The sequence below is a fragment of the Barbus barbus genome, assembly GCF_936440315.1.
Source record: "Barbus barbus genome assembly, chromosome: 30".
NCBI lineage: Eukaryota > Metazoa > Chordata > Actinopteri > Cypriniformes > Cyprinidae > Barbus > Barbus barbus.
The window spans coordinates 18,767,597-18,911,775 of NC_136758.1; the positions used below are offsets into that span (position 1 = coordinate 18,767,597).

The window sequence follows — 144,179 nt, forward strand, 5'->3', positions numbered from 1 at the left end:
TGCTTTGACACAATTTGTATTGTTAAAAGCGCTATATAAATAAAGGTGACGACTTGACGACTTTGTAGAGTATGTGCTTGTTGGAGGAGCATCATCTTCATCTAGGGACTCAAAAGAACTGTCACCAGCTACCTCTTCTCGGACGGGGTGATAATCAGGATCCTCTAGGGTCATCAACATCACTGAGATCAGCATCAGAGTCTTGGGGGTTTTCTGATACATAGGCCTGAAGTGTGCACATTCTTGTACCATAGAAATTGTTGACATCCATCTAGTAATTGTAAAAAAACAACAACCAACATTTAAATAACAATCTCTTACAATTTTAGTAATGTTAATACACCAGCATTTGTCATTTAAGAAGTAATTGCCTCTGATAATTATGATTTCCACACATATGAATTCATTATATTTACTTCAAAAAATATCCAAAAGTGGCAACAAAAAAAAATTAAGAAATTATCTCAGTATATTCATGAAGAAAAAACAATAGCTGTGTCATATTCATAGCTACGAATGATCAGAAGTTTATATTTCTGAGCAAATAGTCCATTCTGACTGCAGAAATGAAAAAAACATTAGCTTATAGCTTTTCTACTTTTACCATAAAGTGACAAATCAGCCATTTCTTTGAGCATGTTTTTGAAAAATTATTAAACACATACTAAAGTTTTTTCATGGCACCAAATAACATAATTTTGTAAAGTTAGGGCTCTTACAGTGTAATATGTAAAAAAAAATGCTTACCTTGCAAAATTTCACCAAGAACAGTTCACATGGCAGGAGTGATTTCTTTGTTTCTGACATCCATGTTAGAGGAAGCATTGTGACAAGTGCTGTTGATTGACTTTGTGACATCTAGTGAATTTTTTTGGCATAACATACTTAAACTAGATGGTAGAGATGGCTCAATCAGCTTGAGTTAAGTTAGGTACTCCTCTCAATAAAATATAGTGACTCAAAATGTGCTCAACCATTTGGTCGAACAGGCAAAATATTTGAGCAAAATGTTTATTTTAGTCAGAATTACTTGCATGACTTTGTAACACTTACAGATAAGGACACAATGTGATGTAAGCTATGTGCTCACATTAACAATTTACTGTGAGATTTCTAATTATATTCAACAAAACATGGTAAATGGTAAAAATAATGGTAAAACATTGTTAAATGTTAAAAAATACGAGGCTATATCATTTTCGGAAGCCCCTGTGCGATTCATCACAATTATATATTATTTATATTTTACAATCTGTCTTCCTTTTCTGTTGTAAATTATGGATTAAGTTTATACGGTACGTTTTATCTTATTTACTTTTATTGTGATATTGTGTATATTGATGTTGTTTTGTGCCTATATGGTAACGCTTTCCATTACTTACATGATTATGGAAAGCCAATTTTTATGGCTTTTTTCTTTAATTCTACGTGTCCTATTTTTTCTACCTGTTTTATTATGAATGGTTATAAATAACTTTTGAAAGCACAAAACAGATTTTCATTGTATAGTGTGCTAACTGCTAGGCCAATAAAAGTTAATTTACTTGGTCTACAGTTAAAGGCAACATGAAATGATTTGAACTACACCATGTCCACTGAGGAAAAACTACAAAACTAGGTAAAAATATCAGCAGTGTCTCATATCACTCATAATAAAGGTCAGCGGTGTGGAGCTCCTTCATATTAACTTGCGAAGAGTTCTGTGTAGCCTTTACAGCTCCTGGAGACTGTCAGTGAAGCCTCATATTAAACACAAGAGAAAACAGCACTGAAATTATTCAACAACCTCATGAAAGCACAGTACACATGGGTAACTCTCACAGCCTATTATTTTTGGAGAACAGAGGACATAGTTCTTTCTTTCTGCCTACATCTCCCTTTTTCCCTTCCAATTTGCATTATTTAAATCTTAAGCACTGTGTGGATTTCTACACCAGCGAACGATGGGCTTAGACCTCCGAGTAGCTGCTGGAGTCATGAAAAAGTATTCAAAAGGACGTCTTTAGTCCCTCACAGTGATTTATCTTGGTGGCCACTGGAGTCTAATTTACCGTACTGTCAACTGCACACCGGCTCTCAAATGATTGAAGCCATTTTTCAAGGTCTTGAATCAGTGACTTCGACTGTTGTGGCTTGTTTGGGGAACAAAGGGAAGCGTGTCACTGGTCTGACACAACAGAGGCAACACCTGCAGGGAACAAAGAGCCATACTCCAACACAAACACAGCACCCTAGGGAGGAGAGGGGGGAAATAGCTTCTAACGGACAGAAAAATAAAGCCAGAGAGAAGATCTTTCTGCAGAAAAATGCTGAAAGAAAACATCCGTGCACTCAATAAAAAAAATGCAGCTTTATTGATCCCTTATAAAAGATTATACAAAATCCTCTCAGCTATTCCATCAGATCTGAAGCTTATATTTTAAAACCCGAATTCTGAAAATGTTTTTTAAATTGAAATAAAATTAAAACTAAAAGACTTTCAAATCACATGAGCCAATATTTTATTCACAATAGAACATAGAGAGCATAACAAAAGTTTAAATGGAGAAATTTTACACTTTTACCCACTAAATGAGCTCATTTGAAAATTTATGCCTGCTACAGGTCTCCAAAAAGTTGGCACGGGGGCAACAAAGGGATGAAAAAGCAATACATTTTGAAAAGATTCAGCTGGGAGAACATCTAGCAACTAATTAAGTTAATTGACATCAGGTCTGTAACATGATTAGCTACAAAAGGGATGTCTTAGAGAGGCAGAGGTTCTCAGAAGTAAAGATGGGCAGAGGCTCTCCAATCTGTGAAAGAGTGCATAAAAAGATTGTGGAATACATTAAAAACAACGTTCCTCAATGTCAGATTGCAAAGGCTTTGCAAATCTCATCATCTGCAGTGCATAATATCATCAAAAGATTCAGAGAAACTGGAGAAATCTCTGTGTGTAAAGGACAAGGCTGAAGACCTTTGTTGGATACCCATCGTCTTCGGGCCCTCAGATGACATTGCATCACTCATCGGCATGATTCTGTCATTGGCATTACTAAATGGGCCCAGGAATACTTCCAGAAACCACTGTTGGTAAACACAATCTGCCGTACCATCTGCAGATTGGATTGGATTCAATTTATTGTCATTGCACATGTAGGTACAAGGCAACGAAATGCAATAAAGAAGAAGAAATACAGCATAACATGAGGAAAGAGAGGAGAAAAAAAAAGGAGAAAGATGCCAACTAAAGCTCTATCATGCAAAAAGGAAGCCATATGTGAACATGGTCCAGAAGTGCCGTCGTGTCCTGTGAGCCAAGGCTAATTTAAAATGGAGTGTTTCAAAGTGTTCTATGGTCAGACGAGTCCAAATTTGACATTCTTGTTGGAAATCACTGGCGCCGTGTCCTCCGGGCTAAAGAGGAGTGAGACCTTCCAGCATGTTATCAGCGTTCAGTTCAAAAGCCAGCATCTCTGATGGTATGGGGGTGCATAAGTGCATACGGTATGGGCAGCTTGCATGTTTTGGAAGGCACTATGAATGCTGAAAGGTATATAAAGGTTTTAGAGCAACATATGCTCCCCTGCAGATGACATCTATTTCAGCAGGACAATGCAAAACCACATACTGCCGCTATTATAACAGCATGGCTTTGTAGTAGAAGAGTCCGGGTGCTGAATTAGCCTGCAGTCCAGATATTTCACCTATAGAGAACATTTGGCACATCATTAAATTAAAAAGATGTCAAAGACAACCACAATCGCTTCAGCAGCTGGAAACCTATATCAGGCAAGAATGGGACCAAATTCCAACACCAAAACTCCAGGGTCCGCATTCCTAAAGATTCTAAGAATCCTTTTAGAGAGCTACTAATTTAGCTTAAAATTTCATATTTCTAACTATGATTCTTAGCTTAAAAGTGATTCAGGACCAATCTGAGATCAACTCTGAGGGAGGAAAAGACAAAAACTTAAACTTAAAATCTTAGCGAGAAGGCGGGGCTGACCCCGTTGCTAGCTATGACACAGTCTTTTGAAGACTGCGATTGGTTGGTTGTTCAAGAAGGAAATAAATGAGCGCTTTTAAGAGTAGAGTTTATTATTAGCCTTCACTTTGAAGTTACAGGCATAATTTTTCCGTACTCTCTCTCACTCTCTCTCACACGAACACATTAATAATATTGTGGCGGGAGGAGCAAACGACAGACAGTGGGTGTGGCGTCAGGCCTCGGAGAGGCTTTTATTAAACAAAATAATAAAATAAAGTGTCCAAAAATAAACCGGGGGGGGGGGGGGGGGGGGGGTCTGGTGTCCTCGTCGTGCTACTGGGTTTGTGAAGGAGGGCAGCGCTCTGGAAGGAAGGGTCCAGGTAAGGGTCCTCTCGGGACCGGGGCGCGAGTGGCAGCGGCTTCTTTTAGCGGCTTCGTCCTTCTTTGGTCTGCGGTGCTTCCGGGGGTTACACGGCCCGGCATCCTGGCCCCATCAGCCGTCTCACGGGTGCGGAACTCGATCCGATCCATTCTCGACGCTCCCTTCCTGGACCCACGAGGACACCAGCGTGCATGAACGGGGAAGAGACTGGTCTCTCGAGGAGAGGCGCGCTCGGCATTTGAACTGCGGCGGTGATGAGGCTCTATTCAGATCAGGTGCGCCTCATCACACGCCGCCAGCCCTGGCTGTTTCAGCGCCCCTCCTCTCTCACACACCCACTCCCGTCGGGAGCCTGGTGAAGGGCGGCGAATACGGGACGGGGTGGTGATGATAATAAGGGGGGAGGCAGCCGACTCGTCACAATATTCTTTATTTTTTATTTACCATGCTGTCATACTTAACGTATTTTATAGGAAATGAACAGCGACATAATATGTGCTGTAACAGACCCAAATCATCACTGCTGCATAGTTGCATTTTTCCAGTTGCCAAATATGTTAATGTAGTGATTGCATCCATTTCTGGCGCTATGGCATTTCAGTTTGGCATTTCAATTTTAATTTTAAGAGGAAAACACCCACATTTCTAAGATTTTTCTTAGAATTTTGTTACAAGGAGCAACTCAGCACTAAGATTTTTTTATGAATATGGGCCCAGAAACTCATGACCTTGATGCCCAGACGTCTTCAAACTGTTTTGAAAAGAAGAGGAAAAGCTACACCATGGTAAACATGTCCCCGTCCCAACTATTTTGAGACCTGTAGCAGGCATCAAATTTGAAATGAGCTAATTTTGTGCATAACATTTTAAACTTTCTCAGTTTAAACATGTTCTCTATGTTCTATTGTGAATACAATATTGGCTCATGTGATTTGAAAGTCTTTTAGTTTTCATTTTATTCAAATTTGAATCCAACATTTCCGGAATTCAGGTAGTACTCTTTGTCTTTTTTAATGGTGTTTGCTGAGGCAAGCATCACTATTACAGTTGCACATATTTATGGTTGGGGAAATGAACAACCCCCTAGTCCTATGGGTTAAACTTTGGGATGCAAGCTCCTGTTTGTGATAGAAATACGAATAATACCTCAAACCAATGCAGCTTATTAAGGTGTGCTGATACTTTAATAAGCAGTTGGGCTTTTTTGCCTGATGGACGATAAAACATTGAACATACTGAAGGAGGGGCCCAAGCCATATCTAAGGATAAGAATCATAAGACTCTTTTGGCTTGGGCCAGTAAGTAGGCTAACTGTCTAGCAATGCTCTCGCAACCGATCAAAATAGCCTAGAAACCCCCAGCGTCTAACCAGGGGCCAGTTGTTAAGACTGTCTTAAGAGCTACTTTGACTACCTAGCAGTTAACCAAGGGGTAATCGGTCTTACTTTTCAGATTCAAATTAGACCAATATACCATTTTACGTAACTTAATTCAAAACGTTACAGCCAGACTTTAAGAAAAAATGTTGATGACAAACTTATAAGACTAGTCTAAGCAACTGGCCAGAGAACACCCTAAAAACACCATAGCAACACTCTAGAAAATAAATAACAATGCTGTAGAAACGCCATAGCAATGCCTTATAACAACCACTTAGAACATCCTATAAATTCCATATCAATGCCCTAGCAAAAAAACCATACGAGATATCCAATGGAAACACCCTAGCAACCCCAGAGCAAACTGGAAAACCCATAGTAACACCTTAGGCTGATGATACACAGGGGAACTTTTTTTGAGCAATGTTGCTTGGGCACTTTCCCATTGAGAATAGGTAACAAATTTCTATCTTTAGATCGGTCGTGGGTCTTGTGTCTCACCTGGTTGTCCACTGACGGCAACATTGCTTAAAAAGTTGCCCCGTGTATAATCAGCCTTAGAAATGCCATGCCAAAGGCCTGTCAACAAGCCAGGCAGACGAAACTAGATATTCCATAGAAGTACCCTAGCAACAACCTAGACCACAATAAGAAAACCCATAGCAACGCACAGCAAAACCTTAACAACTCAGAACAACCTAGAAACCTCACAGTAACAATTGCCAACAACCTACAACATCACTATGAGTGTGATTTCTGCATTTTCTACAAAACTACACCACAATATTACAAAATAAATCAAATAAAACACCCCAAAAGAGCTCCTTTTTTTAAGCATAAAAAATGACGTAAAAATAAAAAGCTTTTATTCTTTAAATTCGTAGAACCCGGCTTCAAAATCTCTGTTCACTGGTCTTTTTTTAACTCACCTTACTTTTTATTACCATGCTGGTCTAAAATAAAATCAAGCACGCTAAAGGACAAGCCTAATTAGAGAAAATGTCACAGCGCCGTTACATTACCAGTGAACCCGCACACTAAACACAGAAACAGGACACTGTGTTAGTTTAAAAGATGGATACTAGCCCTGAGAACAACAGCTCTTGTTTTATCTACATTTTGACGATCAAATCTTCAATGCAGGCTGCAGGAAAACGCTGAAGCGCGGCTGTGCGTTCCACGTCCTCATGATAAATCAGAAGAGAGAGGACAGATACAGCCCCTCTGCTCACGTAGGGCTCCCAGAAAAACATCATGACCTTGCAATTACAGCCAACTGGGGAGGATCCATCTAACATCTCTGAGCATGAACACACGTGCGTATACACGCTCATGTCATGGTACGGCTGCTCTGCTCGCCGGATCACAGTCAAGCTCTGGGTTTAAATACACTCGATCAATAATGGATGGGCTGCTACGCTCGCACACCTTCATTCCTTTGTGTTTCTCAGTGGGATTCCTACATATCTGCCACTCTGAAGGCGAGAACCGCTCAAAGATTGATCGATATCTCTTCTAAAATGCTGAGATTTACACCAAAAGGACCAGCATGCATCTCGGTTTTGTTTTGCTTTTTCCTTTCTAAAGCTTGAGAGAGAGCCAAACTACATAGATTTTATGAAAAATTGAAGATGGTTCAATTTTAGATTATCTCTCAAGACCAAAATGTGATGTCAGTCTGAACAGTGATTTCATTTTCTTTCATTCTAAAACAGAACTAAATACCAATGGATCTAATTTGCAGTAGTTCTGAAATCTCTTCACTTTATTGGCACTACTTCTCTCGAAATAGGGTCTGAATTTTCGAACATTTCCCCTGGCAATTCAATAAATCACCTACATTTAAACCCTGAACAAAAACAGATATAAAGTAGATAAAAGTATCTTAAATCTAAACAACAGATTAAAATTGAAAAATCAAATGGAAAATGAAAAATTAGACTAATTGAAAGGGTTCAACTGATGTTATTGCCTGTAAAGTTTTGGGCCAGTATTTTAATGTATTTTTTAAATGTATCTTTTATGTTCACCAATGCTGTATTTATTTGACCAAAATACAGTGAAAACAGTAATACTATTACAATTTACAGTAACTTTTAATATCGCCTATTTTAAAATGTATTTTTTTCCAGTGATGGCAAAGCTGATTTTTCAGCATCATTACTCGTCTTCAGTGTCACATGACCATTCAGAAATCATTCTAATATGCTGATTTGGTGCTCAAGAAATAGATCTTATTATACGTTGACAACAGTTGTGCTGCTTAATATTTCTGGAAATCACGACGTTTATTTCAAGACTATTTGATAAATAGAAAAACATGAACAGCATTGCAATAGAAATCTTTTGTAACATTATAAAAGCATGATCTATTTAATGCATACTTGCTGAATGAAAGTATTAATTAAAAAAAAGAATATTTCTGGTAGTGTACATTTTACATCCAAGCAAAACTTTGGGGCAACTAAATATTGCACTTCTTTGGTATTTAAAATGACTTAACAGTAATTTTACTAAAATACATTAAATATCAATTAAACAAAGTTTAAAATATAAAATTATACTATGATTCGAACTATTGGATCCATTTGAGATGGTCAAGATTTCCATATTGATGGAATGTGCCACATGCATTGTATGCATACATCCAATGTTTCATTCATCTCATTATTTCGCACATTTTTTAGGAACTTGTGAAAAGATAAAAGTAAACCCTGCTTACGCACGCTCACACACTCACCACAATCTGCCATCTACAAACCCACATTAATTAGTATTTCCAAGCAAAGTAAAACAGGTTGCATTTATTAAACTTGAACTTAAAAGCAGAGAGAGGGCAAAAATAAAACGTGCTATTGATCAGCCTGAACAAGAGCATCCAGTCATCAGAGTACTTCTGAACGTCCGTTTCAGGCTTTATTAATGAAGTGTACACAAATCTGTAGAAACCAAAAGCACTGTCAGAGGGTCACCAGAGGATCGGAGGAACTCAAGGGTTTGCATGGGCACATGTTCGTTACGTTCTTCTTTTAAATAGTTTGCTTAAAGAATGACCAGTATATTCTCACTTACAAACTGTCCTTGCACTAAGAGTCCAAAATAAAAGAAAAAAAATTAACAAAAAAGAGAAATTAACATTTGGTAAACATTCTCCACTAAAGGCAGTTCCCTTATATATACTGTGATTTCATATTTCATTTTGTTTTACATAAACAAGTTTAATAACATATCAATCAGTGGTTATTTAACAATTTGGGAAAATAAAGGGAAAAAAGCACAAAAAAAAACTTTATACTCTTGTACAAGTAAATAAAAAGATTTTTTTCTTGTCGTCTTTGTTTTCTTCAGGGCGCAGCATAGAGTTCAGCGGTTCGTCTTGTGTGTCGGTGGGTGTAAGCAGATTCGTTTCCTTGTATTTTTTTTGTTTTGACTGTCCTCTCTTTTTATGCTATTACATAATTAGATTCTTACATACAAATATTGACAAAAAGATGGCTTAATCACCAAAGCCATCCAGTCTTTTTTCAATATCAATGGATAGTCAAAGGCGGTGGGCGGGGCTTCAGGGGTGAGGGGATCATAGCTGGCCGTCGCTACAGTGGGCGTCTGGGCTGTCCGCCTGCTTCTCTGCATCTTGACTGGGCAGCTCTTTCACCATGAGCGAGGTGCTTTTCTCGGAAAACTCCTCCCCGTCCGGCTCCAGGCCTTCAGGACAGGGAAGCTTCATCAACTCTTCTCTGAGCTGAGCCGTGTGCCTCTGCAAAAATACACATGGAATGGCTTTCAAAAACACAACAAACGGCACAATTTTCGGTCTTATGACAGTGAACACACGGTGTTGTACCTTTAGTGCAGCTGCGTGATGAGACATGGTTCGGCCGACTCTCTTATCGCTGCTGTACTGCTGAATATCACAGATCCAGCCCTCGCACTGGGCCATGATCTCCGCTCGCTTCAGATAGAAGTGCCGATGGATCACCTGCACACACACACAAATACACACACACGGTTAGTGCACACCCCTCAGTGTTCAACACACACCCCTGAGTGTTCTTGGAAAAGCAATTGTGTATCAGTTCCTGCATAGCTCATAAATCAAACAAACCTCATATCCTATTTTAGCAGCACAAGAAAACATTCTGCTGATCTTCGGATTGAGACACCAGTGACCTATTTGATTCATAAAGACCGATTGCACTGCACAGATAACCAGCAGTCATGGCCTGTCCGCGCATGTTAATATGAATAAACTAAGTGACCTTTTCGGTAACAAAGACCATAGGCAGGAAAGAAAAGAACTCAAAGCTCACACAGACACACATTTCCTAGTAGTACTAGGAACTCTGTCCGAAGGCGAGAGCTGAATCACTCGTTCATTCTGGATTTGGATCAGTCTCCGAGATATTCTTTCTCTCCATCTCAATGTGTTTTCCAAACACGTCATGCAGTGTACTAACCAGCAGATGTGAGGAGTTGATAATAGCTGTCACACCACCCAGAATCTTTTCTCCAGATTCTTATGTGTGCTTAATATAGTAAAAAAAAAATGCTTGAAATGGACAAAAACTGAAAAATACGACATGGCATGCTTTTTAAATGGTTAAATGTGGGCTAGTTTGACTATATGGACATAGATTGGCCACAGACTTGGGAAAGCTTTACTTCTGAAGCACTTTAAGTCATTACACGGTTGTCCATTGTATCAACTGCGTTATGATCGTGGTTATTAGTAGGTTTTAAAGTAGTTTACAAAATACTAATTTTATAATGCCACTTTAGTGCCATTTCAAAAATAAAGTCATAATATTCCATTAAAGCAAGATTGTCAAATTTGCAAGCCAAAATGGCAAGAATAAAGTCATAGGATTGAGGTTAAAATCATGGTTTGAGAAAAATATAATGTTATGAAAATAAATAAATGTAAAGTTTTGAGGATAAAGTCGTAATGTTTCAAGAACCCATGTTTTCTGTGAATCTGAGAATTCATGTTTTGCACAAAAGGATGTTTTAATAAAGTAATGTTTTAATAAAAAATGTTTAATAAGAGAACAAGTAGGTCATGTTTTGAGAATGTTCTAATGCTACAATAATAAATATGCAATGTTCGCTGAACAAAGTCGTAATGTTACGGGAATAAATCCATAATGTTTTGAGAATAAAGATGTAATATTTTTTCCAATAACTGATGTTCTGTTTGTTTATTCTTAAAACTTTACGACATTGAAATTTTTTAAATGATTTGAAATTTGTAAAAATTTAATTTGTAATTTTCCCAACAACAGCTGCCATTTGGGGGGAAAAAACTAAATAACAAAAAACAACAACAACAGATTAAGTACCAACTAAATAGATGCAGAATCCTCTTGAAGCTCTGGTAGGAAAACACTCTTTCAAACAGCTTCTGGAAAATCCACCTGTTATGTCTTCACTAACACACAAGCTCTCCCAGGATTAAGATGTGCACTTTAGCCTGCTTGTAAAAGCAAGATGCTGCACGGCTCAAACTTCTGTGGGGAAAAGACCGAGCGCAGACGAGAGGGATTCAGGAGTGAGTGCGTGTGATCGATGGTCTTGCCAGTGTTGCCATGGAAACCCCGGCGGCCACTACACATCACTCGCTGGCTCAGAGCTCAGCCTCACCGGCCTTATATCTCTCTCTTTTGCGGTCTCGCTTCATCCATCCTTCATAAATCTATCTTTCTCTTTAAACATACAAAGGTCACCAGCCACGTGACTGTTACAGCCTCTCCCATTACGCCGCATTTGCTTCATATTCATTCAGTTCCCAAAGGAACATCTGTAATGATATTGGAAAGCCAGAGAGGTAGAGAGAAATGCTGTTTGTGCAGAAGCAAGTGTGTGTGTGTTTCCTTTCTCTTGTGACATCAACAGCCCACCATATATTACCCTGCGTGAACCTGTGTGTGTGTGTGTGTGAGAGTGAGTGAGTGAGTGAGTGAGTGAGTGTGTGTGTGAGAGAGAAAGAGAGAGAGAGAGAGAGAGAGAGAGAGAGAAAGTGAGATAACTTGTCCTGCTGTTTATTACATCGCATGTGTGAACCTGTGTGGATGTACTACGCTCAAAAATATAAATGGTGGATGAAGAAAGACAAACGTTGACTTTAAATACTTAAAAATCAGTTGACTTAAAAAACATTGATTTAACGACCGCATGAGTGGGACTTCATTGGAAACTTCCAGTAATATATATTCTTACTTTTGATATGAAACAAATTCTCATCTTCCAAATTATGCCCATTTTTGTATCAATAAATTCAAATAAATGCCATTTTGGTGCTCTTTGATGAGGTGCGACAGATTGCAGAATAAACACCTCAGTTTAAACGGCAACACAGAGTGTGAGTGAGCGTGATCATCCCTTCCTCTTTACTACTAGTTTTAACACAAAATAAACATGAATGAACATCTCATGCCTCATGTAATCGCTCAGTGTTTTCAGTAAACCATATATTTACATTTGTGCTGGTAAGCGATTAAAAATTTTAATCGAATTAATTACGATGTGGCGATTAATTAAGTGCAAATTAATGGCACAAATTTGGCAGAGAAATTACTCCCAAAAGATAATTTAAAGTCATTGTTGCGTAAAGCATCAAACAGACATTATAAAAATCAGCAAGAAATATTAAAGTTTTCATTTTTGGGTGGGTGAACTATACATTTAATAATTTCTATTATTATTATTACTATCAATTCAAGTCACCTTTATTTATATAGCGCTTTCAACAATACAGATTGTGTCAAAGCAGCTTTACAGTATTAAAAAGGAAAATATTCATATGGAAATATGCTTTTTTCTTCTTTGTTTTCCTCCAATTAATGTTTGTGTTTTGTTGTTTGGTGTTGTTTATGGATGTAATGTTAATTTGTTTTTTTTTTTGTTACCATGTCACGATTGTGATACATTGTGGGACCCCCTCGAAAATGAGATTGTACATTTCAAGGGGTTAATCCTAATAAATTAAATTAATAAAATAAATTATTTCTTTAATGAAATGATACTCTAAATAAGAAGCTAAAACTGCCAGTAGGTGGTGGTAAATGTCATAATGATTAAGTCATCAAGTCATTTCATTTATTTGATTCGTTCAAATGGCTGATTCATTCAGGAGTGAAGTAAACGGTTCTCTTTATGAACGGTCCATTGAATCATTAGGCTTGTTCGACTTGAAGCGGATCATCACCATCAGACCGATCGGTGTGAGACATCAAAGTACCGCAAGAGCTATAGAGAGCAGACAGTTCCTTATGCTTTTGAATCGCTCTCACAGTACTTTGATGTCATACACCGATCGGTCTGTGCAGCCCCGCTTCAAATCCAACGAGCCTAATGGTTCACCCGATTCGTTCAAAACAGATTAAGAAAGGAAATGCCGCTGTGTGTTGCTTGGAGACGAACAGTTCTGCTTTGTCTTTATATTTTCGTTGCCCTTCATCATATTTGTTATGAATCAACTGTATGAAATGTCAGATGAACCATGTAGGTCTGGGGCGGGGCAAGTGTGTTAAATACGTTAAAAATTCTCATGCGTTATTTTTCACCATAATTAATCTAATTGACATGTTAAATGGACAACCCTAATGTATATAAATAAATTACCAAAACTAATAAAATAAAATAGTAAAATTAATATTTTCAGTTAACTAAAAAAGGCTGTTTAATATTCTGCTGCATTTGCTTCTGACAAAACCAGCTTCCACCTCCTGTAGATGACGTCACAGGTCTCTCCTACAGCAGCTGAACGCTAATATCTGAGGGGATGAGAGAGAGTCTATACACAGCGTCCACACATTTTATACGTCCTTGACTCCTTGCATGTTCATTTGGACTAGTTTCATTATATATTCAGCAAATAATACTAGAATTCTGCATTATTATGTGGATTCCATCTGCGTCAATACATAATTCATCAGCGAGAGTCCTGTACGAGCTGGTCGATGCTGGGCCTGGCTCGGTTCTGCCCAAACTACAGCCCTGTGAACAATGCTTAGGTTGCCATGGCAACAGCCAGTTTAGTGTCCACTGTGGGATACAGAGGTAATGTACCAGCCTCATGACTGCCTGAGGTGGCGAGGCAGCCGTTAGGCATTACATCAAACTCATGAATACCAGCTGAAATGCCCATACTAGACCTAAGATGACATGGAGTGACGATACCAGTGTGACATCAGGTGGTCTGATCTGGTTTCTTCTAAATGAAAAGCTCCTGATGTGTGACCGTCTGCGAGAGTCATCAGAGATTACGAGGTGAACAACACTCACAAATACACATGCATGACCCAGAGTTTAATGCATGTTTTTAGTTTGATCGTGGAATCCCGAGTAAGTTTGGTAATTAGATGATTGCACATATTTGGATCATTTCAGCACATTCATGATTTGTATGCCTCATTCAATATAATTCAATATAACTCAATATAATTTATATTCCGATTCAGGCCACCCATCCTCCCCCTCCTCTCTCTCTCTTTTCAAAGAGTGTATGGATGATTGTTATCTGCTGGTGGGGGCCATATCAAGGACAAAAGGAAATCAAAAACAAAGACGGGAGAAGATGAGGGGGTGGAGAGGAACATTATCTATCTGAAAATGATAAAATAGCGCATGTAAAATAGGACAACTTAGAATGTGCTGCTAACACAGAGGGCAAAAATAGCCATAGGGGCATATGTATATAAAATTAATAATATTTATAAATATATATACTGGCTTTCAAAAGTCTGGGGTCAGTAAAAACGTCTCTGAAAAAATGTGTAGAAAAAAATCAGCAGAAATGCCTGGTGTTGGAGTCTTTTATGCTCACCGAGGCTATATTTACTTGATCAAAAATGCAGTAAAAATAGCAATATTTTGAAATAAAATTACAATTTAAAATAACAGTTTTCTATTTTAATATATTTTAGAATATAGTTTATTCTTGCTGAATTTTCCTTTACAAATCGTTCTAATATGCTGATTTGGTGCTCAAGAAATATTCCTTATAATTACCATTATTACACTGAAAAAAATTGAGCTGCCTAGTATTTTTGTGAAAGCTGTAATATTTTATTCAGATTTTTTCTTCTTCTCTAAATACTTTTTGGGGTCACTGCATATGTGTGAACACATGAACCTCTGAAACTTTTCATGAGCCAATAAGAGTGTGTATTTGTGACGGGTGATATCAAACCTCTTTAAAGCAGGGTGAAGGGTTGCGGATCTGTTCTAGCATGGCCCACTTGACAGTGGCCTGCCGGATGTTTCCGTCGTACTCTCTGGAGCTCTGCGTTCCACTCGGCGTGCCTCGAGAACGCTCGTAACCTGGTTCGTTGAAGTATGGCTCAGCTACCAGGATCAGAGACTGGATTGACACCAGCACCTAAAACACACATACACACACACGTTTTAGAAAGCCTAGGAGGAATGACAAACGGATCAAGTAGAAGAGGTAAAGAGCACATCGGCGCTCACTGACCACAGCACTACTGTCCCTGTGCCTAATTTCCATTTATTGATCGGCTGGACACTAACTGTAGCACTAATCAATGGAGACATTTCTATGAACTGCTGGCAGCAGTGCATGAGCACGAGCTTGAGGAGAGAGAGGAGCAGAGCCTGTTCAGATCAATATTACAGGGGGAAACAGCTCCCCTGCCTATTATTCAGAGAGGTATGATGGAGAGAGGGAGGGAAAGGGGTTGAGATGTGGGGAGATAATTACTGTAAGGAAACCAGGATGAGAATGTTGTAAATGCTCAGCGGTCGATGTGCAGGTGACGGTGATATGACTAAATATTCTCTGAAAGTGTTGAAATGAGACTAGGTCTTTTCTGGCATTCCACTGCTTCGGATATACCGGAAAGAACCATCTGCATTTGTGCAATCGGAATCAAAAGCCAAATCCTTCCTAATGAGCGTGAGAAGGATAGAGGATTATACAAGAACGAGAAACTACAAACAGATGGGATTTGGCTCACCTGTAGAAAGCTAGAGGTATGAGGGTTCCATTTCTCCTCGGGACGCCCGTGCCAGGTGTTCAGGATACTTAAACACACCTGGTTGTTACAGAATGAATGAGAGAGAGTACAAAGAGATCAGGATATAGAGAAACAAAAAAACAGAGAACATTTGTTGAATGAGCACTGTGCTATATGTCCGAACTGACTGCAATTAATTTTATGTATAATCATTTTCTTTAAATTTATTTTAAATCAATTTCTATATCATTTTAAAAATCCTTGTTTTTATTATTTTTATTTCCATGTTTTGATTGATTTTTAATGTCTATTTCACTTTCTTTTATGTAAAGCACTTTGAATTACCACTGTGTATGAAATGTGCTATATAAATAAACTTGCCTTGCCAAGTCATATGAAAATATAAATAAAAAAACATTATTAAAAAAGGGGTATTTTACAAATATGTTTATTGTATTATATTAATTATTTCTAAATTCTTTATTGTATGCATGTATATATATATAACATTTTTTGTAAAAATACCCTTTTTATGAATTGAAGAATAACAAATTAAATTTTTTTTTTTTTCAAATTTCTAATCTACGGTCTAATTTTCAGTATTTGCATCAGCCACTGAAAACAAAAAAAAAACAGTATTGGTCCAAATATTTCCTGAATAATTTCCCAAAAACAGGAATCGACACTAACCTTGCCATCATTGTAGAGGTTTGGATTGAAGCGGACGCTGTGGCCACCAGTGGTCTCCAGATTAACCAGAGGAGGGGAGTTTGGGTAATCTTGAGGAAAGTAGACATCAAATTCGAAACAGCCATTGGCATACGGTGTGTCTGCGGGCCCTGTTATCAACACCTGAGACAAAAACCAAGAAAACCTCCATTCATCCAAAGGCGACAAACATTAAAATAGAAAACATCGTGTTGAACATCACTGCAATGATTGTATATGTCTAAACCAGGTCTATAGAGGAAGTTTTACTGATACAGTCAAAGAGATGTATCCCGCTTCCCAAAGAAGGAGTGAGAAAGCGACTAAGATTGGAGGACTGTAATGCCATCCAGTGAATCTCTCTCTACTGCAGGCAGCAGAGCTGCACTCAGGCGTTAAGACTGTTTTGACATGACCATTCAAATGCAACACTAAACACACACACAAAGCTGTGCTCACACACTCTGTGTAAGTTAAAATGGGAAAGCTCAGTTTACTATTAATGTTCATTAAGATTGCATGAAGAGTGGAGGAAGATAAAAAGGCCTGGCTCTGTGTTAAGGGTCAGTGTATGCAGATGGAGCAGCGAGTGACCAGTCTGACTGGGGCTCCGCCTGTGGTCTGGCCTGCCCGAGACAAAGCTCAAGCCAGACACACTGACATTTACATACTAAGAGACAAGCCCGGGTCAAAAGCACATCTCAAATGTCATTAGGAAGAGTGTGCGCACTCGTGTGTGTGTTAGAAACCACAAGACAGCAAGACAAGCAAGTGACTCCTGGGATTCGCTGTGGTTGTTTTGTCATGCAGCAGAGATCGAAAGATTTATGGTGACCCACAGTAAACAGCAAGGCTTGAGACAGTCACGGTCTGCTTTCATATTCAGCACTGAGATATCAGATTCTCGTTGATTGATTCATGTTATTAGTCAATTCACATGATTTGATTCTGTAATAATAAATGTAATTTACACATTTAATAAATGAATATTAACTGGTTTCAACTGCCACTCAAGTACAAAAATGTAAATAATTTCTTTATTTAAATGCAATTAATCATGCTCATCCATCTACATTTTGCATTTATTTTTGCGTCATAATTCCACTTTAGAATTTTAGTGATTTACAAATGCTCTGTGAATCAGTTTAAGCGAATCATCAGAAAGAATCGGTTTAAAAGCAAGATTTGTTTACATTTTTTAGTTCATTGCAGAGGTATATTATATACATTAATATGGTAAATTTGTGTTCTTACCCCGATTACTAATAATCAATAAGCTCTTATAAATAAAGAGTGGAGGGGTCAGAGGTATCGAATCATACCTTCATGATGTCAAGACGTTCTTCATCGCAGCGGACGAACACGCTAGATGATGACGAGAGAGGGAGGGAGGTGGAGAGTGTGACGGCCTCCTGTGCTAATCGTCGAGCACGAGCGGCACTGTTGGCGTCGCTGGCGTTCTTCACCTGAGACAGGTAATGGTAGTTCATCTTAAACACCAGCTTAGAGTCCTCATCCTCACACACCATCTCAAACGTGTCTGTGAAAGAGAAGACACACAGACAGTTAGTTTTTAGCAGTCACATTGAAATATAAACATCAGACTCACTTAAAAATAAACATTTCATCATGTTTCCTCCAGAAAAAGCCATACTGTGTATTCTGAAGGATCTGTTCTGTGTGGACCAGTGCAAACCTGTTTACAGTCACGTCAGTTGAGATTACCTCATTCGTCTGAGGTCGGGCTAAATCATTTTTGGCAGAACAAAACTCTTGTCATCAATCAGAGCAAAGACAGATGAGAAATGACAACCAGAAGAGCTATTCTTCCAGCAAGATAACACAATCTTCCCCATTTCACTTCATTGTGCTCCTTCAAATTTTTGGTGCACTTAAAGAAAACAAAATCAGCCGAAAGGAAAAACAGCAATTACTATCCATTCATTCAACTATGTATGCGGCACAAAAGCTGAATAAAAGAGAAGAATAGGTTTAGACCAGGCTTTACAAACCTGGGGTTCGCAATCCCCTAGGGTTCACGAGTTAATGAAAAGCTAATAATCATTTAAATAACATAAATGCAAATTTAGAATAAACATTACAAATTTTAATTTATTTCAGAATTTTAGATTCCCCTGCATGCCATGTGACCAACATAAAAAAACAAAACAAACATAATAAATATGTTGTTAAATACCAACTTAACATCTGAGGGAAAACAATAATATATCAAATGGGTTTGGCTGACAAAAAAAGAAAAAAGAAGGTGAACACTTGGTTTAAATAAACCAATGGAAAGTACTGAATGCACTAATACTAAAATAAAAATGAGATAATTCTGGCCAGTGATTAAATAGATTTTCACGTTATGGCCAAAAACCAACAAACGGCTGATGTAAAAATGCTGTATTAACTATTATTAACAGTGTTACTAAATTATTATTACTGTTTTAAAGGACAATTTAAGAGAGACAGAGGCAATCTTAATAAAAAAGCAGAGGAAATTAGCATGTACAGCTGAATATATTCAATATCGTCCGATACGATAAATAAATAGATCTAATATCGGTCGGTAACCAATGTATTATGCATTCCTAAAATGTTCAAAATTTTGTGAAATATATTGTTTAAAATATTCAATAAAATGTTTAAAATCATTGAACTCGGGTCAAATTTCATTTTAATGTTTAAATTATATAATATTCTCTCTTATCATCCAGTAAAAACTTAAATGGGTCAAGCACTTTCACAGAAATGTAGTTCAGGACTCACCAAACTGTAGTTTTTTCATGGCTGCTGTATATTTCTCCTCCATTGAGCGCAAGATGGACAGCGGTTTGGGCCTTGCTGCTGCCTTCTTAGAACTTTCAGCCATCTTCCTCTCTAAAAAAAGCAGAAGACAGACACGTCAAAAAAAACCTTCAAGAGTGTGTGCATGTGTGTTTCACAGTAGCCTGAGGGTGTTTGAGTAGTTCACATCTTCAATCCTCTCATCCCTACGAGACGCAAAAGTAACCTGAATGCCTATATGTAGCTCTGCTATCAGTAAACAAAACATACAGCTACGAAAGAGCTCAAACGGCGCATTTTTGTGACTTGATAATTAAAGATGTTCATTGAGATGTGTTTGACTGCAAATTTGTTACTTTGATAAATGAGACGAAGCGCAAAAAGTCGTGTTGTTACACAAATGAGTTGCTGCATTTCTGTTCTCTCAATTCAGATTGTTATCGAGAGAGCGTCAGACTAATGACAATGACACCAGCAGACCGTCACCACTCCAATGAGACATCTCAGACCTACGGATGGAGGCCGTTAGAGCTACAACACAATTAAACTCCCTATATTTAGGAGCTTTATGGCATTTCCGCCCATTCTGCACTGGTTGCAGACAAATGTCCCTCCCTGCACACCCATGTTCCATGTCAGCCAATCAAATTACCTTTGTGCTTAACAGGGTTGATAACGGCTACACTTTGGATCCGAGCCACATAAAATCCCACCGGCATCGATAGCTCCATTTATTCTCACCTCGACACATTAGTGCACGATATTGATGCCAATATCGATATTGAACTACAGGACACAACTTTCGACCAATCAGACACCCTGACTGCGCTGTCTCTGGCACTTTTTAAGAAAAGATGGAGTACTAATTAAGCAGTTAAATGGGGTAATGTCTTACTGCTCTTATCATATGGATTTTACTTATGAATAGAGACCGCTGCATCGATCAGCTTCACCACATTTAACGCCCCTTTCATTCACTCATCACGGAGAGAGAATGAGAGCATGAGACACCCAAGGGAGGGTTGGGTATCCTTCAAAAATTTCCGATATCGATACCTTGTAGTTCGATACCGGTTCCTGAACGATACTTTTTTCGATACCAATTTTATGAAATCAGTTTTAACAAGATTGCATTATTTCAAAAAAACTATTTTTTCAGCTTGTTGACATTTATACAGACTCAAAGCAAAATATATACAACACAATAAATCAGTGCAACTAATTTTAAGAAAGTTCAAATAGTTTTCAGTTTACACATCTGTTAGGCTACACTAGTGCATGTTCGTTTTAAAACGCATAACTCAGACAAAATCATAATTTATATTCATTTATTCTAAGTTGTTAAAGAAATTTAAAATCTTTACCCACCCCATAAGTAGGTGTTTTATTTTCTTTCACCATGTTTTAATGTTATTAAATTATGGTGTATTATGTCTAATTATTTGAATGCATAAAAAACTTAGTTTATTCAAATTTATTCTAAAAATAGCCTTATGAAATGTTTTATTTTTCCTCAGAAATTCTGTATCTGGTTTTCAAATGAAGGCATAGAAAATTAACTTAATCTTAAAATGATTGAAAATCAAAGTTTATGTATTTATTTTGGCAAACAAAGGGGGTTTACTATTACAAATAAATAGAAGAAATGTGGGATCATTACTAAAAAATTTTTATAGTAGGCTATAGTAGCAGTATGTACTGTCTGCTGAACAATATTAATATATTTCTGCCGCAGTGTCTTCCAAATTAAACCAAACTTTTATTTTGACAGGTTGCCGTAAATACCTTTACAGTTCTGTGCGTAGAATAGATGATATGATGCTAGTTTTACTCAAATGAAATGTTAAAATGCAGGTCTGGAGATGTTGTTCATGTGTTGATATCCTCATTTTGTGAGACGCAGATGCTGAAACACTGATCACTGATCAATCTGCGCAAACACACCTAGTGCTGCAGGCTTATTGGCTCACTGACGTTGATGAGATTAACTCCTTAGGTATCGAAATTTGGTACCGAACGACAAGACGTTTTTCAATGGTATTCGGTCGGTGCCTAAAAAGTTTCGCACTCGATACCCAGCCCTAGTCTAGGAACAAGCACACCCTTAGCTTTGCTCTAGAGGATCTCTGAGGAACATTTTTTAAAATGTTAATAAATGGATGCGACTTATCTCAAGAGCTCTGAATCCCAGGATTAGGAATTGCCATGGTCACATCAGGACTAAGCTATGGCTATGACTAAGCGACGCTGGTTCAAATTAAAGATCTTAGCATGACATAGATTAAGTCTAGTCTGACAAACGAAAGTGCCCGGTAAAGCTGACTCTCCGTTTAAAAACCCCTTGAGAAAACGATCAGGCTTCAGAGAGCCTGCCACCTCTGGTGCGGCTGTGCGCTGAAGAGCTGTTTCTCTTTGGCTTATTTTGTCAGAGCAAACAGTCACTCCATGTCCCCTGTGGCCCTCAGACAAGCAGGGAGTGTCTTCAGCCTGTGAAATACACACTATCCTTCTCCTGACTGACCACTATACATCCAGCACTGTCCTGCTTTTGCTTCTGTTCTGTTTCAAGTCTCAAGAAATATTGCCCTCCAGAGACACAGGGCATTAAGAGCAAGGGGATTTAGTGTGAAATGTGCTTCAAATGGTGCAGAAACATCCATGGGTCAGATCATTTCAATATCTATAAACATTATGAAATGACTAGTTAAATGTACAAAAGTCAAAAGTTTGGACACACTTGATTCATGATTAAAAAAACTTTACTATATATACTGCTCGTTAAATGTGTCGTAGACCCATCGAGGCTGCATTTATTTAATCGAAAATACAGTAGAAATAATATTAAGATATATTATCACAGTTAAATATAACTTCTATTTTTCTCATTTTAAAATGTAATTTATTCCTGTGGTGAAAAAGTTGAAATCATTTTAATATGCTGATTTGGTGCTCAAGAAAAATAGCTTATCAATGTTATAAAAAGAAGCTTTTTATGAAGTTGGTTTATGAAGTTACTCTAAAACTTAATACTGAAGAATTTGAGAGGTAATGTGTCCAAATGAGAAATTCATTAAATAATTTGTTAAGCATTTTAATTAAAGTTAGTAAAAATGTAATTTTCCATTTATTATTTAATAAACAGTTCCTACAAAAAGCATTTTTTGTTTGGGAAAAGCAGATTGTTAAGATGGATGTTCTCACCGTGGTTGGCCTGCCGTAGGTTGGTGGTGGCAGCATAAACAATCTCTGCAGTCTTCTGGATGTCAGGAACTAGCAGCGTGAGGCCTTCTGGCTCAGGATCAGATGCCTCGGTCTTCATCACCCCTTTACTTTTGTCTTTCTTCGACCTAAGGTGGACACAGAAACATCAGAAATCACATTTCTGTAGACATGAACAAATTAATTATGGGTCTGCATGTGGTATGCATGTGAACATGTGAAAGGTTTCATTTTTCAGTGACCACAACAATGGCAGAGAAAAAACAAGTGCATGTCCTCAAGAACTTCTCAATCTCTCATGTCCCAACCCTGAAACAAACACAAACACGCTCTCATCCTGAGAGGTGCTAGTACACACTGGATGCATCAAATGAGCAGCAGATTGTGACTTGCCCCAAAGTAAACCATTAAAAACAACATCCAGCTGTCTTGTGGCTAAGCACACGCCCTCACAACATGCATCTTTCATTAAGCAGGAGGAGAGAAAATGAAAGAGACAGACAAATGAAAAAGGGGGCATGTCAAAAACGTCCTTTACCTGTAGTTGACGCACAGGACAATAATTAAGATGTTCCATCAGTCAAGGATACACGCATTCTCAGAGACACTCAGACAGAGCCAACCTTGTGACTTATAGTCCAATGCCATAAACATCTCGTTACACATGAAGACTAAGCCATTATTAAACACAGACAGCTGATAACAAATCACTGTCTCACTACTCTACATATCAACCTGTGCTAATACTCGAAGCAATCAGACTTGCAATCTTTACCTAGAGGAAGATAAAAAAGGTGAAAAAAATCCATAGGCTTATACTGAAGGGACATAAAACATGCTATATAATCTTAAAAAAGAAAATGAATGTATCAATTTATAAATATGTATTTTTAATTAATATTTATATAAATAAGTTTTTTTATTCATTTTTAAAACATTAATACAAAAATTAAAATAAAAATAATAAACAAATTATATAAAGAATTTAAAAAGTACATTTGTAAATTAAAAAACTTTTCTGTAAGAAAGAAAGAAAGAAAGAAAGAAAGAAAGAAAGAAAAATATTTCTGATACACAATATATTGCTAAAAATCAAATTCATGATTTATTTTTTGTGGTGGGTTCAGCGAAATTTCTGGCAAAAACATATATACTGAAAAAGCCAAAGCTAAATTATGGACTAGCGTGGGACGGCAAAAGCTCAGGACAGTTTAAAGGCCACTGGGGATTAGAGGCTTTTCAGGGGCAGCTGAGGAGCACTGACTGATCTAGTAGTCATTTATCACTGTGTGTTACTCCTCTGGTGAAACACTGGCTTTGACTTGTGGCTATAGCATCAGGTTACATCTTGTGGGTATAAGTCAGATTTTTCCATGGAGGTCAGAGACAGTGAGTGTCACAGGGTGGGCACTCATCCATCAGCAGTCACTCTGTCTGTCCTCCGTCCATTAGTGTGATCGACCGGTGGACTGAATGTGTGGACGCGTGTGTGTGTCTAAAAGAAAGAGCTCACCTGAGGCGGTTGGTGTAGGTGTCCACACAGGTCTTCATTTTGGCCAGTAACATGCCGACAGAGGTCTGACACTCTGTGCGTTCCTCATCCTCCTCTTCGTCTGCAGCGTCTCCTGATAGCGGCAAGAGCAGAGGAACCAGGCTGGTGCAGGTGGAGATGGCCCTCAGCAGTTCTAACAGAGCACGATACAGGGGGACGTGACGCGCCATGTCCAAAACTGCAGGAGACAGAGAGAGGGAGACATTACGTTCAGAGACAGGATGCTTATAAAAGCCAAAGTCGATTACATCTCTTAAAGGACAGGAGGACACAAGGGACGATCCACACATACACACACACTTTCAGTCTCTCAAGGTTAATAACGTTTTTAATGTAATGTTTTTAGGAACATCATTGATTTCAAAGATTTACATGGTTTGAATCCCTGAACAGGACATAATAACTGTTTTATCATATGGAGAAGTCACCTTATGACCATCTTATGAACGGACAAACAAGGAAACATTTGTCATGCCTGTTTAAAGGGACAGTTTACTCAAAAATAAAAAAGATTGTGTCAACATATACTCAACATTATGTCCTTTGAAACCTATATGACTGACTTTCTTCAGCAAAATAGAAAAGATGCTGCTTTGAAGAATGTTGGAAACCAAAAAGTTGGATTCCATTGACTTCGATTGTATGGATAAAACAAAAAGACATTTTATAAAATCTCTTATGTTGCACAAAAATGAGGGAGAGTCAATAAATGACAATTTTGATTTTTCTGTGAACTGTCCCTTTAAAACAACATAGTACAGAAAAGATCCATTGGCTGTAGAAAGAAAAGCTAGGGGGGAAACAACAGATTATTATTATTTTTTTTAATTCAGACATTTAACTCAATCTTCTTTTGAGTACGTTGAGATGCTAGAGGTTTGAGGCATGAGGGCTCTTTGTGTATGCATTTCCTGTTTGGAGAAGGCACGATAATCCTTTTGTGGCACAGCGGAGACTTAAAGCCAGAACGAGGACAGTGAGAGAATAAAGGATGAGAGGGAACGAGACAGAGAGCGATTACTGAGGGTCTTCAAGCAAAACGCTATAATCAGGCTCATATTATCAGTGTGCAGTGAATGTAAGGAGCAGGAATACTGTGTGCATGTTTGTGTGACCTGTGTGTGTGGGGGACTTGGGGACACTTCATTTCCAGCGATATTGTCGACCTGATTGCAAAGACACTATTTAAACTGAACTGAGCTGGATGATGACATCACTGAATTCAATTATGAAATGCCTTTAACTGAAAATCTTTTTAAAAAATCTTTTTAATTTTCCTTTTTTGATATTGCGCAGTTGCTTTGACACAATTTACATTGTTAAAAGCGCTATATAAATAAAGGTGACTTGACTTGTGTGTTTCTAAGAAGAAAGTGGAATTTCAAACGACTGAAGGAGCTCCATCAAAGGGTTTCTTTTGAGTGTGAGCCCACTTTGAGGACACCATAGATCAGAGAGCGTTTAGTGTGTGTGTTGTATCATCTCAATGTCAGTCTACGTTCCAGATTCTCCTCATGCCCTCCTCAGTTCAGACTGTTTCTCCTTCACTCTCATCTCATTTAGAGACTAACTGATTTACTGCACACCAATCCTCCTCTCTGGCCCTCTCTCTCCCTCATCAGACATTCAGCTCCATGCTGGATTGGGTGGATGATAAACAATGTTAGTGAGAGCGGAGAGGACACATACGTCAGCTCCCCTGCCCTCCATCGCCATATGCAGAGAAGAGCGGAGATGGAGGAAGAGAGGAGGGAGGACACGGCAGGACAGGAGAATAGAGGAGGGGAAAACCAGAGAAACGACAGAAGGAGAGAAGAGACAAGAAAGGCATAGGAGAGATGGAGGGGAGAGAGAAGATCAGAAGGACCAGAAAAGAGGAGGGGCAAACAGAACGGAGGAGAAGAGATGGCAGATGACACCAGAAAGGAGGAGAGGAAATGAGAAGGAAGGACAAAGCAGTGGAGAAGACAAGGAAGGACAAGTGGAAAGGTGACCAGTAAGGAGAAGAGGCAAACCGAATAGAGAACAGGAGGAAGCAGAAGTAGAGGAGAGCAGAAATGAGGAGAGCAGAAAGGAGTGGAGGAGAAAAGAAAGAGAAAGCACAGTAGAAGACTAGAAAAGATGTAAAAATAATAATAGAGACAAGAGAAAGCAATAAAAAGTGGGAGATGTAAAAGCTGGAGAGGAGAGGAGAACTGAAAGGAGTAAAGAAGCAATCAGGATGGATTGGAGAAGACAAGAAAAGGAGAGAGCAGAGGAGAAGATTAGACAAGAGGCGAAAGACCACAAGAAGAAAAAAAGAGGAAGAACAGACAAGTAGGGGAAGAAAACAATATAGAAGAGAAGAGATAATAGGAGAAATGAGAAGAGACCAGAAAGAAGGAAAGGAAAGACAAAGGGGAGGAGAGAGGAAAACCGAAGAGGAGAGGCATTTAGATAAGAGGAGAAAACAATTTAAGAGAGCAAAAAGCAGAAGAGAAGACCAGATAGGAGGAGAAGAAAAAAAAAGCAGGAAAAAGAAGGAATACAGATAATACTACAGTGAGTCTTATGTCAAACTCCTCACAGCAGCACAAGGACACTACAATATCATTCATCCATTCCCTCTTCCCCAGGAAAAGACTCTGAGGGTCACAGGTCATCTGGACTCAAACTGAGCCTGATGCACAGCTCCACTGCTTTAAACGATTCTTCATTTGTACCAGAAGACCTTTATGGCTGACCTCTCCCCCCATCGGCTCACTGTCTAAAAGGAATAATATATCCTCAAACACAAGTTTCGTGCTCTGTATGAGAGAGAGCTTCACGCACACTCAAGAGACATCTTAAAAACAGCCGTTTCCCCTCATCTTCAAAAATCTCTCCTCTAATTAGCTCACACAGGTCACAACCTTAATGAGAACACACAAAAGAAATGCTGAAGACAAAAGCACACAAAAAAACATCTTTAGCCATTTAAAACGGGCATATCATAGAATACAAGATGTTGTTCTTGATCTTTTAAAGTAAGAATTTAAAGTAGTAGATAGAGATTCTCATTGCTAAAGTTTCTCTTATGTTTTTTCTTCCCTCCATTTCTGTAACTTGATGGAGTTTGGGTTCCTTGTCACAGTTGCCTTTGGCTTGCTTAGTTGGGGTCTAAAAGATGCTTTCAGTAATATTATTCATTTCATGGGACTGACGCTTTCGGATGAGGACAAAACTTGAACTGAATAATGACAGTCTTCTGTAGAGCTGCTTAAAAGCCAAATCTAATTTGCTCAAATTTAATGAATTTTGCCACATCGTTACTGAACTGAGTCAAGCTGAATAACACCACTACTGTTTTCAGTTGAGTTACTTACTGCTGAATTGATCTTGTTAAATAAATGAAAGAACTTTACAGTTATTGAACTGAACTGAAGCAACACTGAACTGGCTGGAGCTGAATAATGATACAATATTGTATTGCTACATCTGCTTTATAGCAGAAATTTGGATTTGCCATTTTTTAAGTTTGCATCATTAATCTTGTTACTTTCCTCTTTATCACCAAGAAGCTACTTTAAAGCAATCAAAACAATGTTGTAAAAAAGGGCTTACATAAATAAATAAATAATAATAATGGTACAACTCAATTTAACTGTAAACTCCCTTTCACAAACTTGGGATAGGTAAGTTTCCTATGCTCACCAAGGCTGCATTTATTTGATCAAAAACACAGTAAAATTGTGAAATATTACAATTTAAAATACTTTTCTATTTGAATATATTTCAAAATGTAATTATAAACTGTGATGACAGAGCTGAATTTTCAACACAATTACTCCAGTCTTCAGTGTCACATGATCCTTCAGAAATCATACTAATATGCTGATTTGCTGCTCAAGAAACATTTCATATTATCAATGTTAAAAGCTGTGCTGCTTAATATTCAGTAGTTAGTTTACTACACCCCACTTCACAGGCCCCCCATTCACACATGACAAACATGTAGTACTCAGAATAAACCTTAGGAGTGCACAGTGTGTGTGTGTGTGTGTGTGTGAGAGAGACAGTTCTCTGAACATGTGGTAGAAACTCTTTGTCACCATGACAACAAAGATCTTGAGGACAGGCGGGACGACACCAGCAACAGCACAGAAATGTACACTTGCTTATTGCCTCGTGGGTTGGTTAAAATTTAATCTGGTTATTTACAACATGTAGAAATGCCTAACTGTTCATGACACGCAGATGAAGAGGGCGAGACAAAAAAATACCCTCTCTAATATGACTCCACTGTGTGTGTGCGCACATTTATTTTGGTGTGTTTAAGTAACACTAGCACACTTTTGTTGAAGTAAATCAGGCTGACAGGAGATTTTAAATGCCGCTTTGCAGAGCAGAACTGGGCCTCGAGTCTAATCACTGACACAAAAATCATGCTTCCCAAATCATTCAGGGCACAAGAGTCCTCCGCCTGTCTGGAGTGTGTGAGTGAGCGAGCGAGCGAGAATCCTTCCCATGAGGGCCAGCTGGAAAGAAAGACACACCATGCAGCAAGAGCTCAGAGAAGCGCTCCATCAATAATGCAAGAGAACGAGGAATAAAACAAGATGAGCGCTGCTGCATCTCCCTTTCACACTTCTGCATCTCTCTAGCACAGACAACACTGAGACGCAGGACACGGACTGATGGCACAACCGGACCACTGACTCAACACACTGAAGAGAGCGTCGCCTGATCCATGTGCCAAATACACAAGGAAAATAAAAGAGGGCAGTGAGTCAAAGGAGGAGAAAGATAGAGGGTTATTCGTATGCTTTTATGCAGGTCATATTTATATGCCCATGCCTCCATTAGACACCAAACCTTATTTTAAAATGTGCAAAATGGAGATGCCACACTATTAAAATTCAGTTTGAAACAAACTGATAATTATTGTCATATTTTGGTTGATAACGCGTAAAGGGTTGATATTAAAAATTCTAAGTCAAAATAAATAAAAAAGAATCAAAAACTAAAATCAATTGGTTTAAATGCTACATTTGAATTCAGGCATCACAAATTGAAATTTGCACGAGTATGAAAAAAAATGCATTCATTATATATTCATTATTTGCTAAAGTTCACATTTAATAGTATTGCATTATTAGTGTTTTTAAAGATTAACTTGAAGTCAAAGTTAGATAAGTCATTTAAATGCAGAAATAGGCAAAATGAGTATGAATAATTAAATATCCATTACTGACCGATACTACTAAAAAACAATTTAAAAAAATATAATTTTTATTTTGAATATTGTATTCATCACGAATCCGGGAAAAAAATATATACATCAAGGTTTTCAGAAAATGCAGCACAACTCATGTCAACATTGATGATAATAAATGTTTCTTGAGCACAAAATGTATCAAATAAATGCAACTTTGGTGAAGTAAAAAAAATATATATTTTTGAGCCCAAGCTTTTGAATGGTAGTTGTACATAACTACTAAATGGGTAGGCCTGCTATTTAAAGGGATAGTTCACCCAAAAATGAAAATTCTGCAACCATTTACTCACCAAACCTGTAGTCACTCAAGTAGATCCAAACCTGAAGAATGTGGGAAACAGAGCAGTTCTGGGGCACCATTGACTTACATAGTATTTTTTTTTTCCTACTACGGAAGTCAATGGTGCCCCAAAACAGCCTGATTACAAACTTTCTTCAAAATATCTTCCTTAGTGTTCAGCAGAACAAAACAAATCATACAGGATTGGAACTACTTGAGGGTGAATAAATGATGACAGAATTTATTTTAGGGGTGAACTATCCCTTTAAGTTTGGGTACAACAATTCACAAATTTTTCCAGTACAACACCAAAAGCATTGGCAGAACGAGCCTAGATTCAAAATGCCACTCTTTTTGGATTCAATCCAGCTGACCCCAGAAATTACAATGAACGGTGGCGGCTTGCAAAGTTACTTAAACACTTGGAGTTAGCCAGCAGACTCTTTGGTGCCTGGACAATCTGATTGTGGGCATTAACATCCACACCCTCATGAGAAAGTGGCACCCTTCCAGACGTTTATGTACAAGTCGCTTAAAGGAGGTGTCGGCACAGCACAAAAGCTGTAATTTTCAGGAAAATAGTCTTGTATCTGAGGAAGCCCTGTGCCAGCAGAGGCTGTTTATGCACAAGGATATTTGACTGAGCTAATGGCGACGACCACAGGGCTGTAATTTTCTTCCTCTGCGAAGCTGCTATAAAACCTTCAGCTAACGGAAGGATAACAAAGCGCATTCTTCCCTTTCTGCATCATTTAAAGCCACTAAATCATTCAGAGCGTTTCTCTCATCTGAAGAGGACTCAGTTTCTCAAAGGCTGTAATGACACTGCGTCTGTCTACTGATGAGGGCAAGATTTTGGACAGCAGGCTGACCAGCTGATATAAAATGTCCCAAAAAATTAGGGGAAAAAACTCTCAACCTACACTAATGTTCAAAATTTGGGGTTTGTATGATTTTTTTGAGGGGGTAAAAGTTTTTGGAAGAAGTTTCTTATCCTCATCAAGGCTGCATATATTTGACAAAAATACAGTAAAAAAAAAATGTTGTTCTGAAAAGCATGATACAAGATTCTGGATTGAATAGAGTTTACAAGGACAGCATTTATTTGAAATTAAAATATTTTTTAACAAATGTTTTAATGTCATTTCTGATCAATCCGATGCATTCTTGCATTGGATTGATCAGAATATTTTTCTGATCGCAATAATATGGATTGCAATAAAATGGATTGCAATAAAAATGCTTTTTAATAAAAAAAAACAACAACAAAAAAAAAACACTCTTGACCCAAAACTTTTTAACTGAGTATTTCTGATGTATAGCCAAGGTTAGAAACTGTGCCCACATTACCAGCATAACTAACTAACCCAGTATAAACCAGTTTTAAAAACAGCATTCAACAGTCCATAAACCAAAGTCGACTGAAGGCTAACAAAGCTAAAATAATCTTGACTGCTTCATTTTAATGACCAGACCATTCCTGTCCTCCCATCCTTCCTTACACTCCTCCACTCTCATTCCTTTATCCAATTTAGCTCCCATGCACCCATCCAGGTAAAAAGGGGGGTATCTATCTCTCTCCACGCAGGAGGGCGCAATTAATTTTGACAAGCCCTCTGACTGACATTTGGCATTTTGTGTGGGCACACATGCTGTCACAGAGCTTTGGAGAGAGGAGAATATGACTTTACAAAGGGCACCTGTTCAAATGAGCAAAATGAGATATATTAATACATCACAGCTGAGAGGAAACAGGCTGAATCTTATTACACACCTTCGCTACAAACACCTTAATGAGAAAAAGAAACCGCACACTCAAAACAAACAAAACTCAGCAAGAGAACAATAATTAATGAGTCCCGCAGGTTTTGACTGTCAGATATGAATTGTGTGCGTTGTTCAGAGTTTGTCCTCTATAATGATCCAGGTGGAGATTTAGAGAGGAAAAAAATGGGAAAAGGCAGGAATGTGCATCGGATGAGTGCACACACATCCATCAAAAGGTTTCCGAGTCATCACTCACTCTCTCCATTTTTGGCGTTTGATCGAGGGGAGTATGAACGCATCCTGCAGGATGTTGCAGCAGGTTTGAAAAGCTTGTCAGCGCTGACCCAATTCACTGATGTCCATTTCTGAGAGTCTCAGCAGAACTTTGCTCAAGGTCTGTATTACACCATCAACTGCTGTTTTAAAAGCTACATATGAACACACACTACTAGATTCAAGACTGGGGATGCATCCAAATAATGGCAAGTGAAAATTAGGGTCCAAAGATGCCAAAAAAATGGAAAAGCCAATAATCTGATTATTTAAACACTGTTACTTTTTTATACAAACAACAACAGGGTATGAATATAATACATAATTTTTCCTGGCTGTCCATTCTATTCCATATAATGAAAGTGAACAAAGAATGGGACTGTCAAGCTGCAAATGGAATATGTGTGTTTTTTTTTTTTATTAAATATTTTTTCATAAAACCATTGGCGTAAATTGTTGCAGTAAATTGAATGAATACAAAGTATTAAGTATGAACTGAACAATCTCAGATTTGAAATGCTCTTATTTCAAGAATAAGGCCTTATACAATAAACAATACAGAAGCGATGTTATTTTTGTAGATTTTTACGAGGAGTTAACCTCGCTTTCGAAGTGTATCAGAGGTTAAAAGGAAGCACTCTGTCTTAAGGGATTTGAATCCGATACTAATAGAAGATCAATATTAGAACACAAGCAGATCTTTGAGTCAGCAGAACTTCGTAATATTATGGTCACACGCACGTACAGTAATGAGATCGCTCCATAATCGCCCACCACCGGCTGTCAGCTCGATGATTATATGATCCACAGCTCAAGAGAGAGAAAATTACAAACAAATAAATGAATATTAACAACGGCTCATTGACAAGGAACTCCACTTAGAGCAGATGGAAAAAAAAATCCTGCCTTTCTTCATGGATTCCAACCGGCCGGGTTCAGTCTGATTTGTTTTAAATGTTCTGGCACGGCGCTGGGAACCTGGGACCAAGGGAATTCACCCACATGATAATTTCATTTAATTGGCCTGTGCGATAATTTCTGCACATTATGGTGACTGAAATGTGCCGATACTAATTATCAAAAGAGAGAGAGAGCTACACTATATTGCCAAAAGTATTGGGTCACCCCCTTCTAATGAGCATGTTTGACTACTTTAGTCATTTCTATGAGTACAAATCTTAATGTTAAAGCATATAATGATATTCTACGGAATTGTGTGCTTCTAATTTTATAGCAACAGTTTGGACAGGACCCTTTTCTATTCTAACATGACAGTGTCTCTGTGTATAAGGCACGGTTCAAAAAGAAATGATTGATTCAGTCAGTGTGGAAGAACTTGACTGGTCTGCAGAAAGCCAAGACCTGATCCCAGCTGAACACCTCTGGTGTGACTTTAAATACAGACCTTGAGCCAAAAACTCATCACCAAACATCAATGACTTGTATAGACACTATAAGGACAAAAGTGTTGGGACACCCCTTCTTTAGAACAGAAAAAGGCAGTTCCAAAACTGTGGCAACAAAGATGAAAACATAATTCATGTATTTAAAAATTGTATTTCCATCTCTGTTGCAACAGTTTTGGACTTATCTAAAATGACAGTACCCATATGTACAAGTCATTGGTGTTTGGTGATGAGTTTTTGGCTCAAGGTCTGCATTTAAAGTCACACCAGAGGTGTTCGGCTGGGATCAGGACTAGGCTTTCTGCAGACCAGTCAAGTTCTTCCACACTGACTGAATCAATCATGTCTTTTTGAACCGTGCCTTATACACAGAGACACTGTCATGTTAGAATAGAAAGGGGTCCTGTCCAAACTGTTGCTATAACATTAGAAGCACACAATTCCGTAGAATATCATTATATGCTTAAACATTAAGATTTGTACTCATAGAAATGACTAAAGTAGTCAAACATGCTCATTAGAAGGGGGTGACCCAATACTTTTGGCAATATAGTGTATAGAGCGAGTACAAAAGATTTAGAGAGAGAGAGAGAGAGGGGGGCGGGGGTGTTTCCTGATGGGACATGCTCTCAGATAATTATGATGATTGAAGGAAATAAAGTTCATAATCATTCATTTTTGGTTATGGAATATCATATCCAAACTTGTGTCAATAATACACACACAGCACTTCTGGAAGCATCAGGATGAAACACTGACAATGAAGTTCTACAGCAGAGATTATTTATCATTTATGACCAGATTTATTATCATTTATGACCTAAGAATACGCATTTAAAAAAAAAGTCATGTCAACTTTCTAAAATAAAAAGAATTCACAGTTGTTCTGCAGGCCACTTTGAAGAACAATGCGGGCAAAGTCTATGTTACCACAGAAAGCTACAGCAAAACAAAGATTGACTGCCTTAAAAACTTTAAGTTCCAAGAAATTGGTTTAAGACTCAATACAAAATGTAGAGAAAGATTCAAAACTTATTTGTGGCGCCCACTTTTCAAGATTCAATCAATTCCCAATGACAAATATAATCTTCCATTTTTTCCTCTTTGAATATCATCTTTCTACAGATTTTACAGTCAACCACATTCTCTCAGACCACTCACTTTTGCTCCTTATGCCTAAAGGTAAAGCCTTTTATTGACCTCCTGTAATTGTGCGCCTGCCCAGAGGTCAGGATTATTTCAGATTGAAACAGTAAATAATTGATCTGGCTTTGCTGAGGTTCGAGGGCTGCTAGAGGTAAACCAACTTATGTAGCACATAACACTGATATATGATTTTATTGGACTGGATGTGGCAGGGACGGAGTGTATAGAGATCCTGTATTCTGCCCCGTCCATTCAAATGTTAATGTGGACAATGAGGTTGATACTTTATTGACACACACCAATGGACAGGAGATCAGATAAGGGCAAAGAGCAGGACGGAGAATCATAAAACGCATGGGGAAAACAATGGTCAGAAGTACACGAGGAGGAGGAGGAGGGGAGGTTGTGTTGTATTTTATTTCCACTGATGGTAAGTAAGGAAACAAGAATCATTCTCCTCAAGGGTCAGAGTGAGTCAGTGCACAGTGTTCACGGTAGCTTGCTTTTGGGTTTCAAGTAGACGCTGTAGACGAGGATTACAAGAAAACAAGATGCCATTTTTTCACACTTCAGCACCAAAGCTGTCAGCATTAAAGGCCACTTAAAAAGACATTTATTTACTATGAGGGGCCATGATCAAAAGTTCAGGGACAAACTTCATTTAAAATGTCAATGAGATATTTTTCTAAACTGTCGTGTAAAAGATGTTCTTGCATCTTCACAATAATGACATTTTTTCCCCTTTTTTATTATTTTTAAAAGATTTATTTTTGGGATTTTTGCCATTATGATAGGACAGATCAGAGCTGATAGGAAGCAAAGTGGGAGACGGGTAGGGGGGCAGATCAGGAAAGGTCCTCAAGTGGGGATTCGAACTCGGGATGCACATAATCGCAATGGCGCTGTATGTCAGCACGTTGCCCACAAGGCTATTGACACCAACCAATAATGACTTCTTGATGCGTTGTTTTATTTAGTCTTTTGACATGTTTCACAGAACAAATATGTAAAAATCCTTAAAACATAAATCTGCATAAACTACTAAGACTTGTCATATTGATTTTACCTTGAATTTACTTTGTCTTACTGAACTGGCAATTTGTTTCCCACTTGTTCTTAAGTTGTTTATACTTTAAGAAAAGGAAGAAATGGACAGTGCAATATAACAAAATACACATATGTTAAAGATACATGCTTTAAAAACAATTGTTTCTTAAGACGTGTTGCTTAATTTATTTTGTTTCAAGGATTTTTAGTGTAAAATAAAAATAGTTGGAGGAAATTGCTGTACTTCCTCTTTAAAAAATAAACAGTGTGCATCAGCCAATAGTTCAGCAGACAAGTTCTGAAACATTAAACCTTAGTGTTTATGTAGCCATCACAAGTTCATATACAGCTCGCAACATTTCCTAACCTTTAAGCCCTAATCTCTCAGAATTTCCTGCCTATTATACTCGGCTATCACTACCAATAAAAATAGAAACAATAAAAAAAAAAGTGTCTACGCACTGGGCTTTCGTGGTCTTAGTGTTGTTTCCTAAGAGTATACTTTCTGAAAAGGATAAAAACTGGATAATCAAAAAAGCCGGAAACATAGTCTGGGATCATCAATAATCAGGAGACAAGAGACTTCATGATGATTTTGTGTACATACATGATCTATCAAATCCCAAATATAAATTTGGGGCACCATCCCACACCTCCTCTCCATCAGGATCCTTCTCCTCATCTCTGAGCAGTTCTACATTGTTCTTGGCAATAAAGACATTTGACGTGTGAGCCAAATCGCCGCCCAGCCTCCCGATCTCCCTTGCTCGCTCTGTTTCCGCGGTTACCAGTCGCTCTGCTTGGTTATGCAATGCACGCTGCTTTCAGGCTCCAAAACGGGACCTATAACCACATGACTGACATCAGCTACGGACAGAGAACGGCTGGGTGGGGAGCTCGCAGCCTCAGGTCGCCAATCTGCCAAGCATCCTGAGGAGTTTGCGCGCATCTTTAGGACCTCTACACCCACGGAAAAAGAGGAGCGCAAAAGAAGAAGGGAAAGAAATCGCGGAGGAGGCGAAGGAGTGAAGGTGGGGGCCGGTATTTGTTACAAATGCTGAGAAGCCCCGCTTTCAGATGCTAAAAGAGTCAGATAGACAAGAGTGACAGAGCAGAGAACGAGAGTGTGTGACAACGAGAGTGTGTGACAGCGAGAGGGAGGGGAGAAAAAGGAGGGGAGACCGAGCCGAAGAGTGATTTTTTTTTTAAGTAAAAGGAGAGAGAGAGAACAAGAAAGAGGGAGGGGAGTGAAGCAGATTTCTCCAAGCATCTCTTGAATGAATGGTGTAAGGCGTTCAAGCAAAGAATAAAAAAATAAACAACGCGGAGAAGCATAAAAGAATATCTGAATGAGCGTGGAACAAAAGGAAGGGCTGGTGATACATAAGGTGGCTGGAATACTGACACAGAAAGAGCGAGAGAAAGCCAGAGGGAGAGAGAGCGCGAGAGCGAAGGGGAGGGACGTTGGGGACTGAGATTGTTGTCTGCGTAACGCACACGGCTCAACGAGATGCTGTTGTAGACCCACTCTTTCTCTCTCTCCACCTCTCAATTTCTCTTTTCTCCTCCTTTACGGTACCGGGGACGTCGGACGTTTGGCCAGCTGGCCCTCATGTTGCTGCCAGCCCAGATATGCCTCTCCTGTGATGAGCCCACAGCATGCTGGATCTTCCCCCATATCTCCCACGCCGTAGGGTAAGATTGTTTTCTAGCTATACTTTCTGCGTTTTCCATCTTGCTTTCCATGTGTGTCAGTCAGTCAGTGTACTTGCTTTCTTGTCCACTTCGCTGAGCTGTATGTTTGGCCCCAGGCTGCTTATTGAGGTTGATGTTCTTGTACCTAGCAGTAGGAACCTGGATGTATATGCTTCTACGTCTGCTCCAACGAATGTGGCACCATAAACCATGACAGAATGAGAAAAGAGAAATCGTTTAATGTGCGTAGCAGAAGCGAACAGCGAGTGAGAAGGTTTAAATGTACAGTAAATCATCTTAGCTGCCGAGGGTCGCCCTGTTGTAGCCGCTCCGCAGGGAAATATCATTTTCTGAGGAGGAAATCCATCACAGAGGTGGGGGGAGACATCCTCTTTTGTGTTCATTACGCCACACTCGCAGCTGGGCAATCAGCAGATCTCACCCTCCGTGCCGCTCCACCGAGCGTTCGGTCTGGCCTCTGGATGAGCGCTTCTGGTGGCCGCCAAACAGAGACTTCCATGTCTTGTCGATTGTTTGTCTCATGCTGCTCTCCTGTTTCTCCACAGATAAGCACCCTGGAGACAGAGGTGGGGGGTCAGAATGGGGACGACCACCGTCAGTATAGAGGAGGTTCGGGCGCAAGAGGGTAAAGAGGAGCGAGAGGAGTCCATCTTGGCCCTGCTGGGGATCATTGGCACCTTCTTGAACCTCTTCGTCATCGTGTTTGTTTACATCTACACTACTCTGTGAGAAGAAGGATCCACGCGGATGAGAGCAGGTGGAGGTTAGGGGCGGTGTCCAACGGAGATATGACAGAAGGGTTGACATCTCACAGAGAAGAACGTGGAAGATGACACTGGGCCGCTCAGGACGGGGGAAGTGATGCTTGCTCTTGACCTCTGACCCCTTACGGATATATATCTCAATAGGATGGACATCTGTTTAACACAAATCTTTGGACACATGGAGAGAGATTCTTGGATTTGTACTCTTGCAGGACGTGGTCATGGGCCAAGGGACCTTGAGTTTCCCCGGTGGTGGGAATTACATAGAGCACTGCCTGGCTTCAATTACAAGGACACACGTACGCAGAAAGAACCTATTGGTCAAACACAAGAACATCACAGGGTGACCGAAAGACTCCTTCCGAACTTATCCACCAATAGAAAGAGTTCTGCAATAAAACAGAAAATATTTTTCTATTGAGAACAAAAGAGAGAATGACACACTCCGGGACCCGTCTGTAAGTTCGAAAAGCTGGACCTTGTGGGAACAGGCAGTTTGGTGACATTTGGACACTTTTTCACTACAGTTCCTCCTTTCTGACTGGTGGCAGGAAGATAAACTGACAAATATGAGTGTGCGTGTGTGTTTTCGGTTTGATTTGAGTGCGGTGTCAGACACGTTGTTTCTGTACAAAGGAAAACGCTTTTGTATCGATACATGATTACATACTAGATGTACTGTGCCATAGGGAATCTAATCAATAAAATGACATTCTATGGATCGGGATGTTGTGTGAGAAAAATGCTTTAGCTATATCTGATGGTCTTGTTTCAACAAGACTAGAGTTGACCAATCACGTATATATGTGCTGCCCTGCACGTCTTTGGGTGTGAGTCATGCATTTGGGTTTTTGAGTGTTCGTAGAGCTCAGCGCACCATGAAGACAGGCAGCTAATATAACAAACAGTTGTGAAAAGGGAAAAAGGGAGGAGGTTGGGGCAGAAATGGTTACTAAGCTTCGCTATTTTCATCCGTCTTTCCGAGTGGTGATGGAGGTGTTTTTAAGCCCTTTCAGTACGCAGAGGTCAGTTTCCTGTGACATGGTATAGAGAGTGGTAGAAATGGTTGATGGGAGCTTAATGCATGAGAACAAGGCTTCAGAATGTGCTCTAAACAGCCTCCAACTCGCACACACACCAACCAATACCAACAAGCCTGAAAATGTGTGCATGTGATTGATTTATTTATTTTTTTGGCAGAAAAGGGTTGTGTTTCTGTGTGAGTGTGTTTGCCCTCTATCAGAGTGTGTTCCGATACGTCACACTGAAATGTGCTCCGAAAAATCTGCCTGCGGAAATGTTAGCAGGGCTTTGCGCTTAGTCTCAGGTCCCTCAATAAATTCCAAAGCCACAGGGCACTGCTGTAATAAAGGCCTGCGCTGTAAATCAGCATGTACCTGCTGCTGCAGGGTTTATCATCAAATACAAATCCCCACTACAACGGCTCCGTGTAAACCAGCTCTCAGACCAGAAGAAAACCTCTCTACCTGCACCTGCAGATCAGTGTGAACACTTTACACCAGCTTTCAGATTAGTTTAAACACTCTAAACCAGTTTTTAGATCATGTTTGCGCACACTCTAAAAGTTTATTTTCAGTCAATAATTAGCCTTTTTGTCATATAAACGACTGACCGAAATCGTACCATGCTGTTTTTGCACCAAAATATTGAGGTGACGCGTATTTACCTCTTTAAATATTCAGTTATGCATTGGACAAGGGGATAAAGACTGTAGCAAGACCACAAAAAACCTGCTGTTGCTAAATTAGAACTGTAGGCTACATGTAAACATACTTGGAGAAGAGCAAACAGTTTATAACAAGCCTAAAATCTGTGTAAACCCTCTCTCAAGATTAAATTAAACCCTCTACACCTGCAAGAAGCACCCAGTATAGCCACCTTCGCCTTAACCAAAGAGCTTAACCAAACCTCAAGAGTAATATAAATAACGCACTTCCAGCATTTTGACGGACATGGCCTCCTGACACAAACGTATGAATAAGGAACTTATGATTCAGTTCAAATACAGCTTGCAGGCGTAAGGCAGGGGGGATGTGTGCGTTTCCTGGGGTCAACAGTCCTATGTAAGCCGCCCACGTGAGGTTTACACATGACACGGTGGTCAAAGACATGTGAATCACAACTGCTTTATTCACATATCTGCTCTTCACAGGCCAATATATCAACACAGAGACACACAGACTAAACACAAAACCTTACCTTCACCACCTTTCGCACAGGAGCTCTGTTCCAAACCCCCGTAAACTGCTTCTCGTCTTACATTGAAGCATCCTTAACCATCATGATGCTTCATTAACTTCTACATAGGTTACAACTCAAAAATTCTAATAAGCATAATTCAATTTAAAAATTTTTGGTTTGCATCTCAATGCATTCTGGGACTGCCTTTTCCGCAAAGGATATAATCAACAGCTCCTTTGAATTTAGCTAAAACGAGGTGGCATGATTAAAGTGCCTACCTAAAAGCAGGGTTTCTGCAGGATTTTTAAGCTCAAATGTAAGACTTTAAGATCTTTAAGACCTGCACAAATAAAATTAATACCATATGAGTGGGGCAGGGCAATGTCTATAGTACCATATTAAACTGTAAAATGATTGTCAAAAGCATAATTTACAATTCAGATACAAGTTTTCACAAAAAATTAAAGTTTTAAATATGATAAGCTTTCAGCCTTTAAACCACTTTTAAGAAAATGGATAAGTCAAAAGTATTAATTATTTAATATTGATTTTAGCAATTATCATCAATAAATTATTATATAAATTAAATAACATGAATTAGGGGTGTGCGAAATTGACAATTATATCTTGATATTTTCTGGGATTTTATCGATAACAATAATTAGATGATATTTTGCTGAGTGTGTTATTGTGCTGGTATCTTAAAGATTACCATGGACAGCTGACTCCTGAATTTTTTTTTATATTCTTCATATTCTGTGTGGTCAGTTCATAGCAGTGATTTATTAATTAATTTTTTCCAACAAGTTTTATGGTCATTTTTACGTTTAAGTCATTTTTTTCTAAAAGTGTGCATCATCTTTTGAGTCAAATTCTTGCATTTGGGCTATTACCAAGCAAATTAAATCAGTATCAACAAAATGTATCTTTGCAATGCATCTGAAGTGGCATTTAAATGTATTTACACACACTTTAATGCAGCTCAGAGGGACACAGAATGCTATCCTGCAGTTACAAATGCATAAATAATGTTTTGATATCTGAAACATAAAACGTTGAAAACTGATGTTTGAAATTATTTTAAAAAAATCAAGATACTTTAAAATGTGAAATTAAAACCGCCAGTAGGTGGCAGTAAGTCAGTATTAATAAGTGAGTCATTGCGAATGAACCGAATAATTTAAACGGGTTGATTGATTCAGGAACGAATCACCGTCATGTTGCTCAGAGACGCAAAAACAGCGCTGACTGTGCTTGGAATTATTTTTTTTCAAATTTAAGACCTCTTGAATTCATAATTAAGACTTTATTGTACAATTTAAGACTTTTTAAGGCCTTAAATTTGATACAACTAAATTTAAGACTTTTTAAGACCCCGCAGACACCCTGTAAAAGTCTTAACTTCAAAAGCACAGCAATGATGCCTTAAAATGTCTCCATTGGCAGACTACTAGATAAATAAAGAGATAGAGAGAACAGGGAGCCATATTGAGGGGGTGGGAGAAGAGATGAACGAGAAAACACGGTGATCATTTCTATTTACACTCAGGGAAAAGACTCTAGCACCTCAAAAACCTGCCCTACTTAATGACTGCACCACGTCAGCACTGTTTCAAACACACAGGAACATTACACGAGCCTTGCAGCATATGTCAGGGGTGCCGTGTGTAGGCGAGTGTGATATCCCTGTAATGAAAACAGCTTTCAAGGGACTAAGAGGGAAAAAACACATCATAGAGAGCAACTGCATGTCCTACAGACCCATATTAACACAAATGCTTGAGCTTTTGTACATAAAAATAATGCTAAATAATGATACTTTTTTTGATTAATTTATCAGTTAGCTAGCATTTTAAATGAATGGATATATAATAGGAATGTATTGTACCCAACGGTAAGATTTTAGGTGATGTTTTCATTTTATGGCCAGTAAAAAAATTTCAGTGCTATACTACTTTAGATTAAAAACACTAACAACTAGTAATTGTAAAAAAAAAAAAAAAAAAAAAAAAAAAAATAGGCATCACAACATTATAATGTACAGGAAGAATGAGGATCCTTACAATGAAAGTCAATTAGCCAATTCATAGTGTCAACAAACACTATTCTTTTTTTACTTTTACCAATGTTATTAAATTATTAGTGTTAAATATGACATTTAGATGAGTGTTAGATGCCAGGAAAGGTCTTTGATAAACAAAGCATCGCATTTATTTAAAACAGGAATCCTCTGTAACATTACAAATGTCACTTTCAATCAATTTTATGCATCCTTGCTGAATAAAAGTATTAATTTCTTTTTTTTCTTTTCTTTAAATCACATTTGCATAGCAAATTTGGCACCTTCTTCTCTTCTGTCTACTGTAAGATGCATTTTCTTAAATAGTTCCCATTGCTATTTTTTGTTGTTTAGTTCCAAACCCAAGTGTAAAGGGTCCATTTCACACACTCTCTGCACCTCACAACAGCTCTCCCCCCCAATTTATTATAGTACTATCCAATTCTCCCCTCAGAATTTTCATATAAATCACGATTCTTGAATTTTAACCAAAAATCATTAACAGTATTGCCATCAGTTAACCAGAAAGTTACGTAAAAATATGCAGAGGAGCTGACGGAGTCGAGAGAACAGCAGGTTTGACGACCCCTCTGGGGGGAGAGAAAGGAAGGAGCATAATAATCTTTGAGAGAAAGCATTAAATGAACGTGACGGATGGGGAGCGAGAGGCGATGAGAGTTTGGACAGACTGCTGTAACCTGTGCGAGCCAGAACAGACTTCACTTCCTCAATGAAAATAAGTGCTCGTGGCTGTCCATATACACAAAGTGCTCTACACCGTAATCTTGTACTTTTTGTTATTTGGCCCTTGGCTGTTTCTTAATGCTTTTTGGAAGCAGTAGTCCATCTCTTCTCCCTCCTGTTCATCAGGTGGATGGGGCGTTATTACAGCAGGGGTGATTAGAGATGCTCATATCCTGTTTCACTGCCACAGAGACAGCTAAGGATCTCAGGGCACAAAACACACTCTTTAACACTGTGTGTGTGTTTTATTGGCTCAGTTGTTCATGAGATTGACCAACTGCTGCTCCCCCTGCTGGTTGAGTGTGTTTAGAGAGAACGTTTGTGTGTGTGTGTGTTGTACTCGTTGATTTGAGTCACACACACCATGCCAATGTAGGGTTGAAACCTCCAGCTGATATCTAGAGCTAATTACTACACTCATCGTTTTATCTGCGCTTATTTAATTAAGCCGGAGAGAAATAAACACTCACAGCGCGCACACACACAGTCACACACACACACGCACAACACAAACACACACCGATTTCTGGATCTTTAAACCAACAAAGCAGTGTTTGTTCATGGCTAATAATAAAAATGAAATACTGAGTTTTATTAGTTCATATTAACTGAGATACTACGGGGAAAATTCTACCATTTTTTTTTAAATAATGTACTGGTCAGTCTTTTCCACTAGAATGAATGGGGACTGGAAATTTGATGTTTCAAAAAGGATACGAAATCCATAAAATTTTGTAATTGTGGTCAACAGGACCCATGTTCAATATTCAAGGTCTTATAAAGTCATAAAAATAGCTTTAAGGCTGGAACACACTACAAAATTTAAAAGATTTTAAAACACATAACAATAACTTGGCGACAGCAGAGAAACTGAACAGGGCATCATACAATAAATAAATGAGGATCACACACTAACAAAGTTACACAGAAACATCTGCCTTGTTGCAAAGAGATGCATGAGAAATGAAAACAATGTGAGCTCAATATCAAAATGTTTGATGTACTCTGCTGGATGGAATAGAAATCTGAATCTAAAAAGTCTGTGCCCATGTCAAAATAGATTATGAAATGTGAAATCTGTCAACCCTGACTGCTTAAAATCTGCGGACCAGATCTGAATTTTGGCAAATATTGTTGACTCTTTGAGACTGGAAATTGAGACAAAAGTCATGTAGTACATTCAAGACTTTAACGTGATAAACAGACCATTATTCACTGATATTCTTCCCCTCCATTCTGCTGTTAACTGAGTGACTAGATCATTGAGTTGATGAGTTAAACTCAAGAACCTAATCAGTCTGACTGATGAAAGAATCATTCACACAGGTTTGTGAACTGGATCAAAAGATTCATTGAACAGATTTGATTTAAAGGACTGATTCGGTAAGAAATCAAACATTGCTACTTCTCTCACAAACATGCAAAGTAAAGTGACTGAGCGACGTAAATTTCAGTCTGCTTCTCAGACAAAGCTATCATATGGCTTTAGGAGTCTTGGAATACAGTGTATGCAAATACTTCAATGATACTTTGATCATGCTTTTCTGTGTTTCTTTACATAGCAATATAATTCCTCCAAAACACACAATTGGAACAACACAGGAATGAGCAAATGGGTGAACTGTCCTTTTAACACCTGAGAACAAAAACACAGTTGACAGAGAGATAGAGAGACCACTCAGAAGAGACAGGGGCTCCACCTGCTGTCTCCATACACAATGAGGCACAAAGTGGAACAAGTAATATTTTTTTCTCAGGCACACATGCAAATGATACAATGCATCATCTCTTTAGCCACCTTAAAAGTTGTGTTCATTCTCATTTTGCAAACAGTAAAGTGCAGAGCACATCCCATGAGTGGCACGTGTCCTACCTGAGTCATTACGCAAGTATGAAGACATGGCGGGGATGAGACAGGACTGGCTGAGCAGTTCCTGCAGGACAGATGGCAGCAGTGAGCTGCTGTGACCTCTGACCTCTCCTGAGAGGGTCTCACCAGATCCCACGCAGCCTGATGGGTTGATATAGCTCGCCAAAACCTGACAGAGACAGAATGTACCATCACACATCCAAACAGGTGTAAAATCTAAATCATTTGTATTATTTCGATGAACATGCACCTGTAAGAGGCAGGTAACGTGTTCCTCCTCCAAACGCTGTTTGGTCAAAGCCTGCTCAACATCCCAGCCTGACGCAGTGGAGCCTGTGCCAAAGCCTGTTCCTTTGGCCCAGTACAGCTGCTGTTCCTCCGTGGTTCCACCGACATGCCCACTGGAGACCTGAGGCTACAGCACAAACACAAACTCAACTGTAGGTTTCACACTGAAGTCGATCTTTAACTCTTTTTCTATTATTTCTCACTATCACAATTTATTTGTACATGAAAACCTAAAGTCTCTGAGAGCAAGAATTAAACTGGAAGTTCATGCTACTGTATCTTTAAAACTTGCTAAGATGCTAATGAACTGATTGGCTAACATTTTACCAAATAGTTCTTCGCTCTTCAAGTCTCCTATGCTCAATAAGGCTTCATTTATTTAATAAAAAATAAAAGTTACAATACTAATATTGTGAAACATCATTACAATTTGAAACAACAGTTTCCTTGCTGAATAAATGTAGTAATTTCTTTAAAAAATCTCTTTAAGCTACTACCAAATGAAAGAGATTGAAAGACAGGAGAGGAAGATGCATTTCCTAGACTCTCTTCCGTTTTTGACATTGATCGTTCCAGACGTGACGCCCTACTGAAATTTACTGCTTGCTTTAAAGTCTGACAGCATGTCACAACATCATGAGGGGAAACAATGAGGTCAGAAGCTGTGCATCAAGTGAATAATAGGCTAGTAGCACGGTAAAAAGAAGAGTGGTGTATTTCCCATAATTCCATAGTGTGTACTTTACTTTGGACCCTGTGATATTGTGGGAGGTAGCATGGAAGAAAATAGAGGAATGGTTGCAGGCTGGACTCAAACCAGCTTGAGTATCACAAGCCTTCATTTTCGACTGTGCAAAGATCTTTTGTGAAAATACAGAAGGAGGGACAAATAGGAGAGCGAAAGAGCAGAATAAATATGCGCTGACCGCAGTGCTCTTCTTCGGCTGAGAGAGAGCGGGTTTAATATTTGCTCTGCCAATACTTCTGCCGCCCCAAGGACGCCCATTATGATTCTGACAGGCTACTGGCCACCGTTCAAATCCTCAGCCATGAACCCACCCCTCACCAAACTATAAATCCACACACAGACACACCGCCCTGCACAGAGTATCATTTATATGCTTTTTTTTCTCTTAAACATTGGAATTAAAAAATAGATTTTAATAAAACCTGTCTGTGAGGGCTGAATATTGATTTTTACGAAAGTCACTTGCTTTGGTATTGGAGGCCTGATGATGATGGTCGCTTTTTTCATTATTTTCTAATTATGATTGTGCTGTAGTTGTCCTTTGTGAAGACACTTTCATTTCAGCTGTGTGAAACTCCCCATAATCATGTAATGACTAAAAGAGCCGTCCAACTCCTCTCTATACCTTCTGTTTTAATAGGACTACACTACACCTGAATGAGTGGTGGTGCTCTCTCTCTCTCACTCACACACACACACCTCTCCTCATTAAGTCAAGGGCTCTGAATAAAGAGCCCTTCAGCAGTCTGTAAAGAGTGGCTACCACAGTCATTACTAAAATGACACGTCTCAGTCTGAGAAACATCTCCATTAAAGTCTTTATAGGAGTGTCTTTTCCTTCCCCTGCACACACACACACTCATAAATTATGTACCCTTTTTTATCATTATATTTTTCCCTGAAGTCCACTTATAATTTTAGTCTGGATCATTGAAACAGATCAGTCAGATTGTAAATGAATTTTTCAGACTGGTTCTGTGAAATGAATCAATGAAAATATTTAACTTAAAAGAACCATTCATTCACAAATCAGGCATTACTATTTCTTTCATGAAGATTAAGAGAAAGATTATGTACAAGTAACTACTTTATTGTAGCCTGTTACTAACACAAGAAACATATAGAATTGTCAATTCTTTGTCACAAGAAAGATGATTGTTGTGGTCTAAATGGCACATATGTTGGTTAACACTGACCTCACTGGAGTTGGCACTGCCACTGGGCACTCTGGGAGCGTGATGGCTGAGGGCAGACAGGCAGGCCAGAATGAGGTGGACTGCACCAATCTCAAGAGCCATACGCCTCAACAGCAGCCCATCATCCGTGGTAAGGGGAGTCGAGCTGAACAAAGACCGGAGCACGTGGAAGGGCAACGTGGGCAAAACGTTAGCAGAGGGAGACTGCAGGATATGACCTTGAGGAAGAAAGATAGATAGAGAGAATGTGAAGAAGTCTTTAGATGAGAAAAACCTGCTTTAAACAACAATCAAAACATTTTCTCCAGCACTCAATAACAAACTTAACCAGTCTACCAATACATCAAGTAATCAGATGACCAATCAACAGTCCAGACTGACAGAAATACACAGTGGGCAGCCAATCCAGGCTCAAATAAACCAATCGATGAAGCAACCGCGCAGTAACCCAAATCAATGCTTCCCGTAGGGCAAATGCAGAATTGTGCATATGCCGGTAGGGTATTTATGTATAACAGCCATTAAAGAACTTCGATTCTAAGTTGAAGGTTTGTTTGAACTAGTAGAGGTGGTTATGATAGGGTTTATGATGGATAACAAAGAAAAAAAAAGTGTCATTTACAATGTAGAAAACAAAAGTTTTTTTTATTTCAAATAATCTTTGAACTATTCAAAGCAATCATGGTTTCCAAGTGGCTCAATTTTTTAACATTGATAAGTAAATAAATGTTTCTTGAGCACCAAATGAGCGTACTAGAATGACTTCTGAAGGATCATGTGACACGGAAGAATAGAGTAACGGCTGTTGAAAATTCAGCTTTGCCATCACAGGAATAAATTACATTTTAAATTTATATTCAAATAGAAAACAGTCATTGTAAATTGCAATAATATTTCAATATATTACTGAATTTTACTGTATTTTTTAATCAAATAAATGCAGCCTTGGTGACCATAAGGGACCCCAAACCTCTGAACAAAACTATAAAGACCCAAGTATGCTTTTTTTTCACATGTGCACGCATTCGTACGTAACGTGTAGCCTTCCAAAGTATAGTTCATCTGAGGTGTACGCGAATGCAGCCAGTCAACACAAGCACTCTAGAAAATTTATCTTTGTCCAGTGTCTGTGCAGAAGTTACGACTGATAAAAACAACTTTGTAGTCTTTTAATCTCTTAACCCTCTCACACAAGCGCGTCAATGCGGGCGTCTTTTGTTGTTACAGTCTCCGATATCGTTGTTGATCTCTTTAGTTGCGTGTTCTACTGTGAAACAACAGCCTGAGCCAGTGTTGCCACCTTGTGGAACAACTGAGTAGTGCAAAACCAAGTCAATGCGCATGAGCAACCTGTGCGTACAAAGTAAAAAAAAAATCAGATGGCGCACTTACTATTCTGGTGATGAAATATGCGTTATACGCCCTCTACACAGACCCTCATGTACGTGTAAAAAACTAATAATTTCTCCTTTAGTAATGGCCTGTTTAATATGAGAGAGGAGTCTGAAAGGTCTCTGAGACAGTGACTTAAGTGGTTGATGGCGGACACAGATATGCAGGGGTTGCTGATGAGGGAATCTAAAAACACATCAGTCTGCTCTATTTCAATCAATAATCTCTCTTTCAAACACACAAACACACACAGGGCTAATGGATACGTGAACAACAAACAGTGAATATGAAACAGGCGCATATTGGCAAAAAACCCAGATTCCATTTATATAAACAAAATTGATTGCTAAGTTGTAAACAAATTCAGAAGTAGTGCTTGTACTTAAGTGGTACTTACTTCCTTCTCCATCGTCTGTGACGCCCAGCACCAGTCTGAGCAAACATTGCGCATGTTTCCTCTCCTTTAGCAGAACCTCAGCATATCCCGGCAACCTCAGAAACAGGCCGAACGCTGCCAGTGAATGGGCAGGGATGGGCGACATGGTCTGAACGGAGGATTTGATGGGCAGAGGCTCAGCCGCGATGGTCTCGGGTGCCTCGTAAACAAGCTCTCCAGACTGCTCGATGGTGACCCACTCAAACTGATCGCTGTCCTTTGGCTTCTCCTGTGTAGTGGACGGCACCACTGGGGCACTGACCTGTACAGAACGATCCAGACAGACAGACTCAGAGGGCACGCAAATGAACAGAAATGCTGACTAATCCGAGTTCACAGTCACCGGGCGAGCGTGTAAGGGCTTATGAAGCAGAAATGGAGTAAAACTACAAAAAATTACCTATGCAGTAGAATTTGATTTTGTAAAGAGAGCAAGCTTGCAGATATACTGACCTGCTGGATAACGTCGGGGTACAGCATGGGAAGTCTCTCTGCGATGAGTGCCAAGCCGCCCATACCTGCGAAAACCTGCAAGGGGGACTGGATAGGGCTGGTCTCTAGGAGGGTATCATCTACTGCAGCATCCAAACCTTCGTCACCTGGGGTCATTGGTTCATCGTCCGGACAGCCACTTAGCATCTCACAGTGATCTACAGGAAAAGAGCAGAAAGGAAACGCATCATTCAATCTATCGTCAATAAAATCTTAAAACGCCTAGCAGTAAATAAAGTGGTCTCAATTGTTCACATCATAAACCATGATGTCCAACCGAGCAGTACTGCACAAGAGCTCATATCTGTTCTCATAAATCAGATTATTCCTGTAAATCAGGATTTTTTCTTTACTGAGATTGAGGATCGATGCAAGAGAATGAAGAGAAAGTCGCAGGAAATATGGGCTGTTATATGTTTGTGTACACTCAGAATAGAAATGAATCCGCACTCAAAAGCAAACCTGCTTTAAAGAGTTTACAGCTGACATAATGTCTTAATTTAAGACAATTCAATTTCTTTACAGAGACCCAAATACAGCTGACAACAAAACAAAAAGGATTTAATGCTTAAAAGCTCCTGTTAGCATTCTTAGTAAACATCAAATACTACATTATCCTTTAAAAGCTTTGAGTTATTTAATTTAAGAAATAAATTATTCTTAGGCACTAAATAGGCATATTAAAATAATTTATAAAGGATCATGTGACACTGAAGACTGGAGTAATGGCTGCAGAAAATTAAATTTTACCATCACAGGAAATCTTTTTTTTTAATTTATTAAAATACAAAATAGTTCTCTCAAATTGTAATATTTTACAACATCACTGCTTTACTGTATTTTTGATTAAATGCAGCCTTGGTGAGGATAAGAGTCTTCTTTCAAAAAAATTCTAAAAATTGACTTCAAACTGAATTAAAGTGCATATTTGATATATTGTGATCCTTTTTCAACAGTATTGCATCAATACTTTAGGTCACTGACGGTATAACAATATTCCTGTGAGTACATTTATAGAATTCTATAAAGTTCAATTAATAGTTTAAATATAAATAAGCAATAAGATTTTTCCATGACCTTTCCAATTTTATATTGCTTCAATTCAGACAGATTCACTAATAAAGCAATGGAATGGTTTAATGGATTCACTAAAAAGCATTAAATCAAAAGAATAATTCACTCACAAACCAGTCATCACTGACTTCTGAGCAAGTTTCACTTTACCAAAGAGCAATTTCTAGCCTATGAACCTTAAAAAAAAAAAAAAGGACATTCGCTATAGTAAAATATATTACTTTCTATGTCTCTTACAGGCCAGGAAAAAAATATAAACTTAAAATTTAATTTTTGGTTTAGCAGAGGTGGTACTTTCCAGAAAATTAATTTAGAGATTCAGCTTCCTAGAGAGTATGTAAGTCTGCTCAGTCCTGTCTCTGTGAAGGCCAAAGAAAGAACAAGTGTGAAAACGAGAAGGAACAAGTATTTTACAGACTACTCGTGGATTTAAGCTCTGGGGACAATACAAAACTTTTTTTTCCTTTTAAACTGTGTTTTTATTTCAGTTGGTTGGTTCAGAATCAGAGATCTTTGTCTCTTTGATGTTGAGATCAGTGCAAGGAAAACAGCAGATGAATTTAAAACTCAAAGCCAAAAACTCTTGCTGGAGAGATGAACAAAGCAATTGCTATTGGGAAGTCAGTAGGGCGGATTTAATCTTAGTTTTGTAACAGACCAGCAAGTTTCAGAAAACCTACTTTGCAAGTCTAGAGTCTGTGTCCAGGAACAAACTCATTGCCAACAGGTTGATGGCACGTCCCAGTAATAAGCGGCAACGGTTCAGAACACCACCTGTGGTTGTGGAGTGTCTTCTATACACTTCCTCCACAGAGAGATGGACGGACTCCAGGCAGAGAGGGGAGAATTATCCCTGGGCTGGAGAGCATCCTTTCAGCTCCTTGATGCAGGGGTGCGAGATGAAAGTGTGTGGAAAGAAGCAGAGTTGGGTACGCCAACAGTGATTTGACTCTGCTAAGACGGCCAATTAGCCGGAGGGTGGGGTGAGTCCCCCAGGCACCATCACTAAACTGAAAACTTCTGATGCCAGACTCTACGGGAGCCATCAAACGCAGGCTGCTCCAAGACTCCTTACTGAGCCAAACAAACAAACGAATGCTGTGTGCTCGGAAAAGCCAGTGGAGCGAAGTAAACAAATAGTGCCAGATCTTCACCTTCAGATGAAAATTCAACAGTTTGAGAGCTCAGAGTTCAGTTCCGTATAACACCCTGTGTCTCGACAAGGCACAACATGGCAACTTTACATTGTTAAATCACTTTTTGTATTCACTGAAAGCAAAATACTGCTACACTGTCTCTACATCAGATACGATTGTTGCAACCAGAAAAAAAATTATTGAATTATATTTAAATATATATAATTAACCAATCATCACACACACACACACACACACACACACACACACACTATATACATATGCATTTTTTTTATATATATATTCTGGCCTGCTAATTTAAATAATATTGTTTTTAATTGCATGTATATGCAGCTGTAGAAATGCAAATAGTATTTTAAAAAAGTGACAAAAAAAAGCATTTTAATTAACACGAGAAGTTGTCAGAATCATCTCTTGATGTTTTGTCGTGCCTGATTAGGACACTGGCAGGACACTTTCCCATCACAGGTGACACCCAGAACTCTGTCTGTGTAAGCAGATTCACCTGAGCTGACATCATCAGCTTTAACAGGAACTCTGTATGAACATTCGCTCATTCCAACAGGGCAGAATCAATCAAGAATATTGGCAATCTGGTGGGGAGGCAGCTGTCATTGTCAGGAAGGGGGCGGCTTTTTTTTATCCCTCAGAAAGCATGAACACACCATTGACAGACCAAAGCAAAATCATTTGACATCTGACGGTGCAGGACACTAGGGGGGAAATATATGTGGGCACACACGCATACGCAAGCACAAACAAACAAGGCCTATCAGGATATTTTTCCCTAGGCTGGCAGAAAACGGGATATGTTGGAGAGCGAAGTTAAAACCAAAGAAGAACCTTGGGTGAGAACACAGACTGAGTATCATGAAAAAAATGGCAAGAAATCACTTTCTACTGAGTTTCTAATGAATGACTCTTAGGAGCCTATTCTTTTCAGTGCATCAAAAACACACAGTGCGATCAATGTAGTCTGATTCCAAAAAGAATGTTTCCTATGAGCTGGTTCTTTTTAGTGAGTCCAAAACAGAGTGTGACTTGTACAATCCTTTTTTTTTTTTTTTTTTTGAGCAGGTTCTTTTTAGTGAATCAATAATGTACAGTGTGACCAGCGTAGTCCGATTCCCAAAGGAATGATTCGACGTCAAATTAAATTATATTAAAAACAGCATTAAATCTAACTGAAGTGACTTTATCATCTCGTGACCAGTGTTATTTATATATTATTATATAATTTTAGTACATCAGTACATATTTCAGTTATTTGCCAAGGAAGCATTTCTAATTTTCGGTTAAGCTTTATAAGCTCTAATATTTCTATTTTATTTCAGCTTCATTTACATTAATGAAAACTATGCATGTGCCTACGCTTGAGAGGTCTGCATACCTTTCTCGGTACGGAGCCTTTTGAAGGAATCGGTCTTGGAGAGGCCGGGGTCTGAGATGACTTTTGACCCCAGTTTGACCATCAGGTCAATGGAGCGGTATCCCTGAGGAAGTTTACGCTCATACAGCAGTGTCAGCAGCTGAGCTAAGGTCATCTCCGGTGGCAACGGCTGACCTGGAAAGAAAAAGATTTCAACCAGAGCTTAGTAAAACATTTTCAACTGATTAATAAATCACTTTTTTGAATCAGAAGTGTGACATTTTTTCAACCAAATGACAGGCGAGTGAGATTTCATTTGGTTGTTCCATTTCCATTTGGTGACACTAGTGAAGCAGCAATTAAACGCTTCACCTTTGAAGTACTGAAAGGCTTCTTATATGGGACGGAATGAGAAAACGAGAGATCAGAGGGACAGAATGAAGCTTTGAAATTGACATTCATCAGACTCTCTGCATCTCTGAATAAATGTAGTGAGGTGAAGTGGCAGGCAGACAGGGACAGGCACTGAGGTGACCTTTACTCTCATCCTAATTTGTATGGAAGTGCGAAGGGTGAGAGATGAGGGGGAACACAGAGTACAGAGTGGGCAAGAGGAGCGGACAGAATGTGAGCGCGTGACAGAACAAGAGTGTGTGTTTGTACCCGGCAGTAGTTTGTGACAGAGGTGGAAGACAGGCACGCTGATGGTTTTGGCAGAAGGATCGACTCCTGAGGAAGCTGCCAGCTTGTCACTGAGGACTCGCCCTCGTCGGGACGGGGGACGGGGAGGAGTGGACAAGGCCCTCTTCGACTGAGACTTCAGACCTGAAACAAAGCATGAAGACGAGATGCAACATGGGTAAACTAAATCAAAGGTCTATGATCTGATCTCAGTGTTAGTTTGTGTCCGATGTTAAAATCAAAGGGAATATATAAAACCGTGGTTAAACAGTACCTGAGGCAACAACAACACTGTAGTTGTCTTGAAAACCATTATCAGCCTTCATCTTTTCTTTTTCCTCATGGTTTTTCTTCTCTTTATCCTCTTTCTGTTCATTGATCAGTTTGGCCGTGATGCTGGGCGTGTCTAAAAAAAATGCAAGATCTTTAAATGTTATTTCACTGTGTGTGTGCATTCTTCAATCAGCCTGCGGCTCTAAAAATACATTTCCCTTTAGAGACATATGCATCGATGCACATGTCAGCTTAACTGATAATCTGAATTATTAATGGTAAAGATGTAATATCCCTGAGAAGACACACCAATTCATAACGATAACAACACGCTACGCTTCCTGTGAGGGTCTTCCATCAGTGGAAGTGATGTGAGCATGAGAATGGCTCCGAGACAGTACATCGTACATGTATATTGTGACTCTCGCCGTCTTCTGAGAAAACGAAGACTGTATCTGCAATGCTCAAGGTCTCTGGAGACAAGCCATTCATCACAAATACATGCTGATGGCCATACCACACGGCAAATCCAGACCTACATGTTTTGTGCATCAGACCTTGAAAGTCTGAAGTTGTGGCAAAAGCAGGATCTAATAGATCTGATCGACTACTGCAGCGCGTTTGTAAAATGAGACTGCTGGATATGTTATTTCTAGTGTTTTGGATAAATTGGTGGATAGAGGGTGAAGATGCAACTATACAAAGTGTGAATGATTCTGATTTTGTAGACAGCTTTGTAGAGTGGCACAAAAACACAATTTTGAAACCAATACCAGTGAAATTTGCACAATTACTTGTACCAATTTAGCAGAATAAATAGTATTTCACTCACTTAGTGAAATACTATTAGATTAAAGATTAAAAAAAAAAAAAAATCAAGAGCAATAAGATTCTTATTTTTATTATGTTTTTCTTGCCAACATGCACTATTGAAAAGTTTGTAAGTAAGATTGTTAAATATATTTGATTTATTTGGTTTGCATTTATTTGATTAAAAATACAGTAAAAACAGTATATGGTGATGTTTTAGTGCTCGAGAAACATTTCTTATTATCATCAATGTCGAAAACCATGATACATTTTTTTTTTTCAGGATTCTTTGATGAACAGCATAATTTGAAAAAGGAATCTTACAATACATATGTCTTTACTGTAATTTTGATTATCTTAATGCCTCGTCACTGAATAAAAATATGCATTTCTTTAAAAGAAAAATCAAATCTTACTGATCCCAAACGGTAGTGTAATACAATGTCCTCAAACCTGAGACGCGGTCCAATACTTCAGACAGTGTGGTTGAGATGGGCAGATGGAGTTTGCGAAACTTGTGCCCTGCTCCGTACATGGGGTGCTGGATCACGTGACTGGTGGCATTAATGCGCCCTTTATAGAGCTAAAGCATAGAAAGAGAGAAACACAAAAACAAACGATCTTAATCAGACGATTTCTCATGAAAATGCACCTGTAGAATAATTTTTGCATTGATTTCTTCATTTAATTTCCAGTTCAAGCTATCAATCACTCATGTTATCATTTAAAAAATATTGCAATTTATGTCACATTGGCATAGCAAGCCCTCTATTTCGCTTCATTGTGAACAATCTGTATTTTTAAGATATTTAAAATTGCCTTAAATGTCATTTGACTGTTTAGTGATAATGATCATGATGTCACTTTTTTAACACTACAGCTAAAGGGAAAAAACAAACAAGAAATTTGAAAGCAATGGCATTTGACAAAAACTAAAAAACTCAATATGCATCTTCACAATCTTCAGATAGTGAAGATTCCACTATCTACATGGTGATGCAGACAACTTCACTTCCCTTGAAGGTGGACTTAAAGGTACATCGAAAAGGGAAAAATTACGTTCCTGCCTTTGAGAGGACGCCCTGAATCGTACGCTGCTCTGGCCTGATCTAATGTGTAAACATTAACTTTTAAGAGGTCCTCTGTCAGGACTCTCTGAGAAAGCCAGACGATTAATCTGACCTGAAACGCACACAGTCCCACCGTAATTTACTGGAGGAACGACCTGCTGAATGACTCTCCGGCTAAAAAAAGACGTCTTACGACTTTATGATTTGGCTTCGTTCCGGTTTGGCAGTCAGAGGAGAGGCATAACTTTACATGTCATAAAAGGGGTGAGCTGGTTATGTCCTCCAACATTTAGATTATATTAAATGGTGAAATGTGTAATTGCTGCGCCACTAGCAACACTAGACAGAACTGCAAAATGATTCTCTCAAATAACTCGTTATTTTCTGATAAACTAGTCATTTTCCCCAGCTAAACAACTGCGTACAGTTACTCCTAATATGCACCAGTGTGAGTGGACTCCTACATGATTGACAAGAATTTGAGGATAAATCTGCCCCCTAGTGGTGTCCTAGCACAATCTGCCTTGAAAGAAACTGCAGCCCAGAGGCAGTGGAGGTTTAAATCCCTCTGAGATGATGTAAAGGTCAGGGTAATTTTCCTTGTAAGTGAAGAGGCTTTTCTGAGCTTTACAGCAACCGTAATAAATCATTTAACAGACTAACCAAGCAAAACAATTTCTATATAAAATAAAATATCATCTTAGAAGAGCAATGTTTCAGCCTGCCCATTTTCAAAGCATATGCTGTAAGATTTTGTGTGTATGTGTGTGTGTGTGACCACCTACCGGACAGGGAGACTGAAGGAAGACAGTAACTTTCTCGTCTTCGAGCATGAGTTGTAGGAAGAGCCGACGTATAAATCCAGAAATGTTCCCTGAGACCGGAACGTTCCCTCGCTGAGGAGCTGACTGGAACAGCTCACACAAAACCTTTCACAAACAAAGAAAATAACATCACTTGTACCATTGCTATATTTCGCCATATCACCCAGCCCTAAAACTTGCTCTATGGTAATGCACTAAGGAATTATAGACCTAACAGTATGACTTTCTGTAAAGCTGCTCTAAAACAACACGAAAAGCATTATACAAATAAATTTGACCTAACTATATACTTAGTAATATAGAAACTATGCTATTATTCAATACATATAATGTGAATATATATTTCTTGATGCTAATTTTGAAATCATCTTCAACTTTTTGGATATATATGTATGTGTGTGTGTGTGTGTATGTGTGTATATATATATATATATATATATATATATATATATATATATATATATATATATATATATACACACACACACACACACACACACACACACACATACATGCATACATACATACATATACTTTTAGATTTACTTCATTGTCTATGAAAAACATCAAATGAGACTCAAAAAAAGCACCCCAAACACACCTGTGCCATAAGCCTCTGGTTGTTTGGATGGCAGGAGATGCATTGCAGGAAGAAAGCCACTGTGGCATTCTCAATGGCTGTCCTCTGCTGGGTGGTGAGTCCACTGCTGCGACTCGTTGACGCCAGTGAGTAAGACGCCCCTGAGGTGTGAGGTGTGGTGCTGGCATGTGAGGTGCTGGGTGATGCACCATGCCCAGAAATACTGCTGCTGCCGCCACTGTTTGCAGTGGCATTAGCAGCCCCACTGGCACTAGAGTGGCACAGGAGAAACAACAGTGCCGTCCACAGTGGGTTCACTTCTGGCCCGCCCAACCAGTCCTTCATGGTGTGACTGTTTCCTACTTCTGTTAGAAACCGCAATACGGGTGCTGCCAGCTCAGGAGACAGTGGTGGTCTGTTTGCTGAGGATGACGAGGGTTGGTTGTGTGAGTATGAGCGTCTCTCTGCCTGTGCAGAAAATCCAGCAGGCAAGGGAAGGTCTGCGCTGATCAACAGATTGCAGCAAAGGTCGGCTAAGCTGCGAACAAGCAAGGAAGGCAGACCAGAGTCTAACAGCTGCTGGATGGCACCGGGAGACTGGGACGCAGCTGCCAGGGTCACCAATTGGCTTTCTGAGAGCGAGATGGGCACAGTTACCGGTGTCCGAGCATGTTTGGAGTCATCTGTGAGGGAGGCGGCACTGTTTAAATCATGCTGCTTCTTGCCATCGTCCGTCATGGCCATACGCCGCTGTGCATTTGTCTGGGCAGCAGGGGGAGCCACGATACCCATCCAGGACATGAGCAGAGAAAAGTAACTAGGGTGGATATGGCACATGGAACAAAGCAAGCTGTCCACAGCTTTCTTTAAAACCATGTTAGAAGGCAAAGACATCGACCAGTTGTACAACAACCTACATGAGACAGATAAAAAGACAAACTCTTGAATTAATAGTTCAGATTGCCTAAAAACAGCCTCATGATTTACTAATGCACCGACTTGTTCATGGAAAAGGCTGCCGCTGTTTTATTTGCTCCACATACAAAGCTAAGGTTATTTTACTTTGTTCTACTCAGTACGCATTAAGTATTCATACCTGAAGAGAGAATGAAAAAAAAAAAAAAAAAAAAAAAAAAACGGGAGAGAAAAAGCAGCATGTACTCTCAGCCAAAACGCACCTCGGGCATAAACACGCATTCATCCAAAACTCTTGCTTGAACATATTGTATTGAAAGACTGTGAAAAGACAGTGTGCTTGCAGACTCACTCGAAAAGCTCTCTGTTGAGCAGACCGGGCAAATCGTAGTCCACTGGCAGCTCATAACTGTGCCATAAGACGGAGGCCACGCAGTGCAGATGTGACGGGGACGGCATGAGCAACCCATATTCCCGTGTGGGCGGGGCGCTTGGACCCACATAGCTCGATGGAGAATTCTGCTTCAGGGAAGCAACCCGGGACGAGTCGTACACCCACTGGAGCAGAGCCTGGATCCTACAACACAATCACAAACATGACCCAAGACATCACAAACCACTATATATTACTAGTATACATAAAATTGCCCGTTTTGGACTTGCACTCTATGCATTTACTAACTGCTTGTTTCTTCTTTAAAAACAAAACCAAAAAAACTAACACTGGTTTCTCTGTTCTTTTTGTATTCTATCTATTTGTTTTCTTTCTATTATATATATATTTAATCATTGCTACGTGTACTGTGTTAGGCTAACACTTCCATATCGTTGCTCTTTTGTTGATTTTGATGGCTTCCATTGTCCTCATTTGTAAGTCACTTTGGATAAAAGTGTCTGCTAAATGACTAAATGTAAATGTGTGTATGTGTATATATGTATATATACACACATATATATATACACAAAATTACATATACTGTATATATAGAAGGCCATATCTACTCAGAAGGAAAAAAAATGCTTTGGAAATACCTAAAAAGATTATGGGAGAAAAAAAAAAAATAGATAAAAAGTCATAATTTACTTTATCTCAGAATTTTGACTATGACAAGTCAAAATTTTGTAGGTCTTAAAAGATACTAAGTTGTCATGACAAAACGTCAATTACAACAAAACTGTCAACTTTGCCATTTATCTCATAACTTCAACTTTTTTTTTCTTATACTTCTTGTTTTACTTCCTTTTATGTAAAGCACTTTGAATTATCATTGTGTATGAAATGTGCTATATAAATAAATTTGCCTTGACTTATAATGACTTGGTTTTTAAATCAATTTTGATTTTATCAAATTTATCATGATTTAAAGCATGATTTTTCTTACATCTGATAAGGTCTCCCATACTACAGAAAAAAAAAAAATATATATATATATATAAATAAAAACTCAAGCTTTATGACCCACAGGTATAGAGAGTAAACATAAAAAAACGACTCCGCAAAGAATCTCCTAATCAAACTATGAACACTTCAAACAAGCTCAATTAGGAAGCTTTATGACTGAATTTTCTGTTATGATGTAAAGAGCAGACCTGTCTTTGGTACCGGGGTCCTGAGTGGTGCCCAGCTGGTAGAGAATATCTATAGTTGAGTCTGATGACAGGCCATTCAACCTCCCAAAGAGCAGCGGACTGTTTAGATCTACAACAAAAAAACAAAACCACCAATCAGATAAAAAGAAGAACCCAAAAAAATCATGATGTCAGATCATTAAAGGGATGAACAAACTCTCTGAATTTACTCATCACACAAAACAGTCTGATATTGCTTGACATTAGAGTATAGCAGTTAATCATTAATAAGAAACAATCATTAAAGTCTTACTGGCCAAATCAGTGCCAGAAGCAGCACAGTTACGCAGCAAGATGTCAATGAGTTTGAGGCCTATGCGTGTGGACTGCAGGCCGATTTTCACCAGCACCGCCTCAATGTTGGGCGAATGCATCCCGCAGTATGGGGACATGAGGAGGGCAGCGCAGGTCTGCAGGAGGTTTGCCGTGGGAGCAGCAGCACTAGCCATCATGGCCTCCAGATCAGAAACGTGAGTCAAGCAATGATGCAGCAACCGTAACCAGCCAATGCTGAGAAATAAAGAAAGGAAAAATAGATATTATAACATACAGAGTCTTGAAACAGGAAATAAAACTAGTACGATTATTTTAGATGTTACAAATGATTTCCAATACCTGGTTTTAGAGACCTGGTCTTCAGAGGGCAGGAAAGGATTGTTTACAGTGGCAGAGGAAGTGTTTCCAAAAGCAGTCAGGCCCAATAGCTTAATCTGGGAGAGGCCCAGTGTGCTGGCGTCCCGTGGCCGGTGCAGCCTCAAACACACGGCAGATGCCACCTCTGCCTTTACCAGCTGGAATTTAATGTACGTGAGGCCGCTAGTGATGACTGGGGTCGACAGAGGAAGCATGTTTACACCATCTGCGCTGATCTCCACTGACACTGAGGATGGACATGCTGGCAAAGAAAGAGAAGAATAATACTTGAACTTTAAAAGATTTTAAGATAGTCCTTACTAGTATAAAAAGCTTCATGGGCCAAATATAATATACTGCTGTGTCAAGTGGGGACCAATAATATTGCATTGTGTGTGCACACTCACTAGCAAGGGATGCCAGGTGAGGCTGTATGTGAATCTCCTTGAGCAGAACGGCAGCTGGCAGGTGGATTGTGAGATCGCACCAGGCCTCTTCAGGAAGGAATATGTAGGACCAAGCGGCAGAACGGGCCCGTCGATGTGGGGGTGTGGCCTGCAGCAGCACTTCTGCTGGCTGTGCTGTGGGACTGCTAGAGGTGATGGTGCCTGTAAGGGAACAGCATAAACTATGAATATAAATACATTTTTAATACTTAAACAGATGTTTACATGAAAAGACGGGGCTTATGACTCAAAGCACGATTGCTGTACCAAGAGGGGCGAAGTTGTGCAATCCTTCTGCGTTGTCTGGTTCTGAGGTTAGCACTCGTGCTTTCAAGCTGCCATCTGCTGCTTTACCAGGCCCAGAGTCCAGAAACTTCATGATAGTGGACACCATGCTGCGTGCAGTGTTCACGATGGCTCGTGTGCTGGTGACCATGTTGTTACAGATGAGCTGCACGCCACCTAAAAGCACACACGCACACAGAGTCAGAACATACAGACCAGCTCAAACAGAGTTTTATCTCTTTAGAAAGTGTTACTGTTAGCATACCCATATCATGGAAGGCTTTCAAAGCCTCACTGGTGTCAAGCACTCTCAAAATAAACCACAGTAAAGGCTCAGAGAGCTGACATGTTGATAGAGATCCCTGTAAAAATAAATAAAACCACTCAACACTGACAAGATGCAATGCCAATCTTTATATACTGTATGTCTATCCTCTAGAATGTGAAGATTATTTGATGCGTTCATGTTTTTTTTCCCCCAGTACATAACATACTAGAATAGACCATTTTGTGGTCTCTCAGTTTCTGTGACGAGTCTTACCTGTCGGCCCATATACCCACAGGCCATGTAGGTGAGAATGGGCTGCAGCATGACCTGGACGGATGTGGCTCTTTTACTCAAAGTGGTCAGGATGGTGAAGAGGCCATCGCCCACCGAGATGGCATCCAACCCACCATGAAAGTTCTCATGTTTGGTTAGGTGGAGCCCACTAGCACCTAGAAAGTCAGAAAAAAATGCATTAAAATTTGTTGGCACCGATAGCATTGTGGGTAGTGTGGTATCCCAAGTTCGAATCCTGGTTTGAGGACCTTTCCCGATCCTGCCCCCCTCTCTCTCCCACTTCGCTTCCCATCATCTCTACACTCTAATCTAATCCTCTATAATATAGGCAAAAACACCAAAAATAAATATAAAAATATATACACATTCTATTAAAGATTTTTAAAATGTATTTGAAACAAGTCTCTTATTCTCATCAAAGCTGTATTTAATTGATAATAAAAACAGTAATATTGTGAAATATTATTAAAATCCATTGTGAAATTATAAACATCTCTACGATAACCTTCGATCAGATTAGAGTCCTTGCTGAACAAAATCTTTTATTTCTTTCAAAAAACAAAACAAAACCAACTAAAAAAAAAAAAAAAAAAAAAAAAAAAAAAACCTTTTGAACAGTAATATAATGCATATGAACTATATAATATAATTAGTGCTGGGCAATGTTTAATCACAATTAATCGCATTCAAAATAAAAGTTTGTGTACACATAATATGCGTGTGTACTGTGTATATTTATTATATGTATATAAATACACATACATGCATGTATATATTTAAGAAAAATGTTATGTTAATATATTTATAATATAAATATATACATGTAAATATTTTGAAAATATATACTGTATGTGTATGTCTTTATATATACACACATAACAAATATACACAGTACACACGCATATATTATATAAACAAAAACTTTTATTTTGGATGCGATTAATCATTGCCAAGCACTAAATGTTATAATATAACATTTTACTTATATTTTATTAATTTAAAATACATTTCAGTACCAATTATCATGGCCATGGCGCTGCTGTTGCACTGCCCCAATGCTGACAAGATCTGACTCATAATCTGCTGATTGGCCAAAACCAGGTCTGCCACACCCGCAGCTGGTCCCTGGTGCTGCGCTGAGCCCGCCGCCCCACACTCTTTGCTTCCACACACTTTTTCTTCATCCGACACACTGTCAGTGGCTCCACCAGCTGGAGGCAGCCTCCCACTGAACTCCCGATCACCTGACAGCGGTAGCATCACCAAAGCATTGACCAGCTTCAGGAGGTCAAACATCAGCTGGTCTCGTGTGGTCTCGCCACACACAGCCTTAGCATCGCCAGGGCGGATAATATTGGCGAACAGGCCCCCGAAACAGGCACGAGCGCCCACAGAACTGTCAGAACCGCTGCGTGAGACCACCTTATCTGAACAAGTGATGTAGTGGTGAACCAGAAAAGTGCCTGACTCGATGACAGCCAAGATGGTGGTCACAGAAACCACCTCAAAGTTCTGCTCCAGCGTGAACTCTAAAAGCTTCACCTGTGCATCTAATGGACCCTGACCAGACTGGAATGGACCCCTAGAAGCAGATGAGGAAACAAATAAAATTATTTAAAACAAGCACTTAACAAGCACCAGTTTAATTACATAAATGTTGAATTTATCATCTACCTCTCCGTTGACAGGATGTGCAACAGTTTAAGCAGAAATTCGCTGAACATCTGTGGACATGTGGAGGACAGGTGCACCTGCAACCTGGTTAAAAATTCCTGCAAGGCTTGTGTTGCCGTGGGGCCGACCTGGAAACAGAGATGGAGAGGAGTACGTGAGGCATTTTCCAAATATATCATCATGAAACCAGTCATGCGTGTACTCTTCATTAAGCTCAATACCTGTGAGCTGTGCTGGCTGGTGCCATGAGGGTTTCCTCCAGACAGGAACCGCACAAGCACGTGCACAAGTGTGGGGTCAGACACCATCTGCTGGGCTGTGCTCTCCTGTACACCCATCCCACTGCTGGAGGCTGCAGATGCAATATACACATTATCAGCGGAGTTCATCCAGACTGTTTGCTTTTAAAAAAAGTGAGGAACAACACATCTCAGGAACAAAGCCAGGCTCAACAATTTAGATACTCACTACTAGCAGGCATATTGGTCATGAGGGTGAGACTGTGCAGGACAAGACACCATGTTCTCAGAGAAGTGTTGGGGTACCAGGCCAGCACTGACAGGAAACTGCTGATGGAGGCTGAGAGAGACAAGCATTATAGTCAATTACAGGCATTAAAAAATCCACTGAATTTACTGAGTGATCTCCAGATTGTTTTGCTCGTTTTTAGCAGTGCACTCCCTCATTGTTTTCTTTTTTCTTTTATGCAAATATGTATCTTTTTTATTGTATATTTTGTGTTTGTACGTAGCTAATCAAAATATGAGATGCTACAAATACTGCTCACTTCTGTAAACATGTTTACATGTACAAATTTTCATCAGTCAGAAAAAATCTAATCTGATTTCAAATTTTGAATATCTGTTTATGTGAACCCTAAACGCTGCAGTATGATTGACTTACTCGTTTACATGTGCATTATGTGTTTCAAACAGAACCAACTCTTTAATTTAAGATCCTGTAGAAACTTTGCCATCAGCCATCCAAACTCCTCAAAAAAATAAGCTAATATCCTCAGATAAAAGTGTAATATCAATCGGTGAATGTCACACCTTGGTTAAGGGGGATTGTGGGCACTCTGCTGGCATTAAAGAGGAAGATGTCTGAGCCGCTCTCCTCTGAACCTCCAGAGCAGGAACTCAAACTCAGAGTCAACCACAGCTGCAGCAAAGACTCCAACTAGACAAACAAAGAGTTAAAGATGGTGTGATTGTGTAACTTCTAATAATTTTAGGGCAAACCCAGTAACTGCAAGTGACAAAACCAGACTTTGCCCGTACCTGAACATGATGTACTTGCAATAAAGAGAAGAGTTTGTTGAAGCAGGTGCTTAACATGGGGATGGAAGAGGGTTGTACCATCAGACTGCTGATGGGGGGAGAGCTGTGGAACCCCCCACGCAAAAGAGAGTCGTCTGTCCCATTTGCAGACTGGGCCACTGAAACAGAAGTGGGAAAAGATCATGAGGAGAAAGGACGATACTAGTCAAATCATTTCAGAAAAAAAGAAAAACACAGGGTTCCCACGCCTTTACATCAGTATATTTACTTTACCAATTATTTGTAATTACCAGAGAAAATCTGATTGAAAAAAAAATGAAAAATTGTAAAGCTCATAATGATCAATTTCTGCATAAAGAAATGTTTTAGAACTGAGTCTGAAATTGAAAAATGTATGCTCATTATACACGATTTAATATTTTATTAATAAATTGACAACTTTTACAATGCTGGAAATAATACATAAATAATAAAAAATAAATACAATTTCCTTGATATTGCCAGATTTTCCTTTACCGTAGGAACCCTGTACACATGCTTTTGTGTGTGTACCAGATGGAGATGTAGACGTTAGCGCCTGCAATATTGCATCTGCCTCCAGTGTTGCCATCATCTTCAGCATGAGTTCTGCCTGCTGTTCTAATCCCACCTCCAGTCGAGCATCCAGTGCTGAAATAAAAATGTAGGTACTTTAGATCTCACATTTTATTATTATACTTTTATTTTATATTATATTTTATATACTTTTTATTTTATTGATTATTTTAGTTCTCACCCTGAGACACAGACACTGAGAGGTTCTGAGATCCAGGCTTCTCTGTCGTGGCAGCCGCAGGGGGTTTGGACACAGGTATGCCCACACCCCCTGTGTAGGGGTTATAACTGTAAGAGCCGTAGTCAGCACCCCAGTAATCGTACCAGGTACTGCTGATCGGCTAAAAGGGAGAACATAAAAAAAGAAAAAGAAAAAACAACAAAAACAATCTCAGATACTCGTCTCTGAGAAAAACTGAAAAATCCTTTACTGGAAAAGGGGTTAAAACATTGGCTTTATGTGCCGGTAAATTATACAATCAAACGTTAACTACTAATCTTTGATTACATAATACATGCAGTATAGGGGTGAAACAGTTAATTGTACGGTTTACTTCCCACGGTTCTTTATACATGTTTATACAATTTAACAACGAGAATAAATGTTGTGTGTGAATTATAATGTGTTTGCTTTCAATAGTAATTATGGTTATTTTCTAGGTTACTAAATCACTGTACTTTAAGACATTTCACAATGTAAATGCCTGTAAACAGTGGGCTGTATTTTCTAGGAGAAAAGAAATGAGTAATTGGATGGATATGAGAAAGTCAATAGGTTAACATATGGGTTGACAGCCCATACCCTAGTTACCACAGAACGGTGAGAAATTTTAACCATTACACCCCAAATGCTGAAAGACAAAAAAGGGAAAGATAAAGAGAACGAGGTGCATACCTTAAAAACCTTGGCGGCGAGTGGATCTTTTTCCAAATCAATATCTAAAGGATCAATATCAACATCCATCAAGTCTTGTAGCAAGTCAAAGTCAATGTCTTTATCTTTTTCCAAAGATGACAGTGGAGGAGCACCTTTGGGCAACGAAAAGACGTTTAATATTGCAAGAGCAGCGTACCAAGAGAAGCAACTACACAGACAGCCTTCTTTAGGACGTCCAGCTGTCGAACTCCTCTTAGAAAGACAGTGCGCCAGAACAGTGGATCGTTGACCCATTTTGAATGAGATTAAACCAATGATAAAATGACCAGCAGCTACAGGTTTTGCATGCATATAGAGTCAAATCATCTGCACTGTTCCAACCTCCTGTCCACTGCATTATACCTCTATTACATTTTACAAAAATGCAAACACAAACAAAATTTAAAATACACATGCAGCTCATCTAAGAGAGGAAAACAAACAAATAAACATCAGAAACAAAAGAAAGGTGAGGGTCCGTGTGAGGTGACGTGCTATTCGGGCGGGGTTACCAACGCACTTTGGAACACAGAGGATGTCCCGGGTGTACCTGCGATGATATCAGGTCCCAGAGGCTCATCGATGGTCTCCACCAGTGGGATGGGGGTCGGCTGGGGGAGCGAGTCATCAGAATCCACCACTACAGAGGAAGAGGCGGCCCCGGCCTCATCAGCCCCCGCCCCCTCCATCCCATCCACACACACTGGAGACAACAGCTCTCCTGCAAACAGATTACAACATCTAAATATAAAACATAACATATAAAACATGAATAACAGTCCGTGGACTGCTGAGAACATCTTTTCAAAACCTAAAACACACACCTGCAAGGATGTCCTGCAGCATGCAGGTGAGCGAGTACTGGGCCCAGGCTCCACCCCATGAGATGTCGCCGCGGTTAAAGTCCGTTCCCACCAGTAACAGCAGTAACCTCTCCAGCTGCTGTTCTGAAACCACCTCACACAGGTGGATTGTGGGTCTTGTTGCATTTGCTATTCTGGCCAATACCTGAGCAGGTGGATGAGATTTCAAACATTTAAGATAGATATGGTCATTATAACAAACATTGTCCAAAAGTTTGAAATCAGGAAGATTTTTTTAAAGAGCTTAATAGTTGTACTCAGCAAAGGTGCATTAAATTGATAACTTTTCTAATGTTTCTATTTTAAAAATGCTGTTTTTAACATTGATAATAATAAGAAATGTTTCTTGAGCACAAAATCAGTATATTAGAATGATTTCTAAAGCAACATGTGACAATGAAGACTGGAGTAATGGCTATTGCCATCACAGAAATAAATTAAACGCATTTAAAAAGAAAACACCTCATTTAAATTGTAATATTTCACAATATTTCTTTTACTGTATTTTTGATCAAATAAATGCATTCTTGGTAAGCACAGAAGACAACTTTGAAAAAATTATTAAAAAAAATGTAATAGACCCCAAAACTTCTGAATGGTACTGTATCAAAATTCAATAGCTTTCAAAACAAGCACTTTTTTTTTCTGTATGTGAAAAAGTATGTTGCACCTTGCAGACGAACAGCAGCAGGTCTGCGTGACAGGTAAAATCCATGGAGAGAAGGAAGAGAGCGAGCTTCTGGACGACGCAGATGCAGCGCTCATGAGACAGCGTGAAGGGCAGGAGCTCCACCTCAGGAGTCTCTTTTGCCACAGATGCCTCTGAGTCCAAGGTGGAGCGTGGCCAATCGGCTGTCCGCCTCAAACGGATCAGATCTTTAAAGTGCTGGGGGGAAAAAAAAGAACCACAGTGCAAATGTTACAATCTGTTCAAAGGCTACTTTTTCACCGAATGTTGTTCCACACCCACCCCTAAGGGACAAGGAGTTAACAAAAGTTTGGATTCTCACCTTGGACGTGGCTTGTTTGAGTTTGGCCTGTTCCACCAGCAGCTTGTAGGAGGAGCCTTTGTTGCTCTGAATTTTCTCTTTCTCGATTTGCTCTACTAAAGCCTTCTGTTTGGCTTTCAATAAATTCAACTGCTGCAGTGAAGGGAGAATTGATCAACATCCACACTATAAGTAATAAGGAAAAGTTTTCAAGCGCAGATATACAAGTACAGGATGTTTGTGCGAGACACATGTACCTGTTTATGGTGGACTAGCTGTTTACGGATCTTCCGTGAATATAGACGATCTAAACTGCTGTTGTTGCCTTTGGCGGATCTGCTTGAGTTCTGAGACTGCAGACTATTGTTGATGAAACTCCACTGGTTCCCTGGTATGATTGGAAAGAGGATGCACATTACCATTTAAAAAACTGGGGTCAGTTTCATTTATTTCTTTTATAGAAAGAAATTAATATTTTTATTCAGCAGAGACACATTAAATTAATCAAAAGTGACAGTAAAGCCATTTATACAAGATGTTAATATTTTAGAATATTACGACTAATATTTTTATCTAATAAATAGAGTCTTGGTGAGCATAACAGACTTTAGAAACACTGAAGAAACATTAGATCATAAGATATATTTTTAAAATCTTACCAACTACAAAAACAGTGGATTTTCAGTTGTAATACTTGACCAAGCTTAATAATTTCACCTGTAAAAGATCTTTCTCTGTCTTTAGTCCCTAGAGGTTTCTTAGCTGCAGTGGCTTCATCTTCCACACTAGCCACATAGTCGAGCAGTCGAGAGACCAGCATGACCACCCAGCTGATCATGGGGATATCCAACACTCCTATAAACACACACAAATCAGTAACATAACCATAAACACACATATATGCGTTTTACATAAAAATCTCATCCTAAAACACACACCTTCTGTCCTGCGGGGCTGTGCTGCACTAGTCTGTTGCAGAGGAGATAACAGTGTATCCAGAAGGTTCAACAAACCCTCCAGAACCCCACTGTTACTCAAAGATCTTTGGCCAATACAGGACAGCAACATAAACACCCTGAGGAAACGAAAAGACAGTCGTAAGGAGGTCTGAGTATCCTTAAGAATAGTTCTGATAACGTTACACAACTTCTGCAAGAGTGTGTTGTTTGGGTTACCTGTCCTGAGGGAAGATGAGAAGCTGCTCGGAGTTGTAGAGCTCCTGCAGGACGTTGGACAGGAACTGGCCCCACCACCTCTCGCCTCCACACAGCTGCACCAGCAGCAGACCAGCATGCAGACGGATCTTAGGAGTTCCGCTGATGCACAGCTGCTTAAAGAGCTCCTCACACGCCTGGGCGTGAAACGTGTTCTGCAACACTGAGGGCACAGAGTTACCTGAGCGAGAGAGAGAGAGGGAAACATTCATTCTGACATTTAAACTAAAGTAATGCAAAAAAGTAAATTCAAATGTAATGTCATTTAAAAAAAAAGTGAGGTGGTGTTGGGAACAGCTACCTCCCTCACCATTACAGCAGTGGAGCAGGCTGAGCAGTGTGTCCAGTAGGTATCTGATGATAGTTCGGAGCTGCTCCGTAGAAGAGTTCTGGACCAGCTCACTGGGGTCGTAGCTCTCAGGCAGGTGTTTCCGGGTGGCTCCCAGAGACACGCGCAACCTCTGGACAGCATGGTGAGCCAGGTTGAGCTGCAGCTGGAGCTGAATGCAGTCTTGGTAGGCAGAGAAAACACGGGAATCCTCTTCAACCGCTTTATCGGGCTTGCGCAGGAAGTACTGTGCGTTATTAGCGCTGTTAAGTGGTGGCAGGTCGATGTTCTGAAGTAGCGTCTCAAGTCGATGACAGGCCAGATTATACCTATAAGAGATTAGCATATTTAATTAATATCTTTCAAAAAAATATCTTGCTGACCCCAAAATTTTGAATGGTAGTAAATGCCAGTGGCAGCTTTTCAGCCTCACTGACCTGCACTGAATGTCTTCCTGCAGGGCCACCATCATTGACAAATGTTGATCCAGATCTGGCTGACTGGTAGCTTCGCTCTCTCCCCTCAGAGGGTCATGCATCAGCTTCAGTTCACTTTCCCATGGCAGGATATAGGTGTGGCCATAATAGAAACCTAATGGGATTTTAGCCCGGGCATTAGTGCTGCCGTATCGACCGATCACAGTGATCTGGGGGAGGGGCACAGAGTGAGTGACAGTGATATCTCTATATAAAAATTATATTCTCTGCCCTAAAGCTTAAAGACAGCAAATTGCTATGAGCCCTATGAACATTTGATTATGCTAAACGTGTATAAACCTTCATGAATCTGCAGACAGGAGGAGGCAGCAAGTCGTGTAGAATCAGCGAGTGTGTGCTGATATCTGTGGCAACCACGAGCCGCCTTCCATCCACCTCCTCCCCGAGAGTCCAAATGTCAATGGAAAGGGAGGCCAAGTCAGCGCATGTGGGAATCAGTGCATCTGTCAGCAACACTGGCCGGCCGAAATCTAGAGTTACAAACCGCCTTGCACCTACAAAGAGACATTCAGTCTTTACGTCAAAGATACACAATCAAAAGATTTTTAAAAGTGTGATTTCTAAACTTGGAAAAGTTGTGTGAATAAACAAAACTGTAAATCGCCATTATTAATTATTCAATTATTCAACTGTAAATCGTCATTATTTTGCTTTTATTATGATAGGACAGTATGTAGACAGGAAGTGAAGTGGAACAGAAAAAGGGTGTGGAATCAGGAAAGGTCCGTGAGCTGCGACTCTAACTCGGGACGCCTGAAGCAGGGTTTCCGTTGTCCGGTAATTGCCGGACATTGGCCGGAAAAAAAATGAAATGTCCGACAAAATTAAATCTCTCCGGTCAAATTGTCCGATTAAAATGGCCTAATAATCCCGCCCCACAAACACAATCTGAATTTGAGAATAAGCCTAAAATGTATAAAGCAAAAATTCACCGACCTTTGGCTATGCTATAAAGGAACAGGCTCTACCGTTTGAAAGTTATTAAACAACATCGCATGCTGCATTTAAAATAAAGCGCACGCCTAAGGGGCCGCTCACATATCGCGTCTTTTGCGCGCTCAAGTTCGTTATTTCAAATGGAGACGCGCGGTATGCGCGCTCATAATGGAAGCGACGCGCTCGTTTTTTTCAGGCGCGTCCGCGCCGCATCGAGATAAAAACATCTCAACTTTTCAGAATGCCGCAAGCGCACCGCAGGTCATGTGACAAGAACCAACCAATCAGCTTCCTCACCTTTTCCGTTACTTTGAAACCTCAGCAGCGTTTTTGAAGTATGGGGTGCACCCAAACACTGCGGCGTTTTTTACTTTTCTTAGTAAATAAATCTTGTAACAGAGTTACAGCAAGTGTTTTTCGGTGTTGGAAATCCATTGCTGAAATTTCCTTGTTGTAACTGAGAGCGCAGCTGATGGTTGTTTAGCAACGACAGACGCCTCCGGAGCGCAACCGCCCGAGCGCTTTGGAAAAAAAGAGAAAGCGGCGCGCCTAGCGTTTTCCACGCGTTTTTAGGCGCGATATGTGAATGGCCCCAGAGACGTCTATTTATAATAAGCCAGCATTCTTTTGTTGGCCTATAATTCTAATATCGTTCTCACCTATTATATTATCTTATCGCTATCAATAATATGCAGAACCAGCGATCAGAAGGATTATTTGCCATTTTACAAGCATTGAGTCTGCGGACACCGCTCCTCTTATCGATGCCATAAGCCTGCGACGTGATGCCCTCGCTGTCATGACAGAGCTCCGTGGCTATGGAGGATTGCATTTCTCCACATCCTGCGAAGTCCTCATATGTGATTTCAACTAAATGTATCCAGAGTGGACCAAGCTCGCCAAGATAGCCTGTGTAATCCCTGTCTCGAGTGTTCCTGCAGAGAGGGGGTTCTCGCTGCAGAATCGGATCAAGTCGCCTTGCGGAGAACAAGGTTACGCGGCTTATGCGCATTGCAAGTTGTGGAGAGACTCTGGGAAGTTTTGATTTTAAGTCGGCAGCTGCACAATTCAGCACTGCAAAACAGCGTAAAAAGTAGCCTAAAATGACAGTGTTATAGGCCTAGTCATTTGTTTGTTGACAAGGAGTCATTTCACGGTGGCCAATTTAAATGTTACCAGTTAAATGAGACATATTGAGAGTGTATAATTAAGTTCGCTTGAGTAAAAACAATAGGCTACTATTCAGATATTTTATGTGGGGAAGGGGGATTGGTTTGTTAAACTATGAATGTGAAACCATAGTAAAAACAATTGGCGTTGATTGATGCCAATCGGACGTTCATGTTTTTTTCCGTCTATTTGAAAGTTAGGCTAATAAACGTTGCATTCTATACGGCCTGATTATGTCATTTTTTTAAGTTACATAGCCTGCTTCCAGTTTTCCTCAACTTGACTAATTAAGAGGCGACATTTGACCGGCACATCACCAAAATGTCCGGAAAACGAAACCTCTGCCGGTCACTTTGACCGGCACCATTTTTTTCTAGCGGAAACTCTGGCCTGAAGTGCAATGGAGATATTTGTTGGCTATTTGCGCCACTTCTTGGGTATTCTTACAATATACATTTTTCCAATCATGCTCTAAAATATTTTAAGGGGTAGAAATTGTAAACTCTTAAAAAAACTGAACAAATCATCAGGCTTTTGAATATTGCTGAAGACAATTGAGGTCCTTAGAGTCAATTTGGTTGAGAACTGAGTTACTGAGGTGGAAAAATATATATGATTTCAGTTCATATTTAGATTTTTTATGTTTTTATAATTTTAATTAAACTAGGTTTTTATAGCATAATAAAATAATTTTAAGTCATTCTTCCAACTACCTAGCAAGTTTGCTGGGGCTCTCAGTGGGCCCTGGCCCCCTGGTTGAGAATCACTGCTCTAGTGTGAGGGCTAATGTGACGTACCTGAATGCATTCGTTCAATTATTATGGACTGATGTGGTGGAGGCTGTAGAAAGTGAGAGGCTTGTGAGATTGCCAATGCCAGGCCACTTCCTATGGGGTTCTGCAATGACAACACACACATATTAGCTGAACGCAACCCACGAGTTCAACTAGAGCAGGCAAATAAACAATGCACGGCCCTTTACAGGAAAATAACATAATAACCTTTTATGCTACCTTACCTATTAGCCTCTGCTATTATGCACAAATTTGCCACAAAATCTATTTTGGAGTATGTTTGATGAGACAAAATGAAACACTGCTAAATAATAATCATTTAAACAGTATGAATATATAAGCATAAAGAGGTTTTCAGAACTTACTGGTTTGGCTTTCTGTGTGTTTTTATTCTGTGCTGAAAGGTTCACAGGTGGAGGATCAATGACGGATCCCGGGAAGAGCTGAGCCAGTTCCACACTAATAGCTGCGGACACTGCCTCATTCGGTGGGGTGAGAGGAGGCGTCATGAACAGCGGTGTAGTTTTCGGAGTGGGCGGGATGACATCAGAGGGGTGAATGAAGAAGCCTGGGGCGGAGGATGGATTGGATGGCACTGAGTTGACAACGCCTGAACCTGCAGTGGCTGCTGAGGTGGTCTGGTGAAGTTTGGCCTCCAGTTTGGCCTTCTGTTTCATAAGATAACCAATTACATAAAGTCGAAGTATTAATTATTGAATTAAGACTAACAATAAAATGAATGAAGAATGTATTCGTGTCTGACCTGCTGCTGGAGTTTTAGAAGCTGTTGCTGCTTCTCCTGAAGAACTTGGAGCTGCTGTTCGGCAGACACCATTGCATGAGACAGGGACTGCAGGGCCACCTGCGCAGCTGAGCTAAGGGCCGTGGATGCCTCACCGACGGTCCCAGCAGACAGCCCTGTCACTGTGGGCGTCACGCCAAAGGTGCTCACTGTAGAGGAACGTAAAGGGTAACAGGCATAGATTTTAGCACTAAAGGTGCAGTCACCTTTACTGGTGCTCAGCAAAATTCTGCATGAAAAATCCAGTAATTTAGTTAGAAATCAGATTGGGTTTTTGCAGATTTTGCAAAAGGTTAAAGTTGGTCATGCAAATTGTCGAAAGTTACTTGCTTGGCTGCTTGGTTTGAAAGTGACATCGATGTGAGCTGTGCCGATGTGACACTTTTGACAATGGAATTTTATTGCCTGCAAAACTTCATGTAGAAACAAGATGCAAAAGAGAGGAAAAGGAAAGTAGGATATGTACCGGTGAACATACTTGCATCATCCCTCTCCACCCTGGTGCCATCACTGGTGGAGACGCAAGTAAAGTACAGGGGTTCGACCTCCAGCAGGCCGGTTAGAGCAGTAAAACTGCCCTCTGCCGCCCCACTGCTGTTCACCTTTCCATTACCTAACATTAGACACAACAACCATTACAGCTTTGTCTTTCCTATGTTAATATTTATTGATGAATGTAAGTGCATAAGGGAATAATGCATTAACACACCTGAGAGAATATCGGACAAGTCGATCTCATCCGACTGGACCCCAATGCTGCTGCTGAAGGCATTCTTACAGGAAGACCCGCTCACCTCCAGGTCAAACAGAACTGGGTCAAATGGAGACCCATACAGACCATATCTGAATAGAGAGGACCATGACAAAACCATTTAATTTCCTTAAAAAGATCACTTCTACATGCTCAGAAAAACATTTATTCTTTAAGTCTATAAAGCGGACCTGGTCTGCAACAGCGCCTCAAGTGGAGTCAGGCGGTCCTGCAGCTGCCGAGAGACAGCAGTGAGCAGAGAGGCGCAAGCGGTACTACAGCCAGCCAGGTCCTCATCTTTCACATAATTTAACAGGACAAAGTACCAGAAGACAGATCCTGAAAGACAGTAGCATAAGTATTTTAACATTTTAAACTAAATAAGTGCAAAATTTCTGGAAAATTAAAAAAAAAAAACTTTGAACATTAGTATAATTTAATAAATAGTTAACAGTCTTAGCACTATAACAAAATTAAAAGGCACTATACATTTGCAAATTTTACTGTAAAAAAAAAAATACCTCCTGTGGCAGCAGCAGGCAAATAAGGCATATTATCCAGAAGAGCTTTAAACAGAGCCTGGCCAAAACCCTGCTGACCAGGGTCTCCTTTACCGGTACTGAAATGTCAGAGAAATTTATCCATTAAGCTTAATGAACAAGACATCACTGTATCTGCATATGTTAACTATTTTATTTTTTATTTATTTAACCTTTATTTAACCAGGAAATAATCCCATTGAGATTCAGAATCTCTTTTTCAAGGGAGTCCTGGCCAAGACAGCAGAATAATAGTTCCATATTAACATATACATTAAAAACAAAAACATTTAACAGAAAAAAAGAACAATTTGCAATCCAACATCTCAACATAATTACCAGTTGCGCTCAGTAACACCACATGTGCATTTGGTACTCAGATAGTCCTTTATGCTAATTTTAAACTGTGTCATTGTTGGCAAATAGTCCAATTTTAGCTGGTTCTGCAATTTATACCAAGATAAAGGTGCAAAAACTTTAAAGGCACTTTCACCAAAGACAGTTCTCGTTCGTGGAATGTCATATATGATTTGCCCATATGATCGAAGATTACATTTCCTGGAAGTGACTTTAAGAGTCAGAAGAGAACATAGGTAAGTAGGCAGTTTATACAGTATGGCCTTAAAAAGAAAAGTATACCAGTGTTCCAGCCTGCGATTGTGCAAAGATAGCCAACCAACACTCTCGTACAGGCTACAGTGATGAGTACGAAAACTAGAATTAGTTACAAATCTTAGTGCTGCATGATATACTGAATCCAGCATTTTCAATGAAGATTGATTTGCATGCATATATAAAATATCACCATAATCCAGCATTGACAGAAAAGTTGCTTGTATAAGTATTTTTCTCGCACCAAAAGAGAAACAGCCTTTGTTTCTATAATAGAAACCCAATTTTACTCTAAGTTTTTTTGTTAAACACTCTATATGCTGCTTGAAGGACAAACTTTCTTCTATAAGGAAACCAAGATATTTATAGACAGATACTCGTTCAATTTCCTTCTCATCTAAAGTAACAATTTGACAAGCATCGTCTATTTTCCTTGATTTTGAAAAACACATCATTTTGGTTTTGTCTGAATTTAATACAAGTCTCAAATTATAAAGATCCTTCTGAATAATGTTAAAAGCAAATTGCAGATCTTCCAAGGCACTTGTCAAGGATGAGGCAGAACTATACAACATTGTGTCATCCGCATAAAAATGACACTGTGCTCTTGTTATATTCTGACACAAGTCATTTATATAAATAGTAAATAACTAGACAGTCTAGTTCATTAGTTCTGCAATGAAACTATAAGACTGAAGATCAGAAAAATATAGTGAGGTGGCAAACTCACCTAATACAAAGTGCAAGAAAGCGAGAGCATTTATGAGCTATACTGCGTCCAGCCTCGAAGAAACACGCCCTGATGATTTCCGTCAGCCGTCTCCTAGTTTTAGTCAAAAGCCCCTCCTTCCCCTCTCTCAAACTAAAGGAAGTGGGATTATAAAATTCATTAGGAGAGGCATAAAATAAAACTGAGATACTAAAAATACTAGCTCACTGTGACACCTCACCTGCAGGGTCCGTTGGAGTAAACCCCTGCCAGCCAGCAAAGAATGTCCAAAATGAGACTCTGACAGTGTTCTGAGCTCTGCCCGTCTTCTCCACGCTTACACAAACCTCTTAGCAGCTTTTCATGGAGCTCAGGAAACTGAAGCATTGCACAGCGTTGCACTCTGGGAAATAAAGACAGCACATTTAGACAATGGACTGGATATTGCGTTCTTTAAAATGCCTATCTGAAACAGGGTAATTCCTTTCTTAATGCGCTAACTAATACATGCATACACTACCATTGAAACATTTGAGTGTACAATGAAAAAATAAATAAATAATATATTTTTTCTATATATATTTTTAATTCAGCTATGATGTCTCAAATTGATCAAATCTGACAACAGATTTTTGTTACAAAAACTTCTATTAAATTCTACTAATAAATTCTGTTCTTTTGCTCTCTCTTCAAAGAATTCTGAAAAAAATGTATCAAAATCACCACAGAAATATTAAGCAGCACAACTGTTTTCAATATTGATAATAAGAAACATGAGCATCATATCAGCATATTAGAATGATTTCTGAAGAATCATGTGACACTGAAGACTGGAGTAATGACTGCTGAAAAATTCGCTTAGCCTTCATAGCGTTTAATTATCTATTGAATTATTTCAAAATAGAAAACTGTTATTTTTAATACATAAGAATATTACAGTTTTACTGTATTTTTGATTAAACAAATGCAGTTTTGGGGAGCATAGGAGCCAGAACATTACAAATCTTACCAACTTCAAACTTATGAATGGTAGTGTACAGTTAATACTTGTATCTCTTACCGTTCTTTGGGTACAGATGTTTTCTTAAATCTCCTAATTGTGACAGACACTTCCTGGAGCAAGTCACAGCCCCGCAGGTTATCAGGCTTTTTAGGGGTAGACTGAGGATCTGCTTTAGACGTGGAGGCCTTTTCCTGAAAAGAAGAGAGCTTTTATTAAAATTAGAGATGGCGTGTTGATCATCATTTGGCCTTTACCTCCGTGCACAGAACACAAATCAAGTGAAGAGTTTTTTTTCTTTTATGAAGCAATGCAGCTATACAGCCACTAGGGGGGTCTGTATAGCAGTTAGACGACTGAATCTCACCCACAAACCAGCATTCAAAGCTATAACGTCAGTTTTGAAACGGCTTGAATGAACACAAAGGATTACACACTTCAGTTTAAAACAGCACAAAAGTCAATTACCGTTCAAGTCAGTGTTTGTACTGTACCTTGGTGGCCTGAGCCCTCTGCAGCAGGGATGAGAGCGAGTGAGATTTACTACTCTGAGGTTTGGCTGAGGGCATCCGCACCACCGGCCTCAAGCTCTCATCCAGACCCTTATCATTCACTGCCTTAATGTGCACCAAGAACGAACGATACTTTCCCCCTGCCATGCCTAGAAAGGGGAACGAAAGGAAAATTTGTGATGCACATTCACGCCAGTTAAATACTGCATGCAGCTCTGTACTGTTTTTTTTTATTTTTCTGTTAGTATTCTGACACACTGTTGAATGGGTGGAAGTGGTTTCTATAAATGGCTTGTGATGACTGTTCGGGCGAACCTTTAAGGAGTTTGGGACTTGTAAGGCTTAGCATCCCTGCGTGTCCAGACAGATCCAGTCCGCTGGACAACCACACCGGCCCACACAAAATATCATCTTTGTGCTCCTGCAGGAACGGACATAGTCTGGAGCCTGAGACAGACAGAGATGTATTATTAAAGAATGCTGACAGACGTTAGCATAACAGGTGAACGTTTTAAGGTGATCAAGATGGCTTAATCATCTGGACTCTTTACCTGGTGACTCCTCAATGTCCATGAACTGGATGTCCTCTGAGAAATCATGCAGATGTGGTTGTCCATTCTTCTCTCCATTTGAGTGCAAGACATGAGACAATGGGAAAACAATCTGCCTGTCCACTGCCGTCTCTGCAGCAATAAGTTTTACACAACAAAAGATTAATTTAGAAAAAAAAAAAAAGAATCAAACTAGTCCCCGAAATCAACAGTATCTTTTTCTGGTCAAGAGTGACTCACCATTCACTTTGCTAAGGCCTGGTGCTTTGTTCTTCAGCAGTGTGACCTGGATTTGTGGGATGTTAGTAATACTGCTGTTTAGCACAAACTTGAAGTCCACATGTCCAACCATGCAGGCTTTGGGTAAGACCAGCTCGAACACGTGCTCGTCCCAGCTGGAGCTAAGAGAGAGATATATTTCACATTACATGCAAAAAAGGGGGGAATGTCAACGAAATTTTTTTTTTTTTTTTATTAAATATTTATATTTTATGCATATGTGTGTGTGGGATGTTGAGAGAATAACACATGGCAGGAAAGACAACTGTATGGAGCGATTTTTGTGCCAATATTTATCAAACAAATCCAGTGTTTTGCAAATAAACACAATCTGCTTTGCAAAGAAAAACTCGACTTTCAAACAAACGCAAAGTGATTTTCAAATACAAAACTCTGAGAGAAAATGAAGAGGTATTCACAAATATATGTATTGTGCGTTACAACTGTGAGACTCATTTGCCTTTTTATGAGGAAACTTGGCTTGATTTTCTCACAAATGCGACAGGCTGATTTTCTCACACGAGTGCGGGCTGATTTTCTCACATGTGCAATTGAGCAACTTTCTTTTCCAAAACAGCAGATGGCGCTGTTGGTCAATTTACGCTAGTCTCCCGAGACCTGAAACACCTCTTTACCTTTTCAGACCAATATGAGTGGGGAACAGGTGAGTTTCTGTCTTACTAGATCTATAATTAACCATTTAGATTTAGATTTTCACAAAGTGACCCTACTACAGTGTCAGTGAAATTCACAACAAGTGCTGTAAAGTTGTTAACATGATTGATTAGTTCAAAAATCAGAGGTGACCTGGCTAAACATTTAACTAAGCTGTCTTTCCCTATAAAAACGGATCCATTCTCCGTACCTCTTATGCTCTGTTGGATCGCGGGATATAGAATATATATATTGATATAATTGTTCAACATTCAAAACGATGTAAATTATAATAGATAGCAGCAATATTGTGTACCAAAAATGAAAGCTTAGACAATTTAATTTAGTATCAGATATAGTAATATCACCCAAGAGGTCATTAATTATTAATAAAAAAATTAAAACAAATCACATTATTTAGTGCAATATCTAAAACTTTTTTTTTTTAAATGATGTAACTGTGCAATCATTTGTCTAAAATAATTATGTATTTTTTAGCTTAGCAAAATTATGAATATTTATTTTCTGGTGTCACTCTTGTCCTGTCAATTGGGGAGAAGGATCAAGTGATAGGATCACGCTGATATAATACTAAATTCATCATTTTAATAAGCAGTGGTTTAATAAACAGCGTGCTACACGGGTGAAGACACACTCTGGACAGCGAGGACTCTTCTAGGAGTGACTCAGATGACCAACGTTTGCGTTTTAAAGAGCCACTAATATAAATCCTGACGGTAGCCTTTTATTCTTAACTTCATGAGTTAAAATGTTGCTCGGCCATATATAAAAAGCTACATCATTTTAGTTGAATTTTTCCAAACAGGCTATTGTCAGACTAAAATCTGCTGGTATATTGGTTGAAATATGAAATATCTCCTTACAGGCCACTTTTAGTTTTAAATGTTGTACAAGGCATGTATATTACTATATATAAACATAAATATGATAAACTATGATATCCCTTATGAAAATTAAAGTTGTTTTTACTATTGTAAAAGTGTGGTAACCATGTTTTTTTGCAGGTTACCATTTCAATATAGGCAGCTTCACTACAAATACCATGGTATTTATTTAGTAAGACCATGGCTAATTTTCATAAGGGATATTAATGTTTAGATTATATTTTAGTACATTTACATAGCTGAATCACAATAAAGCTCACCTGAACAAACTAGTTTGATTATAGCAGCCTATTTGTATAATTAGTTTAGCCTACTCCTCTCAGTACGTTGTCTGTGTGTAGTTTTATACTTGTTTAAACTTTTACTGCAGAGGTAGCCTACAGCATTTCTCTCCACTGTAGTCTTTGTTTCAATATATATACTGTAGAAGAAAGACAATAAATCTTACTTGACCTAACGTAAAAATAAAATTCAAAATGCTTTCATTTTTGGTTCACAATATTGTCGCTATCCACTATACATTTGCATTTTAGTATTACAATATATTGTGTCACGATATAGTTATACCCCTGCATTGTTTTGAATGTTGAACAATTGTATCAATATATATGTATATTCTATATCCCGCGATCCAACAGAGCATAAGAGGTACGGAGAATGGATCCGTTTTTATAGGGAAAGACAGCTTAGTTAAATGTTTAGCCAGGTCACCTCTGATTTTTGAACTAATCAATCATGTTAACAACGTTACAGCACTTGTTGTGAATTTCACTGACACTGTAGTAGGGTCACTTTGTGAACATATCTAAATGGTTAATTATAGATCTAGTAAGACAGAAACTCACCTGTTCCCCACTCATATTGGTCTGAAAAGGTAAAGAGGTGTTTCAGGTCTCGGGAGACTAGCGTAAATTGACCAACAGCGCCATCTGCTGTTTTGGAAAAGAAATTTGCTCAATTGCACATGTGAGAAAATCAGCCCGCACTCGTGTGAGAAAATCAGCCTGTCGCATTTGTGAGAAAATCAAGCCAAGTTTCCTCATAAAAAGGCAAATGAGTCTCACAGTTGTAACACACAATACATATATTTGTGAATAACTCTGCATTTTCTCTCAAACAGTTTTGTATTTGAAAATCACTTTGCGTTTGTTTGAAAGTCGAGTTTTTCTTTGCAAAGCAGATTGTGTTTATTTGCAAAACACTGGATTTGTTTGATAAATATTGGCACAAAAATCGCTCCATACAACTGACCCAAACAGATCTGAGGACCAGAAAGAACTGTTGTAGAAATATATGTGCGCGTGTCTGATTTTAACTACACATGCATTCATACATAAATAATCATGTGTTATAAGGTCATAAAAGTACTTTGAGGGCAGGAGTATGTTGTATGAGGGAGAGTGCATGTTTGTGAATGCACACCTGTCGCTCTGTAGCTTCCAGGTGCGTGTGTGTTGCGCTGCGTCGCCGTGGTGCTGCTGGTGAAGGTGTTGTGGATGCCGCCTTTGTTGCTGTTCCTGCTGCACCTCCGCCCAGCTAGGGGGCACTGTTGCGGAGAAGCGTGGCGTCAGCGTTTCAAAACGTGTTAGTTCCACCAGAGAAGAAAGTGTCTCTACGGTCAATGGCTGGTCCACCAGGAGGTCAACTCCTGCCAAAAGACACACAGTTTACAATACTGAACATGTCCATGGGTATGAGGCAAAACATCACTTTACTGCTAGTCACATTTACACAGAGAGAGAAATACAACATCAGATGGCAAAATGAACAAAGAAAACAGGAAAACTTTTCTGAAAGCACACTGTGCATTAGCTGTTTTAAACAGACAAGTTTCAATTCAAAAATTGAAACTTGGTACAAATTAATTTCTTAAGATTGATTTCTGATGTGAGGTAGCTGAAGGGACAAATTAAACTCTGTAAATGTGTGACTTGCTCCTTCACTAGCCTCGTTTACTCTAGTTTAAGTCTAGTCCAGTTTATTTGTGTTTGTATTTAATGTGTTTATTTTTCATATGATGCATGTTTCTTTTTATGCTTTTATATACTATGTTTTGTTTTACTGCACTTTGGCGCAACTCTGTTACTTTTAAATGCCCTATAGAAATAAATTGACTGACTTATCTGAACCTCCTGCACTATGTTGGACAGACACAAACACACAAGTTTAATATGCTTCCATGCGTTACTCACCTGTGATACCTGGGCTTGAAGGATTTGATGTGGGTTTTGCTCCGTCCAGAAGTTGCTCTGCCCTATTAGACAGGGGGCCGTCGACAAAAATGTCGGCGTCATCGATATCATCACACACACCTCCAATTTGAAGGAAATGAAGCTCTCCACCTTCATATAGAGAAAAAAAACCTTATGTGACCAAGTGCTCAAGCTTTAGAGGTATACCATGAATAACAAATAACTGCATGTAGCATGTTTACTGCAAGTAAAAATATCCATCTAAACTAGAAAGTATTATGCTTTCTACATTTTATGGAGAAAATGGGGTTTTCTTGTGGAAAAATTCTTAAGACAATAATAATAATAATCCGGTCACAAGCCAAGTTAATTATCTATGATATTCTGAATATTCTAGATATGAATTAGATATCTCCTTCAATGAGGTGAACACTAAATAGTCAGATACCTTTATAAAAAAAAAATATATATATTTTCAACAAAACCATACAATTCATTTATTCATACGCATTTTAAGGAAGGTACGCACATCATACATAGGGTTAGAGGCTAACTGCAAGTATGTCTTATAGTAACAGTAATTTAAGTCTTAACCCTTGTGCAAACTTATGGACATTTTTGTCCATTTTAGTTTAGTTTTTTTGTGATAATTTTGCCTGTGTTAATGCTAACTGCATACATTTTGGCTCAGGTGTGTATTTTTATTGTAATTTTAATATTCCACCCTCATTTCCTTTAATAAATCTATTTTACACTAGGTACAAAAAAAAGAGTTCAAAATGTCAAAAGGTACAAAAATGTCCATTGAAACCCATTAAAACTGCTCTTTTTAATCGTAGTGCCATTTAACTGTAAAATGATGCAGTTTTTGTTAATAGGCTTTCATTCTGTTGGCAAGGCTTCAAAATTTTATTTTTTACCAGTGCCATTTTTTCAAAGCAAATACTCACTTTATTAATTGTGTGGGTGTGTTAGTATGGATATCAGAGTGTGGTTTGTATGTCTGTCATAAAAAAAATTGTGCGCACATGTGTGTTCTTGTAATATTTGAGAGAGAAACTCTACTGCAAATCACAAATCCAACCACTGTGTGCACCAGTAGAGTTTTGCTGGCATCTAATGGGGAAAATGTGGTACTGCGCCCAAACAAAATCTTGCTGAAAGCTAATTTTTTGAGATATCAACCTCAAATTTGGAACACAACTTATTTCGATTTATGGATTTGATTTTCTAGCAGGTTTAGAGTTCAACATGTTTTATAAAATATATATTTTATATAAAATATTGTTCATAAATAATTTCCATTAACTTAAACCGGTATAACTTTTTTTTGGTTTTACTTTTTAAACTTTGTTACTTCAACAATAATCTGCCATTTAAAACGAGACCAAACTTAAGTCTGTGCTCCCAAGCTTCAAATTCTTATGACTATTTTTTTACATGGACATTTTTGTCCACTATGGACTTATGTGTAACTTTTTTTATTGATGCACAAGGGTTAATGAAACTACTCATTAATACAGTGACGCACAGCAAGAAAACCGAAAGTGAAAGGCAGGGATGTAAGTCCCCTATTCTCGCTTATTCTAATACATGCACAGATGTGATGAGAAATTCTTCTTGAGCAAGAAATCAGCATATTAGAATGATTTCTGAATGATCATGTGACACTGAAGACCAGGGTAATAGCTTTGCCATCATAGGAATAAATTACATTTATGATTTATTACTCAGTTACTCAAAAACTCACAATAGCAAAGCTGGCATTAATAGACCACAGAAACAGATTCATAAACTGTACTGAATTGTTTAATTCAGCCAATCAAAAGAGCAGTACATATTATAAAACCAGTACAATGGACAAACGATTCACATGAATCGGTAAATGCACATGAATGTAAGCAACACGGTTTGAGAGTTTCAGACCTGTTTGAGAGTCGGCTGATCTCACTACAGTTAATGAGAACCTTATTGGTTACCATGGCAATGAGGTATGTGTGGGCAGCAAGCTAAACTGAAAGAAACCGTCCACACCTCATATGCCCTTGTTAGTGAACAAGACATGAAGCCTGTTATAAAGAATCTGGGTTGCTTACCTTTTGTGCAGGCACATAGCCGGTCGGTGCCTGAGCAGTAGGTAACAGAGACAAAGGGGTCCACCTCTTCTGTTCCCTCTTTCTTGGGTGGCTCCACCTTGGCCATCACCTCAAGGGTGGACAAGTCTAGAATCATGATGTAACCTGCCTGTGTAGTCACCACCAGGTGTCCAAGTCCAGCCACCTCTCCTCTCTTTTCCTTCCCAACGGCAGTTCCCATGCTTGGGCCCGCTATCACTGCGGATGCAACCATCCCTGTGCCATTTTTGAGCCCTGAAGGTGTAGACTCCTCTGACGTTTCCTCTCCATCATCCTCTCTGCCATCCAGCACATCTGGCGGCAGGAGGAGGAGAGATGTGACAGCATCCCGTGGATCACGAATCTGCTGGACCTTCACCGGTTCCTCCTCCAGGGTCACGATTCGGGTGGAGTAATTCAACTTGTAGAGTGCAAGGTATCCGCCACCACCACTGCCCCCTAGAGGTCTGGAAGTATGGGGCTGTTGCTGGTCATGAGGGGGCAGGATGAGTGGGGTCTGTGGAGTAGAGGTGCCCGAATGGGCGTCATGGCCATTGGCCAGTGTCTGTCCTTTGCGATGTCCACAGAGAGCCGAGTGCAGACGGTTGAGTGTGTTTAACACCTCCACCTGATTGATAGCACTAAGGGACTCTACAGAGCACGGCTGAAGACCGACTAACAAGTGTAATCCATCACTGCAGGGAGTGATGGAATCAACGTACAGGTTCTCTTCCTCCAATGCTTTCGGCAACCGCAAGCACTGCACCAGAGAACCTGGCCGCGGAGTCAGAGAGCTCCACTTTTCCCCATCCAGAGGTCCAAGCCCAGCAGCCGCATCCGCAAACTGCTGGATGTACGTGATGGGAGGGTCCTGCAGCAACAGCTGCTCGTGAGAGTCAAACTCCATCTCTATAATCTGTGGGACAGTGAAGCCCTCCTCGTGAAGCCCTTTGCTCATCAGGTTGTTCATCTGGGTGAACACCTTCCCTGAAGACTTATCATCTGCTTCCTTGATGCTGTAGAGGAGTAGCACAGGCATAGTCCTATGCACAGGGGCGGCTGGTGGTAGGTTCGGGGAGCCCAGGTCTGTGGGGGCATTACAGGACTCGATCTCCATGGGACCCTGGTCCAGTGCAAGCCCCTCAGGGGCAGCAGTCCTTACTGGGCTATCCATGGAGCGCCGAGACAGAGGGGGACCTAGTGGAGAACTAGCTGCTGACCGGTAGCTTAGCAGTCCTCCGGCCAGCAGGCAGGGGAAGGGAATGTTGTGGTGCTCGGCCGGCCTCTCCTTAGCCTTGTCAGCTTTTGGGGGGCCCAGTGAGTGCGGAGGGTTGGCCCCCAGCTCCTCCAGGTCTTTAACTGTGTCCTCCAGCACACTGGCCACCACCTCCCACTGTAACTTCTCAGGCTGCTGTAGGACACTGAGAGCTGTGACTCCCAAACTGACCTCCATTGTCTCTTTCTGACCCAGTGGGCCTACACATATAGAAAGCAGGAGAACAATTATAGGGTGTTTGGTGACAACACTGAGTGCAGATATGTTGAATAAACATTGTTAATACATGAAAACCAATGTCCAAGTGCTTTTACCTGTCACCGACTCTGATCTGGAATGCTCTTCGCTGTCCGAGTCCTCTATCTGGTCATCACTAGGTACAAAAATACAGGACATGTTCAATAAACATATCAACAGAGTAAAACATCTTTAAAAAAACTTGCCAAAGGTGTGTATATGTGGGTTTACAACCTGTCTCCCTCTAGTTTGGGTAAGTCAGAGCAGCAGGTGGCCTCTTCTAGCCAGGAAAGCGTGGGCCTTCGTGATTCTGTGCCCGTGAGACTCTGCTGCTCACTGCCAGACAGGATCAGCTGCCTCAGGATGGCTGGGTCATATGGGTTCACCTCAAACTTTAAATGCACCTGCAGAGGTGAGAAAAATATGGAGGTTTAGGTGTACGGCGCCATTCTCATCCACTTTAGAAATGAACATGGAGATGGACAACAAACCTTCATAAGCTTTGAAACATCCCAGATGCAAATCTTCCCCCTTTTGGTTGCCGTAGCAAGGAAATGAGGGCAGCTTCCGAACCCATAGCAAACGATTTTATCTGAACCATCTGCACTGGGAAACTGAGCTGGGCTGGTAGCCAAAGTGACGGATAGCGGAACGTTTTGGGTGTGCTCCCCTTTCACAAACGGACAGTTGGGTGAATGGCGCTCATGCTCGGACCTAAAAAGGTATAAAAGGCATTATTTTAGGATGGCCAAAGGGAGGAGTTTCCTCAGCTCTTGGCCTTTGTTATGTTTCATGTTTGAGTGTGCGAGACATTGCAGTTGTGTTTTAGTGGGGTGCTTCTCACCAGGGCTCATCTGTAGGTTCCCAGCACACTAAACACACACTGCAGGTAAAGCACATGGCCCGGTCATCACCTGTGGAGGCAGGCTAGAAGGAAGACGACAGAGTTGTTAGCATCATCTATAGTGTAAAGAGACATTCAAAAACCTGACATAAGGGAACAAAGACGACACATTATTGCAATGAAATGAGTGCTTTGGAAACATGTGACATTTTGAGTATAACTTAAAAACTGCAAAACTGATCTGCTCTTCAGCATGTAGGGCCCTATGAATTCCACGATGCGGATGGAATTCAGTCATATAAATGTAATTTACTGAATAAAGCATAAAGTAATTTGCCAAATTTGGATGGATACATCAAAAGTAGGTCAGTACACTTAAATCAAAATGCGATATAAACTAGTGGCTGTGAATCTTAAGCGGCAAAAACACAATTTAAATATGAGCATGTTCTGCTTGTCTCTGTGTGAATGAACTATACACATACTGAAGCGTGTGACACTCTCTGTGTTTTCAGTCTCTGCCACCGCAATATAGGAGTTCATGAAACATGAAGATAATCTTTAGAACTGCTCTGAGAGTTACTTTATGAGCATTCTACCATTTCTGAGAAAAACTATTGTCATATAATTCAAACAGAGAAACTGAATAGTCTTCACAACAACCCGTCAAAATAAAAGTTTGGTTTAACTTAAAGAAACCGTGACAGAAATATTACTTGATGTAATTAAAATATTATTTTTAATGGAATATTTATATTTTTAATAAAATCTATTAATTAGAGATGCTTTTGATTATTAATATTTAATGAAACCATTGAAATGGAATACAGAAAATTCTTGATTTCATAGGGCCCTAAGCATGTTATATTAGCACAACTTATTTACCAACAAATCTGGTATAACACATTAAAAAGATTGAAAGTCCACCTAGACGGTCAGGGCTAACCCTTAAAAGAAACTTCAGTTCATAATTAATCATGTTTTCCCATTTCGCTCAATTTCTTAAACTAACAGAATGTCCCTTTCCTGTGGCATCACCCTTTCATCCACAACACAGAGGCACTGTTCTCCCTTCACTTCGTTCAGTTGGCATGACAACAGGGAACATGGGTGAGAGGAGTAGTGTGGTCTCTTTGGTTACCAGCGCAGCTCAACCCTCCTTGGCATGCACGGTGACTCGAGTAGAGACAATACATCATGTACCAGCGCATCATCGGGAATTCCCTGATATTACAATAAAACCGAAAATGAAACATTCATAAAATGATCTTTGATCTCAGACACCTCAAACATTAACTGACGGTACTGTCCTGGATTTATCTCTGTAGTTTATATAGCCTGAACAACTAGAAAACACAATTCTTTCATTCTTGTTGACCCAGTTTTAGGTCGGTTTTCAAAATGATTTCACTTTCAATAGTGATACAAACAGACTTTCAGAAAGTCAGTGGCCATCAAAAGGAATCATTCAAACAGTGAAAAAAAGAAACCAAAAATAACATACCACACGAAAAGCAAACCGAAGAGGACCTGAGCAGGGCAAAATTTAAAGGTGACAGTTAATTTGAAAAGAATCATTGCCATGGTGATGACAAACCTGGTGATAAAAGCCCGCCTGGGCCATGGGATCAGGCTGAGCCCACCTGTAGCCAGTATGAGGCCAGGATGTGAACGTCTCTCTCCTGTTAGCTTCACTGTACATCAAAGACCTGTAAATATCACACATACACTCTTAAGTCAAAAAAAGAAATCAAGAAATCATTTTACATCCTAAAATCCACTATAATTAAATACACTTATTTCTGTAAAAAATTTGACGGGTGCTCGCCCATGCTGTTACCATATAAGGTGATCTGGGTGGTTTCCAGTGTATTATAATGTGGGTACTTAAAGGGGTCATGAACTGAGAAATCAAAATTCCCTTGATGTTTTGAGGTCACTGTACTATAAAAATGTCCTGTAAGTTTCAGAACTCAAAACTTTCTTGTTAGTCTAAAAACAAAATGAAAATGGTGCATTGACATCTTTCTGTGGTTGAGACAACATACTTTCTAATGGTCATTCATGTTTATTTTGTGCTGTAACTAGTAGTAAGCAATCAGTTCAAGTGCCGCTTGAAGTGACACATTAAAAAGCCACAAAATGGTATTTATTGTTTGAATTTCTAAAAAAAAAAAAAAAAAAAAAGACAAAATTTGAAAGCTTAGACTTTGTTTCATACCAAAAGTAAGGCACGTTACACTGTCCTCTTTGCTCTGTGATGAATTTTTCACTGCACCTTGGCTTGTCGGACATAGCAACAGTAACTAACAGGGGTAGCTCTTTGCAAAGGGTCAATTATCAAGCTGCACTATTTGCAGTAACATTTACAATTTGGAATGCTTTTATGCTATCACATATAATTGACAAACACTGAAGTGACCCTATCCTGTGCAGTTACCTGTCTACAGAGCGCCCAGGTCCGACACCCAGCTCTGGCCTGCCGCTCAGTAAGAGGTAGGAGAGTCTGTCCATGACCGAAGAGGCAACCGACAGGGCTGCGACATTCTGATTCAACTTTTTCAATTCGTTCACGATGGCACTTGTTACCACCTTCAGCACATGATGAGGGAGATGGAAGGTCACGGTTGCCCACTGGAATGTGAGAAAGATGGAGGGTGACATTACATTTCAACAGCGTTTACAGCAGGAAGGCATGGAAGATGGTGTAAATAATAGGCCTACGTCTACGTTTTTTTAGGAGCTTGTAACAGCTGCAAAGACTTGAGGATTTTCCAAGCTCAGCTGTCTAATTTCAGGCCAGTGTTTAAATATTTCTAAACTGAAATGTTGAACAAGTCTGAACAAGCTTGTTCACAACAGTCCTGGCTTAATTTGAACTTTCACTCTCATTTAAACCTAGAAAAAAGTCCAAGGTTCAAACATGAAATAACCTGATCCACAATCTGAGCTCAGGAAAGTTCCAGAACCCAGTGCAGCGGCCTGACAGGGGTCAAAGGAGAGCTGAGTGAGAAATCCATCACCGTAGCTGACACATTGTTACAGCAGTGCGATCTGGATGTCCGCCAAATTACGGAAAAAAAGGGTGCTTGGATGACTACACAAGGGAACTTACTTTCATTTTTTTTTTTTTTTTTTTTTTTAACCACACGAGGCTGATGCCGCGGTCCACTGCGAAACTGCATGAAGAAGACTGCAGTAATATGCTGATGGCTTGGAGGACGCAGGGGAGAAACATGCCGTCATTATTAACTGCAGAGGCCCATTTATTTAAAGACTCAGAAAGAAAGTGCTGAACTAGGATCAGTTTCCTTTCTCCTATCTAGATGAACATGATTCATGCGTAGATGGGGTAAACACTTCCTAGATCAGCATTTATGGGGGGGGGGGGGGGGGGGGGGTCCTTATGAACACACCATTTAAATACAGTAGCTGCAGACTCCCAGTGCGATAACCAATGATCTTGTTTTCTCACTACACAGATGCAATCTGCTCTCTGTACACATGCTTGCATCTGATATAGACTGCAGCAATGAGATTATTTTTTAACAATTGAACAAATATTTGTATTCTTTTTAATTTATTGTATTTTGCTTTATTTTTTTATATATTTACTTATGCTTTTATTTTTTTGTAATTTTGTTTCTTAATTTTTTGGTAATTTGTTTTATTGGTTGTTGTACATCATTTAATTTTATTATATATACACTTCACTTATTTTTTTATTTATATTTTGTTTTGTAGTTAATTTTTAATTTTGCAATTATATTTATATTTGTTGTGCATTGTTATTGGTATAGTTTATTACTGGCACAATATATATATATTTTTTTTACTTAAATGTATGTAAATATACCCACACAAACAAAATTGTACTTGAAAGAACAATAAATGGAAAAAAGTGATATGTTCAGTAATTTTCTGCTGCATAGAGTACTGACAATATCTAAAGTCAAAGTCACACTAAATCATGTGTTGAGTGTAAACTGAGTGTTTCTCTCTGCTCTTCACTTTGCATTCTTACAGTAGCAGTCGTGACAGTATGTATAAAGACAGAGGGAGTCTTAAGATGGACCTCAGCTCTGACAGGCTTCACTGGCACAGGTGCATTAGTGGGAGTCTTTGATCATCCTCCTGTTACTGCAGGGCTACTGATACACCTCAGAGCTCTGCAGCACCGTTGTTCAATACAGCCTGTGTGTGTCTGCACAGATAAGTCACTGTGAGGATGTGTCTCATGAATAATCTATACGCTGTAATGCTACATGACTCAACTATTTTTGACTGCATTATATAAGCGACATCACACACACTGTGCCACAAGGTTTTAATCCGACATTATGGGACCCACAAATTCAAGTAAGGAAAAGTAGCTTGCCAGAGGCTCTGCAGCACTGAAACATGAAGCCAAATCCCAGCACTGCACAATAATGAATGGATGGGCAATACTACCAGCGTGTTTGTGAGAGACAGAGAACCAGTCCTATGATTAAAGAAAAATTTAAGAACGTATTCCACAATCAAGCCATAGATTTTATCATGCATTTAAAAAAAAATTCTTGATAGGACAAAATATGTTTTCTATGGAAGCCTATTTCTGCTTCAGAGTAAACCAACTAAGAAAAATTCACAATTGAAAGAAATTAATCAACAATTGTAAGATATGAAGTTGCATTTGTTAAATATCTTTTCAAAAAACAATTCTGAAATATAAAAGACTTAACTGTAAAATATGATGTCCCAAATGTATAAATTTGCCAAATACAATGCCCCAAAGATATAAAATCAATTCAGAGAAATAACATTTGCCTGATTTGCTTTTATATAAAATTTTCATAAAAAAATTAACTTAAAATATAATAAAAAATAAAACTGACTTAAAATATTAAGTCAATTATTAGAAAGATGCAATTTTGAGTTACGATTATGAGAAATAAAGTCACAGTTAGGGCTGGGTATAGTTAAAAAAAAATTCAATACCGAGACCTTGACTTTAATACAGGTTCCTGAATTATATTTTTTTCGATACCAATTTTATGAAATCAATTTTAACAAGACTACATTATCTAAAAAAAACTAAAAACTTTGGTTTTATTTTTCAGCATGTTGATGTTTATGCAGACTCAAAGACTCATCTCCTGAGCCACTGCACAAAGGAACAAAATGTAACTAACAAAATAAATCAGTGCAATTAAGTTTACACACCTGTTAGGCTACATTTACACTAGTGCGTGTTTGTTTTAAAATGCATAGCTCAGAGAGAATTATCATTTCTATTAGTTTTCCACTGATTTACTGATGAGCATTAGCAGATTCCAGTGCTGTCTGCCTGTGTTCTCTCTTCCATGATCGCTGTTCTGACTCAGAGGTAATAACATATTTAATTTCAGCAACATAACATGGCCAAAACACTCATTAGTGAGTAATCGGAAGTTATTACAAACAATGGATGGTGATTTAAAGTGAGTTTTGAGTAAAAATCTCAATTATTGTCTTATGTAGCATGGTGCTACAGTGTGCATGAATGGTCACGTAACACGCGTTTTCCGTAGTGTAGTATGTACGGACATCTGCATATGATCGGAACTCCACGTAGCTCCCCAACTACTCTCCATTGAAAATTAATGACTTCCGGTCTGTCACTTTGTCGTTTGTCTGAGATAGTGGAAAGCTGGCTTGAATTGCAGTGGAAATGCCAGTATGACGAGGATCATTTTCATTTTAAAACAAAAACACACAGTGTAAATGTAGCCTAAAGGTGCGTTTCCACTACAGCGTCAAATCTGCGCTCAGTGCCGCTGGCAACGCTACATTGCCACTGATTTGGGGCATGTCAAATTTAGGGCTTTACACTCTGTTTGCGTTCTTTTCACAGCGGTTGGTTGTCGCCCGGCATTTTTCGCTCGATATTTGCATAAAGTCAAGGAATGCCCAACATTTTTGACGCTCTCGGCTGCTTTCAATGCTGTCTCCCTGCCGTTTTCAATCCAATAATGCACCGTGCGAGCGTTTAAGCTCAACTTGAAAACACTCACTCCGCTGCGCTCGCTACATGCCAGTGGAAACGCACCGTTACATCTTAAGGGGCCTGGGACGCATTCACACAGCAGCCTCAGACCGATTGGTGTATTACAGTACCAAGAGAGCTACAGAGAGCAGACTGCTCCATAAGCTTACAAATCGCTCTCACGGATGTCAACTCTGATTGATCTGCACCACGCCGCTGCTAGTCGAACACACCTAGTGCTGCAGGCTTATTGGCTCACTGACGCTGCTGAGATTAACCCCTTAGATATCAAAATTTGGTACCGAAGACAAGACGTTTTCGATACTTAAGTAAAAAGTATCGAACTCGATACCCAGCCTAGTCAAAGTTGTCAGATGTTGTTGCTATGAAGATGTAATTGTGAGATATTAAGGTGCAACTGTGAGCTATATTGCAATAATTATTAGAATTGTGAACCAAATTGTTGCAATTCCAGTTTTTCCCACACATAGACGAATCTGTGGCGGTGCGCCACAGATTAAATTCCGACCGCCACAGATTCAACACCGACCAAAAAAAATTAAAATCAATACCGACCGTCACATATTGCGTTTCGTTATTCTTTTGTACGCTATTTAAAACACGCAGCGAATTCGTTCAACTGCATTTCCTTTCCCTGCTCTCTCTTCATCTCTCTGTCACTCACGCGTCTCTCCCTCTCACACACACACACACAGCCCCTCCCCTCCGTGCACACCACATCTGTCTGGATCATCTGTGGAGAGAAGACGGCTGGCGAAAGGTTGGTATCTCGTGAACACTTTTAACACACAATCGCAGATTAAAAAGTGCTATAAAATATTTTATATTCTGAATACAATAGTTTCAGTGTGTTGATGTTACTGTAAGTCCCGACCCTTAGCAAACGCGATTGCGCCTTCTTTAGAAAGTTAACTAGTCGCAAGTTTGCGGTAAAATGTAGGCTAGCCTAGTTGGGTTGTCGAGGTCAAAACACTATATGTAACAGCTGTGAATCAAATAAACGTATTATAAATTATGTCGTTTCTTTACTCTTACACCGAATGTTTGCTGCTTCAATCCAGATGAGTATTGAAAAGTATTTTCCGCGACTGAAAAAGGCACGTGTTGAGGATGAGGACCATCCTGAACCGGAGGTATCAGTCTGAAACAGAGCTTAGTCCGACCAGTGTAATTAGTTATGTTATTGTTTACAATATTTTCAGGCTTCAACTAGTGCTGCTCAAGCAGAAAGACAAGGTCAGGGAGAGAAAGAAATAGATTTGTTAGGCATTGAAGAAAGAGTAGGAGAGGAGGAGAGAATTAATGTAATAAAGTTCTGTGTAACCAATTATTAACAGTTTTTTTTTTAATTATTAACCTTTAGGAATTAGGAAATCCCTTTAGGGGATCCAATCGTATCCCCTATCCAATCGTTCTTTTCATCAGTTTACAATTACAAGAAATAAAGAGGCCATTATGACCTAAAAATTACTTCAATTACCATTTTAGCCATAAACATGCTTAAATCACAAAAAGATCAAAATATTCATTCAACGTTTAGTAGGCTAGGTTGATTATTCATTAGGCTATTTACATTTCTACACTTTGCACTTTTTTACAACTCTGTGGTTACGAAAACATTATAATGATTAGAACAATGAGATGACTTATGAATGATGCATCTTCCTTCCTGTTAGACTCACCTTTGCCACTTTGTGATTGGCCGCCGTCTCATGTGAGGTATTCTCCAGGCCTTCTTTGAGCTGGGTGAGAAAGAGATCGTAACCCTCCGTGTTGGAAACATCCACCTTCTCCAGACACGCATACAACATCTGCTGGGCCTGCAGGGGAAGACGAGGTACATTGTATTTCACGTTTCCCCATCTATTCAAACCTCAAAGATTAAAGCAGAATATAAGCAATAAGTCATTCATCTATATACAGAGCACATGAAAGTCCATCATGTTAAAGCAACTGCACTGAGATGGCCTCTTTGAGTCTGTATTTTCTCATGTGGATGTCAAATGATAGCGTTGAAGTATTGACCCATTAGATTGCTTCAGATTATAAGGGATAGTGATCTCAAAAGGACCAATAGCACAGGAATGATTGTACTTTCTACTGCAGGATACATTAGATATTACAGAACCAAGACAGTACAGATGTTACACAAGATTACTATTTCAGCAATGCTGTTCCTCTAAAATTCCTATTCTTCAAATTATCCTACAAAATGTATCAAGGTTTCCACAAAAATATTAATTAGCAAAATTGTTTGACTGTAATAAGAAGTATTACTTGAGCATCAGCATATTCAAAATATTTCTGAAGGATTATGTGACACTGAAGACCGAAACAGTTAAGTGAAATACAATATTACTGTTTTACTGTATTTTTAAACAAATAAACGCAGCTCCAGACATGAGAGATTTCAAAAACATTTAACAATTTTAACCAATCCCAAACTTTTCAACTGTAGTGCACTTTTAGACTAACCTGGGTTACCCTGAATCAAACTTAATGAATCGAATTACAAACAGAATCAGTCTTAATTCCATTTTATATTCATTTGAAATGACATTTTATGTAAAACGTCCACAGAGTCAGCTCAGCACTGAATATTGTGAACCTGAGCACATCATAATGCCTCTATTTTGATGCTTCACTCCAGTGCACAAAGCACTGGAGAACACTGTCACGAATCGTTAAAGGGCCTTAATACGCTGTGTCTCTTTTACTGAGCACTCAGATGGAAGCTCACGCCTTCTATTACTCACTACCTCTGAATAAGAATAAAGCACATCACAAGGATTTCAGCTGATGTTTCAAACAATACTGCATCTGTCGGCTCCACCTAGAGATTTCCAACTATTTATGCTATTTGTGTGCCAAAACGCTCGAGAAGTAACAACTCATAAAAATGGCATGACGGCAATTTAATTTTAGATGAGTAGAGAAGTGAAACACCACAGTACCATAAAAACAACAAGCTAATCACGGCCAACGTTATGCTAGTAAAAATCCTATATAAACAGATTTACTTCCAGCTCTGCGGTGATGACTCACGTTTACACTTCAGTTCTCACATTTCACTGTACAGGTTTATGAATGGCCTTTCTGAACAACAAGTTGAGTCATATGACTCAGGTACTTCAATACTAGGGAACTCCTAAGTTAACTCATGTGACCTAGCAGAACAGATCTGGCTCCCATGAGGAACAGCTCATGGCCTGCAGAAGTTTGTTTTGACATCAATCAATGGCCTCTATTGTGTATTGGAAAATATCATCTCAGACAGATGCACATGTAGATCAAAACTGGATTTCAGGAATGAGAAGAATCATACGCATGTCACTGCCACATTTCTAGTTTTTTTTTGTTTGTTTGTTTGTTTGTAGTATGTGACCCAAGCTGACCAAAATATAAGAAGTCTTTATTTTAAGCTAATGCATTAGCGTAGTGGCTTGCCCTTTCAGGCGCTTAACCTCAAGCGTTGTGCTGAAATATCCATTGTTGAACATTAAATTTAGATTTAAGAGACAACATGTAGTGCGTAAATTTCATGAGAGTAGAAACTGTAAGGGATAACAGTGTGTCTGAATATAAATTTAAGACGCTTCATAGCCTTAGCCGCATTTTATAGGATAAAGAAATGACAGTAACTGTGATCAAAGTGAACGCACGTGTTCCTGCAGAACATTCCTCTCACCTGTTGGTTAAGTTTGTTTTTATTCGTCTTTATTATCTGTACTATTCTTTAAATTTTTTAATGTAGACAGTTAATTAAACTATGTTCACTATATACAGTGCTTAAATTTATTAAAACAAATGTAAGGTTTTTGTCAAATAATGTAAGGTTTGTGCCACTACTGCTCCAAACTAACAGTATTGGTGATTACCAAAATATTTTTTTAGCTTTCTGTATTGGTAAGTCCTCCAATGAATAAGCTCTTTAGTAACAGTAGTAGGCTATTTGTAATACTATAATATAATTATTGCTGTTATCTATGAAAGAAAGGCACTTTAGTGTTTTTTTCTTCAGATACCCAGTTACAGCTCAAAAGGCACATAAATGCCAGCAAGAATGCTGCTATGAAAGGCATAGGAAGCCATTTTTGATACGTGAATAAATACTATTTAGTTGTTTCAGTTTGTTATTTGCCCAATAACTGACAATAACATTCTTAGATTTAAACCATTTTTTTGACAGATTCCGAAAAATATTTGTGTTTTCTCTTTATTATGACAGGTGGTCTAATAAATTGTTAAGCACTGTATGTTTTCATAGCATTCATTTGGCACATTTGTCTTAACCCTTGTGCATCAATAAAAAAAAATTACACTTAGGTCCATAGTAGACAAAAATGTCCATGTCAAAAAACGGTCATAAAAATAGGAAGCTTGGGAGCAGAGACTTAAGTGTGGTCTCATTTTAAAGAAGACCCATGGCAGATTATTGTTGACGTAAAAAAAGTTTAAAAAGTGAAACCAAAAAAAAGTTATACAGGTTTAAGTTTATGAAAATTATTTATGAACAATATTTTATATTTTATTTTATGAATATTTTATATGAAACACGTTGAACTCTAAACCTGCTAGAAAATCAAAGTCGTAAATCTAAACAAGTTGTGTTCCAAATTTTGAGGTTGATATCTTAAAAAATTAACTCTCAGTAAGATTGTTTGGACGCAGTACCAAATTTTCCCCATTAGATGCCAGCAAAACTCTACTGGTGCACACAGTGCTTGGATTTGTGATTTACAGTAGAGTTTTTCTTTCTCAAATATTACAAGCACACACTCAATTTTTTTTATGACACACATACAAACCACACTCTGACATCTATACCAACACACCCACACAATTATAGCTGCATTATTTATCCAATTGGCTTTATAATACGCAGAAGCAGAAAACAGGAATAAAGCGAGTATTTGCTTTATAGAGCCTTTATAGACCAAACCTGAAAAAATGGCACCATCTGGTAAAAAAAAAAGAAAAAAATTCATTTTGAAGCCTTGCCAACAGAATGAAAGCCTATTAACAAAAATGGCATCATTTTACAGTTAAACGGCACTACGATTAAAAATAGCAGTTTTAATGGGTTGCAATGGACATTTTTGTCAAAAAGGTGCTGAGTGTAACAATTTTGTGTACCTAGTGTAAAATGGATTTATTAAAGGAAATGAGGGTGGAATATTAAAATTCCAATAAAAATACACACCTGAGCCTAAATGTATGCAGTTAGCATTAAGACAAAATTATCAAAAAAATAAACAAAACTAAATTGGACAAAAATGTCCATAAGTTTGCACAAGGGTTAAGGACATTGGGCAGAATGTGGAATAGTGTGTTTTTGTCAATAAAAAAGAAAAAAGAAAAAAGGGATTAATCGAAAAAATAATCAGCCAACTAATCGATTATCAAAATAATCGTTAGTTGCAGCCCTTCTAATAAAAGTTTGGGAGTCTGTAAGATTAACCTATTTAACGTTTTGAATAAAGTTTCTTATGCACATCAAGGCTGCATTTAGTAAAATAAATCCAGTAAATACAACAGTAGAATGTGAAATATTATTACAATTTCAAATAGCAGTCTTCTATTTTTATATTTTTAAGTGTAATTCATTCCTTTGAATTTTTAGCACTCCAGTCTTCAGTGTCACATGTTCCTTCAGAATCATTGTAATATGCCGAAAAAATATGCGTTGCTGCTAAAGAAACATTTCTCATTATTTTCAGTTTTGAAAACTGATTTGATGCCCAATCATGTAAAAGCAATGCATTTTTGCAAAAATGTAAAAGTGTTTGCTGTCACTTTAGAACAATTTAATGCATATTTGCTGAATAAGTGTTACCTTAAAAAAAAATATATAATAATCTAAATTACCCAAAACCGTTGAACAGTAGTGTATATTAAATAACAAATGAAAATTTTACATGAAATATCTTTAAATATTTATTACACACACACACGTATATGCACATATTATTAATTTTATTTTACATAATATTGAATGTACATTTTAAAGGGGTCACCGGATGCAAAATTCACTTTTCAAGTTGTTTGAACATAAATGTGTGTTGGAAGTGTGTGTACACATCCATCCTATAATAATAAAAATCTACCCAGTGTTTTTTTAAATCCCTATTTTAAAATCCCCTCTCTCAAATCAGGCTGTTCTGAGATACCTGTCAGAATGACGTAATTCTGCAGACCGCTCCCACGATAGTTGATTGACAAGGCCGTCTTACCTTAGACCCGCCCTGAGTGAGCTGAGAGCTGTCTGCTATTGAGTCGACTCCGGTGAAGGTGAAGACAAGATTGTCTCCGATTAAGCAATTGAAGTGTTTTGTTGTTGGATATAATGAATGAATAGAGTCGTCATTTACTCCCTACATCTGAGCCGCTGAAGAAACAGAGGATTAACGTTACTTTCGCTCTGAAGTGAATGCGCCGATCCCCGATCTGCCTAAATGGGTCTATGTTGGCGCGAATCATTCGTGATCCAGCCTCACCTACAGAAGAAGTGAGTTTAAGGGTTTTTTTTATGAATCTTTGGCAAGTCGCCTTTCCTAATAATGTACTAGTTAGCCAGTTTCGCAGCTAAAGTAAACAGTACTGCTAGTCACTCCACGGAAGAGAGGGGCGGGGTCAGCAGAGCTCATTAGCATTTAAAGTGACATGGACTATAATGGCTTGCTAAAAACAGAGCTGATTTTGACAGGTTTAAAAAGGTGTTTTTTTTACACTACCATTGAGAAATTTTAACCAAAGTATGTTATAGACAAAATGGCCATCTGATGACTCCTTTAAAGGGTTACTCCAAGGGTTTGGAATGACATGGGGGTAAGTGATTAATGAAAATTTTCGTTTTGGGGTGGAGTAACACTTTAATCTTAACCAACAAAGCTGATGTGGTCTACTCCTAATGATTGAGTGAACGTGATATTATCTAGCATAAGGCTAAACAAATACATTTGACAGAAGTCACACACACACCTCTGTAACTGAATGATGCAATTCATAAGGAATACTTCAACATGTCAACAAAGATGAACTAATGAGCAAGCCCTGATGGTTCGAACAACCCAAACCAGACCCTAAAATGCATGACAAATCAAGCCAAATCCAAGCCTCAACATTCATAACTGCATCCAATTCAAGTCAAAAGACAAACCAAGCATGCCTGATATGACCCTCGTTTTCACCAAAACAGACACAAACAACATGATATCAGAGTGTCAGACTATCTCAGGTTATATGCTCATCAGTCTACAAAATCCACTGGTTCTCACACATAAGCGTATGTGACCAGGGAGTGGTGAGAGCTGGGAGGCTTGTTTTCAGAGTGTCCTAGGACACAATGGACCAGTCTGTCTGCATAGCACTCTTTGTCAGACTAGTTATGCGATCACTATATCAACAAGCGCATTCAAACAATTAGCATTTTGCCGAGTTGTAACCTACACCGTACACTAAGGAAGTGCATGACAATAATTCCTGTCGTGCAGTGTTGGATGAGCCACGGAAACGTGTTATGCGCTATACTACACCATATTGACTGATGACCTGTGCTTACACATATTCTTCAAAAACGGTCATGAAAAATTCTGAGGTCTTATGACTTAAACATTATGTGCTGTCAAGCACAGATGTGTCAGTTGAAAGCATTAATCAGCTGTAAGATAAACCAGGCAAATAATATTTGCCATCTGGCGTGATAGATTGCAAATGATACTTTTAGCAAATATTTCAGCAATCATTCACATTTTAGATATGCATACATTTAATTTATTTGAAAAATATCAATGATTTCACCTTCTTTTTGACAGTTAAACACAATTGCAGACTCTAAAGAAAATGATTTGATGCAGTTTAAAATGTCGGAAGCATCAATTTTTAGGTTTGCACTGAGGTTTGCAAGCCACAACCACATCAGCTATTTACTGATAGTGGTCAGGTAAAGAATATGCTGTACACATTCAATCAATATACAAAATGTGCATGCCGGGATTCTTACCTCGGTAACGGGCAGCTCCAGCTGCACCGTGTCTTCTGGCTTGGACACAGGGGCCTGGAGAGCTGTGTCCAAAAGAAGGATCCCATTCAAGTCCTTCCTACAGCCGACGGCGTAATCGTCCACAAACAGCACCTTATCCACCGCTGGGAAGTACTGACACCTCACCCGGCCCCCAGGTTTAGCTGTCACTAAAAGAGAGAGGGTGATCATTAGTGCTCAGTGCCAATATTTAGATGCTTTGCTACATTAAACACGCATGTATGTCAAATAATACTGCTTAATTTTTTTTTGATAAATGCATCCTGCATTTTATTAAATTGTACTTAATAATGAATAAAAACTTTAAAAGAATATTAAGATATAATAAAAAAAAAATATATATATAAAGGAATAAATCACCCAAGGTCATGCAAAATTATTTATTAAAAGGTAATTGCACTTTATCAAAAATACAGTAATATTGTGAAATATTATTACAATATGAAATAACTATTTTCTATTTTAATACATTTTAAAATGAAATGTATTCCTACGATGTCTTCAGTGTCACATGATCCTCCAGAATTCTTTCTAATATGTTGATTTGCTACTCAACATTTCTTCTTATTAGCATTGTTGAAAACATCTGTGCTAATGATTATTTTTGTTAATATTGTTATAGGGTTTTTTTGCCTGTTTCTTTAAGTAATAAAAACAGAAGATCATCTTTAAGTGAAATGAAAATCTTTTGTAGCATGATAAATGTCTTCAGTGTAACTTGCCTCTTAAAAAAAAAAACATACTGAACTCAAACTTTCAACCGGAGAGTACAATTGAAATAGTTTCTTACCAAAAGAAAGAAAAAAAGATGAATGAATTCAAGCGTATGCAAATAAAGAGATGCTAAACTTGTTCTGAGCTACACCCTCGTTTTAACAAATCAGAACTGAAAAACTAACATCCAGAACATTCACCAACACCAAACGAAGAAAAGTAAGAAATGCCACTGGCATCAGCATGTCATTCCAAAATTTTCTGTTCCTTTTTACCCAAGAAGAAAAGCGGAGCACCCTTTAATACGCATGAATGACAGAAATCTGATGAGCAGAAACAACGTTTGAAAGCAGAATTTTCAGCAACAATACAATATGCTATAATACGTTACAACCTATTTTATTGCTAAATTTGGTCTATTTTAATGCATTTTAAATCACACTTCTTAACATGAGAAAGAGCAACAGCCACCCTCCAAATCTGCTCCTATGTAGTCGTGTTACACAGTCAGCAGGGAAAACCTCTCCAATCAATATTATCCAAACAAGCATGAGTCGACTGTTCTGTGCTAGCAACACTCCACGCCAAGACACGCTGCTAAATAACCTAATTGCAATTTCAAACATACTAATTAGCTGAGCATGATATCTGCAACTCAAAACTATCACAAGTCTCTAAATGAAACCCAACCACTAGCTTACTATCTGCACAAAGGTACAGACTTTCTGCACACAGGGAATTTTCAACAAAGAATCATGTGCTACAGTATCACTGGTGTAAGACAGATCATTCCTTGCATTTCATGTGCATCCATGGATAAAAAGGTGTGCTTTAACTCAAAAATAGCGAGGGTTACAAAACAGCACATCTCCGCTACTGTAATTCCAACCGCTGCTTTGCTGAGGACATGAATGAAGTTAAGCTCCTTAAACTGACCTTCAGATTAGTCCTGGACTAAATGTCAAATTCACAACCTTTAGTTTAAATACATCAAATCTAACCCTGGAGTTTACCTGGAAAGTGGTTTAAAGCCACATTCACAAATGTTCAAACACGTTCATTAACACATTTGACAGAAGACTTTCAAAGACATTTGTCACTGCAGACACCCGTTTCCATTCTTTAGTGTCCAGCTGTCCTTTCTTCAAAGCATTTAGGCTTGCAGTGTCATCTTATGACAGTTAATGAGCTAGACGTTTCATAAGAATAATGACACAAACTAAATTAAATATACAATATCTCTATTTAAGTGCAGACTGATGAAATGTCTGAAAGAGTGCCCGTTTAACCCATTTGCTTTGTGAATATTACTGCTTCAGGCAACAATACACAACTCCAGTGTAATTATTTTTGCCTTTCAATAAATTGTTCCAGGCTTTAACAAACAGAATAAAAAATAAAACACTCAAACACAGACTGACAAGGTTAACAATGTACATATAACAACACCGCCACAGGCACTCATTCTTCCGTTCAAAATGACATGTTTAACAGCAAAGCACCCAAACCAAACACACCACCATAAAATTTATACAGATTAATATAATATTCATACTTAACTCAACCATACAGACAGCTGTCACCTGTCAGGGTTGGCATAAACATGAGCAGTGTTACTAATCCGTAGCAGACAGGCTAGGCTATCGCTAGGCTAACGTTAGCATGATTAGCTAAACCTCTGTCAGCTAATTTAGAGCCAAAATAAAAAAAGAGTTTACAGTAAAAGTCAAAAACTGTTAAGATGTACTCTATATCACTGGCATGTATTGAGATATTGGTTGAATGTCAGTGACACCAAGTACGAGAAAGACACACATAACACGAGCTGATATTTGCTAATGTTTAGATTAGCTTTAGTACCGATTTACCCTAATATCGCATCAGATTTTAGGTCGATTCTTGGTTTAGCTTTATTTGATTTATAACGACAAGGAGTGGTGTAAAATGTAAATAAGCAGTACTGATATGTACATAAACGTAGTGTTTGTAAATAACGTGGCAATGTTTACAGTGATCCGGCAGCACAACAGGTCCAGGAGGCCCTAAACAGTGAGGATCATCCGGAGGCCCAAAGACAGAGATCACTGTCACAACAACAACTCTATCAAGAGTGAGCGATTATTCTCGCAAACACCTATCAGGAGTGGACGATCCATCAGGAGCCTGAATAGTAAGGTGTCGATCTTAAAACACTGCTCTATCAGGAGGCCCTGGAGTGAAGGATCACTCTCACACAGAACTTCATATCAGAAATATCGCATAGGGACAGAATATTTTGACACAGTCCTCCACAATGAGTCCAAACAGAGAAGAGTCATTCCCACAACACTGCACCATCAGAAGATCAAACATTATCTAACTTATCAGGATCATATTGACACTCTCCTTCTCCATCACAAGCCATAGGAGGAAAGGATCTCCCATACGTCTCCTCTATGAGGAGGTCCAGCCCATGATTCTTTCTGTATTATGATCCCGGCCGAATGTTAAATCCCTTTGAATCGTCTGAACCGAAACTCACCATGCAGAGCCGAGGCCTGTAAAATAGCCCCGGAGGTGCCGTCGATGACTTTGATGCTGCCCCGGCTGGTGACGGCCAGGATGGCGTTGAGGGCCGGGTGGTAGGACAGACTCCGCAGGCCCTCCTCATCGCAGCGCAGGCAGCCGTCCCTCAGCACGACCCAGTCCGGCGAGCCTGGTGAGGCCGCCGCCGCCGCCGCCATCTTCCTGCTATCTTCCGTTCCTGCCTTCCCTCCTCCTTCAGTAGCTCCTCCGTGGACGCGACTCGACGAGAAAACGTTAAATCTGAATCCCTAAGTACCGCTGCGCTTCCACTGCGGGCTCTAAACCTCCTCCCAATTCCGCAGGAGCAGCGATTCACCATCAGCGGAGCGGAAACCAGCGGCTGCTTCAGCTCACACACTCAGCGTGGAAGCGGAACTGGCGTAGTCACCGTGTGAGCGCCCGCCGAACCTCAGGGGGCGCTATAGATAGATAGATAGATAGATAGATAGATAGATAGATAGATAGATAGATAGATAGATAGATAGATAGATAGATAGATAGATAGATAGATAGATAGATAGATAGATAGATAGATAGAAAGTCACAGCTCTTAAGGTTCTTGTAGTTAAAAATTACAATTATGTAGTATTATGTCAAACTAATAAATAGTTTTTATTAAAATCTTTTTGATAAAATTCTGTTAGTAACTACACTTACCATGATGAAGAATTTTGTCAGCAAATCTCCAACACTAGTTTTTTAGTTTTGATGTGTCTTGTTTTTAACAGTACATACGACACACTTGTGTCCTCAAAATATTATACTTTTTTGATTGTTTACTGTTACAACCAGTAACCAAACATTTTAATGAATATGAAATTAACAAATAAATCATGCAATTAAGCAGTATCCCTGCCATTAATGAGATTCACAACAAAAAGTGTAATTACAGTGTCAATAGATTTTAATTTGATTCATGAATATAACAATTTCCAGACTCAATTGTTTTAGCTCAACTAATATGGTAACATATGTCTGCAGTGTACACATCACCAGGTAGAAAGTTGTTTTCAATTGTATGTTCTACAAATAAAAATTCCTTTCCTTTTTGGCTACATTTACATAAATAAAATACACCACAGCCATATAAAACGACCAATTCAAGGCACCCATACAAAGCAGACCTTTTTAATCTAAGCTGTACTGCCTGCATACTCTCTTTTTCCATGTAGAACTCATAAATTAAAAATGAAAACTGACAAGATCAAGAATTCTGTGAATGTATTGGATCAATCTACAACAACAACAGCAAAATCTGTCTACCATCAGCTGGTTAACTCAAAAGTTTTCACCATCATGTGTGGTGACACATAATTTCTATTACATGACTATCATGCTTTCCATAGTCTTTTACAATAGAAAGTTCTCTTTTTTTCCTTTTGGGGCTTGTAAATATCATGTAAAACCAGGGCTCCAGATTTCGGTGGCAGAGTGATCTCTGCAAACGGCTTCCACAGTAAAATATGCAGCTTTTTATTGTGTACAAAATAAATGGAAGCAGTTAAATACACTAATGTCTGTAGCCTCATTCCCCAAAGCATATAGGATTATAAACAGGGTAAAAGAAAGAAAGAAAAAGCTAATTCCTTCTTGGTCTTCATGGATCATCCCTGCTGTGTAGCTCTCCACAGTGCTCTTTGTCAATGTCCAAGCAACGAGCCAATCAAAGCCTGTGGTCAATTCAGACTCCAGTATACAGAGACAGGAAGTAGATGTACAAAAGAAAGATGGGATATATGAGAAGGGGTTTCTTTGTTTTGAATTCATCACCGACGAGTAAAGAGGCAGCACTGTAAGCAGCCCAAAATACTCCAAAAAGCTAGAAAAGAAAATATGTATTCATACATATGAATAAATACATATTATATAATCAATATCATACATAATTTCATATTCTTTAAAAAAAAAACATATTTACCTTTATGAGTGTAGAGACAACTTCAAAACCCCCAATGACCAGGAGAAGTGGAGCTATTACAATGAGTGGGAGCAAAGAATAGCCAATAACCCCAAGCACTTGCCCATAAGACACCTATAAATAAAATTAAAAACCATGAGTGGGCAACCCTTTCAACTCATAAAAATCAAATGCTATCTGATGCTTTACAGAATATAAATACCTCTCCACCCAGCACTCTTGCAAGAAGGAAAATAGTCAGTGATCCAAATATCCAGATCGTAATAATCCAGGAAACAACCTGATTGGTCAAAAAAAAAGATATGACATTAAAAAAAAAAATTCCAAATTTGATGCATTTCTGCTTCTGTTTTGACTAACAAAATCATGCAAGTGACAAGGAAACTAAAATGAAAAAATGACAAAATAATGAATCTCTCTGATCTTCATGCCTTCCTGAAAGTCACTTTAGTATGGTGCCATTAATATAAAATCACTACTACTATTCTACTATAATACTATTTAATTTATTTTCTTAATAATTATCAAATTAATACTTAATGTTTAATAATGTCTAGGGTTCTCAGTCTATAAAAACTTGCATTAAATTACATACTAAATAATTGCTGAGAAGTAATCAAAAATGTCATTACCCCCCTTCATTATGGCAGAATGAATATTTAATTTTCTAAACATTAAAAATATTTAATGAATAGACTTTGTGGTTTTAGAAGCACATATTCATTTTATTTCCATGTTATTGAAGATAACCTTGTCGTTAGCTTACAGTCTATGGCAATATATTATGCGTTTTGATGGTAGGTGTACGTGCTCATGCATCTTCACTATACATATAAAATACTGCTCATGGTCAAGATACAAAGATTAACGTCTCACCCTAAATTGTCCGTAGATGGAGATCATGGAGAAGAGCAGGACAACAGCCAGCGGGCCCCAGAAATCAGGATTGTCCCTCACCACCTGTCTATTAAAACCCAGCGAGGGCATGGGCATCAACACACACCTGATCTTGTAGTAGATGTCCTTTAAATCAATGTCCAACTCCTCCCTGCACAAACACAGACAACCAATAAACACAAACAAAAGCATATGTGGCATCAAGCATCAGAAATCGAGTCCCAAAAACTCACAGGAGCGGTTTAGTGTCCTCAGAATCCTCTTCCTCCACCTCCAGCAACCATCCGTAGCCTCTCTGTCTCAGGAAGGTGGTGGCGTAGGCATCCCTGGTGGAATCAGGGCCCATATTTAATGTGATATCCGGTGCATCGATGGTGCCGCTGAGCTCTGGTGGATTAGAGTTTGTTTTAGGTAAATACAGCTCGCTATTGCATCCCTATTGAGTCTACAAAACAACACCCATGTCATGATACATTAAGATCATTCACACACTTGGGTATGTTCTCATATTATTGTATGTGTACATCACACACACAAACACAAGCAACTGCATTCCATCATAAAACAGATTCATATATCACAGAAGAGACGTATGGATGCTTTGGGCCTTTAACTACTGTACCTTCAGCTTCCGTCGAGGAGACGAAGGTAAAATCTCCGTTGGTGGGAGAGAACTGCATGGCGGACAGCGATAACAGCTCGGGCTTCACTCACAATCACACACACCGCCGCCGATCGCGCACCTTCACACCATTGCCACGTTTAACGATTCCTACCGATCAGCTTTCTGACGGGACTGCTGGCTCAAAACAGTCATGGAGGAAGCAGGAAGTGCAGAAAAAACACAGACGACACGTCAAATCCTGGAGCGGAGCAGAACGGGGAGGCACGCGCTCCACCCAGCGCCAGAACCGAGCACCGACAACACACGTTCAGCACCACCCCGTGACCCTTCTGAAGAAAAGGGTTACAACATGTATGACATGAAATTTATTATATATATAACATTATAACCCAGTCCACCTTCAGCTATATGCCTTCCCAAGTAAAATTTATCTGTCTATATTATTTAAATTGACGGATATTATTTGCATTGTCGTTAAAATGCTACATATATAATGCTTATGTAATGTATATCTTCAGCTTTTTTAGTCAGCGTTATTGACGGAACTATTAAATGCCATAGCATGTTATTACACTGCCCTAGAACTTAATAAAAGTTGTGAGACTTCATAGTTACATAGACACAATCTCTTCAGTCATATTTCAATAGTTAGTGTACATATGCTCATGCAACATTCAGTATAAAAAAGAAACATTTAAAACACATCAAATGTATCGGCTTTTATGACTGCTTCCGTCTCTTTTTTAAATCACGTCCTGAATAATGTTGTGTCCTGAATAAATAAATATTTGAGAGATTTCCGATGTTGTGGAATTCATTGTCCCGCCTCTTTGACGTTTCTGCTCCGTGATTGGCTGTCTTTGTCAGGTTGACCAATAGGGTTATTCTGCAGTGATGTCACGTTTTTGCCGCTAAAGTCAAACCCCTGTAACACCAGCAGACACTGAAGTAAAAGCGCTCGGTAAGTGTTTTTTTTAAATAAATACAATTTTTTTGTAATTTATATATGTGTAAGGTATTAACAACAGCGCTCTGATTCTTTTTCATGTTGTTCTGTCGTTTTAATTTCGCGAGAGTTGTCAATACTGTGCTTGGTTTTGGAGGGATTTGGCGGTTAAAGTCTTTCGCGGACGTATGAAATAAACATTGTGTTACATTTATTAAAGGTTAACGTTATTGTATATTGGTATTTGTCTTTGTACATACGTCCTCGCGGTTGGACGGTTAAGGAATGTTTTCCGTTGATTTTGAGGATGTGTTTATGTTCTACAGTGCATCGTGTATTCTCATTGATCATCGGAGACTTCTGTTTTGATCTGATAGAGTGACACAGGATATCTGATAAACCATCATTTTCAGACATCTGTCCCTCTAGACAGACAACATGGGAATTCAAGGCCTGTTGCAGTTTATCAAAGATGCCTCAGAGCCTATCAATGTGAAGAAATACCGGGGACAGACAGTGGCGGTGGACACATACTGCTGGCTCCATAAGGGGGCATTTTCATGTGCAGAGAAACTTGCAAAAGGAGAACCTACAGATCAGTGAGTTGTTTCATTTATTTGCATGCAATACCCTGAGTACTTCAGTCATTTTCCAGGTTAAAATGTGCATTTTTCATTCTCGCATTCATTGTGTGTCCATCAGGTATGTGTCGTACTGTATGAAGTTTGTGGATATGCTGCTTTCTTTTGGTGTTAAGCCAATCTTGGTGTTTGATGGACGTAACTTGCCATCCAAACAGGAAGTGGAGAAGTCCCGGCGCGAGTAAGAACAGAACATTTACAAGAGAAAAAGTTCATTCGTTTAATTAAAAATTAAGAATATTTCATGTATATTTCATTAACAGGCGTCGACAGGCAAATCTGCAGAAAGGCAAACAGCTGCTGCGGGAGGGTAAGATATCAGAAGCCAGAGAATGTTTTACCCGCAGTGTTAATATCACCCCATCTATGGCACATGATGTCATTAAGGTGAGACCATTGTTTATTATGCAATATTGGAAACAGATTAATCAGGATTCACCTTTTCATTTATGCCTGTTTGCTGGTTTCCAGACCGCCAGGATGCGTGGAGTGGACTGTGTTGTTGCTCCGTATGAAGCAGATGCCCAGTTAGCTTTCCTAAACAAATCTGGTATTGCTCAGGCAGTGATCACAGAGGACTCAGATCTGCTGGCATTTGGGTGTAAAAAGGTACCAGTGCAATGTGCAATAGAAAAAACACTTGAATAGAAACCAGGTATTGACCACAGTCTGGTGTCATGCAAGTCTGCACTGCAAAAATGTTCTTGTTTTTCAGTGAAATTATTTTAACGTCCTTACAAGATAATTTCAATAATATTAAAAATATTCGATCATGTGACCCTGAAAATAGAAAGCTGTTATTTAAAATTTGAAAAAATATTACTCTTTTTAGTTTCATCAAATAAAAATGACCATGGTGAGCATAAACAACTTCTTTCAAAAGCATTTTAAAAAATGTTACCAACCCCAAACCTTTAAATGGAAGTTTTATGTAATATTTACTAAGACTTATGCTTAGAACAAGAAAAGCAGGACTTGTCAGAATGGTAAAACAATAAATAAACTTCATAGCTTATTGAATCTGGGTGGTGCTGACAGATGTTGGAGGACAGTGGGGATATTAACTTTTGTTATGCATTGTTTGAAGGTGATTTTAAAGATGGATAAACAAGGTAATGGACTGGAGATTGATCAGTGCCACCTGGGCCGTTGCAAGTCTCTCGGCAACATCTTCACAGAGGAGAAGTTCCGTTACATGTGCATCCTCTCTGGATGCGACTATCTGCCATCTCTATATGGCATCGGTCTGGGAAAGGCATGCAAGCTGCTCAGGATGGCAAATAACCCAGACATTCTGAAGGTGAAATGATAAAAAGAGTTGGTTAGAAATATTTAATATGCTAAACTGCCGCAACAAACAGTTAATTATGTACTCATACTTATGCAACTGATCATATTACTGAAACGGCATGTTTTATCACGTCCCTCTCGCTCTGGTAAGATTCCCATAGGACACACTGCCTTCTGTCTTCTGTGTATTGTATTTAATTTTTGAAACCTATTTTAGTGGAGAACCTGAGCAATCTTTTTATTGTGAAAACAAATTTAACCAGATAGCAGAACTAGAGCATAATTCAGCATAACTAAATTAAGCAATTAGTCTCTGTCATACAGGTGATAAAGAAGATGGGTCAGTACCTGAAGATGGATATCACTGTGCCAGATGAGTACATTGAGGGTTTCACAAAAGCCAACAATACATTTCTGTATCAGCTGGTCTTTGACCCCTTGAAGAGGAAGGTGGTTCCTTTGAACCCTTACCCTGATCATATTGACCCCACTTCCCTCAGCTATGCTGGAACGTATCTTTATACTATTGTATATTGATTAAACAGGAACTGCTGATCTTGCCTTTTCGTAAATGTATGTTTGTGTTGCAAAGCTCTGTTTGATTGCAAATTTAACTTAACTGAATAAATACAGTAATGTAGGAGATGAGAAAGGGCTGGAAATGGCTCTTGGGAATATGGACATTAACACGATGCAAAGGATAGATGACTTCAACCCTGACACACCTTACACTCAGGTAACCTAGTCATCTTTAATGTGTATGAATTTGTGGATCAGTGCTATTATTTATGTATTCCCTTTTAGCAATTTCAGTACTTCAGATTTTTATTTCAGTTAGTAGGCAACATTTCTTATTTTCATTCAATTTTGAACATTTTTAGTAAATATTTATTTTATTTCAGATTTATTTGAATTCCAGAAAATTATTTGTAATACTTTCAATTGTAGTTAACAATAATAACAGCGTAGCAAAGTGCCTAAGGTGTCCCTCTCTCTTCCAGTCCTGTAAAGCTGCTCGCAGTAGTTCTTGGAATGACAGATGTGACAAAAATGGCCCATTGCAGATGAGTATTTGGAGCAAGAACTATGAACCAGGTAGCACCCGCCCAAAGAGTCCTACAACCCCTAAAAGACCCCCTCCTACCCGGGGCAAAGAGAAGATCATCAGCATCCAGAGTCTAAAAATGCCCCAAAGAGAATCACAAGTGAAAAGACCCCGTGAAGGTAAGCAGGCCTTGGTGCCATGAATATAAATCTCAAGGATGGGACTGATCATTTTGATTAGACACCTGACTAGGCATGTTTATATGTAATGTTTTGTCCTTTTTTTAAGACACCAACCTCTCTGTAGATGACCTGTTAGGGCAGTATTCAGCTGGTGTAAAGAGACGCTGTCCTGAAACTCCGCCCACCACTGAGCCACTGACCAACGATAACATTGTTTCTAAGGAGAAGGGGTGTGGCAGCACAGTTGGACAGTGTCGCCCTCGAAATCGCTTTGCAACATTGTTGCAGTGGAGGAACCAATCAGAAGAGGGCACTGGAGACCAGGTCATGCGCAGCAGGTATGAGCACGATGGGAAACTTACTAAAGGAATGTGTACTGTTGCTATCAAAAGTTACTGTTAGACCTTAATTTTCCCATTACACACACAATCAAGGGTTAAATTGGACCTGACTGTTATGTGGCACAACGGTATTAAATATACAGTATTTTATAAACTGGGGGGCCTGGTGGTTGTTCCTCCACCTCCAAAATCCCAGTTTAAACTCTGCTGGCAATAATGATATGATTGATATCTCCATCAGGTTCTTCTGTCATGGTGAATCCAATATGGGAGAGGCACAGGAAGACGCACTAAAACGAGATTCACCTCAGCCTGCGAAGTCTCTAGAGACTTCTGTCTCTCAGTCTGAAGGAAACATACCAACATTGTGTCAGGACGCTGACCCAGAGAGAGAGCAGGCCAAAGGTGAGTCGTCCAGCCCATCTGCATCTTTGGCTCACTCCTCCAGGCCTGCTGGTTTGGGTCTCGGGGTCTTTAGTTGGTCAGGAAGCACCAGAGAACTCAATAAATCTGCTTCACATCCACCCACTGTCACCACAGACAGACACCGTTCTTCTACACCTTCAGGTTTATCCACCCTGCAGCAGTTCCACAGAAAGAAGGGCAGCTCCTCCTGGGTAGGATCAGGGCTTTCTCTATCGTCCTCTCCTGTAGAGGGCACTGAGGATGCAGAGAAATCTCCCGGGTCTCCTCCGTCTCAAGACAGTGCATATTTCTCTCAGTCTAGCAGCATCTCTGCTAGTGTGGAGGGCTCCCTAGTTACAGAGGACAACTCTGATAAGGTGAGAAAATGTATTTTGATCCATTCCTGTCAACCATAAAAGAATATTTCACCCAAAAATGAAAATGCTGTCATTTACTCACCCTGATTGTCTCTCTATTTATTCCCCCATAGAATGGAATCAATGTTACAAAACTGGGCTGCGTTTCCCAAAAGTGTCGTAAGCTTAAGTACATCGTAAACCCAATGGAGCTATGATCAACTTAGGCGTACAATGCTTTTGGGGAACGTATCCCTGGTTGGTTGCCATTATGTCTTCTTTCAAGTTCAGCAGATACAATTATGTAGGCTAAATAATGACAATTTTTCATTTTGGGGTGATCTATCCCTTTAAGGTGCTTGCTAAATATCTTAATTTTAGTATAGTAATTTACAACAATTTACTTGGTTCTAATTAGGGGTGACCCCGAATAGTCAAAGATTCAATGCTTCCATAGGATGAGCCTGATTGGACTACCAAATTCACAGTCGAATATTCGTAGAGGTGTTACGAAACGAGGATCATGCCACTTTGCCTATATGGGGGTGTTCATTGTCTGATTTCAACTACCGGTTTTCTCCCTATAAGTTAATATACAGCCTATTACGATAATGCTGTAAATAAGAATGTGAAAAGAAAGAAGCTTTTAATGAAAATTTTTAATGTGCATGAATAAATCCAACCACTCACTTTCAGTGATCCATGACCGACAGGGATTTAAACTTTAACAAGTTTAACCCAAATTGACACAGGCAGAGTGAAAGACTGGATTTTTTTCGATCAAGTAGGGTGCAAAATTTCAAAACATTTCAGCCGGGTTCTAATTTAATTTTTTGGATGCTGTGAACGTAGGTGCCGAATGGCTGAGCTCCCACAGAAAAACTCGACATATTATCTTCACTGTCATATTGTCGAAACAGATCTGGCAAACTATTCAATGCATATTGGTGTTTGTGCTCTAGAGAAAATGAAATTTAGTTTTGTTCAGCGCTGTGTTTGAGCAGTTTTCACACCAGCTCATATTTATGCGATCGCATGAAGTTTTATGTGGCAGTAATATATGCTTCAAAGTCAGAAAAATTAGCAGGATATTCGTTAATTTCCTCTATTAAAATCTCTATACAGTTAGAGTAAAGATGCACGCGGACTTCATCGAATACTTCTTGCATCTGTTGATTTCATCTTATGTGTGGATTATTTGGTTTTATTTAGTGCAAATCTTCAGTTTCTTCAGTTCTGATAAGAAATAAACAACATGATATGCGGCTGACCAAAGTTAACGATCTATTAATCAAAACATAAAACATTATTTACCCAGTTTGTGTCTGTGAGGCGTCGTTTCACATTTTGCCTGTCTGTTAACATGACTGTCAAATGTCTGATACTTGACTCTTGATAAAATATTTTACCCACCGCCCCGGCACACATGATTCCACTATCAGTCAACTGTCTGCAAGATTTGACCATTCTGATTGCACCATGTAAATTCTTAGTCGGGACACTCCTAGCACTAATATTAAGGATGCAATGATATATTTAATAAATTTAAATATATATAGGATTGGATTTTTGATTATGCATGCTCATTTGCCCTATTTTTATAGATTTTTTATATAAGCTAACTTTTCTGTCATCTAATTTTCACTTAGTTTATCTTTAAAAAAAAAAAAAAACACTCCATTATTCTATAACAGTTCAATGTGGTGTCTAGCACATTTCATAATAAATATTCATTTTTATACTGTATATTATAATGTTGTAATGACTTGTAGCATTTAATTGATCAATTTCCTTTTTAGTGTTTTTTTTTGTAATTTATTTAAACAATAGTATTGAATTTTATCATTGACCATTTATCAGTTATTTCTGTTTTGTTTGTTTTTTGTACTTTTTGAAGGAAAAGGAGAGAGATTCAGATGGCTCCAACAGCCCAAGCAGTTCTCCCACAGACAAGCTGAAACCTGCTCTGAACAGAACAAAGGCATGTCCGTCTAATCATGACCCAAAACCACAGTCTGCATTCTGCATTTCCATTTACTTACACACACAGAGTGTGGGAGGGGGGGATTAAACATTGATATGATTTTTTTCCCCACACCTCCACTCCACCCTCGGTCTGACTTCCTACACCTGTGCTCTAGGTTTCAGGGTTGTCTCGGAAACAGTCTTGTGGGCAAAGTAAAGGCGGTAAAATTGAGACCTCCGCTCCTGCTAGGCCCAGCGGTCTGAGGAAGAAAGCGAGTGGGAAAAAGAGTACTGTCAACAATGAGAACAGTCCAGGCCTGCAGGCCACCATCAGCGGCCTCTGGGGGGCCTTCAGCTTCAAGAAGTAAGTCAGCCTGTGTTCAAGTATGTGATTATGTAAATAAATGAATCAACATGGCCCATGACAAGACCTCACACTGTCCAATTCATCTTCTACTGTTTATATTTGGCTGTCAGTACCACCTGTGGCCAGTAGTGGGATAAGCCCGTTAACACCAAGATACTAAACTAATGGGAGTGGTGCTGTTACCTGGTTGATATGTGAACAACAGAGGTGTAACTGATTGCTTGGGTAAAGTGAGAGTCATTGTAGTAGTTTAGAGAAGGGTGGTGCCTGCTCACTATGAAAGGAAATACATTCACATTATGCAATGCTCAGGCCTGAGTTGAATAATTAGGGCCCGAGTCAGTGCAGGATTGAAGGGGGAGGGGCTAATCAACATAGGAGTTAAATATGAAGTCAGTTCAAGGGTGAAACTAGAGAAGTATCTGATTGTTGCTTCTTTCTCCTACTTCTTGGCAATTGAGAAGTTGTCCATAAGTGTTATTTTAAAGCCACATGATAGGACTGACCAAAATGGCCACATGCTTTGATGTGAATGTATTTAAACGTCTGTGCATGTGTTCGTTTCAGGGACAATCCAAAGCTGAGCTCTTGCAAGAAAGGAGAGCCAATGTCTCCGGTCAGGGAGAATGTGATGACGGAACTGACTGAAGCAGATCAAGAGATTCTCGTCATCGCAAAATGAAATGTCATCTTTTCAATCAAATCATTGTTTGTTTTAACAGTAACGGCCAGTCTTTCAAACATACTGTGTATGTTCATATTTTTGTATAATAAATAAAAATTTTAGTATAAAGACAAAGTCAATAAAGACATGGTTCCCTTTCTTAGTAATGTTTGTTTTCTGATATGTGCGCTGCTTTAATTTAGTTAATTTTGATTCTAAGAACAGGTTATGCATGGATTTGACATTTTTATGGTGTGTGATCTCTGAACCGGTGTAACCTACAGATACTTCTGCCTTCTAATAACTCAACGCTAAATATATGCAGGAGATGCGCACAATAAAATGCTGCGTAAACTTTCTATCAACAATTATAAGTAGGCTTTTATGAAGCAATGACAAACACATTCAGTAAATCAGATTGAATCCAGATTAAAGTCATGAAATCAAAATGTAATTTTTTTTATAGTGTAGTGTTATAAATGATTTATCAGTGCGCGCATCAAACAAATCGTGACCCCTTCACTACGACTTCTCTCTGATGACGTGTAAAGCAGTGTGAAGGCTTGGCAAAAAGCTTGTTCAGTTTTCAGATGGGTTTCATTCAGTCATCCATTTAGTTTGCAATGCCCGCTTTCTACAATCCATTAAACTAAATTTAGTTTTTTTTATAAACGCTATAATTTACGGCCTTTATTAAAGGAATTATTTAAGCTTACCCTGCAGCCATGCATATACGTGCAGTGTGCAATGCACTAGTTTTCGAATTAGAGTTTACACCTGAATTCCACCTAAGTGAATAACTCAGTCTGTTTGTGCTGCGCGTGGGTTGAATAGTGTTAGGTTGGCTAAGGAATGTAGTATCTGAGTGAACAAAGGCCTGAGGTGCAATGCTAGACCTCATCCCTCACTCCTCCTTTAGGACATCAGAAGATGCCTCACAAAGATTCTTTACCTTATCAGGTCAGTTTCACAAAAATGAGCTCATTGAGAAACAAGCACTCTTGTCTTTGAGGCTTATCAGAACGATCTAAGTACTGTTGTCTATGTATACAAATAGTTCTCTGGCTCTTACATTCTTTAGGTGTTTGTGTCAGGTTATGAACATATAAGACGCCCCGAGCAGGACAACTGCCTTAAGAAATATGACATCAACTTCTTTAGACATGCTAAACACAAGGTAGAAGCAGCTCTCAAAATTTAGTTACTTAGCATATGAAACATAAAGTGACACAACAGCGATCCCACTGTAGCAAACTGGGTTTAAGTGTCTACTAAAGGGTACAGTGGTGATACTAAAGGCTCCTTCTTGGCCTTGTACAACCAACTGTCCCTTTAGTGACCATCACTAAACTTGTTTTCATGTTCTATTCTATAAAAAGAGTAAAAAAAATGAATGTTGTTTCAGAAAAACAAGTATACTAGAATGTACAGAGAACAAACTCATTGTAGAAAACATATCCACTTGCTTGACCAGCATATAAGAAACTTTCTTCAACTTTAGGCACTTTTATATCCCAGGCATAAATGATCCATTAAATATTTCAATATTTATTTTGTGTGAAAAATTACGAAATTACGATGTTTTCACTACAAATTGTGCTAAAAATGTAATAATTTATAGCTATTAACAAGTCAAAATCAGCATTTTATTGTAAAATTATTTAAATGGGCATTTCCATCACAATGTTTCTAAACTCAATACAGAATTTGAAATGTGGTGGGAATTTCTATTGGTTTTTCTTTAAAAAAATAAATAAAATAAAAACGGAATTTTCATGCGAGATACAATTGAAACACTTTAAACTTTTATTTTCACAGACACCATATTTATTTCTTAGGAGATCCTGCTACCACTCTACCATTCACACATCCATGCATATCTGTAAAAACAATGGTCTTTTTACTGCATCTTTGGCCTGAGCTGTGCAGTTGCATTGAGTTACAAATACCTGAATGAGAATGTGGAGTGGTGGCATTCTTCTGAAATGTGCTCACGATGCTCAATCCCTGCCGCACCTAGTTTAAAAGGATACTACAGTGCCAACAACACTGACTCAATGGCCATGCATGTTAGAGGAAAGACTCGGAACCAACAGGAATGTCAGACATGTCTGAAACCACTAGTAGTTTGGGATAAACATTGATTATAGACCCTCAATTTGTGTAAGGATGTCCAATACTAGAACTATCCACACATACAGTATGAAAACTTTATAAAACTATAATTAGGCTACAATCTGGAACACAGAAACATCTTAAAGCAATCAAGAACATGTTCATTCTCATTCATCAGAGGACTCTGAATTTGACCCTGACCCCTGTGCTGTCATTGTCTGGGTTTAAATGTGTCTCTCGGCAGAACAAAGACCTTATGCTGTCACTATGTATAGACTTTGAGTCATGAATTGGTTTAAACAGTGCGAGACTGACTACTATAATTACTAGGGCCTTTAATGTAAACTCCTTAAACGCTTACCTCACCTTCATGAACATTCTTCAGGTTTCCTTCCTCCTTCCCCATACCACCTTTTTATTCACTTCTACTATTACTGTAATATTAAATAAAGTAATCTTCTGTAAGTAGCCCATTTCAGGGATGTCAAGTCAAACATGGAAAGAGGACCTTCAGCAAGAAAGCTGACTTTGATATTGCCTGATTTTATAAATATCTGACTCTGAATAATGTTGGGACATAACCTTATAAAAGATGTACATTTCTTTCAAATTAACCTGATTTGAGGACATAGCAGCCATTTTTTTATTTAAAAGTATACATTTATATTGTTGATCTAAAGTTTAAAATATTTTTAATCTATATGATGTATGAAGTTATGGTTTAAGGGTCAGAACATACTGTAAATTGGATAAACAGTTTGTTACTTAGGAAATTAACTTGTGTGCCATGAACCATTCATGGCATTTTTTTGCTTCTTAATTGTTAGTGTTTCTAAAACAACTTGAGTATGTCACAACCAGATTGGTGGTATCTCAAACATTCGGTACTGTGCCGATGGTGGTGCTTGCAATGACAAATATGTGTTTTTCACAATTCAAACAGTTGCTCAACCACATTTTGTAGCACCCCATATAGTAACACAGTGACAGCAGAAAACAAAAGACCTAAAAAATCCAACTCTCGACTTTGATCGAACTGAATAAAATGTCTTTTTGTGCTCTTCTAGTTTGCAGTACTCATTTAGACACCTGTTTCTCTGCCTGCATGAAGACTGAAGTAACTTTCATTCCTTTGTTTTGCTTCCACCACTATGAGGTTCTTCCTTAATTAATAATGAGGCCTTAACATGTTTATGGCTAGAGGAGAGCTCTTGTTTCCTGGTTTCTGGTGACTGTATTTCATTACAGAGATACAATGAAAGAGACAAGTTCGTACCTGAAGCCCAGACGCTTAGACTTAGATGTAAGACGAATAAATAAAAGTCAAAGACTCAACTCCAAAGTCCTCCCTTAAGGCGAAAGCACTGCTCTTGTCACAACATGTGCACAAGCTCAATACCACAGTCAGCCTTCATGCATTAGCCTATGCTAAGCACACAAGGTGCTTTCCTCTCTCAAACGCTTTCTTTTGAGGTTTGGTAATATATCTGTGGATTTCATGACAGTGCAGTCAATAGGAGCTTTGCTGAGTACACAGTGAAAACGGCTAAAATGAGCGTCATAAATGGGTGATTCTTCTTAGATGCACTTTTGACTACTTGAAATCTTGAAAAATGAAACTTCTTCAAACTACTGAGTGGATTTTTAATTGTGTGTGATGGTTTAGTTTTTGGAGAAAACATTGACTAAGCCATAGCTATCAGTCACTCAACTTATTGAACTTAAGATTAAAAAAAATAATAATAATTTATTTCTGAATTAAACCAGCTAGATAATAAATAAATCTACTCTCACTAATACATCTACTCTCAGATTATGAGGTAAAAAAAAAAAAGTTTAAAGGGAGATGTTTTCGGAGATGTTCTTGCATGTCCCTGTTCATTTCTAACTCCAAAAAAATTTATAAAAGTTTGAAAAGCTCTATAATTTTTTGCGTGATGCTATGACGACAGCAGTATTGGGTTAAAAAAATACAAATTGTATACATAAATATACAAGTTTTACGCAGAAACGTGAAGTAGAATTGCCCAAACATCAACATTTTTTTAGAAATGTATTAGTCCAAAAGTCCAAAATGAATTTTCCACAAAACACTCTAGTAATTAAAGAGTCAAATAATGAACGTTTAAATGTATTATAATAGGCAGAAAATGGACAAATTCTCAGTTGTCCGATGAAGGCCTTGAAGCTGGCCAAAAATTGACATTTTTAAAGTAATAGTGTAAATTTGTAAGTGGTGCTAAAACTAAACTGTTCTTAAAAAGTAAATAAATAAAAACTAAATAATTCAAGAGGACAGAAAAGTTTCCCTGATTTAACAATCACTCATCTTTTGTTAAATAACCACGTCTTGCTGACTTACCACATATACAATTACCTTGTAGTGAGTACATTCAAAATGTAACATCTCATTCTATTCATAAACTTTTACCTTTGTACTGAACTGTAAACATGTACAATTACAGCACAGTTTAGTGTCCATGGAGTTAAATCACATACAATCTGTGAACAAAACCTGTATTGTGAAGATGAGTGGTTACTCATTTGCATTGACATAGTCTCTTCTTGTAAATGTAACAATTCATAGAAACTATTTTCTGTCATAAATAGTGGATAAAGGCTACATTTCTGCTTAAGGTTGCAAGGTGGGTGACTAATAGTATTACTTTTTACTAGGAAAAGTGACTGTGCTACAGTTCATGAAATAAAACAAACACTCTTACAATGATGTCTTTATTGTATACCAGAATGGCAAATCATTTCAGAACAACTTAACACCTTACATTAACACCTTAATGACTTCATGATTTGTTTCATTAGACATCTTTCTCCAACTTTCAGTATTGTTCAACCAGACAGCAGTTTCCTGGGACGTTTGGTGGTTAACTTGATTGAATATGCCTCAGTAGTGCTGAGAAATGTGAACAAGCATTTCCCAAATACATTTGTGGGTGTTGCATTAATGTTTAAAAAAAAGTCATCATTTTCTCACCCTCATGTCATTCCAAACCTGTGACTTTGTGTGGAACTCAAAAGATATTCAGAAAAATGTGTCTACTTTTTTGTCAATACAATAAAATTCACTCAAGTCCAAAGTTTTTTCTTCTTCAAAATAATGTATCTTCTTAGCTGATACACAGAATAAGGTCAGATTTTTTTTTAATTTCTGGGTGAACTGTCCCTCTACTGAAACCATCAAATGAGATGACCAGATGAACCAGATGAACCCTTTCTGTAGCGCTATGCATTCATATGCATTTCAGAAAGAATTTAAGGGTGTGTGGCACTGGCATAAGACTATAAGGTCAAACGACTGCAAACACAAGTCTTGCAATATTTCACTGTTGACAAAATACACTATAGTTTTTCCTCATAGGATGTTTCTAAGCTGTTGTGTCTAAGGAAAAACCATGGCTCCCACAAAATTTGAACTTTGACTAAAGCATAAATCATCTCACCATAGTTTAAATATGATCATTTTATAATGTGAAAATCAACAAATGCATGCTGGATTTTTAAGAGTTTTTGGGGCTGACTGATCAAATCGCTGTTGCTTTGGCAATTCTGAACCGAAGCTCTCTGCAATGTAGAAAACATACAAATAAAAAAACCATCATAATCAAACTGAAATATATACCACAAATTTACTTGTATCTATAGTTTCGGTGTGTGTTGCTATGTGTGTGTGTGGTTGTCATGCTGGTGCTGCAGAACCTGTTTGGTGGCTCCACATGCATTTATCTGACAGAAACCCCATGACAGAGAGAATGAGAGTCATATTGGCCTGGAGTTTACAGGTGTCAACATCAACAGCTACTGATACACTCAACATTAACAACATTGGGTAAGTGACTCACTCTGACCAGTGCTTAAATAAATCATACAGAATCAGAAAGAACATCATAGTGCAATTTATCATCCTGCGTCATCTAATGGGAACTGATAAATTCAGTTACTTGCAATATGAGGTTTTTCATATCAAATCAGACCTAAAGCAGACTGTTCTGTTGTTGAAACAGCTCCTTTAATATCTCGTTTAATATTTGTGTTTGATGTTCGCTTTGCTCTGATTGCCGTTATAAATGTGAGTCTGTTGAGGTTTTACTGATTAATACTAGTTGTCAATTAAAAACGTTCACAAAAATGCATGCCATAAAAATGAAGAAAAACGTACGATATGATATGACGTTTGACAGCAGTGATGATTTTTTTTTAGCATCAGATTATTTTAGAAGCAAGTCTTTGGGAAACTGTTGCAGTGGTGGGTGAAACTGAAACATTAGATTATTCCCGCTGCTGATTAAACTCAACGCTTTACTGAGCAGAGTAATTCTATTGTTCTGAGCTTGACTGTGAAATCTTAACTTCATTGTCAAGACCATCTGACCCTTCTAATCACAGTCTGAATAATGTGCTTTAGAGAGACAAAACAGAAAAAATGGAAGACGGATATTTAGGGGGGAAAAAGCCAAGAGAGATAGAGAGTGACTTCGTATATATCTCCTCATCTTTCTTTCATCTGAACAAACTGGTTCTCCTCATTCTTCATAGTCCATTCATTCCTAAAACATTCCTGACACAATCCACACACACAAAAACATACACAATCTGTTACAGAGACAGAATACCAAGTTAAAAAGCATTTTATTTTGAGTTAAATTAGGAGGTTGTTTAATAATTGAAAATCTGAAAAAAATGGGCATGTAGAGGCTGTACTCCGCACATACTCATGTACTTTGCAAGGTTTATGCAATTCTTTCTTTAAATTGTAAAAAAATCTCTGCTGGCCTGTGAAATGTTAGCTCAAACCTCAGTGAAGAATGAAAATGTCAAAATGCCATAAAGCCACTGCCCATGTGAATAGTTATCAGACAGCAGACCTTAAAAGGGAGCATCATAAAGCATCATTTGTTTATATTTTGTTCTAAGCAGTGTGGTTTATAGCATGGAATAGTATCTTCCTTTCTTATTAACTTAACTTTTTAACAAACACCTTGTCACTATGAGATCTAATGTGATTAACTGCATTACATCTGTCTTTGAAAAACTGGAGGCGGTTCTTTTTTCCCTTCTTTTACACGCAATGTTTGTTATTTTTACTTAATATGTAAATAACTGATCGTGATTTTTTTTTTTATAAAAGAAATGGCAATGCTATCAATCAATTCATTTTTAAAAACATGTAACAGTGGTGCTTAGATTAGCTTTATTACCAAGCAATGTACAAGACTACTAAAATGATGCAATATAGATGTAACAAGTGTCTCAAAGAGTGTGGGAAGAGGGTTAAAAAGGAAGCAACCACACACCCATGCACTTATATGCTCATTTTATGGACTAAAGATGGCATGACGATTGCTTGCAACATCTTTGTTTTGAATCAACAGGTCTAAAACTGGCCTTAAATTCAAATGACAAATTACAATTAGTCATTGTACGTTAATAAAAATACTAAAATGACATGTTTTGTTGAATGGCTTTAGGACAGTCATTTTAAATGTAGCCTACTTTTTATAAAATGAATATCCGCATAATATATTCCTAAATGTACTGAAAAAGTTCCTAAATGAACTTCAAGTCTTGTTGCATTTTGTTTTGACAGATCTCCTGAAAACTGGTATTCATGACATGTCAGTTGAATTTAAAGAAGTGAAGACATGATGGTTGGTACCTCACCAAAATAACAATTTAAAGATTCTTGTCATTTTTTAACAAAATTGCACACAGAAAATATTCCTAACTCCTGACAGATGTAATCAGATTTGTTTAGCCAATCAGAAGTCAGGGCGTGCCTGACTCAATGTCTTAAGTCTGCTAGAAGTTTCAACATGGCTAAAAATTGTTTACAGCACCTTTAATTGCATTTCACACATTCATTATAACTCTGATTACATCTTTGCCATTGCATAGCACATCATTTTAACTTCTGCAAATAATATTATGTATTTATGAGATTATAAACAAAACACTAACGTATGGTAGTAAGTCACCTTGTTCATGTGCAGAATGGAGAAACAAAGATTCGTGCCCTCTCAGAGACTGTAACTTTGGAGGACACAGAAAAAGGAGGGGTCGTAGTCACAGGAATCACAAATCCAGCAATCAACCTGAAGGAAGGTAAAGAACTCGCATGTATCCTCTATGCTGCCTCAGTCATACAACAAGCAAACTTAATGACAGTAATGGATTCTGTAACGTACCTTATCTTCTCTTTTTGTCTCTTGAAGAAGATCAGCTTGTTGCTGCAACCGTTCATCTGGACCACCTCAGTAAAGATGAAGTGCTAAAATTGATCAGAATACTCGAGCCCTATGACAAGAACCTTGAACTCAAGACAGCAAAAGATCTGAAAGCAGGACTGGTAAGCAACCTTGAGAAGTAAAGAAAAAGCATATATTCTATATATAGAATATTTGGGTCTCATCATGTCTTGTTCTCACCTTCCTCTTTAGTCTCTTGGTGATCTTCGACTGAACAGTGAGGCAGGACTACAAGCACCAGGTGTTCAGGTTAATGGGCTAAATGGACAGATAAATGCCCCAAGCCTTAAGGGTGGCATCTCAACCCCAACAGTAAATGCAGAAATGCCACAGATTGAGCTAAAGAGTGCCACACCTAACTTCAGCCACCGAGGGTTCAAAAAGCCAACTTTTGGCTTGTCTGCACCAAATCTCCAAGGAGCAGGTCTGGATGGTAGATTAGAAGCACCTGATGTCAGTGTCTCTACCCCTACTCTTAACACCCCAGATGTTTCTCTTCATGTGGACAAACCTGAACTGAAGACCAAATCGTCCAAGTTCAAAATGCCCACCTTCAGTCTACATGGTAAAAAACCAAGGGTTGATGGTGATGTGAATCTAACCGCCCCAGACATAAATGCTGACCTAAAAACCCCTGATTTGAATCTGTCAGCCCCAAAGATTAATGGAGAAATTGGGACCCCTGATGTAGACATGACCTTACCAAAAGCTGAGCTCAGTGGTCCAAACCTGGACATCCAAACACCAAAAGCTAATATCAAAGATCCCTCTGGCAAGATTAAATTTCCTAAATTCAAGAAAGCAAAAACTACAAAAGTGAAAGTACCAGAGGCGAGTATTGATGCGAATCTTTCTGCTCCAAAAGTAAATGCAGATGTCAGTGCACCAAATGTTGACATTGATCTGCCAAGAGCCAACCTTGAAGCTCCAGATGTAGATATTAAAACTCCTGGTGTCGATATAAGTGCTCCCTCTGGGAAAATAAAGTGGCCAACATTTAAGAAACACACATTTGGACAGAAGGTTAAAGGACCAGAGGTTGGCTTAGATGCCAATGACTCAACACCTGATTTAAGTCTCTCAGCACCAAAGATGGATGGAGATATCAGCATCCCAAAAGCAGATGTCAATTTACCAAGCGCTGATATTGATGTAAAAGCACCTGATGTAGACATTAATGCTCCATCTGCAAAGCACAAGTTCTCAACTCTTAAAATGCCAAAGCTAAACTTACATAAATCAAAGCTGAAAACTCCAGATCTAAATGCAGGGGTAAAAGCACCAGACATGTCGGCACCTAGGGCAGACATTAATCTGCCAAAAGCTGAACTGGAAGGACCGAATCTAGATGTCAAGGCACCAGACGTCAACCTCTCTGCAGCAGATCTAGACATTAAAACCCCAGCTGCTGATGTAACGGCACCAGATATTGACATAGAAGCTCCATCTGCAAAGTTAAAGAAGCCCCATGTTAAACTGCCTAAAATAAACCTATCTGGGCCAAAAATGAAAGGTCCAGATGTGGCCCTCAATGCACAGGCAGATCTCCATGGACCGGACCTAGACCTGAAAGCTCCAGATCTCAGTCTTTCAGCACCGAAAGTGGATGGCAAACTTAGTGCTCCAGATGTGGATCTGAACTTGCCCAATGCTAATGTCAAAAGTCCAAATGTAGACCTTGAAGCCCCAGACATTGACATTGATGCCCCCTCTAGCAAAGCCAAGGTACCTCACTTTAAACTGCCTAAATTTGGTCTTTCTGGACCTCGGGTTAAAACACCAAAATTAGATGCACCTGATATGGATGTGAACATGCCCACAGCAGAACTCAATGCACCTAATGTAGATGTTAAAGCACCTGATCTTAGTGTTTCAACACCTAAAGTTAAAGGTGACATTTCTGCTCCTTCTTTAGACCTTGGTTTACCAAAAGCCAACTTAAATGCTCCAAGTGCAAACATTGGGGGAAATCTAAAGTCACCAAATCTCAATCTCTCCACCCCAGATGTAGACCTAGACTTGCCAAAAGCAGAGCTTAAAGGACCTGATGCTACCCTTAAAGTCCCTGATGTTGACATTAATGCTCCATCTGGAAAATTTAAGATGCCACATTTCAATTTGCCAAAACTGAATTTGACTGGGCCAAATGTAAAAGGGCCTGAGCTGGATGCCAACGCAGATCTAGATCTCTCAGTTCCAAAACTCAGAGGAGAATTAAATTCACCTAGTGTTGACTTAAATCTTCCCAAAGCTGAGGTCAGTGTGCCTGATGTAAATGCAATTTTACCAAAAGCTGAGGTCAGTGTTCCAAATGTAGATATAAAGTCACCAGACTTAGAAGCTCCGTCTGGAAGGCTGAAACTGATCACATTTAAGAAACCAAAGGCTGACCTTTCTGGTCCAATAGTGAAGACACCTGAGATTGACTTAAATACAGAAGCTCCTGATCTCAGCCTCTCAGCCCCAACAGTTGATGCAGATGTCAAAGTGCCAGATGCTGATATAAACCTTCCCAAAGCAGATGTTGACATCAGTGCTCCCAAAGGAAAGCTGAAATTCCCAACACTTAAAAAGTTTCACCTGTCTGGTCCAAAAGTCAAATCTCCTGATGTTGACATTGCTGCTGATGTAAATGGACCAGATCTTAACCTATCTGCACCTGAAGTTGGTACTCCTGATCTTGATGTGAGTCTACCAAAAGCTGGGGTTGATGTAGATATCCCCACAGCAGATGTTGACATCAATGCTCCCAAAGGAAAGTTTAAATTGCCAACACTCAAAAAGTTTAACCTGTCTGGTCCAAAAGTCAAATCTCCTGATATTGACATTGATGCTGATGTAAATGGACCAGATCTTAACCTATCTGCTCCTGAAGTTGGTACTCCTGATCTTGATGTGAGTCTACCAAAAGCTGGGGTTGATGTAGATGTCCCCACAGCAGATGTTGACATCAATGCTCCCAAAGGAAAGCTAAAATTCCCAACACTCAAAAAGTTTAACCTGTCTGGTCCAAAAGTCAAATCTCCTGATGTTGACATTGCTGCTGATGTAAATGGACCAGATCTTAACCTATCTGCACCTGAAGTTGGTACTCCTGATGTTGACGTGAGTCTGCCAAATGCTGGGGTTGATGTAGATGTTCCAGGCATCAACACTGAAGTTGAGGGCTCCAAGCGTAAGGTAAAATGGCCCTTCAAATGGAGAAAATCTTCTGAATTAAAGGATGTGGATATGAACATTAAAGCACCAGAAGTAGATGGTACCACTGCAGAAATTAAACTCCCCAAAAATATACCATTGTTCAAGCCTCACCACCTACCTGACAGCAACATTGACAGCATCTTACAAGAACTCACTGGAGCGGTTGACCTCAGTACTGACCCTACAAAAACAATTAATGACGCGGTTGTCTCAGTCTCCTCACTCAAAACAAATCTTAAAGCTTCTTCTCCGTGTTTCGGGGTCAATGGACAGACAGCTACTGTAGATATCCGGGAAAGGCTGAGATTGTCTAATGCGCGTACTACTAGCCCAGATTTTGGCATATCTTCAGAACCAGGAAGCCCTACAAAAGTGAACAGAGGAACATTTAAAGTCACAATGCCTGATGCTGATAAAGACTACCCAGTGATTGATACAACTAGCAGTGAAGATGATGCCAAGATTGCCCTCAGCTTGAACAACATGCTTGGTTTGCCAACAGATTAAACCTTAAATAAAATCAAGAGCCTTGTTAGAGAAGTTCCACACCCACTGCATAGTGCACACGTAAAATAATATGCACGAAAAACAATATTCACCTCCAGCTGTTTACTTTTAAAACGGGTAGAGTATTAAAAGAAAAGAATTATAGAATTTGACAGATGTAATTATTTTTATATTCAGTTATATACATAATTGTATAAAGTTCTCTTCAAATGTGTTGTATCTTCTCAAAACAGTGTCAAGAACAAGAAGGAAAATATGCTGAATCTCTAGTTCTGTCTATTTTGTCACTGTTTTTATGCAGTAATGTCTAATATATAGTCTTTTGTTTACACTTATTTCCATTCCAATTATATACATCTATATATTTGTCAGTATTGCAAATTGGAAAAAATAAAATAAAAATAAGTTCACTTTTTACATATATTAAATATCATGTGTGTCTTTGTGTGTTTCATGAAGCATGTACCTATTTGCAAGGGCACAAATCTCTCAAAAGACTTTAATAAAGTTTATGATATGATCATTGCATGGAAAATTCATTTTAACACTCACTCCAATTTTGATGATGTCAGACCATTATTCACCACTGACATGAAAGCGATGCCAGTAGTTCATAATGTATTGGAGATGAAAAAATAATTTATATTTACACTATAATGGTGCTTATAACAAATATTCAGATACTGTGCATATAAAAGTTTTATTTTTAAACAGAGAACCCCTGATGCACATAAACAGGCTTTAATGTTTAGACACAGGAAATAAAAAGCTAGGTAGAGTACATGGCACAAAACCAAACACTTTTTAAAGTCTTGTTTAGAAGAGGTAATGTTGTCACATTCTACCCTACTACCTGCATTGTACATTTGATCATACATTTTGAAACAGCAGCACCCTGCATTTTTTAAACTAATATTTTCAATAAAGTCCAGTAAACTTCAAGATCCACTGATCTCTGCAGTTATACTGCTATTTTACCACTCCATGCTAACGCTTTCTTAAAGTCTCAAAATAATCATAAAAAAATAAGTGCCATTCATACCAAACATGATACTAAATTCAAGTGCTCAGTGAGCAGTGCAATGGGAATTTTGATATATATCACAATGTTTTACATGCTCAAATTCATGTAAAATAATGAAGGAGATTCAGTTTTTATACACAGAGAGGAGATGCAGTTTTTGTGTGATTAATTCTAGAATGACCCTGTTACTAGAATGCAGGCAAGAATAAAGGTGAAAGGCTGTCTTAAACCAATTTAGATATCAAGAACAATGACTCATTATAGTATGTTACTAATTTAAGGACACTTCATAAGACCACCAACACTGGCACACCACCAGAACTGACTGTTTGTATTAAAATAAATTAAAAGCTGTATGACCGGAATCACAGTGAATTTCCAGACAGAATCAAAATGAGTAATCACACCTGAGCGGTCTTTCCGTTTTCTCCTGAAGTGCTGGGGAGCTACTATGCATATATTTGTTAATTTTATCACATAGCTAATGCAGCTAACCAGTCGGTGATATTTGGAGTGAAAAATCCAGTCAAAGGTTACCAAAAAATAAACTACATCCAGTGTACAACCTCGTAAACACTGTGTACCATCCTGTTCAGTAATGTGTGCTCTGACCTGCTGTCCATCCCTGCAGTCATGAATTTCAGTTTCTACCAACACGTTTCTCCTTTGAGGTCCAGTTATTGTGAAGTCCCAGCTAATGGGCCTGCTGCCAGCGCGAGGGCCAGTCATTCTCCATCCACCTCTGGAGCAATCGAAGCACATCGATGCGCTGGTAAAGCTGGCAGAGTTCGGTGAGCTCCGTGACAGGTTTCTGGTTGTAGCGCAGGAGGAACTCTTGAGTGGGACTGTGGTAGGTGGGACCGTGTGTGCGCTGCTCTAGAAGCGTGAGCTCGTCGTAGCTCATTCCCCAGCGGCTTGCAAAGTTCTTCCAGTTTTTGACAGTGCAGTGAGTCGGATCGAGCTTCAGCCTTAGAGTGTACAGAAGGTCTTCGTCGTTCATCAGGTCACTGATTTTGGGTGGAGGAGCAGAACATAAACACTCCTTACAAGCCTTATGTTCTTTACTGAAGTCTAGAGAGTGGGGAAAGAAAAGCAGACATTGCATAAAGTCGGGATATCTCCACAATTCATGCTAACAGTAAGAATAGCTCTCCAAAACCCAATTCACGCATGCTTCTTTACCCTCTGAGGGCTGTTTGTCTATGAAGCGCATTTTATTTTAAAACACTTCTTTTAAACCCTTTCTGTCACCTGATGGAAAACAAACATTTTAAAATTAAATATGAAATTACCAATATAACCAGTAGATGGCAACAGAGGATCATCACTCATTAACTCAAACATCATCAACTGAAACATTAACTGGTTAAAAATACTACACCCTAGTTCTTACCAGGTCTTGTATTTAGATTTATTATTACAAATTTTAGTACTTTTACTGTACTTAAGTATGAAGTATAGCAAGCGCAGGACGTCACAAAGTCCCATGTCATTAAATAAACCCAGACCCCAACAATCTAGAAGAGTTCATTATTTAACAATTGTTGCACTAGTTAACTACAAATTAAATAAATTAATCGTTACCACAATAATAATTAATAAAATAATAATACATTAATACCTTCAAATATTTTCAGATTTAATTTAAAAAAAAATTGTAAACATTGCTTTATTTTTTTGCTACTAAATGTATTCAGCCAACACTGACTTGTTGCTGTTGTAGGTTTGTTGCTCAGCATTTACACTGCATTACGTAATTCACAGGTGGATTTTTCATTGGCTTGTCAGATGTTGTGTTCTGTCCATTTGACAGTGATCACTGTCAGCCATATCCAACCCTCACACAACTCGCACTGTTCTCATGCTCTCATGTCGATTTTCTCACTCTGTGCCACTGATGTGATGTCTGTCTGTATAAGTTCTTGTTTTTTATATTTAGAACATAGTTAAGCAACAGACCAGGAAGAAGCAAATGATTAAATTACCTATTCATAAAGTCATCAGTCACTTGCTTTGTTCCTGAATGAATCATTCCTTTTGAAATGATTCAAGGACTTATTCATTTCATGATAGTAACTTGCCACCACCTACTGTTGGTTTTAGTTTCACATTTAAAATCATGATTCATATATTGTATTTTCTTCTATATATATATATATATATATACACACACACACTTCTTATACAGCATTTCTAATATAAGAATGTGACAAAAGATTAGAATAGGTTAACCAAAACTTGGTTAATACATCTGTTGTGTATAATTTTGATGCATGTTTTCAGGTCAGTATATTCTAAAATTCTAAAACTGAATGTATACAATGTATTAATACCATGCTGCCCCATTTTTATAACATTGTGTCCAATATGTGGTGTACGGTGGGAATGGTAGTATTCTAATATTTACACATACCTGATGAAACAGAAGATGATGGAATAAATTCACTACAGTCATTTTCCACAGGCTGGGTGATAAATAAAAAAAAAGATATTGTAAGATGTATTATTGAAGTTAAAGATTTAATAAAGAAGGCTTAAGTATTACACATTGCACAAATACATTAAAGGGAACATCAGATGCCCATTTTCCACAATTGGTATGATTCTTTAGGGTCTTCATGAAATGTCTGCAAAATATTTTGGTTCAAATTCCTTAATGGTTAATGCTAGATTCCTAACATGTCAAACATGCAAGGGGAATTTAGCATTAATATGAAAACCACATGTTTCTTACACAGCCCACATGATACAACTCCTTGAGAATCAGTATACCACACAGTGAGTGATCTGAATCTATAAATAAGGATGTTGTCAGAAATGTGTACGTGACTTCGGCAAATAATGGTAGAAATTCATAAGACCAAACTCATTTCCAGTGGAAGATGCAAATTGAAAGACTCACTTGTCGTATCCTGTCCACCGCTGAAGACAAATATCCAGGGGGAATAGAACTGAGCTGTAGGGTTACAGGATCTGTAGAGAATCAGAGATTCTATGAATAAACACGTTGATCTTTTATTAACACCTTCATGTCCTTTTTATTAACATCTTCATGTCCCATTGAGCACGATTAGATGGAAAGTGTGGAGGCTGAACCAAAGGTCACCACTCTCATAACCTGAGATCAGCGGAACTGATTCAATAAACAGACAGGAAATAATCATTCATTGTATGACTTTACACATTTATCACTACCAATACAAGCAGCAACAATGTAAATAAACAATAAATACCTCTGATACCTTGTGGATCAGTGACTTGAACAGGGTAATTTGACCTCAGAGACTGAAACACACACACACCAACATCAGTACAGACCCCCAGAGGTCAAACATCACATACATCAGAATCAGGACTTCAGAGGAAAACAATACACCTTTGTTCCTCCTTCTACCCTTCTACATGTTGGGACACATTTGAAGAGAGGTGGTGTATACAGTGTAGCGAAGGGAGGAAAATTAAACTTTCAGATGTGTGGATAAATAAGCAGAGAACATGCTAGAACAAACCTCTGAGACTTAGTGGAGGGTGTCCCACAACATCGTAAGAGTGTGAGTTTCAAAACCTGCTCCTCCTATTCAATGCTACTTTCATATCATGTATGAAAATCATGTCTAACCTACATAATCTGTTGTGTTTGATCACAATATGAAAGGCGACAATGTTTACAGCTCATGTACTGTGTCATAACAATCCAAAACTAAACATCAGCCTATGATTCAATTGATGTGTCAGTGGGTATTACCCAACGTCACCCATCCATAATATTGCACCATCTTTTCTGAATGAGTAAAGTACATCCTTAACTTATAAATGAATCAACTAAATGTTTAGGAAAAATAAAAAATCATACCATATCTTTAATGAAGCTGCTGGGGTCAGTGTCCTCCACCGGTTCAGAAGCCACTCTCCCTGCAAAAAACCCAAAGGTGAAACACTACATCATGTCAACCATTACACTGAATCAAACAGAATTACCTATTTTTGATTTGTGAATTGTCAAATTAAAATTTTACATGTAAATATAGAGAAGAGGATGAGAAGTGTGACGATTCTATTTAAAAAAAAAAAAAAGGTCAAATCCACATATCGAATTAAAACCATGAGTTTAAGTTCCAAGTTTCAAAGACAAAAGGCACCTGTTATTGTTTTATCAGTCGCAAAAAGTCTTCTCTGCTAATACAGGCAATTTTAGGGTGCCAGATTCGAAAGACGTGCAGTTCACAAACACTCCTCTGAAGCTGTATACAACTACGGAACCAACTAGAGAGGACTGTCAGTAAAAATGACTAAGTGACTGTGAGGAAGGAAGTGTAAGAGATGTGTGTGTGTGTGTGTGTGTGTGTGAGAGAGAGAGAGAAGCACAGTGTGAGTAATTCAGTGGTATCACTGGCATGTGGCAGATTCAAATACAGATATCTTTACTGTTCAATAATTCTGTGATCACCCCAATTTGTGATACCAAACAATGCATAGCTAGAATTCTACAGTGAGTTGTTTAGCAACAAACAATTAATCATAAATTGAATGGTGCTTGCGTAATAAAGCCATGGAAATGTTTCATTTCAGTGTCTGAAGAAAAAAAACTATGACAATTTTTGTTTGTACTGTTTTAAAACCAAAGTCATTAAATAAACATCACCCTATCTATTATCTAAATACATGTTACTGATCTTACTGTGTGAACGATTCCTTCATTCATGTGTTTTATTTTATTCTTTTGAATAATCTGCTTCAATCCCGTCACAATGCGCACTGTTACACTTTAACACAACCAGAGTGTATTTTTTTGTGATGATATTTCCACAAATGAACATGCAGTCATTTAAACAGGTCATATGCTAGTTGTGCTACTGTATTCAATACATTTTTCTGTCTTGTAAGTAAATAAGAATGTTAAACCAAAATGTACCAAGTGAAATATCGAAACCTAACCATTCATAAATTTGGAAAAAAGACATAAAAACAGCAAGAAACAGAGATACATAGCGAGAAACCTGGGACAACTTGGAAAAGTCCATGTGTCTCCGAAATTAATATTTTAAACTGTTCTGTTGCATTTCAGAATCAAAGCGTAAAAAGCATGACTTTCATGTTTCTGAGAGACATCAGACAGAAAAAACCTGACGTTTTGTTGCTTGAGGTTTGGTGAGGGGAAATATTGATCATTCACGGTTATCACCAGTCTCACCCACACCAAAGAGCTTAACCTCTGGTTGGGCCGTGAAATGTGTGTGTTGACCTCCAATGCTACTTCACACGAAAGGCACAATTCAGAGGAATTAAGAAGTAATTTTGCTCGCTTAAATAGACTGAAAAAAAGCATGAGCACAAAATATAGGGTATTTTCTAGGAATTACCATCAACTGAAACAGGATGTTGCCCCTTCACTGCAATCATGATGACTGCTGAAAGTACAGGCAGGGAAAAAACAAGCAACAAACTCTGATGTAAGCAGTAAACCGGAAAGTGTGCCTAGCACCTTGAGCTGATGTTATCTATGGAAAGTTATTTTCTTATGTTGTCCCACTGCAAAAATTCCCAATACTAATAAAAAGAAAACCGTTCACAATCCAGCGCGTCTCATTTTTTACGATAGTAGAGCGATAAACTAAAACTCATGGACAGATCAATCTACACATGCCACATGTAACCCCGGTCAGTATTGCAGACGAATCCAAACCTGTGCAGCCTGAATCCATTCATGACTGTTTCTGCTCAGCCAGGGAATGCAGAGAGCATGTAGACACTTGCTCGGGACGCACTTGAAGAGATAAAATGTAAACCACATCATAATATAATCCTGCAGGGCAAAACCCTCTGCACAGACTTTCTTCTGCATGGCCACCCATACACTAACAGATGCAACACACAAATACTGCAGTATAAACCCCGTCACCTCTATAGAAGAACAAGTAAAGTCTTTTGAAATAAAGACCAACAAGCAAAACAAACAAGTTTATATCCTTTTACACAGCAGACTGCAGCCTTAGCATGAGAAAGTCTACCTGATTTATATATATATATATATATATATATATATATATATAGTATATATATATATATATATATAGCCTACACACACACCATGACGTTCCCTGCTGTCTGCTTACATTTTATATAAGACCTTACCCTGTAAATGTTCACCTTTTGACGTTTCCAACTTCATTATTTAAAAAACTGAAAACCAAGTAACTTTAGGCTACTCCGAACCAAAACAAAAGCCGCTCGTGTCCAGTATAATGCGCATGTTATCCAGGTACAAACAAGCGGATTTACTTACCAAACGGCTCGGTGAACGCCTTCAAACTCGTCATGTTCACTACAATTGTTTCAAACATAGGAGATGATCGCTGATGACCTTTACACGATGGCTGGATTTAAATGTTCTGTACGGCGCAGATGAGCGCGTGCTGTCCCGGTAGATAGAGCCTACACGAAAACCTTCAAACTACCTGCTCTAACACTTCCTGCACGGAATAGCAGACATCTGCTTGTGTGTCTACGAGAGAACAGGACGCTTGTGCGTCTCTCTCCCACAAGAGGAAATTGCGTAGATGCGCGAGCATTTACGACACTGATAACGCCACATTTTCTCACCTCTGCCTCTACACACGTTTAATGTCCCATAATGTATAAAAAATGTGCTTGCTTGGTTTGTATAAAAGTAACAAATGTATACGGTAGCACTTTATTTCGATAGTCCACTTTAGACATTCTACTAACAGTAAGTAACTTTGTAACTACATGTCAACTAGCAGTCATTAGCGTATTAGTAGAGTATTAGTAGACTGTCTGCTTAATATCTTCTAACACTATTTTGATGGGTCCACAACATACATGACAAACTTCCCAAGTATAGGCCTACACTATATTGCCAAAGTGTCACCCCCTTCTAATGAACATGTTTGACTACTTTAGTAATTTCTATGAGTACAAATCTTAATATTTAAGCATATAATGATATTCTAGGGAATTGTGTGCTTCTAATGTTATAGCAACAGTTTGGACAGGACCCTTTTCTATTCTAAAATGACAGTGTCTCTGTGTATAAGGCACGGTTCAAAAAGACATGATTGAGTCAGTCAGTGTGGAAGAACTTGACTGGTCTGCAGAAAGCCAAGACCTGATCCCAGCTGCAGCCACAAACGCCACAGGTCGTTTCTTGCAGCTGCCATGGTTTTTCTCGCCGTTTCTGCTGTTTTCTCTGTAAAAACTACGCTGTTCTCAGTAGCGAGCGATGGTGTTTTAAAATATTAAGGCAAAATATTATTATGGTTATTATTTTTATAATACATTTTTATGTATCAGCTGCCAGAGTTTGTGCCAGGAGTCACGATCATTTGTTGTCGTTTCTGCTGTAAACTTTTTATTTTTAAATAAAAGATTTGATGATGCATATTATACCAGCAAGCAGATGCGACCAGAATATGAACCCAATAAGCTAAATTGAATAAGCATTTTTCCATAAAGAACATACACAGGTTAGAGAACACCTGACAAGAGATCAGAGACCATTCCTTCATCCAGAATCACTCCAGACCCTTTAGATTCCCAGATCCATGATGGTGCTTCTTCTCTTCAGTTCACCCCACTCATTTTCTACAGGGTTCAGGTCAGAGGACTGGAATGGCCATGGCATCTCAGTGTCGTAAGGAAACAGCTCCAATCAGGACTGCAAAGCACTACAGAGTTGTGCGCTGAGCTGAGCGCATCATTCTCAGGGTCTGCGCTCCCCTCTCTGCAGGACATCTACCTCAAACGCTGCAAAAATAGAGCTGTCAAAATCATCAAGGACTCTAATCACCCTGGTAACCGACTATTCACTTTGCGTCCATCTGGTAAGCGCTTCCGTAGCCTGATGGCAAAAACTGAGAGACTTAGGAGGAGCTTCTTCCCCCAGGCCATCAGGCTCCTAAACTCTAACTCTGTGTCATAACATTACTTGGCTCCATGTAAATATCACTATATCAATAAGCTATTCATAATTTTTCTCTACCTCATATTGCTGCTATTTACATACCCTGTACAACTTTTTTGCACATTTTTTTTCATTTTTATTACTATTTAAGTCAACAACATACTGACCTGCACATTTATATTTACATTTATATTTATTATCTTATCTTATCTTTTATTTTATTTTATTCTTTAATTTTTTTCTACTTTTCTTTTCCTTAATATTTGTATACTTTATAATTGCACTGTCCTTGGAGAGGACATGACCTACATTTCACTGCTGGTTATACTCTGTATAATTGTATATGTGACAAATAAAAAATCTTGAATCTAGCAGAAGCTTGGATTAGTGCCCAGTGACCCATTTTTGTGTTGTTTTTGAGGTTTGTGATTGGATTATTGTATGGTTGGAAGATCCAAACATGGCCCATTCTAACAGAGTCAGTCACTTATTGATTTTTTATCTGTTGGTATTTGATAGAATCCATGATGACATGTGTCTAAACAAGATATCCAGGACATCCAGCAGAAATATAGGCCCACAACATTAAAAATACAGCAGTACACATGGGGTACTATTTATCCTTGTGTTCACCAAACCCATCTTGAGTGTTTGCTGCTAAAAAGCTCATTTTTTATTTTCATCTGACCATAGAAGCCAGTCCCATTTGAAGTTCCAGTCGTGTCTGACAACTGAATATGCTGGAGTTTGTTTTTGGATGAGCTAAGAGAATTTTTCTTGAAACCCTCCCAAACAACATTTTTAAGGTTGTCTGACCCCGAGACAACTATTTCCTGCAATTCTCCAGCTGTGGTCCTTGAAGAGTCTTTAGCCACTCAAACTCTCCGTCTCACTGTGCATTAGGAGGATATAGACACATGTCCTCTTCCAGGTTTCGGAACATTTTCTGTTGATTGGAAATTCTTAATTATTGCCCTGATGGTGGAAATGGGAATTTTCACTGCTCTAGCTCTTTTCTTGAAGCCACTTCACTAATTTGTGAAGCTCAATTATCTTTTGCTGCACATCAGAAATATATTCTTTGTTTTTTCTCATTGTGATGGATGATTAAGGGAATTTGGGCTTTGTTTTCCCTCCTATTTATATTTCTGTGAAACAGGAAGCCATGGCTGGATAATTTCATGTTCACAATCACCCTGGAGAGCTCAAAATTATGAATATGAATGGGAATATACTTTAGAGATATTTTACTCATAAGAATTTCTAGGGGTGCCAATAATTGTCTCCAATGTTTATTTGAGAAAAACATTTATTTCATAATGATATTTCCCCCCATTTTAAATTCTTATTATCCAAAGAAAGGTTAGAGTTTTGTGAATTTTTAAAATAAAAGATCAAAAGGATTAACAATGCAGATTAATTTTCACAGCGCTCTTTGATCATATTTACCAAGGGTGTCGTTATTTTTGGCCATGACTGTATGTATGTATATATATATATATATATATATATATATATATATATATATATATATATACACACATATACATATAGGCTACGTACATATCCAACCTTACTGTTGTCACATTTCCCTGGTTAAATAAACAATAGTGTTTTTACGTATTTTTACATTTATTCCAAAATAATAACAAAAGGCAGTAACAATACAAACACATTTTATTTTAATAGTTTCTTTTTTATTTAAATATAAAAATAAGGAAAATCCTAAAACAGGCCCGATTATATTTTTCTTATTTTTTTGTTGCTCTGCTCTGAATAGCTTAAAATTTAAAGGTTTTCTGCAACACAATTTTGTCTGATATGTGAATTATTTATTAGCCTATTTTTTTTATCCATGCAGCAAATGCTTTAAAAACAGCTTTAAAAATAACTTTATTGCATTCCAGATGATTTTAAAGAACTTTTCACTATAAATTTTACAGGTAACAGGTTGCTTGAATGTACAGTAAAACATTGTCATGAATTCATTGTATTGTAAAATAGGCTACAAATTAATTGTATTTTAACCCGATCTCATGAAAGTACGTGTAGCACGATTTTCTGTTCCTATTTGGTGTAGTGTTTATAAGCAGAAATTGACTTTGGCGTGCAAATGATTGATGCATTCATTATTAATGGCTTGGCCGGTTCAGTCGACAAAAATCCCGTATACATGGGCCTATAATTTAATGCGGAAATGTTTGCTGGTCAAATCTCAGAGCACTCATGGTACGCACTGTGCTGGGATTAGGTCTTGGCTTTCTGCAGACCAGTCAAGTTCTTCCACACTGACTGAATCAATCATGTCTTTTTGAACCGTGCCTTATACACAGAGACACTGTCATGTTAGAATAGAAAAGGGTCCTGTCCAAACTGTTGCTATAACATTAGAAGCACACAATTCCCTAGAATATCATTATATGCTTTAACATTAAGATTTGTACTCATAGAAATTACTAAAGTAGTCAAACATGTTCATTATACACAATACTTTATTCATTAAATGATAAGGTTTGATTAAATATATCTCAATTATGATAATGTGAATAAACCTTGACTTACACGTATGAATGAATCAATGCATCAAGTAAAAATAAAATATTTGCTTTGTACCTTGACTACAAGTGAGTTCTTAAACAAAAAATAGGCCTACTTTAATTCGTAAGAAGCGGATATATGTACGCTTTGTCTATTAGCCTACTTTATTTTACAGGAAATTAAACAGTTGTAAGTTATTTGTTGCATCTTAAGGTGAGCAAACCTACCTGTTACAATCAAAAATGCATATGAATGTGAGTCGCAACCTACATTTAACTTGCTGGGCGTACTACTAAAAATAACCATATGACCCAATATAAGAAAGTGGTTGGAAAAAAAACCCCTCCTAAAATAATTATTATAGTGTGTCTGTATTTCAAAATGTTACCACTGTGGGTCGCTATAAGCACACGGTCTAAAAAAATATATTATTTGCCCCAAAATTATTTCTGCAAAATATAACAGAAGGAAGGTCTGACTTGCTTAGGGTATTATCTGTAAAGATAACATTTTAACAGCTACCCAGAGAACAATTCGGTTCGATTAGCTTTGAATAATTAATTAAATTAAGTCTAATTAAAAGTAGGCTTTTAGAACATGCAGAATAGCGACAAAGCAAAATCATATTTTATTTGTAGAATAGTGACAGAGCACAAAGGCAATAGTGTGAGAGCAAAATAGTGTCCCACATGCAGAGTAATGACAAGTGCAGAAGTGTAGAATAGTGACAAAACACAGTGGTGTTCTACATGTGGAATAGTGACAGAGCAGAATAGTGTTATAGAACAATGAGAGCAGAATAGTGTTCTACCTACAGAATAGAGACAAGGCTGAATTGTGTATATTATAATATACAGTGTATAACTGTATATTGTGAACAGTGCAATAGTGTAAAATATTGATAGAGCAGCATAGTGTTCTACATATTTGTGACAGATCAGTATAGATTTCTATAGTGGGCACGACTGTTACCAAATCACGTCGTTATCACATCTGGACATGCCAAAGTGACTGTTGCTGAACATGCAGAATATTGGAAAAAGCAGGATAGTGTTCTACGGTTGCATCTCAAAAAATTTGAATATAGTGAAAAAAGTTCTTTTTTTTGTAACCTATTTCAAAAAGTGAAACATTCATATATACTAGATTCATTACATGTAAAGTAAAACATTTAAAAAGGTTTTTTTAATTTTATTTTGATGATTAGAGCTTACAGCTCATGAAAGTCAAAAATCTAGTATCTCAAAATTTTTGAATATTTCCTAAGACCAATAAAGAAAAGGATTTTCAAAACAGAAAAGTTCAAGTTCTTTAAAGTATGTTAATTTATGCACTCAATACTTGGTCGGGGCTCCTTTAGCACAAATGACAGCATCAGTGAGGTGGAAGCGATCAGCCTGTGGCACTGCTGAGGCACTATTGAGCCTTCAGCTCGTCTGTATTGTTAGATCGACTGTTTCTCGTCTTTCTCTTGAAAATATCCCATAGAGTCCATAAGGGGTTCAGGTCAGGCATGTTGGCTGGCCAGTCAAGCACAGTAATATTACGGTCAGCAAACCACTTGGCTTTGGCATTGTGAACAGGTGCTAAAGTCCTGCTGGAAAAGAAAATCAGCATCTCCATAAAGCTTGCAGATGGAAAAGTGCTCCAAAAATTCTCCTGGTAGACGGCTGCATTGACTTTGGACTTGATAAAACACAATGGACCAACACCAGCAGACATCACAGCACCCCAAATCATCACCGACTTCAGAAACTTCACACTGGACTTAAAGCAGCTTGGATTCTGTGCCTCTCCAGTCTTCCTTCAGACTCCAGACCTTGATTTCCAAATGAAATGCAAAATGTACTTCTATATGAAAAGAGGACTTTGGACCACTGAGCAACAGTCCAGTTCTTTTTCTCCCTGGACCAGCTAAGATGCTTCTGACATTGTTTCTGTTTCAGAAACGCCTCGGTAGCCCTTTTCCTGAAGATGTCAGAGCGCGGTGACTCTTGATGCACTGACTCCAGCTTCAGTCCACTCCTTGTGAAGCTCTTTGAATTGGCTTTGCTTGACAGTATTCTCAAGCTTGCGGTCATCCCTGTTGCTTGTGTTTCCTACTCAATTTCTTCCTTCCAGTCAACTTTGCATTAAATATGCTTTGATACAGCACTCTGTGAAAAGCCAACCCTTTCAGTAATGACCCTCTGTGACTTACCTGTATATGCAGAATAGTAACAAAGCACAGTAGTGTTCTACATGTGGAATAGTGACACAGCAAAATAGTGTGTTTTATATATAGAATGGTGGTAGAGTAGTGTTCTGCCTACAGAATATGGTGAACAGTGACAGAGCACAATAGTGCAGAATAGTGACAGAGCAGCATAGTGTTTTTCTTACAGAATAGTGACAAAGCAGAATAGTCTTACAGAATAATGACAGCAGAATAGTGTTCTGTATTTAGAATAGTGACAGTGTTCTACCTACAGAATAGTGGCAAAACAGAGCAGTGTTCAACATGTAGAACAGTGTTCCATATGCAGAATAGTGACAGAGCACAATAGTGTTCTACATGTCGAATTAAAACATAGTATAATAGTGATCTATTTGTAGAAAATGGTCAGAGCACACTAGTATTCTACAGTATATGCAGAATATGAATTGGCTTTGCTTAGTGACAAAGCAAGACCACATTTTGTGCTTAAATAGGATAGCGGTAATGAGTAAACAGTTTTTCCCCGTTCCTCTCCAAGCTTATTTTATAACACAGTTTGCTTATTCCATCTATATATGTTAATGTTGGCTTCACTTTATTGAGGTGAAGTATTAAATGTATCCATGTAGAAAGAGAACATTAATACACTTCTTGCAAAATGGCAACCAGAATAATTAGCTGCTTGCTATGTACTAAGTGCTCCATTGTTTAAAATGGCAGGTCATGGTCTGATATACACCCTTGCAATGGCCCATTTTCATTCCTGATATTGTCCGTTAAACAACAGAGGGTTTGAGAAAAGGGGCATCCTAAATGAAAAGCGAGTAGCTAATGTTAATCTTGTTGTAATAAAATGTAGCACTTCATCTTTAGGGCTAATTACTGAAAAATGAACATATCTCTAATCATGTCTTATTCATGTGTGTTTTCTTAATCATTTTTATTCATTGAATAATAAGAGAGGGAGAATTACTGTAGAGTATGTATATTAGCACAAGACATCCTTACAGTGAATTACACATCAAATTGTATAAAATAAATAAATAAATACACAAATGGTGGTCAACAAAAATTTTTCCCCCCCAGTGTCTAGTTCTAAAAATACAAACGGAGTATTGGATGGAAAAAGTTTATTTGAAATCAAAGTTTGTGGTTTTACATCTTTAATATTGTAAAACGATGTAATGGATGGTAATAATAAAATTATGTTAATTGAGACAGAATTGCTTAATCAGTTTTAATTCAGCATTGGTAACTAACTAAAGGCACTAGATTTATTAGGTGTGATTTATGTATTTAATCAGTACTACTGTGTAAGAGGTGGGTGTTTAATAAAACAAAAACAAAATAAAAATAAATAAAATATAATTAGTATCTACCAGAATGAAGCTGTAAGTTAGGTAAATAAATGTTTTGTCGCATGGTTATCAAAACGTTCTCCCAACAAAAAATGAGTTATTAAACTTAAATATATACCCTCACTTGACATCTTACACTTAAAGGAACACTCCACTTTTTTGGAAATAGGCTCATTGTACAACTCCCCTAGAGTTAAACAGTTGAGTTTTACCATTTTTGAATCCATTCAGCCGATCTGTGGGTCTGGCGGTAGCACTTTTAGTTTAGTTTAGCATAGATAATTGAATCGGATTAGACCATTAGCATCTCACTCAAAAATGACCAAAGAGTTTCGATAATTTTCCTATTTAAAGCTTGTCTCTTCTGTAGTTACATCGTGTACTAAGACCGACGGAAAATGAAAAGCTGCGACTTTCTAGGCCGATATGGCTAGGAACTATACTCTCGTTCTGGCGTAATAATCAAGGAAATTTGCTGCCGTATCATGGGTGCAGCAGGCGCAGTGATATTACGCAGCGCCTGAAAGTAGTCCCCAGCTATATCATAACTAGTTTCCTAGCTGGGGACTACTTTCAGGCGGAATGAGAGTATAGTTCCTAGCCATATCGGCCTAGAAAGTCGCAGCTTTTCATTTTCCATCGATCTTAGTACACGATGTAACTACAGGAGAGTCAAGCTTTAAATAGGAAAATTATCGAAACTCTTTGGTCATCTTTGAGTGAGATGCTAATGGTCTAATCCGATTCAATAATAAATGCTAAAATAAGATAAAAGTGCTACCGCCAGACCCAGAGATCGGCTGAATGGATTGAAAAACGGTAAAACTCTACTGTTTAACTCTAGGGGAGTTGCAAAATGAGCCTATTTCCAAAAAAAGTGGAGTGTTCCTTTAAGATGAAAAGTGTTCAAAGTTTTTGAAAGCGTGTTGAAAACGTGATTTTTTATTTATTAATTTTTGCAGTCATGTCATATACTGACCTAGGCAAATAACTGAACCAGAATTGGGATTGGTATTTCCCCACAACAAATAAATTGTACATAAATAGCTTGACGCTGCTGTGTGGGATGCAAGGAAACAATTATTGGACAATTAGACATTAGGGATGGGCGATATGGGCTTAAAAATATATCACGATATTTCTGGTATTTATTGCAATAACGATAACAATGACGATAATTCAGGGAATCCTGTTTCATTAGAGAAAACTATTATCTTTCCTATTTTTACCCAAAATAGGGTGTTGGGAGCATTGCTGAGTACACACTGTTTAATTCATACTGCGCAGAAACTGCACATATCCATAGTAGAAGTAATACTACTGACAACACTCCATGAAGGTTTCCAGTTATCACTGAATAAAACGCACAACGGAGATAGAGAACTTGTAACTGATGAAACTTGAAGACAATAAACATACGATTGCACAAAATTTATTTTTGATTTGTATTCTTCAATCTCGAGTATTTTTATAATTAAAGTATATT

General features: G+C 38.5%; 5 protein-coding genes across 28 annotated transcripts; 2 read left to right on the plus strand and 3 right to left on the minus strand.

Moving 5' to 3' along the window:
* Window positions 1-8,376: 8,376 nt before the first annotated feature.
* On the minus strand, window positions 8,377-104,277 carry birc6 (baculoviral IAP repeat containing 6; the record flags this gene model as incomplete). 11 transcript variants are annotated; one of them, XM_079386426.1, is made up of 74 exons in its annotated part: window positions 103,887-104,277; window positions 100,613-100,800; window positions 94,293-94,430; window positions 89,023-89,216; window positions 88,180-88,291; window positions 86,583-86,665; window positions 86,230-86,452; window positions 85,973-86,142; window positions 85,816-85,874; window positions 84,208-85,701; window positions 82,112-82,261; window positions 81,342-81,567; window positions 78,322-78,482; window positions 78,082-78,213; window positions 77,846-77,977; window positions 77,513-77,679; window positions 77,079-77,212; window positions 76,260-76,421; window positions 76,040-76,171; window positions 74,680-74,777; window positions 74,350-74,497; window positions 74,117-74,250; window positions 73,886-74,020; window positions 73,369-73,556; window positions 72,971-73,273; window positions 72,609-72,708; window positions 69,985-70,199; window positions 69,646-69,854; window positions 69,191-69,537; window positions 68,842-69,061; window positions 68,605-68,741; window positions 68,384-68,521; window positions 67,924-68,054; window positions 67,688-67,819; window positions 67,348-67,563; window positions 66,639-66,822; window positions 66,335-66,535; window positions 65,794-65,927; window positions 65,080-65,239; window positions 64,857-64,973; window positions 64,305-64,462; window positions 64,077-64,203; window positions 63,493-63,603; window positions 63,246-63,376; window positions 63,025-63,152; window positions 62,367-62,932; window positions 61,330-61,505; window positions 61,054-61,150; window positions 60,771-60,965; window positions 60,465-60,665; window positions 60,040-60,319; window positions 59,678-59,934; window positions 59,386-59,494; window positions 58,148-58,372; window positions 56,902-57,793; window positions 56,262-56,405; window positions 54,860-54,989; window positions 53,598-53,729; window positions 53,306-53,467; window positions 52,664-52,837; window positions 49,004-49,200; window positions 48,512-48,812; window positions 46,723-46,940; window positions 44,741-44,905; window positions 44,494-44,659; window positions 23,942-24,158; window positions 22,411-22,556; window positions 19,192-19,302; window positions 17,742-17,959; window positions 16,402-16,563; window positions 15,712-15,789; window positions 14,925-15,113; window positions 9,579-9,713; window positions 8,377-9,491 (listed from the first exon to the last, which is right to left on the minus strand). In XM_079386426.1, the coding sequence occupies exons 1-74, from the start codon at window positions 104,086-104,088 to the stop codon at window positions 9,312-9,314; spliced, it is 14,784 nt and encodes a 4,927-aa protein (XP_079242552.1). In that variant the 5' UTR covers window positions 104,089-104,277. The 11 variants fall into 11 exon arrangements, with proteins under 11 accessions (XP_079242552.1, XP_079242557.1, XP_079242556.1 ...); XM_079386431.1 differs by having other exon boundaries at window positions 64,821-64,973; XM_079386430.1 differs by having other exon boundaries at window positions 64,821-64,973; window positions 69,182-69,537.
* A 539-nt stretch (window positions 104,278-104,816) lies between these two features.
* On the minus strand, window positions 104,817-108,148 carry LOC306850367 (protein YIPF4-like). Its single transcript, XM_079385954.1, has 6 exons — window positions 107,368-108,148; window positions 106,979-107,132; window positions 106,725-106,896; window positions 106,051-106,128; window positions 105,849-105,962; window positions 104,817-105,749 (listed from the first exon to the last, which is right to left on the minus strand). The coding sequence occupies exons 1-6, from the start codon at window positions 107,423-107,425 to the stop codon at window positions 105,612-105,614; spliced, it is 714 nt and encodes a 237-aa protein (XP_079242080.1). The 5' UTR covers window positions 107,426-108,148; the 3' UTR covers window positions 104,817-105,611.
* A 105-nt stretch (window positions 108,149-108,253) lies between these two features.
* LOC306850368 (exonuclease 1-like) lies at window positions 108,254-115,754 on the plus strand. 10 transcript variants are annotated; one of them, XM_079385956.1, is made up of 15 exons: window positions 108,261-108,331; window positions 108,746-108,915; window positions 109,019-109,138; window positions 109,221-109,344; window positions 109,429-109,566; window positions 110,045-110,257; window positions 110,572-110,759; window positions 110,881-110,983; window positions 111,249-111,471; window positions 111,581-111,812; window positions 112,057-112,220; window positions 112,383-112,597; window positions 114,474-114,557; window positions 114,718-114,905; window positions 115,476-115,737. In XM_079385956.1, exons 2-15 carry the CDS (start codon window positions 108,755-108,757, stop codon window positions 115,588-115,590), a joined length of 2,268 nt encoding a protein of 755 aa, XP_079242082.1. In that variant the 5' UTR covers window positions 108,261-108,331; window positions 108,746-108,754; the 3' UTR covers window positions 115,591-115,737. The 10 variants fall into 10 exon arrangements, with proteins under 10 accessions (XP_079242085.1, XP_079242082.1, XP_079242086.1 ...); XM_079385960.1 differs by having other exon boundaries at window positions 108,278-108,331; window positions 108,694-108,915; window positions 112,356-112,597; window positions 115,476-115,736; XM_079385961.1 differs by having other exon boundaries at window positions 108,278-108,331; window positions 108,730-108,915; window positions 112,356-112,597; window positions 115,476-115,736.
* A 5,694-nt stretch (window positions 115,755-121,448) lies between these two features.
* On the plus strand, window positions 121,449-128,177 carry LOC306850200 (uncharacterized protein). 2 transcript variants are annotated; one of them, XM_079385703.1, is made up of 5 exons: window positions 121,449-121,531; window positions 123,290-123,350; window positions 123,693-123,804; window positions 123,915-124,048; window positions 124,140-128,177. In XM_079385703.1, exons 2-5 carry the CDS (start codon window positions 123,345-123,347, stop codon window positions 127,653-127,655), a joined length of 3,768 nt encoding a protein of 1,255 aa, XP_079241829.1. In that variant the 5' UTR covers window positions 121,449-121,531; window positions 123,290-123,344; the 3' UTR covers window positions 127,656-128,177. The 2 variants fall into 2 exon arrangements, with proteins under 2 accessions (XP_079241829.1, XP_079241830.1); XM_079385704.1 differs by having other exon boundaries at window positions 121,453-121,531; window positions 123,918-124,048; window positions 124,140-128,171.
* edaradd (EDAR-associated death domain) lies at window positions 128,128-135,219 on the minus strand. 4 transcript variants are annotated; one of them, XM_079385707.1, is made up of 7 exons: window positions 134,963-135,204; window positions 134,363-134,443; window positions 132,533-132,591; window positions 131,913-131,964; window positions 131,582-131,652; window positions 131,093-131,144; window positions 128,338-129,750 (listed from the first exon to the last, which is right to left on the minus strand). In XM_079385707.1, the coding sequence occupies exons 2-7, from the start codon at window positions 134,379-134,381 to the stop codon at window positions 129,374-129,376; spliced, it is 630 nt and encodes a 209-aa protein (XP_079241833.1). In that variant the 5' UTR covers window positions 134,382-134,443; window positions 134,963-135,204; the 3' UTR covers window positions 128,338-129,373. The 4 variants fall into 4 exon arrangements, with proteins under 4 accessions (XP_079241831.1, XP_079241833.1, XP_079241834.1 ...); XM_079385705.1 differs by lacking the exon at window positions 134,363-134,443 and having other exon boundaries at window positions 128,128-129,750; XM_079385708.1 differs by lacking the exon at window positions 134,963-135,204 and having other exon boundaries at window positions 131,922-131,964.
* Window positions 135,220-144,179: the final 8,960 nt, after the last annotated feature.

Coding starts and splice junctions, on each gene's coding strand:
- LOC306850367 (XM_079385954.1), bottom strand. CDS start 107,425: ATGCAGTTCTCTCCCACCAACGGAGATTTTACCTTCGTCTCCTCGACG. Junction 107,133..107,367: donor CTCCTCGACGGAAGCTGAAG/GTACAGTAGTTA, acceptor CTAATCCACCAG/AGCTCAGCGGCACCATCGAT. Junction 105,963..106,050: donor CAAGAGTGCTGGGTGGAGAG/GTATTTATATTC, acceptor TTTTATTTATAG/GTGTCTTATGGGCAAGTGCT.
- LOC306850368 (XM_079385959.1), top strand. CDS start 108,755: ATGGGAATTCAAGGCCTGTTGCAGTTTATCAAAGATGCCTCAGAGCCT. Junction 109,567..110,044: donor TGGCATTTGGGTGTAAAAAG/GTACCAGTGCAA, acceptor CATTGTTTGAAG/GTGATTTTAAAGATGGATAA. Junction 110,760..110,880: donor TCCCTCAGCTATGCTGGAAC/GTATCTTTATAC, acceptor GAATAAATACAG/TAATGTAGGAGATGAGAAAG.
- LOC306850200 (XM_079385703.1), top strand. Junction 123,805..123,914: donor AGCAATCAACCTGAAGGAAG/GTAAAGAACTCG, acceptor TGTCTCTTGAAG/AAGATCAGCTTGTTGCTGCA. Junction 124,049..124,139: donor AAGATCTGAAAGCAGGACTG/GTAAGCAACCTT, acceptor CTTCCTCTTTAG/TCTCTTGGTGATCTTCGACT.
- edaradd (XM_079385705.1), bottom strand. CDS start 135,020: ATGTTTGAAACAATTGTAGTGAACATGACGAGTTTGAAGGCGTTCACC. Junction 131,653..131,912: donor TGATCCACAAGGTATCAGAG/GTATTTATTGTT, acceptor GATTCTCTACAG/ATCCTGTAACCCTACAGCTC. Junction 131,145..131,581: donor CGGTGGACAGGATACGACAA/GTGAGTCTTTCA, acceptor TTTATCACCCAG/CCTGTGGAAAATGACTGTAG.